The sequence below is a fragment of the Ptychodera flava genome, chromosome 8, assembly GCF_041260155.1.
Source record: "Ptychodera flava strain L36383 chromosome 8, AS_Pfla_20210202, whole genome shotgun sequence".
Classification (NCBI taxonomy): Eukaryota; Metazoa; Hemichordata; class Enteropneusta; family Ptychoderidae; genus Ptychodera; species Ptychodera flava.
Window position 1 is genome coordinate 34,232,038 of NC_091935.1, and position 144,179 is coordinate 34,376,216.

At 38.9% G+C, this 144,179-nt stretch overlaps 9 protein-coding genes and 1 long non-coding RNA gene across 10 annotated transcripts; 1 reads left to right on the forward strand and 9 right to left on the reverse strand.

Annotated features, from left to right (window-relative positions):
- The first annotated feature begins 6,642 nt into the window (after positions 1-6,642).
- On the forward strand, positions 6,643-31,173 carry LOC139139143 (zonadhesin-like). Its single transcript, XM_070707949.1, has 23 exons — positions 6,643-6,823; positions 11,227-11,532; positions 12,634-12,884; positions 14,904-16,269; positions 16,840-16,953; positions 17,441-17,655; positions 17,973-18,080; positions 18,502-18,657; positions 18,973-19,141; positions 19,513-19,689; positions 20,051-20,256; positions 20,859-21,033; positions 21,544-21,654; positions 21,964-22,077; positions 22,550-23,111; positions 23,465-23,578; positions 23,834-24,553; positions 24,887-24,996; positions 26,140-26,463; positions 26,929-27,099; positions 27,695-28,028; positions 28,434-28,460; positions 28,737-31,173. Exons 1-15 carry the CDS (start codon positions 6,754-6,756, stop codon positions 22,942-22,944), a joined length of 3,933 nt encoding a protein of 1,310 aa, XP_070564050.1. The 5' UTR covers positions 6,643-6,753; the 3' UTR covers positions 22,945-23,111; positions 23,465-23,578; positions 23,834-24,553; positions 24,887-24,996; positions 26,140-26,463; positions 26,929-27,099; positions 27,695-28,028; positions 28,434-28,460; positions 28,737-31,173.
- A 3,301-nt stretch (positions 31,174-34,474) lies between these two features.
- Positions 34,475-61,706, reverse strand: LOC139138082 (zonadhesin-like). Its single transcript, XM_070706306.1, has 40 exons — positions 61,655-61,706; positions 59,922-59,975; positions 59,482-59,712; positions 58,372-58,608; positions 57,972-58,145; positions 57,302-57,436; positions 55,970-56,212; positions 55,225-55,503; positions 54,847-55,083; positions 54,536-54,598; positions 53,426-53,740; positions 52,894-53,124; positions 52,278-52,562; positions 51,664-51,900; positions 51,341-51,549; positions 51,127-51,234; positions 50,496-50,645; positions 50,255-50,384; positions 49,938-50,105; positions 49,005-49,207; positions 47,750-47,927; positions 45,975-47,102; positions 45,649-45,762; positions 44,977-45,188; positions 44,471-44,578; positions 43,717-43,872; positions 42,931-43,099; positions 42,517-42,693; positions 42,079-42,284; positions 41,442-41,616; positions 41,114-41,227; positions 40,679-40,767; positions 40,047-40,118; positions 39,367-39,478; positions 38,787-38,914; positions 38,291-38,500; positions 37,323-37,478; positions 36,290-36,419; positions 35,962-35,994; positions 34,475-35,784 (listed from the first exon to the last, which is right to left on the reverse strand). Exons 1-40 carry the CDS (start codon positions 61,704-61,706, stop codon positions 35,513-35,515), a joined length of 7,680 nt encoding a protein of 2,559 aa, XP_070562407.1. The 3' UTR covers positions 34,475-35,512.
- Positions 61,707-66,328: 4,622 nt separating this feature from the next.
- On the reverse strand, positions 66,329-71,234 carry LOC139139149 (CUB and sushi domain-containing protein 3-like). The gene is made up of 2 exons (XM_070707955.1): positions 71,066-71,234; positions 66,329-70,015 (listed from the first exon to the last, which is right to left on the reverse strand). Exons 1-2 carry the CDS (start codon positions 71,223-71,225, stop codon positions 67,608-67,610), a joined length of 2,568 nt encoding a protein of 855 aa, XP_070564056.1. The 5' UTR covers positions 71,226-71,234; the 3' UTR covers positions 66,329-67,607.
- Positions 71,235-72,819: 1,585 nt separating this feature from the next.
- On the reverse strand, positions 72,820-75,181 carry LOC139138083 (alpha-tectorin-like). Its single transcript, XM_070706307.1, has 5 exons — positions 75,173-75,181; positions 74,749-74,904; positions 74,424-74,544; positions 73,801-73,968; positions 72,820-73,040 (listed from the first exon to the last, which is right to left on the reverse strand). Exons 1-5 carry the CDS (start codon positions 75,179-75,181, stop codon positions 72,820-72,822), a joined length of 675 nt encoding a protein of 224 aa, XP_070562408.1.
- On the reverse strand, positions 75,179-77,215 carry LOC139139150 (uncharacterized). Its single transcript, XR_011553729.1, has 3 exons — positions 77,125-77,215; positions 76,767-76,975; positions 75,179-75,280 (listed from the first exon to the last, which is right to left on the reverse strand). It is a non-coding gene; the product is annotated as an uncharacterized lncRNA (long non-coding RNA).
- Positions 77,216-77,660: 445 nt separating this feature from the next.
- On the reverse strand, positions 77,661-86,240 carry LOC139138084 (uncharacterized). The gene is made up of 8 exons (XM_070706308.1): positions 85,684-86,240; positions 83,141-83,197; positions 81,701-81,891; positions 81,231-81,370; positions 80,635-80,747; positions 79,924-80,235; positions 79,438-79,668; positions 77,661-77,953 (listed from the first exon to the last, which is right to left on the reverse strand). The coding sequence occupies exons 1-8, from the start codon at positions 85,739-85,741 to the stop codon at positions 77,661-77,663; spliced, it is 1,395 nt and encodes a 464-aa protein (XP_070562409.1). The 5' UTR covers positions 85,742-86,240.
- A 4,396-nt stretch (positions 86,241-90,636) lies between these two features.
- Positions 90,637-104,005, reverse strand: LOC139139146 (sushi, von Willebrand factor type A, EGF and pentraxin domain-containing protein 1-like). The gene is made up of 20 exons (XM_070707951.1): positions 101,497-104,005; positions 100,774-100,887; positions 100,083-100,294; positions 99,825-99,932; positions 99,147-99,302; positions 98,764-98,932; positions 98,323-98,499; positions 97,853-98,064; positions 97,541-97,715; positions 97,038-97,148; positions 96,740-96,853; positions 96,270-96,349; positions 95,646-95,717; positions 94,886-94,997; positions 94,398-94,525; positions 93,821-94,033; positions 93,121-93,270; positions 92,374-92,491; positions 92,067-92,099; positions 90,637-91,701 (listed from the first exon to the last, which is right to left on the reverse strand). Exons 1-20 carry the CDS (start codon positions 103,946-103,948, stop codon positions 91,493-91,495), a joined length of 5,115 nt encoding a protein of 1,704 aa, XP_070564052.1. The 5' UTR covers positions 103,949-104,005; the 3' UTR covers positions 90,637-91,492.
- On the reverse strand, positions 103,989-107,424 carry LOC139138085 (complement receptor type 1-like). The gene is made up of 2 exons (XM_070706309.1): positions 104,217-107,424; positions 103,989-103,999 (listed from the first exon to the last, which is right to left on the reverse strand). Exons 1-2 carry the CDS (start codon positions 107,422-107,424, stop codon positions 103,989-103,991), a joined length of 3,219 nt encoding a protein of 1,072 aa, XP_070562410.1.
- Positions 107,425-107,519: 95 nt separating this feature from the next.
- Positions 107,520-119,483, reverse strand: LOC139138086 (sushi, von Willebrand factor type A, EGF and pentraxin domain-containing protein 1-like). Its single transcript, XM_070706310.1, has 11 exons — positions 119,258-119,483; positions 118,694-118,990; positions 118,014-118,253; positions 117,531-117,739; positions 116,445-116,552; positions 115,665-115,820; positions 114,245-114,365; positions 113,700-113,867; positions 113,192-113,397; positions 109,735-109,912; positions 107,520-109,516 (listed from the first exon to the last, which is right to left on the reverse strand). Exons 1-11 carry the CDS (start codon positions 119,469-119,471, stop codon positions 107,520-107,522), a joined length of 3,894 nt encoding a protein of 1,297 aa, XP_070562411.1. The 5' UTR covers positions 119,472-119,483.
- A 14,369-nt stretch (positions 119,484-133,852) lies between these two features.
- Positions 133,853-138,678, reverse strand: LOC139138087 (uncharacterized). The gene is made up of 6 exons (XM_070706311.1): positions 138,518-138,678; positions 137,744-137,791; positions 135,944-136,243; positions 135,135-135,371; positions 134,217-134,264; positions 133,853-133,998 (listed from the first exon to the last, which is right to left on the reverse strand). Exons 1-6 carry the CDS (start codon positions 138,564-138,566, stop codon positions 133,853-133,855), a joined length of 828 nt encoding a protein of 275 aa, XP_070562412.1. The 5' UTR covers positions 138,567-138,678.
- Positions 138,679-144,179: the final 5,501 nt, after the last annotated feature.

Here is a 144,179-nt window from a genome sequence, read left to right on the forward strand (position 1 = left end):
ATCGGTAAGAGGTAAAAATGTTGGAGTATTATTGAGAAGGACTAATGTGCTTTGACCCTACGTCGAATTTTACCGATTTCGATGCATGCTAGGTGCATTTTTGGCGATCGAAAAAAAGTGTGTGGCAATGAAGTGACACCCCTTGGGTAATGTTAGGCTGTATTGAATTTGCAACGCACATGTATAGTTAGGCAGCAACGCACATGTATAGTTAGGCTGTATTGAATTTGCAACGCACATGTGTATAGTTAGGCTGTATTGAATTTGCGACGCACATGTATAGTTAGGCTGTGTTGAAATTTGCAGCGCATACTTTGTTCTTTTCTGCAAATAGTATCAACAACGACAACAACAATAACAACAACAATAACAACAAATTTACTGAGTCCAAATATATGTTTATTTATCTTCATTTTTAAATATTTAATCATCATCATCGTCATCATCGGAGATTGGACCCCCTATGGTATTACCGGCGTTATACAGTATCCCACCACACAACACCGGTAACCCATACTCGTAGGGCTACTTGGAATCCTTCCCAGGATGCTCGTGATCTAGACTGAACGATCCGTCGCTCGAGGGCGCTCTCTATGCTTCTCTCTCTTACGATGAGGCGTACTCGAGCGACGGATCTTTCAGTCTACTCGTGATCATAATCCCTTCTAGACCACTAATTAACTCATTTATTAGCTCGAATACTATGACGTACGCATTGGCGTACCCAACTGGCAACGCACCATATTGGCGCACGTTTGTTTCAAAACAGTATTTACTCTGAAACAAACCTTCAGTCAAAACTTAACGGATACCGTTCAGTAATTGTGCGTGAGTTCTGTTTCAACTCATTTCTAGGAATACTTCTTCATTTTTTCAAACAAGAAATGTTAAACACTTTCTTGAATTAATTCAACATTTACATGACCGTTGCCAAGAAAATGTGTCCGCACACTTGATAGGGGTAAAAAAATTACGCTATGGGGTGGCAAGAGAACTCTCGTTGCCACGGCGGCAAGACTCTGAGGTCGTTATGCAGGTAGACAAAGTTAAATGCCTTTGCGTTCAAATGGTTAATAGTTGATTAATGACCGAAAAAAATTACCGATCGACTACTTTGATATTTGTTGAAGGTACGCACATCTCCGGAACAAAACATTAGAATTGAAAGATTTCGTCAGTATCTACCGATTTTGGTCGATAGTTGTTCATTAACGTGAATCTTCTCTGTGTGCGAAAAGTAGCTTGTCTGAGACCAAACACCGTGGGCGTTTTAAAAGTTTCAAGCCGGTAAAAAGTATACGTAATTGGCTATTTCGTTCAGCTGTTAATTACGCATAAATGTTTGTGGAAACAAAACAGAAATAGTCTCGCTTGGAACAGAATCATATTACAGTGCTGACAATTCTAACAATGTCACCGGTCGAGAAACAACTGTAAACTTGGACGTTAGATTTTAAATCACCTGAAACGCAGAATATTTAACCACAGACCCACAAAACCTTACTTTTAAATAAACATAAGTTTCGCCTGACTCACTTTCATACTGAGCCATGGGTTCCATTCTTAACTTGCCGCTACTGACTGATACCCGGTTGCCGGGGGGGGGGGGGGGGGGGGGGGCGCAAAAAGACTAAACGAATGACTGACTGACTGAAACCATTGAGGGCGCACAGCGTGGGCCCAGTCCTCTCAGCTCACATTCAGCACGGTAACCGTGCATTCAGTGAACCTGTGTAGCACGAAGTTGGCGTCAAAAGGAGTCACGTCATCCTGGAAACCTTCCCAGGATACTCCTGATCAAATTCCCTATCATACCACTAAAGAAGTCATTTTTAGCTCCTATATTATGACATACGAATTGGCGCACCCAATTGGCGCACCCAGTTGTTTCCAAATAGTATTTAATCTGAAACAAATCTTCTTCAGTCAAAACTTATACCGTTCATTAATTGAGCTTGAGTTCTGTTTATTTCGAGGAATCTTTCTTCATTTGTTCAGACTGGAAATGTTAAACACTTTCCTTGAATTAATTTAACATTTCCATGACTGTTGCCAAGAAATAACGATATGATCATGCATGTCCACACACTTCTTAGGGAGTAAAAAACACTGTGGCGGCACCATAGGGTGGTAGGAGAACTCCCGTTACCATGGCGGCAAGACCGTAAGTCGACCACACAATCAATTAATCGGTCGTTATGCAGGTAGATAAAGTCAAATGTCTTTGCGTTCAAATGGTTAATAGTTGATTAATGACCGAAAAATTAACCGATCGACTGCTTGGATATTTGTAGAAGGCAAGCACATATCCGGAACAAAACATTAGAATTGAAAGATGCTTCGTCAGTATCTATCGAGTTTGGTCGATAGTTGTTCATTAACGTGGTCCTCTCTGTGTGCGAAAAGTAGCTTGTCTGAGACCAAACACCGTGGGCGTTTTAAAAGTTTCAAGTCGGTGAAAAGTTATACGTAATTCGCTATTTCGTTCAGCGACGCATAAATGTTTGTGGAAACAAAATAGAAATACATTGACATCGAGGACTGCGTCTGTCTAAGAACAGAATCATATCAGTGCTGACAATTTTAGCGATGTCACCGGTCGAGAAACAACTGTAAACTTTGACGTTGGGTTTTCGATCACCTGAAAGGCAGAATATTTAACCACAGACCCACACGTACACTAGGTTATCAGTGCTTGGAAAATGCAGATCATTTCTTGGTGCGGACTTGGACACTGATCGATATTTGATGTCATTTTGTCCAAAGTCTTGGGTGTTGTCTATGTTAAATGAACAATTGCTTGATAGATGCTGTGTCTAGATATACTCCGGCTTATTGATTTCTCAAAACACCACGTCGATTTCCAAACATTGAGAATACGTTATGTGAACAAATATACTTTTAAAAGCATGATTTTGACGACTAAAGTTTGAAACGTCGAAAAAGTTTCCTTTGAAAAGACGAATAATGGTGATATGTTATGTGGTAAAAATGCTTAAAATATCAGCAGAATAGGCGAATCGTTATCGTTAATTGTCTTCAAAGTTGTCTGATTAGCTCAGATCACCACGTAGAGAACGCTCTCTTCTGGTGAAGTGTGCATCCCATGGTAATTGGCAACGCGCTTGTACGGTTACTGTGCACAGGACGGTATTGCTTATGCCTCGCCAGTCAAGCGATGATCATGTACACCACCATTTCGTACTTTTTTGTGATATAGTTTGAAACATCCAAACAGTGTTTTGTTACATAGCAACAGATGATATATATATACAGTGTTTCGTTGCTTTTTGCGTAGGTCAGCGGAGCGGAAATTATTGCTCTGGCTCGCGAGAATGTTTCATCCGAGGTCCTTTAGAGTAGCGATAAGCGTGTTATGCAACAGGGCGAAGATTGAAATTGTATTTCGTTCAACAGAAGACCCAACTTACACTCGACTGTTGTCAGCATTTTGGCGCCCATACTTGAACTATAGACCCTCGAGAACGTCTATGCTTGAACTTGCACACTTTGGAAAGTGATATTTAACAAGCCTGATTCAAGACAATTTGACCATTCTTATAATTTCGTCTTTTAGAGTGTAATTCCGACCATTGGGATACATTTCACAGTCCTTACCTTAAATTTAATAGTGAGGTATGGGCGAAAGAGAAGAGTTTATGTCTGGAGAAGTACCCAAACATCACTCAAACACACAGATAAAGTTTCAAACACGATACAAACCGCCATTTAGACAGCAATTTCAAACAACATACAGGCCGTCAAAAACTGCTCAAAGCACGTTATTCCGCGGTACTACAGACAACGACCGGGTCCCGTCACGGTGTACGAGACATAGCAAACTCATTTTATTAATCTAGTATGACAATCAAAAACTTACTCGTGCAAAACTCGACCTGAGATTGAAGATAATCGATCTTATTGGGAAAGAAGAGATATCATAAACGTGGCTTAACTCGAGAAGAAATCAATATAGACATTTTCGTCGGTCTGCCTGAATAGTTTCAACTAACTTATACGGGTGATACCGAAAAGTTACATTTGGGTTGTCCCTATCGATCAACGCGTTTGCCACAAATAACCAGCAGGGGACCTAAACTTATCGAATTTTAAACAACAGAATGTTTTACTGTAGGATGATATTCTAAATTGTACGGCATCATTTCATAAATGGTCTTGAACTAGAGTGCTGATCGACTATCTTTGTGTGAATAGTGAACTTCAAGCTATAGCTTTGTGACTACAGCGTTGGGCTACATGCCCTCACGTTCTCAGAAACGGTGTGATCTTCACATATCGGTATGCAGCCAGGAAGTATGTAATCTTGGTGGGTTGCCAAATATCGATGGTAAGATAAGCATTGTGAAGTGGTGCTTCTATCTGCCTTTTGTTTCGTGATCCTTTTTCGATACACCCGTCAGTACCAATCTGAGAACACCAGCCAGCCAGTACTCTATCGAGATACACCGGGAAAATGCTTGATATATGACAATGTATATGTAGTACAGTAAACATGCGCCACGGATATAAGTCTCTGTTGGGAATAAGATTTTGGTGGCTAAATCTGTAAGAGCGCTCGTCAATGTCGCAATTCGTCTAATAAATTCGTCATCAATAACGAAAAAATTCAAATAATCTAAATTATGCAACCAAATAACATACAGAGACAGGGATGAGAGAGGGGTGGCGGAAATACATTTTTTTAAAGTCTGCAAATTATCAACTTTTCTAACAGTAGGACTGGGTTGAAATGAACACACCAATACTGATGCAATTGACTGATGCAATTGACATAAGACTACTGGAGTGGCCCGAATGTTTGAAAAAGGGTAAGGAATGTTTATCTAGTTAAATGTATCCGCCACCAACGTCTTTCATTGAAATCAATTAAATCAATCAAGAGGAGATGGGCATCCGTAGTCTGCTTGGACTGATAGTTTGTTAAAGCCCAACGGGAAAATTATGTTTACCCGCTGGTGCATCGCCTATTGTACCTTCGTTATAAACGCTATATTCATTCCGAACAGCGCGAAGAAAACATATTACATGGTGACTCTATACGCAGCTACAAATAAAACATCGACTTTGTTTCCCCTCGTATGAACTTCAAGAAATACGCTAGTATTGCCAAATATTGTATGATATATTATATCTTTATTTACATTTGGGAGTTTGTTCCTCGTTATATTTTGATTCAAAAGTTGCATGAAGTGAGAGAAAGCCTGTCAAAGAACTACGATATGAAAGTGTCGTTGCGTGAGAGTCTGTAGCTCCATTGGTAACGGTGTTCATAACAACTAAAGCGACAACAATAGAAATTAATCACATCCCATCATGAATATTAATGCGGAATTATGTTTGCACTGGAGACCAAGGATTTGTATCCAGCTTAGAAACACAAATAATAATAGCAGTGATAGAATATTTATTTGCTTTATCGTAGTGACAGCAAAAACAAGTCCTCTAAGTACATGGGGGCTTATTTCTCTTCAGGATGATCAGAAACCTCCAGTGTCTTTCCTTCATAGAAAGTTGATATCAATCAATAATCAACTGCTCCTGTCCTTTTGAAGTCGGCATGGAGTCTAACATCTGAAACGAGCAAATTAAATTGAGTAGAATTTCTTCAAGTACTTCCCTCCTACTAAATTTAAAGTTCGCACACCAAGCAGATTAGCCTTTCCAGCTGTAGGCATTCCAGGGTTGCCAGATAACATGAAAAAGAATACGCTGGCAGTGTAAAATGCCTTAGTTAGGTATCTCATTCAACAATATTACTGGGACTTACTGCACGGTGAGGCAGATTAGGGTAAATAAATATAACAGCCTGGCAGAGACAGTCGTTAAGCCTCCCTGTTATTACATTTTGAGGGGATTTATGGTATTCTGAATTTTTTATCTCTTAATAATACCATTCATTGCAACTTAGACCGCACGAATTGTAAGTTGTTCAATCGTGCATTGAGTTTTCTTGTCTTTTATGTGGGTTGTATATTGATTCAGACAAAGAGGAAAAATTCAGAAATTCGGAGAAGTTACTGTGGTTAAAGGTGAAGAAGGTATTGAACTTCCTCATACCAAGCTGATCAGTTGGCCTGGCAATAGCTGAACCAGAATACTCTTGGTTGTTATGGCAACATTTCCTTGTTGATAAACTGACATCTGTGTTGCAAGTTATACTTTGGACCGGCGCAGTAACACTGATGTATGTAGCATTATCTCCTACCCTAACGACAAGAATGCAATTTTTCAATCTGTCATTTAAAACGCACAAAGCTGGAAACCTTTGACCGTATGATCCTGGATGTGCATGATATGACGGGCGGAGCCTCGTCTTGCTCGTGTACCAAGGTTACACCCATCTAATTTCTGGACCACGGAAGCAACGCTTTCAGCACCTCAAACGCGATATTAAGTTTGGAATAAGACCCGGTGTGACGGAAAATCTATTATTGTAACAAAATCGTGGTAGCTTCGATTCTACCAAGTCAAAAATTTCCTTCCTATTCGCAAATGCCATTGGCAAAGAAAGAAAATAGTCCCGGTACTTCGGTTTTGTATGCAAATATCGGTCCACGCCCAAGTCATCAATTTAGGCTGATGTACACCCCTATCGCTCCATCGGGTTCTCCTCCCTATAGTGATAGCGCTTACAGATTACACAAAACTCACACACCATCGGTGCCTACAAGTACGACATCAGCTTCGCGGCCATAGTCATGCCTTGATCTGGAATATTACGTATTTGGCGAAATGAAAACATCGATGTTGTTTACATTCAACGTGGTTGTCGCCATTGCGATAGGCTTATCTTCTTCCCCAGGTAGGATAACTGTTTTTCATGGCAGTCATATCTACATATTTAATTTGTTAAAAAATTTGAATGTCCTGGAATACAGTTTATTTGTTTGCAGTTTTTGCTTTGAATTTACCAAAGCGTTAATTTATGTTTTGAAACACAGAATTGAGTGCAACAAAGTCTTTCCTTCTGTCTCCTCAGAAAAAAAGAGGAGTTTAGTTCCAAACCGACAATGGGTGTGATGGTAATCATATGACCTACGTACTATATCAAGGGTATCGTCGGCCCGTCGGGTAACAGCGCTGTATGTCTTTCTTCTATAGCGAAGCACGATTCCTGGCATTTTTCCGTCAGGAAAACATGCCAAAGATAAATAGACGGAAATAAAGGCTTCGTGTAATTTGAAAATGGGCATCGAAATAGTACTGTTATCTTCTTCATTGACCCCTTGTATAGAGGGCGCTGATAAATTTAAAATAAATTGCTTATTGTGACGGTTACTTATCTGTTGTGGTGCAAGGTACCAGATGTATTCAACACCATTCCTGTCCCTTACAATTTGTATTGCATAATGATGTAAGTTGTTACTGAAGCAATCCTTAGTTAAAACCCCGAAAGGTGGATGATACATTTTGAAAGCTAGGTTTCAAATCCATGAACGGCCTGCGAAAGAACTCATCGCATTCGGTATCGTATCATAAGACACCTTCCGAACAAAACATCTTTCTTGTGTCAAGTTTAATTAAAATCAGGAAACAGATCAAAAACTTAACATTTAAAACGTACATAAAATTTTTCATGGTTGTGAAAATTTTGTAAATTTTATCCATCTACGAAAAAGTAAACGGATCAGATACACGGTAACAGTTAGGTTAGGTGGCGCTCGAGTTGCTAGTTTATTTCGACGTATTGATTGCATGGGTAACATGATTGTTGACTTTAATTGACTATCCTATAAATCGCTTTCTCCTCTCAGCGATTATGTGTAACAAGTGGTTTTCGTCACGGTAGCACAACTTTCAAAGAAAGTGTATTCGCAGTTATGCGATTTTATCAAAGAAACGAAGAAGTGGAAATTTAACGGCTAAAATAATATTTTCCGTCGGCCGGAGATAAATCATGGTGTCGAACTTTTGTGTCGACGGAAAAAATAAAATGTCGCGCGGTTTTGGAAAAATATCGGCTGCAGTACTAGTGCGAAATGACCAGTCAGCGAAATGACTTAATTTAACTTCTTAAAATGCTCTAAAAATCTTTGAGAAACATGAGAACCAGGAGAGAAACTTTTTGACCATGTTTAGAGCAACGCGGTGAAGTGAAGCGACGGAAAGGGAACAATGTCACCGTACATACACTGGTGATGGAAACGAGCTGCGTGCCCGTGGTCTCGGCATATCATCATTCACTCGGTCCCTACCCGGTCGTAGTAAAGTTCCTCTCAGAATCTCGAGATACGGTACTGTTTAAAACTCGATATTTAGATAATTAAACACATTTTTGCTAAAACGAAGTATCGAAGATTCTCTTTTTTTTTTCGATATATCCAGTGACTAATTTTTCATATGGTCTCATGTCCCTGCTCCTCGGTCATAGTTGAGTGTTTTAGCGGCGTAGTTATTTTCTGATCATCTTTGCGCTTCGCGGCGAAAAACTAACCTCTAATACCTCGGTTGCCGCCCTGCAATTTACGAATACCTGTTTTATTTGCTGTTCGCACGTAGAATTTTATTAATTTCTCTCACTGAACACGATTTTGAATCGTTTTAATCGAGCTTCAATATCGCAATCAACAGAGACATATCACCAGTCCAGTATTACGGTACGGGCAATGACAGACACGGTATCACCGTTGTCCCGACCAATATCGTGAACAGCAATTACATTGACGCCAAGTACAACGCGAATCGTCCACACTCGCTTAACATTGATGATGTTTTTGTTACTCGACTAAAAAGTTACTTAGGCCTTGTTTTATGGTTTATTGATAATTTGAATTATTTCCGATAACACTGAACACGATTATTATCCAACTTTGCATTGGTTGACGGGAAAGACGGAGGATTCTAAACACTGTTCAACTTGCAAAACACATCTTGTCTTCCTATTTTGCCATTGTTCCCCCCCCCCTCATTTTATTTTTGATTTTGTACTGCTCAACAAACATCCAACGATGTTTATCAATTTATTTACTCATCCAAAGAAATTTGACAACCGATGACCATGAAATCGACCAAAGATTTTTTATCCCGCAGGAAAAGAGTTTCGGTAACAGAAACCAATAACACGACCAATGATTTCTATCGGACAATCAACTTTATTCCGTCGAATGTTTTTAACCGGGAAAACAAAAGCAAACAAAGTTTTTTTATCATCAAAAGCAGTTTGCGACAAAAGAAAATCCATGTCGGTGATATAAGTATTATTAACTTAAGTTAGACAATTCTGCGTAATTCGAATGATACAATTACAGACATTGCGTAATTCGACATCCGCTCGGCAACTTTGCTATCGGGAACGTGGGCGCTCCTTTATGTGAACACTACAAGTAGCATTCACTGCACCCTGAGAAAATTTACTTGAACTAGCCAATCAGTGAGATCAAGACGTACACTTTGAATGTTTCTTTTTTCAAAAGAGAAAGTGTTCAAGAATGGTAGCAAGCACGAAATCTAAAAGTGTTTGCAGAAACTGATGTGTTATGACAGCTCCGCGACAGTGACCAAAGATGAGTCGTCAAAATGATGTAATTCTAAATACAGGATTCAGTCTTATGCCCGAATATTTCTAGTAGTACATGTCTTCGATGTGTTTCTTTTAAAGTTATCATCTGGAGGATTGGAAGTTAAAGAAGAAATTAATGTCCTTGGGATCATCTGCTCATAGTTATGATGATACAATTCGCTCTAATGGCAATATATGATCATATTTTCCCCAGTATTGACTAGTTTGCGGAAATTTATGCATGGTTTGGGATAAGTCAGCAGCGGTGTAGGCCATTACAATTTACTTAGATGAAAGCCTGTCTTGGTAACTTGCAGTATCGAAATGCAATATGTCGAGTATATAGCCAGCGGGACACTGTTTTGATTGACTGATTGCAACCAAATCCTATTGTATACTGTTACGTTTAATCCAACATACGATTAAAACGGCCAACATCAAAAGGAATGATGTGATGTCGAATTGTACCAGGGAGATAAACATGAATAAAATAATTCATATTAAAAATTGTGTAAAACAAGACTTCATGGTTTCTCTCAAATCGAGTCTACACACACCAGTTTGTCTCGTGCCTCTGTACATCTCGCGGGAATTCTGTTGACTCTTCCTCTTCACTGAGTCATGTACATTACAAAACAATGTAATATTTCAAGTCCAGAAAAGGTGTACATTTTTGTCCCTTGTCTTTCATTTTGTTGCTTTATCATTCGAGGTGGCCAACCAGCGAATACAGAGACATCGTGACCAATGGTGTTTTACAAAGAGATATGCTATTCGAACTTATTGTGGAAAATTAAAATTTGGAGGGAAAAGTAATAGATGCTCGTATGCCCCCTCCCCACTCCCCCGCCCAGCTGGGATTTGAAAATAATCCCTCCCGGGGAAAATTATCCTCTCCCGGGGAAATCCCATCGCTTCCCATTTCCTATGCCCTTTACCCAGTGAATACAAAGGTTCACCTGCTCTTTGGCAAACTCCCGAATAATACACCTTGCCCGCCCCTATGTCTTTCTAAATTTGACCTCTGAGTAATGAGATTCCTCCACCCGTTAATCATTGAAGAAAAAACTGCCCGCCTGTCCGTTCCCAATCCGTTGATGACGAAAACGAAAAAAAAATGGCCGTCCTCCTGGCCCAACCCCAAATAAATCGTTCACGAACAGCATTTTGCATGAACAGACAGTGTTGGCTGGCCCTGATCATACTTAAAAGTGATGCTTTCTTGCATATGCTGGTTGCGTTTCAAAAACATTTTTATCCTTCCATAGCACTGGTAATCTTATAGAAAATCGTGTAAGTTTACTGTCGGACCAATACGTATAGCCAGATAGCATAATCATCTGTTCAAAGGTAAATGGCGGTGATGAAACATAGTGATCGAAGAATCATTTGTTATTTTTATGATTAGAAAGTGCTCTTTTAACACTTGTAATACTAACACAATTGGAACTAATTTGAGTTAATTGGATTTTCATATTTTTAAAATTTCTCAAAAGTGTTAGGTGCTCTTTAGCTGATTATTGCAATATTACAAATTACTCATAAAAACAAGTGTTTGAACTTAAAAAGAAAAGCACATGAGCTTATATTTGCAGATCAAACATACATTACTTCACCATCCAAATATCCCAAATTAGTCCAATCGTGTTTACTGTATACGTATGCGCCTTCTGATGTGAATTTTTTGTAATTTATTTGGCTCGCAGCCTTTTGCCAGAACTTATTTGACGACCTACGGATAGATGATCGCAGCGACGGCGCCATTTGGGTCAGCTGGTTGGTTAATGGTAATATCAAGGACGTTGAGGGATGCCGTATTACCATTGAATCGCCATTGAAAGATGGAGCCATCGGTGTGGAGCTCAATGCCGCAGAGACGCTCAGTCTTCTGGGACCGGACAACAGACATCATTACAAATTCCAACCAATCACAAATGACATTTCTCACGGGGTTACTGTAGAGTTGCTGAAAGGCGGGAGAGTTGCCACCGAGACAGTGCACATCGAGAGCGGTAAGTATACTGTCAACACACTCATGAACTGTGCATGCACAAACCCAACGCAAATTAGCCATCAATCGGTATTTTGAACCAACTTACTAGGTAGGGAGCCACTGGGACAGAAATTCGGACTCTCACATTTTTTCCAATATTTTTCTAGTCTATCGTTTGTAGGGGCTCATTTTGAAACTCTTGGGTTAACAAACATTTTCACCGTCGTAGCTTTTTGCAAGTTGAAAATGTCCGATAGAGTATCACAAAGATGGTGGCCATTCTAAATTTCAAATATCGGTAAATGTTAGATAACTTGTCTGTATAACTTCAAACTTAACACCACGGCCCTTGCTATTTGTTGTCCTTGTCCTTGTCCTTGTCCTTGTCCTTGTCGTTGTTGTTGTTGTTGTTGTTGTTGTCGTCGTCGTCGTTGTTGTTGTTATTGTTGTTGTTGTTGTTGTTGTAAGTGAATGGTTGAAAGTTTAATTAACTGAAGTCTTTCAATTTCGAGGCGCATACTGCCTTAACGCAGATCTTGCTTGTGTACGTGTAAAGTTGGTACATTGTTTGTGCTATGGAAAATTCATCGTTAATACATCACTATTAAGTCAAGCATACCAAATTGACCGAGAAGAAAAAACAAAATTATGAAATAGCGGGAGACTCAAATCCAACGTTCCAAGTCCAGGAATTTCGTTTATTCTCCCGGTGTATTTACCATTTCCTTGATCTGACAGGTCAGGTGAATATTATTAAAATGCATGGCAGAAGTGAAACGCGTGAACTCCATATCAATGTTTTGAGGAATTAGGGAACTCAACGCTTATCCTAGGGACCAAGAAATTTCAAATTGATGAGCTAACCTCTCCAAGGGTAAGCTCGGAGAGCCCTTGATTGATATCCATATGAAGTGTTCTTTTTTAATTTGATGAAGTACTTCACATTTGTGGTGATCACGCGACAGTGATTAAGTGTAGGAATGTATGTGTCACGGAGGAAAATATTTGGAATTTGTTTCATATCAAATACTTGCCGACATACATGCAGCTCAATTTTTGCTATGATTTTATGTCATGCACGGAGAGCGTTCATTAACACATGTACATATTTTTTTGCCAGCGAGGAAATGCTATGAGCCTGACATCGAAGAAAATGGTTGCCTGGAAGAGAAGATTCATTATCCTGTCCCTAGTGGTACCGTCGTCACCTATTGCTGTAACATCGGGTATGGGTTATACGACCCGGGAACAGAATCATGTACTGGAGTTAAGCAAGCAGTTTGTCAAGATGGCGTTTGGACAATACCGCCCCCGCAGTGCACGAGACAATGCGAGGAACCTTCAGAAACCCCGAAAGAGGATTGGCTCAAGGTATGTTGACTCATGCTCCCGTGATGTGGGATATTATATACGAAATATTATTTCCATTCGTAATAATGCATAAAAATGTAAAAATCAGATTGAAATTCTGAATTGGTTCGGCTACTGAATATATGAACTACAGTGTACGGATCTATAGGGTCACCAGATAACAGGATTTGTTTTGAAGACATTCTCAGCGCTGTTCAAATGCTGCAATCAGCCGTAGATTTTTTACCCTTGGATGTATGTTTATACATGCAATAGATTAGATTGTCAAGAAACTACCGTATGAGTGACTTGGAAGAGAAAACAACTTGAATAATTAAATTGCGGCGTGGTTGTACTAACATGAATGAGAGCAACCCGCTGGTCTTATGATTATGACGCGGCCCGCTTTGTCATTGGGCGAATCTGCCTTTCGCGTTTATTGAAAACTGCACCGTCTCTAAACGTTTTTCCTTGTGATAATCACACATAAATTTTGAAAGAGGTGAAAATTAGTAGCCGTACTCCAGAGTCTGTAGAAATGGGAATTACTCTGCTTTCCACAATTTTAGATTTAAGTGGTTCCATCTGTACCGGCCCTCAGTATCAAGGGATTCTTACTGCTGTTCGTTGTACTCATAGTCATAATAAAAAATGTTGGAAAAGACATTTCGATTAAACCTTTAGTGGTAATTTGGGGTCAAGAATATTTGACTGTGCACTAATGATACACAGATCATGGAAACCTGCGGAGAAGAATAAAGTTTGGATTGATACACTGCATTAAAACGTGTCAATTCAATTCAGTCTGTTAGGCTGATTATTTGCATAAAAACCCTTTCGGTCATTAGCAAGGACAAGACTTTTGACACGACAAGATGTCATGATACAGTCACGAGGGCACATTGGTTCTGTCTGTTAACCGGCGGCACAGTTCCGTTGTGCGATAATTGGTATATCGACCACTGACATGCTTATTCAAATTTTACTATTTATCGCCTTTGTCCATGTCACTGGATGACTTTGCTGGCGTTTTCTAAAAAAAACAAAAACAAATTTCCATTTTCTACGTCAACTTTTCCGGGATTTTCATTTAATCTGGCACAGATTTTATATCTGAGATTGTTCAACTGCTTGTTTGTTTGAGAGTCAGTAAAATATATTGATGAAATACGAAACAAGCAGTGAAAATTCTCTTTTGGGGGAAACGCCTGGCTCTCATCGAGAGCAAATTTTATCGGTACGAGCGCCCCCATCCGATTCAAAGAGTCTGCCATGTTATTACTCATTATCATTAGCATATCAACAACCTGATAACATGGATAGTGCTGTAACAATTATGTCAATGCCAGAAATTCATTGCCGTGGGATAGAATTGAAAGCAACCAATCAATTCTTAACCTAAATATCCCGAATTTTGTTGATGTCATGAGAAACGACAATATGGCCAAAGTTTTCACTGAGAAGATAGGCCATCACCGCCTTTTAGGCTTCTCTTTGAACACTAAAAACGTTTCTTTCAACTTGATTGGGGCTAATTTCCCATAATTACGAAGACAATCAGTGTACTAGGTTTTAGCGTCGCCCTAACGCACTTTGAAAAACGTGAAAAGTTAACAAATCCAAAATAAAATCGTAAAATTTAAGTGGCATCGCCATTTATATTTGGCTGACAATATCTAATTACTGTTCGGGTATCTATGACAGTGCTTGTTATAACTAGCATCAGATAAAACTACAAACGGGTCGACGCTCTCTCGTGTTGATCCTCGACAACAATATTTCACAGCATACGTGTCTAGTTTACCTTGAAACTTGTATGCCTATGGATTTGTATGGCATTAAATGTTTTGCACGGGTACAAATATACTTGATGTTAAACTGGCCTATAACTAAGCTTCTATCTACCCGAGTTACCAAGTGTGGGGATAACAGTTCCATCAATATATGTAGAATTTGAAATCATATTTTTAGTTCTTCATGGATTTTTTAGATAACGTTGGAGTGTGACATAATACATTTGCAAAATGATTTTCCCTACAGGAATTCATGGGTGATGCAAAGCTAAGTCGTAGTAAACGAGAGGGTGTTGATCATATCGATCCATGTGTGCCAGGGTGCGCCGATCCCGGAACGCCTGAGAACGGACTTCAAGTTGGTCGGCATGCTTATCCAGTGTGTTCACGAACCGGCGTGTCATTCGAATGTGAAGATGACTACCGCCTTGTCGGGCGTCACACCATCGTATGTGATGATGGCCACTGGAGTGGACCTATCCCATCCTGCGTAGAGGGGTGTTCTGATCCCGGTTATCCAGAACATGGTGGCCAGTATGGCACGATGGAGTATCCCGCGGAGGAAGGCACTGAAGTGACATTTTACTGTGATCCCGGGTACGGTCTTATTGATCCAGATACCAACGAGTGCAAGGAAAGTACAACTTCAACATGCGCAGACGGCATGTGGACAGAAGCTGTACCTCTGTGCAAGGCTAAGTGTGAAGATCCCGGCACGCCGATGGAGGGAAGGCAGCCTGTTCATCGTTTTTACCCCGTGTGTTCAGGGACAGTGGTCCAGTTTGAGTGCCATTATATGCACCGACTCATCGGTGATGAAAGGATCCAGTGTATCGATGGCCATTGGACAAACCCATCGCCCAGTTGTGAGGTGATGTGTAAAGACCCTGGAAGTCCTGACAATGGAGGGCAGACAGAAAGCATGCAGTATCCAGCAATCTCTGGTGCAAAAGTGAGTTACTACTGCGATGACGGCTACCAGCTGTATGATGGCAACACCAACGCTTGCATTGAAGAGTTATCGATCACCTGTTCGGATGGTTCCTGGACAAATTCCATGCCACTGTGCGTCCAAAAGTGCAACAATCCTGGTGTACCTGAACACGGGTATCAGAAAGAAGGTTACCAGTACCCGGTGTGTCATGGCACTGAACTGTCATTTGCATGCACGGAAAAGCACAACTTGGTAGGTGAGGACACCATCAAATGTACAGACGGAGAATGGAGCGCTGCTCTACCGCTCTGTACTCCATGTTGTGATGATCCGGGGACACCAGACAACGGACATGTACTGGATGACCACGCATATCCAGTTGACGCAGGAACCATCGTTCGATACTGCTGTGACGAGGGGTATGATCTCGTTGGAGAGACCGCAGCGAGATGCAACGAGGACGGGGAATGGACTAGTCAACCTCCAGTTTGTGTGGGGCGATGTGACGACCCAGGTGCGCCAGAATATGGTTACCAAACATTGCAGCTGGAGTACCCCGTGAAGAGCGGTACATCAGTGACGTTTGCATGCAACCCTGGATATTCTCTGAGTGGTTCTGGTACATCTACCTGTATAGATGGACAGTGGGTTCCACCGGCAGAAGGGAATTCTTGCACGGGTAAATATGTCAACGTCTCCATTAAAATTTAATGAGAACGAAATTCTTGGAGATAAGAGCGAGAATTTTCACAATGCACTATAGTTCTAAAACAGAATGCATCTGATTTCAATTACAATTCTACTGCATCATAGATGAACAAGTTGATTTCTGCGTTTATATCGTTCACTCTATTTTAAAAAAAAACAACTTAACACTGTAACCCATACATTGATTTAAGTATATTTCGACGGTGCATTAGTTTATTTATCTGTAAGCTATGCGTGTTCTCATTGTTTTGCATGAAACACATAATATACAATGATTAAATTTTGGATTCAAGTTCATGAACAAACATAAACATTGAATCCTTTCGTCTAACTCAAGTGCCGGAACTGCTGGCGTAACATTTGATGCTCATCATGACCTTCCCTTTGAGGTTCAGGAGCAATAGTTAGAAGTCTGGTGAAATTTACATCAGTGACGCGCTTCAGTTAATACTTAATTACTTAATACTTAGCTAATACGTCAGTTAATACCTTGAAAAATGTTTCAATTTACCCAAGTCGGTCTCTTTCTCTATTTGAACAGAAATCGATGAATGCAGCAGCAACCCCTGTATGAATGGCGGAACATGTATCGATGGCTTTGACCGGTATGATTGCCTGTGCCCCATTAACTACGAAGGACAAAATTGTGAAAGTGGTAAGGTTTCACTCAAATTCATGTATTCATTCGTTCATTCATTCATTCATTCTTCGTTCGTTCGTTCGTTCGTTCGTTCGTTCGTTCATTCATTCATTCATTCATTTATTCATTCATTCAACCCGTCTATAAAATGTTTATTGCAAAATAACATTCAGAACAGATGAATTCGAAATAATCACCTTTCCATTTTCATTAATTAAAAACTTTGATGACCCCATGTCACATATCACTTTAAAGAAAAGTTGATGGTTTCAATTACCACAGTCCCTCAACACATTTTTGCTTGTCTTATAAGTTTGCTTTGGCTCTCTCCTCTCTCTCTCTCTCTCTCTCTCTCTCTCTCTCTCTCTCTCTCTCTCTCCTCTCTCTCTCTTCTCTCTCTCTCTCTCTCCCCCCCTCTCTCCAATCGTATGAACTTTCTCTAGACTTTAATTCTTGGCCAAATATTCGTTAAAGCGGGATATAAATTTCATTTACTCTGCAGAATATGGAATATGCTACGTTTGGGGAGATCCTCACTACTTGACTTACGATGGCGAGAAGTACGAATTTCAGGGCCAGTGCTCATACATTCTGACAGAAAGCGCGTCAAGTTCACTCACACGTTTTAAAGTTGTGGTTGACAATGAAGCATGGACAACTTTAAGGGACGATGAAGTTAGTGTAACAGCCCAGCTCATAGTCACAGTACATGGAAAGGTATGTTACTACGAATCAGGAAGATAAAACAAACACAGGTGTGATTTTTTAAGCAACATCCATTTATTTCTTTCATCGGTAGAATCTATGTATCGGGTTAACATGTTTAAATAGTTTAATATTTTTATTTTTGTTCCATTATGTTTACAACAACTCGGGTGCTTATGGTGGCATAGTTGATTGTTTGACCCTGTAATATGTATCGCATACCAAATGCAGTCAAGTTCTGACAGTGATGCACTTTTTACAGTTACTCTTTCACAAATGTGTAGCATTCAAGCAATTGAACATATGTTTCATTTTGATGACGCTTTCAGGATATCAGATTACTAAGGAATCTTGATGTATATGTGGATGACGAACCGGTGACATTGCCGATCCAACCCTTGCCGGATGTTTATGTTCGCAGAACAGGTCGATATGTCGTGAGTTATGATTTTAAACCGTTTAGGATATGCAGTGCAACGTGTAAAGTTGTTGACAGAGCCGGAACACTCGAAGTGCATTGAAATTGAGGGAAAAATTATAAACAAACAGTTTTGTTTTAGACAATGTAAATAATTTTTACTTGAGGGCGAAAGTCAACACAATGGTCATAGATAATTGTAGACAGACAGGGAGGAAAGAAGTGACACGCATACACTTGGTGTTTTTATAAAGTCAAAACAAGACTTCATAATGTTTTTGATGTAAGACACTCGGTATTTATTGTTAAACTATCTCTAGCAGGTTGCTGTATTATTTCGAGTATGGTAGTATTCAATTGTTAATAATAATAACCACCTTATGTACCATGACAAAATTAATTTGTTTCTCTCTTCGGTATTCTGCACTGTATTGAATTAGACCGTTGTGAGCGACTTCGGCTTGACCGTGAGGTGGGACGGAAATCACCAGGGAGACGTCAAAGTTCACGGTGAATACAAGGATACCTTGCGCGGTTTGTGTGGAAACTTCAACGGCGATCCAAGCGATGATTTTACCGATCCGAATGGACTTTTGGTAGGTATAGCTATACAGGAAATTGAAGCCTTTTCTACATGTACAAAATTTACGGTATGCGAAACATTTGATTAATTAATTGGTTAAAACCTGTCTCACACATTACATCTGTGTGCATTCCAGACTATTAAGGCATTGCTAAATATACACATGATGCTAGCTTCACACCCTGCATAACAGATCAGGCTCTGCTATGATGACGTCAGTACATGTTACTATATAAAGAATAAATGTCGATGTCTTGATTATCACATGTTGATAGTTATGCGTGGTTTTGTATTGAGAATCTGCTAATATTTGACTGACCATTTGCAGATACCTGATGGAATGGAACACACACACAGAGCTGCTATGTTTGGGAATTCCTGGGTGTCCAACGAGGAAGAGTGTGACTCCGTGGCTGGAGGTTGTAACCCCTGTGCCAGTGATGTCGACATTGCTGATGAGGCCTATGACCTTTGTAAGGTCATCAAGGACGAACATGGTAGATAAATTATAGAGTCGACTTTATTAACTAATTAATATAGTCAAACTGACCATATTAATAAAGCGGAAAGTAGTGTAATATGCGACCGTGACTGCAACTGTTTCCGCTGGCGTCTGGCCCCCACTTCAACTACTGTTATCACTGCTACAGTAACTGTTGTCTCTTGAACTAATAAAAATGCATTGCATGAAGCGACTCTACCGGTCATACGTCTGTCATGATGAACTAGGTTTTTAAAAACTCCGTTTAACTTTAAATATGTGAATTATCACAATCTAAGCATGATCAAAGTGTCTTAGACATGCCGACGTGTCTGCTTGAGGGATACCTGAGCAGATACTAAGATCAGAAATGTATGTTTGTTACAGGACCTTTCGCCGCCTGCCATCCGACAATCGACCCGGACCAATTTTTTTCGGCCTGTATGTTTGATGTTTGCTCGAAACTCCCCGACAAGTCCGGTGTGTGCATGAACGCCGAGGCATACGCTCAGGTTTGTCTGGACAACAGGGTAGCGTTGTCATGGAGAACAGAGGATACATGCCGTAAGTTTAGAAAATATGTCACCATTGCGATTCTTGCCACAGACAGTATATAATTGGGCTCGCAGTGTTAGGCGGTTCTCTTCGGAAAAGATAGCCGTACAGTGGCCTATTTGATGATATATATATATATATATATATATATATATATATATATATATATATATATATATATATATATATATATTTCATTTTCTAAAGTAACTCAATAAATGTGATGTGTTCTGCACAGTGATAAAACTCAAGTCTTCAAACCCTTTTCAACTTGTCATTCTTAGATTTTACGTGAATATGTCTTTACTATGCTTTTAAAACCGAGATTGATTTCGTCCAATAATGTTGATGTTTTTTATGCTCTCATTAGCTATTACCTGCGTCAACGATAGAGTTTACAGCAATACGATTTCTCCCTGTGTTAAAACCTGCCATGATGCGAGACCTCACTACGCATGCGTGGAATCGCGACTTGTTGAAGGGTGTACCTGTCCAGACGGATTGTTTGTCAATCACCGGGGTTCGTGTGTACAAGCGGCAGAGTGCGGATGCACGGTTGACGAAAATTACCTTCCTGTAAGTTTTAAGTGGAAATGAATTTGTTTTTCTTTGAAGAGCGAAAGTATTTTCAAATATTTAGATACACCGATGCTCACAACAAATACAATATCAAAGCCAAAGCCGTTCATATCAGTTTGATTGCTAAAATTGACCTTTGGGACTCAAATAGGAATGCACACGTCGATAGCAGCACGATAAAAACAGGCACACTCGACATTTTCTCCTTTCAGGTAGAATGCGCCACTGGAGAAAGACATTCGGACTCTCATATTTATATTTTTACGATTCTTTTCTCGTATACTACCGCTTGTTTGGGCCCATTTTGAAGCTCTTTAATAAATAAAGTTTTCGTCATATTTCTGTTAGCATCAAAAATTTCTTTTTCCCCCATACAATTAATACAAGGATGATGTCTATTTTTGAATTTCAAATAGGCAAATTTAATTTGAAGGAAATGTTTTTCTCTGCTACCAAGATTTGCACTGTGACAAACGACTTTTGATCTTGATTTCAAAAGTCAACTGTTGACAATTTCCTCGAGAAGTTTCATCAAGTCTTTCTCCTTCGAGGCTCATCGCTATATAAAGGAATAATGTCGCCGTTTGGTTCTATTTCAGTACGGAGATTCTTTCGTGAAGGAGCATTGTGATGAAGAGTGTACGTGCGTTACTGATGGTCGCTTGGATTGCGTGGCGATAAGGTGCGATCCAAACGCTTACTGTGGCGATGAAGGTGGAGTTCGTAACTGCTATTGCGAGGAAGGTTACCATGGGAATGGCAAGAAATGTGAAGGTTCGTACAAACTGGTCCAGACCAAATGATTACTTTATAAGTACATGTTATTTCAGCAAAGAAAGCATACCGTATCATTGCTTTGTGTCCACTCAATGTACTACAGCTTCGTTGTGGGAATTTAACGTTAAACATGTAAAACGATGAAACCACACACCAGATTGATGACGTCAAATATCAACCAATACATATATAAATTAACGATTTTGTGTAACACACTGGCAGACGCCACTATTATTATAGAATTATTCTGCTTATTAGCTAGGTCTGTCTCGTTTTCTCTTTTGCCGGTCGTGTATTGTCTTCCGAGCATTATGTGTTCTCTCATCCGTGCATAGTTAGAAGTTATTCATTTGATTTCCTCAGCCCTGTTTCACTGATTTCGTACAGCTGTATGACTGCAGAAGACTCGGGTAGATCATTGCAGACTTCTAATCCTCCTTTCTGTCATCTGAGTGCGGTTTCTAGCGTATTTCAGCATTCTTACTACCCGCTTGTGCTCCCTTGCAGGGTACCACTGCTACAGTGAACCGTGTCAGAACAATGCTACTTGCATCGAGCTGAGTTCAACTTACAGATGTGAATGCCTGGCTGGCTGGCAAGGAGACAACTGTGAAGAAGGTATGTTCATCGGGTTGACCTTTGACATCATTGTGTACCGGTTGTATGTTTTGAGAACTTGAAAACAACATACATATTGTACATGCATTTCAATCGATCAGATTGAGGCTAGATAGGCTATCTATAGAACACGTCACTTTGACGGCAAATACCATGTTATTTATATCGTCAGCTAATTCATACAAACATTGTATTCCTGTTTTGAAAATTAGCTTTACCGGTAACGTCGACTTTTGATAATATGTATTTGAAGATATCAGTCTCTTCAGCTCACTCTAACTGATTGAATGTTACAATATCTGTTGCCAGATATTGATGAGTGTGCCAGCAATCCTTGTCAGAATGGTGGAACCTGTATCGATAAAGTCAACGGATACGAGTGTATTTGTACAACTGAGTGGAAAGGGCCTAACTGTGAATCAGGTATGTTGCAGGACAACAATCATCATGCAAGCGATATGTGACGAGAAACTCCTTTCCATCTGTTGCGTGATTTTACGAGATTTTGCGAGGCTACTAGTTGAAGCGGGGCTTTGTCTCACGATACCGAACGGCGCATCATGTCTATTACACCAATGTCACCAGTTTTAACAAAAGTGAGGCAAAATTACACTTAATGACACAAAATATTAGCTAAAAGATTTGCACTGCCGCTACATATAGTGGTGCTGAAAGCATGTAGTCTGGTTCGAAACTATGACCTTCGTCAGATCATCCATTATTGCAAGTGAGTAAATAGTTATTCTGGAAAGTCATAAACTTCCGGCGAAAACTCTTTGTATAATTTAAGATATTATCGGCTACTATAAGTACCCTTGATGTAAAGAAAAGATATGAGCTTTCCGCACGGTTAAAAACTTCTACGTCACCATTTGCCGACTGTTCATCTTCTCAGAAAAACCGAAAGGTGAATGTGATGATCCCGGTACGCCTGAAAACGGTCTTCAAGTTGACGGTCATGAATACCCGGTGCCATCAGGAACAACGGTTACGTATGCCTGTTATTCAGGCTTTGACCTGGTGGGCGCACAGCAGATTCAGTGCTTCGACGGAGAGTGGACTGACTCTGTGCCTGAATGCGTTGAGCAGGAGCTGGAGCTGAGGCAGTGTGGAGACCCTGGCACGCCTGATAACGGTGGTCTGGTTGACCCAGTGACCTTCCCGGTGTCTAGCGGCACGACCATCGAATACGAATGCGATGACTATTACGACTTGTTCGGATCCGAGACTATCACCTGTGATGACGGCACCTGGACTCCTGAAATGCCGGGTGTGCTTGCGTCGATGTGACGAACCAGAATCACCGGAAAATGGACGGCCAGTTGAAAGCCACACCTATCCGGTCATTACCGGTACGAATGTTACATACCTGTGCGACCCCGGTTACGAGGCAACCGGCACCACAAAGATTACGTGCTATGACGGTCAGTGGTATGGTGAAGTGCCTAAGTGTGAAGGTAGGTCAAAATACACAGACATATAATAAGAAAGCAGATCGGATACGAATCGCCTCTATCAAGTTTTCAACAATACTCTCCTCCCGGGATAAGTGGTTGACGTATATATGCTAATTAATTAATTAATTGGAGAATAAAATTAAATAAAGAATAAACGAATGAATGAATGAATGAATGAATGAATGAATGAATGCGATTTTAATTTTATGCAATTGTACACACAATTTTGTTTTCTATAATTATATTTGCATTCATTACCTGAGAGCCGCCGTCGAGACATTATACGTAGAGCATTAAGACACCTGTGATGGCATTAAGACACAATAAGACAATTTACGGTCGTTTCTTTACAGATATTGATGAATGTGCCAGTAATCCATGTCGCAATGGCGGCACCTGTATCGACAAAGTCGACGGATATGAGTGTATATGTCCGAGTGAGTGGGAAGGACCCAACTGTGGCTCAGGTAAGTGTCAGTGTCCGAGTTGTTCTCTCTCGGGAGTGAACCGCAATGTCAGCAATCCCACTAGACATCTATTTAAATTTAAGTGATGTCAACTTAGAAAAATCTAAGAATGTTTATATAAAAGTGCAAAATATTTGTAGTTATGCAATATATCCTGAGCATGCGACTTCAGTTCTCCACCCGGTTCTCCATCAATGTACATTAACATGCATAGCCTATGGGCAATGATTTTGTGCATTGTATTTTTTTATGCAGGCACTTGCGATGATCCCGGGACACCCGACAACGGTTTCCAAGTTGAAGACCACGAATACCCAGTGTCGGAGGGCACAACTGTCACATACGACTGCAATGACGGTTACGATCTTTTCGGTGAACAAGAGCTGACCTGCGTGAATGAAAACTGGAGTCACGAAGAGCCGACATGCTTGAAACAGTGTGACGATCCGGGTGAGCTAGAAAATGGAGATTTAGCGGAGCCTGTGACATATCCCGTGACTAGTGGTACAACAGTCGAATTCGAATGCGATGAATGGTATGCTATCGAGGGTGACTCACAGTTGAAATGTGACAATGGATCCTGGGAGGGTGAGTTTCCAAATTGTGTCAAAGATGGCTGGTGCGATGACCCCGGCGAACCGGCGAACGGTTTCAAAGCTGAAACATACCCGGCCAGCTACCCGGTACCACCAGGAACGGAGATAACGTACGAATGCGACAGCAATCACGACCTCTTTGGATCGTACACGACAAAGTGCACCAATGGCGTCTGGGATCCCGACATACCGGAGTGCCTGGAGCGGTGTGATGATCCGGGGACACCAGAAAACGGCAAACAGGTTGGCCACAATAGCTACCCAGTCGCGACTAACACAGTTGTTTACTTTGAATGTGACCAGGACTACCAAACTAATGATACATCGGCAATCATATGCTACGATGGCGAATGGTCAGATGAAGTACCCGTTTGTTACCGTAAGTAAGATTTTACTCCTGCACCCAGTGTCCGCCAAACCTGCAGGCCGGTATACGGGATAAGCCCGGCCGATATAGCAGCAAATATATATCCGTGCTAACATCATCGGCATGATCTTTGCAATTACGTTTATTCTTAGCTCTAGAATTGTGAATTTTCTGTAAAGATATTGCTGTTTGATTTGTTGTCGCAAAATGGATCGCGATCATGTTTCTGCTTGTTTCAAACCATGATTTTGTATCTATTCAAGTACACTTAATATATAATCGCAGTTTTACCCAGCGTGGCTATATAGCTGACATTATACCTTTCTCTCAATTTTTGTTCGACAGCTGCCCCATGCGAGTTTAACAATAACGTCTATGCCAACGGAACAGTGATACATGGTGATCAGTCTTGTGACGCGTGTGTTTGCTATAACGGCAACGTTCACTGTACCATGGTGAGTAACATTAACACAAATCATGTGGTCCTTAATACTCTTAGTCCTGAATTGTGATGCAAGAAAGTATTGTACTGATAATAAAATCAGACTGCCTTATTTTTGGCATTAAAATGACACTTTATCGTCGGTACTCTATTAGGTATGATTGAAATGGCTCGTGCCATCTTAAATTCCATGGCAGGGCTCGGGTACGAATGCTTTTGAAAAGCAATTCGAGGGCATGAAACACAGTCAGTCGTGACCCCACAGCTAAAGGGTGTTCATACGGATCTGTCATCCGAAAGCGAAGTATAGTTGATATAGTGCTTCCACAGTTTCATGTTGGCGGTGCATTAGCCTTCTCAGACTTCAACACAGTATGATTTGGATTTTTTACCAACACAGCTTTCTAGAATATTACCACACAACAGCAAAAATCTCGAAAAACTATTGAAATAAATGGTTTCATTAATCTAAAATAGCTACAACAATATTGAAGATCAGAGGATGCAGAGAGCATTTCGTATTAATTACTTGTGTTCTGATGAGGCAAGGTTTGCTGTTAGGGACAGAGGCATAGGAAAGTTTTTACTTCGTATCAACATGTTTGTTAACATTATTCTTCTCTTTTACCACGCCGACTCATAATAGCTCATCAGAGAGTAAACAAACATCATCTTGATTACAAATGAAACAGAAAGCATATTGATTGTGATTGAAAAAGGATTTTAAATTCAATAGAAAATGTTGGCTTGCAAACGGCCAGATGGACAAAGGTATTACATACAAGATGTAGGTCAAGAAATATCTGACTCTAAAAGAGTGAACATCTGTCAGTGTGTTTACTATTTGTCGTTGGTTTGTACAGCAACAGTTGCTCTCTCTGAGAACGTAACCCGTTAATTTAACCCTTTGAGCGCCAAAGTCAATTTTTGTCACCTTCATAAAATGTGCCCCAGTCAAATTTTTTTGAATTTTTTTGCCAATTTTGGTGAAAAACTGAAGCCGATGAAATTTGATGTCCATTTGATCCAAAAGTATCAAAAAAATCACAGAAAAATTCATGAAAATTGGTGAAATGTTGCGCTGAAATTTTGGTGGGAAAAATTACAGCACTCAAAGGGTTAATACATTTGTATTATTTTGCTTTCCACTGTGTAGTATTGGAACGAGGACATTCCCTGTGAAATGACCGATGACCAACAGTCAACGCCATTTAAATCTTCATCCAAATTGAAAACTGAAGGCTCCAAATCGCTATCCCTTTCTGTTGATTCCCAATGTCCGGCTGACATGACCTGCCAGATGGTGACGTCAGAGTGCTTATTAGAGCCAGGCTGCGACAACGAAGTGCCCGTTTGCCGTGCAAATAGCGAGTTGCAAACGATCGTCGAAGAGAGCACCCCATGTTACGGTCATACAACCGGGACGTCAGGTAACTGTGGAGTCATGGAGATAGTCTTCGACCATTCGGCCATCACCGAGGTAAGAAACGAACCGACCTACATCCCAAATCGGCTGTCCGTCACCGATTTACAATTAATCGATTTTTTTTGTATTTTTGCCTCAATAATTCCAGAAAAGGTGGTATAGGAAGAAACACGAGACAGTTTGTAAAACGTTTACACTTTTCTAAGATCTTGAGTACTGTCCTCTGTGAAAGGTAGCGTATAAAACTCCAATGTGTTGTTTGGAAACAATTATATCATTTATTACCCCAAGTTGTCCTCGTCAAAACTTCTACCCATATAATTTACCCACATAGTGTACATATAAGCGAGAACAATAGTTACCAATGCCTTATCATTCCTTCAACTTTTTTCCCATGATGAATATGTTCGAGCATGCGCATTGGCATTTAAGTGAGCAGAAAACGCTATCCATGTATCAGAAAACGCTATCCAATGTATCTATAGGTTAATGGGTAACAGAAATCTTGCTTTTTAACAGTCCGAAACGCTGGCAGTATTGTGTCAGGACCTAGGGAGATACCTCAAGGAAGAACTGAGCCAGTTCCCAGAATGCTCTGCTGTTAATTGCGAAACTCAACCCGACTCACAACGACTGTCTGGCAGAGATAAACGTGAGGACATAGATCCATTGATCGTCAGAACAGAAGTTGTAAGTAACGAGCAAATCATAGAAAATTGAAATGGGACAGCTGAAAGTAATTTGGAAATTTGAAAAGCATTTTAAAATAGTGAATTCAATGTCGTTTAGTTGTACTTCAACTTGATAATTATCTAGTTTGATTGGAAAATAAAGAAAACTAGATGCAACTGAGCTTTGACATTTTACTGATGATGTTTTAGGGAGTATGGTACACATGATTTTATTACAGGTAGTATACGCCTGGGGGGAAGATTCACATTTTACAATGCTTTGCTCTTATTGTAATTTTTTTGAACTCTTTTCCTAGTGTAGCGTTGGGAATGAACTTTACAAAGAGGTCTTCTTTTTGTTAAAATTTAAAATTTAATATTTCCAAAAAAAGGAGTTAACAAATATATGGTGAGGAGTTTTAATTGTAAATATCGATATTTTAGGTAAACTGTATCCGTAGTACCAAAGTTTGCATAATGACCGTCCATTAGCATTCTTGATATTGAAAGAGAATTGGTAGCGTTTTCATTGAGAAAGTCTAGAAGAGGGTTTGAGAATGTTCAATTCCGTGCTTTCCCATGACGAAATGTTTCAAATTACTTTACACTTACAGGAGATAAAACCCCCTTCAGTAGAATCTTCAAGTACCAATAATAATAATAATAATATGCTTGACCTAATGGCTGCCATCGAAAGAACCTTACAAGAAGGAATAGACAGTGGTGAATTGCCTGGTGATCTTGCAGCTGCGGAAGAAGTCTTTCTTATAGTGGACGGCGGATGGAGTGAGCCACACCCGCTGATGCCGTGCAATGTAACGTGTGGAGGACTTGGATGGCAGAAATTCACACGTAACTGTACCAATCCGCCACCTTCTAACGGTGGTGCAGGCTGTGAGGGCAAAGAGGAGGGATCAAGGCCTTGCTTTGAAGAATGTACCACTGCAGGTGGGATATTCATCTTTTGGTGAAGTTGGATTGGTTTTTGTTGGTTTGTTTGTCCAATCAGTTTTTGGACAATGTCATGCAAGTATCTCCAGGGACAATTAAACGTTGGGTGTGCATTTGCAATGTCAGCGATGGGAAACAAGAGACGTTTTTGTCTTGCGTCAATATTTAGAACGTGACGGTCGTTTTCGTTACTTGTGATGCAAACGCTATACGGAGTGAGCCTGAACATAATTTCGAGCAACTTCTGTTGCTTTATGTGATAATGTTTAATTATATGCATGGTAAATTATTGGTAGATTTTCCGCGCACGGAATGCAGCGGACACTTACTACATGACTTTCTCTGACTTCATTACATTTTTCATTGTTATTGACATTTTCCCGATTTTTTCCTTTTTCCCAGCTCCGACCGCAGAGCCAATCACTCACGGTAAGAAATTTAACAAACACACTCTGACTGTAAAATCAAAATTGTCAGTCATACTAAATTAACTGATGAGTTGAACATATTGAAGTATCCTTTGCCCTTCGGCAGTGGTCATGACTGAGATAACAAAGACATCTACTTCGATGACGTATGCCAAACTGTTACAGTAAAGATCTGAAGGAAAAAAAAAATTTGGCGGATTATTGAATTGTGTTTACATGTCTACGATTGTCACACTCACCCTGAATCCTAAAAATGTTGATTTTCCGTAATCGACAGGTAACTATTGGATGATACTCGTCCTCACGGCCATTACCGTGGCACTCATCCTCCTGATTGCGTTACTACTCCTATACTTACGCCGTGGCAAACAGAAGAAGAAGGAGGCAGACAAGAAGCTCGAGGCAGATCACGCTGAAGTGATGGCCATGCACATGGCCAACTTCTCCGTAGGTTCCGTCAGCCGATCATGGCTCATGCGTTCTTCGATGAAATCGGATTCTAACCAGCAGTCATCGGGCGACTTCTACGAGAGGACCATGGTCGGAGCCGAAACCAGAGGGGACATACCACTCCAGGAATTCAACCTTCACCACGACGGCGATGATGGAACTGTGGACGAAACTGTCCATTTCGGTCGATTGAGAATGGGGAGTAAAAGAGATTCGGCCGATAATCTATCCATGAGCCCTAGTGAGATGGCCTTCTTTGACAACTCTGGGTATAGCTACCAAGAGGACGCCAGTACAATCGATCACCGTGGAGGCGTCGGAGCTAAGCCTGACCCCTCAAATGAAATGGATCCGTATGGTCGAGCTGAAAACATCTACGTCGACGATCCAGTAAGCAAGGCAATGGGTCAACGTGCAGCTGCTCCTCTCGGCTCGTCCAACTTCCAATCGAATGAATTTCGCGAGGATGAGATTGTCACTGAAGAGGAAAACATATACAGCTTGTCATCAAATAGACCACAGTACATATAACAGACTCATGGAGAACGTGATGAACAATCATTCAGTTTTCTGAACTTAGTATAAACTTGGATCTTTTTGAATTTATCTTAACCCATTTACCAAATTCGTATCTAACTCCATCCTTTAAATGTATACAACATTCCACTGAGATTAGTTCATTTATATAGAGATGTGTACCATCGTTTATTACTTCGAATGAATCGATGAATATTTTCCCCCAGTGCCTTACACTACAGTTCACGCTTTTGTAGTAGAAAAGTTTGGCGAGAACGATTGTTCTTGAAACAATCTTGTCAAATTGATTTTCCGGTTAAAATTTGTGGACAGCCTTTCGCCTCCTCGGCTCTCTAGCGGACTCCCTCATATATATATATTATATCTTTAGTGAGTTTCATGCACCTAGCAATCGTACGTCAAACAATATATGTATATATTTTTAATGAAAAATGAATTACTTAAATTGTGATGGTTTTGTAGTGTATCCCAATTTAATGTTATTTTTTAGTATTCATTTATTCCCATTCAAAAGTTACTAAAATACACAGCAAAATAATTGCCCCTGTGACAGGCCCTGTACAGACACTGACACAACCCTGTGGTACAGGTCTGTATAGGCAAAGGCGTCCCATTGCTGTGACAGGGGTTGATGTGCAGGTCTGTGTCCTAGGCTGTGGGAATAGGACTGTATACAGTGCTGTGGACACTTACCAGTGACAGGGTCTGAAATGTCTGCCTGTCTCAGCACTGTACATGTATTTACAGGACTGTACACAGCAATGTGAATACAGACCTGTAACAGGGTCAATAATATTTTTAATGTCCGTACAATTATGCCTATATTCATTTCTGTCAACAAAATTAATCAATGTTTCTGAAAATATACACCTCTGAAATTTGACAAATTTTCAGACCCTGTAACAGGCCCTGTAAGTCAAACACTGACACACCACCGTTTGGTACACCAGTATTTCAGTCATGTGGTCACAGCACCGGATGCACTCAGAAATTACATGTACATTCCTGTAATACCATGCCTGATACAGACCTGTTCATATAGCCCTGGTATCTGACATATTTTACAGGTCCAGTAACAGAGGTTATTTCTCAGGGACTGTTACAGGTACTGATCAGACCCTGTTACAGGCATGTACTGAAATTTGTCTGTAGTTTTCTTGCTGTGTAGAATTACAATAAAACTACACCAACCTGTATAAGTCGAAAAATCGGTTCATAGAAGACCTTTCGACAATTTCATTTTTTTGTTTGATCGCGCTGGTGAAACAAGTCTTTTGTGCTTCCATACTGATACTCGGTAGTTGTAAAGCAATGCTGCGATGTTAAACATTAAATAGGCTGATAATACCACCTTGAGAATTATAAATCTATATGGTAGCAAGGTTGAGCAAAAGTATACATCTTTATTGATTTCATTTACATTCCTGTGAAAGTGAAATAATTTACATGTTGACTTATGTGATGTTTTTTTATCATATCACAAAAGAGCTTGGAATTCTAAGGATTGTAGCTAATACTGATTAATATCTAACGGGTTCCTATTTTACACAAAGTCAGTGTTCCCTACAACAATATTCAGTTTGGGTTTCGTTTCATAAAGTTGTGGCGTTTACTTATTTTGAACATTTTACTGGAATTGACAGATACGAATATACTCTACTTCCTTCATCGCAATCCGGGTTAATCATTGTATATGTAATTAGATAAAATACAAGCGTTAATTCGTACATCGGGTTTCGTTGTGTTTTCTGTGATTGTCTTGCTGATTTCTTGATTTTACATGGTTTAATTTATTCACAGGTATTGCTAAATTTACATATATATATATATATATATATATATATATATATATATATATATATATATATATATATATTTACATATATATATATATATTCCGAGCATTACTTCAGATTCAGTAAGCCACTGCTTCGGTGTAGAATAATCGTTCTGATGCTGGTTTATAACGCGCTTGTGAATGTGTGTGTGTGTGTGGGGGGGGGCTAAGTGCAGGACACAGGGGAAATTGATCACAAATCGTTTCCCGATAGAGGGGAATCTGATCGTGGATTCGCCCGGCATGAAGGAATTTGACAATGCAGCAAAATTTTATTTCACTTTTCTATTTCTCAAATGACTGGCGAACAGAAAATCTCGCCTACGCTGGGGGAATTGTTGAAAAAAAATCAACTAGCAGTCGTGATTATCACCATTCCACGTACGTTGATGATGGCGACACAGAGGAATTCGAAGACTAGCTTTTTGTGCAGTGCCCAGTACTTTGAATGAAAACAAGCCGTAAGTTATCGACATGTAGTCTCTATTTCCGCCACCCTTGGGCATTTGACAATTTTGTAGCTTCTGTTAACGTTTGGGGAAGAGGGTATGGCCCCCGTGGAAAACACTGATAAATGCATAATGGCTCTTGGCATTTCTCCGACGTATACTCAAAGTATAGAGTCTAGTCGAAAATACACCACAGATCTTCGAAAAATAGAGCGTTTTGTCTGATGTTAAATTATCAGGATGACCTTATGAATATATATATAGTCTCTGCTGTTTGACTATCCTTGGCTATCTTTGTCAGGACTGAAGAACTCAGAAAGTGACACCTGACAAAATTAAATCCTCGTTTCACACTTCACGAGCAACCAAGAAAGTTGTTGGCGTTCCCTTGAATCCGGGATCGTTTGAAAAGATTTCCATGTGTCGCCCGCCATAGCATAGTTCCTGTTTGCTATTGTCACTCTATTTAACTATTAAATTTCTACCCTACTGACATTCAGGGCACTTTTAAGTGTCGTTTGTAGCTTGCACCTCGAGAGTAAAAGACTTAAACTTTTGCTCTAACTTTCCTCGAGGAATCTTTCAATCATTCTCTTTCAAAATCAAGAATAAAAATCTGGGGTCACCGAGCAAAGTTTGGTTCAAGGGAAACAAATTACCCAAGATTTACCGATATTAGAAATTCAAAATGGCCGCCATCCCTGTGTAAACTCCACGGAGAAAAATAAAAATTTTCGAATTTCGAAAAACTAAGCCGGTGAAAAGTTTTCTTTCACCAAGAGCTTTAAAATGAACCCCCACATGTGGTATATCAGAGCAGAATTGTAAAAGTTTGAGAGTCCGAATGTCTGTCCCCGAGGTGCGTTCTACCTTAAAATGACCACCGGTATGTTTTCATTTTCTTAAGAGTTTTAGTGTACATTTTGTCAAAATAAATGATTATTCCCTTTGGAAAGGTATGTAACACACTTTGGCCAAACTGATTCTGACTATCTAGATTGAGGGCGACACTTGCAAGTGAGCTGTTGGAAAACAGCACAACGGGTGAGATAAACTATTGGAAAGGCTCTAGATCACCGATTAAAAGACCCATTAAGTCAATGAGACACTGCAGCGGCCGTGACTGTCGCGGCTTATCGGTACCAGGGCATCTGTCTGACCCTGTCGCCTAGGAGAATCGAGTGAAGGTTCGCTATGGACCATTATAATTCAAGGTTTAACTTTGGATCACTTCACATTACTGTTATTTGCCGTTTGATTAAATTGTTAGGACACAAATCGAAAAATAAACATAATGTATGCCAAAGCATGTATTGTCAAAGTTCACCTAGCAGTCGATAATCGGGATCACCGTGCCAAGTTTGGTACCAGAGAAACAAATTACCCAAGATTTACAGATATTCAACATGGCCGCCGTCACTGTTAACTCTATGAAGAAAAATATAATTTTCAATTTTCAAAAAACTAAACCGGGTTAAAGTTTTTCTTACTCAAAGAGCTTCAAAATGACCCTACAAGTGGTAGATCAGAAAAGAATGGTAAAAGTTTGAGAGTCCGAATATCTGTCCCCGAGGTGCAATTCGTCCAGCTCGGCCAGTTACTGAGCGATAAAGTTGCAACGGATTGAATGCTACAAAAATGAACGCTGAGGATACTTACGGGTGTTACATCGATATAACCTTCAAATGCCAGGATATTAAATTATTTTTTGAAATTTCAAAACAACTTGATGTAATAACAGTAAATTGACATACTCTATGCTTCCCTTTCATGGCAATCAATAATCGACGGCTCATCTTAAGCGGAAAAGCACCCATGCATGATAAGCTATTTCACTGCTGATGATGTGCAGCATTGAATAAGCTGTTTCTCTGATTGGTCCATTGTCACTATTCACAGTGACTTAGGGAGTCTATTTCTATTGTTTTAATTATATTGATAAGATTCAGCTACCCAATTGGATAACAAGCTACTTCAGACAGGAATCGTTTGTTCTAAACGTTGTACAAACTAGTGTAGTCAAGGCAACTGGAATGTGTCAGGTTACAAGTAGTTTTACTTACATTGTTTTCCAAAAGAATAATTCAAGCCATCACGGAAGCTGAGAAACATCGAATTTCCTTTCTGAGGAGAAACAGGTCTTCATTTTGAAATTGCCTTAGTTCATGCTTTGATAACGTTGCTGCATAAAACGCCAATGATTCGAGCTAAAGCTGAGTTTTGAACGCGATTTTTCAACACCGTCGACCCATGGTATGCTGGGAAGTCACTCGCGCGTCATATGAGCTTATTGTATTCAGACTTATTTTTCGACGAGTGCCATAGTGTCATTCATTTAAGTTTTTGTTGCTCCCTTGCCCCGAAATAAATTGAAATTGCGCAGAAATACAAACATCCTCTGGTGCTTGTTTTTATGGGTGGTAAGATTTTCTCTTTGAGGAGTTTCTGGATGGAACCTTGTGCATGTCCTTACACTATTACTTTGTGATCTGAAGGCGAACCCTACCACAGTCACTTAGGTATCTCATCTTTTGTCTGTTTGGAAAAGTGTAAATGATTTGAGTATGTACCGACAGAGAATTACAAAAATAATGAAACTTCAATTGACCTGAATATTTACTGTCCTGTCACGTGTATTGTCGTCTGTATCCCGGATTTACACTGAGATACGGTCGATGTGTGTACAGGCCAGTGATCCATAATGGCTAGTCCTTCTCGTGAACATCAATAATGGAATGTCCAATACATGAACTTTTATTCCGATACATGAACTTTTATTCCGATACATGAACGTTTATTCAAATACATGAAATTTTATTCAAAAATTAAACACTAGCTATTGATGGGTAACATGGCCAATAGAGTTGGAATGGGTCTACCGAAGTCACTGTTTCAAATACTCAGTTGTCGCAATGTACATCATCAGAAGGCAAATCTCATTCCGTCTAAAGAAATTTAATACAATGAGCAACAGCCATTGACGCTTGTCTACCTCAACAAAGTAGAACTCGTTCGCCAACCGTGGTAAACACTTCATTTAAGATAACTATACAGTAACACGTAGGCGCCACTCTCTTGGCCAAAAGTCAGCCTGTACCACGTAAGCTCATACTACCTATATAACGTTCCATATTCTTGTATCCCACCTTAGTTCAATCCGTCGATCATGTTATCAAATGTCGCATAATGGCATTTTAATCCGCTTAATGCAGTTTAATCTCTTCAAATTCCCCTGCCAATTGTCCGTATATCACAGTTCATTTTGTAAATTCAGGTCTCACGAAAGCCGGCAGTATAGCAAAGGAATAATCTAACGAGGTGATATTAGATCCAACCTCCTTATCGTTTCGGTGTGGTTTCATGATAACAACTGATAAAATGCTGCTGTTTTTACAGTTTATCACAGTCCCTCCACCACACTATGGATTAAAAAATATTTTGATTCATCAACTTTACATCATGTGTATTAGAGGGCAGAGAATGTGATCGTGAATTAAAAAAATGACGACACACATTTATCACAAGTTTACAAATACTATAAAAGCAAAAATATCAAGTTCACTTCGGCTGCAATTTCTAAACATATCTATCATGAAAACCAATATAAAGATTATTCTGTATGCTCTATGGACGATTCAGGTAAGTTGAAAAGTACTCATTTTGCGGGGACGGTAACCAAAGAAAACGTAAATGTACATTCATTTGTAGGTATGCATTCACTGGGCGACAAAAAATTAAACAGGACGCAATAGCACGAGTAAATATTGTATAGACCACTGACTAGCAAGGTCTATCTTGATAGGGTTGGTAAACTGGGTTACAGAAAGAGGTTGAACCATCTTGTACCGCAGAGTCTATCTCCATATCTGCCGCTCCTCCATCCAGATACGTCGCAGGGGCATATTCGTTTGTTTCCTCGCGGTTTCCGGTTTGAAACGAGTCCCTGTGAATTCGGTATCTTCGGCTTCGACGGTACAGTATCACGCCAATGACGATTAGAATCGCTGTTGTTGTAACGACCAGCAGTGTTGGAAGAAGCCAGGATACTGTCCCTGTAGTGATCAAACAATATCTGTCATGTAAATTACGATACACGTATATTGGCAATGTGAGGTAAACATTAGGAACATCTGAGAGCACGTGTTTTTACGAAATGTTCATGCCTTGATCTGAAATATATTGGTTTGCAATTATAGAGTATCACAATAACGTATGGAAATTTTGAATACCTGATTCGGTTCCTTGATCCGCTGAGTAGTCGGCTGAAAAAACAAAAATCCCCTTTTACGCATTTCTGTAAAATATACTGAGCGTTAATTTGTATTCACTTATGTGTCTGTACCTCATCGAATTACGTTAAAAAACAAAGTTTGCAACGCGATGCATCTATTCTCAGGCTTGGAATACACTTCAACGCGATAATGTAAACCAGTTAATGCTTGGTATTACTAGGGAACAACAATATGACCATGTATCGAAGGAGAATAAAAACTCCAATGCACGGTTGGCTATCGGAACCGTCTTCTAAAATGGAACACTTTATTTACGGCTACTTACAGCTCACATCAACGTGTTCCACCATAGCAAAGGTTGCAGAGAGCGTGCCGGCATTTCTGTCGCGACGCAGAGCCTCGTTGATGTCATCCACAACAGTTACTGCCCCATCTCTAACGGATGTCTTCTGTTCCTGTAATTAATCGTTGAGATTATAGCGACTTATGTTCTTTTAGGTGATATGCCCACAAAATAGTTGTTAATTTGCTTAACCCTCTGACCACCTCGTGTAATTCGGACAAGACAGCAAAAATTACAAAAATTTACCAAACTTTGCATTAATGTCTTTTTTGTAATGACAACAATCGCTGTTTTAACTTTTCTTTAAATCTTCATGTTAAACTTTACTTTGACTCCTCAGGGTGAACCAACTAAAGCTTGCGTGATGCTAACACGGACAACATCTGGCCATTACATTTCTGAAAATCTGCCTCTGCCTTACGAGTACGGCGCCACAATTTTTGACACCGTATTTCATGATCATCATAAGCGCTGGCAACGGACAAGAAACTTCATAGCGAAGGTCAAAATGGATTGATGATCCCGGAAATTTCAGGCAAAAATAAAGTCCGACATGCACCGCCCCTATACCGTTTCGTGACGACTGGCAACTGAAGTTGTCCAAGTTGACAGACTCAGTCTATAAAATGATGATCAAATAATGCTTGCCAACTTTACTCGAGATGTAATTCACTCAAATAAGCCTGCAAACAGAGCTATGCACTCATCGAGTGGCGAATACAAGCACTCGTACAATGGTATTCTCTAACTTATTAGAACAAATACTTCCAAATATTTACAATATCATGGTTGGCCTGCACGAGGTTCGAAGTCAAACAAGTCACGTCAATAACGCTATCGACGAGCACGCTTAATTTCGTACGTAACAAGAGTTCGAAACTTCAAAGTAAGCATTAAACAAGATATAAGTAAGCTGAATATGAAAGCGGGCCGGGTGAGTTTAAGTTAGACATGAATTGGCGTGCATTTGATGTGAACAAAGTGATTTTAACCCCGTGTAGTGAAATTTACTCACGATTATAATTCTGAACGCGTTTGCAGAATTTCTGCGGCGGCGCCCTGTGGGTTCGGCAGAGCTTTCACAGTCAAAATCACTGCACTGGGAAACACTTGGTACGGAGCTGAGAATGTAACCAATAAAGTCTTCACATACGTGTGGTGTTGACGAAACCTGTGAACGATGAGGAGACTGCGTCATTATGAAAAAAAAATCACACAGAGAGCTTCACAGACTCAAGCCATACTTGTATAAAATATTTCTAATTGTATTGTTGTCATTCGAGTGCCTGTATGCAGGCTAATACCAGAAAATGACATAGAAAACCATGGAATTTTATATGGTCCTTGATATCTGACACATACAATGAACTTGTATTTCTTGATTTTTTCTTCCTCCCCATTTCGGTGTGAGGTTACTTTCAGTAATCCTTGTATTTCTGCTCTGACTGTAGAAGAGATTGTCTTCCCTTTCAGCATTTTATGTTGCACCAGGAAGTCAAACAAATCAACACTCACATAGTCAAACATTAATTCCAAAAATGCAATATAGCAAATTGTTAGGGTTGTGTATAACTTTGGTAGTTGAACACTGTTGAGGGTTGAACACATCAAAAAAGCAAAGCAAACCCGACCAGTGGGGTTGAGAGTGGAGCGTGCATTGACTAGACACAAATGAAAATTTACGGCCTAAAATGCGTCTTCCATGTGACTTAACCATAGTCAGTCAGAAACTAATAGACTTTGTTGGAGTTTGAGTGTGTACAACCGGTTTACCAGAAACACACACGATTTGGTTTATTTGTTTGCTAACAGTTGTAGGCTCTAACAAATTATCCACTTCGTACAAGTCAGCCTGGCAGATCTGAAGCTCCATATTGAACGTTGTGACGAAAGCCTACATTAAGTAAAGGACAGACATCTCAGTGAGACTGATGTGTTTCACGCATGCTGCGATGTTTCAGCGCTACGTTAGTTGGTACTTACGAATGTGCTGGTCATCACGTCCAGTGCAATGCAATTGCGATCCCCCTCAGGTGTGCACACATCTTGGCTTAAATGAGGGATTACATGATCACCAAGGGGAATACAAAATCTGAGACACTCATCACCATCGCAGTCGGGGTCCACTCGTTGGCATGTACTGCCGTCTGGACAATCACCGTCGTGCGAACAGAGACGCCCACCGTTGTAATACTGTGGACGATATACGGACAGTAAAAAACTTACATTGATTTCAATATACTGGAAACCAACACTGAGAGAAATTGAATATTGCGCAAATATATTGCTTTTGAAAGATTCATGTGACAAAAATTGTTGTGTCCGTAATGCTTTATCAGTATAATTTATCAGGCTTTTTGTGCATTCTTTTTATCGTAAACATCACCGCCCGTAAGATTTTATCAGATAAGATAGCGGTCTATGATAATGCGTGCCAGTGGGGAATAATTGTTTTTTACGGAAATTGAAATCTTCTTACTGAGGCTGACGTTGATAGCACGCATTCAATGGTACCAGCGGAGCAGGTGCACTCCCGACAACCGTTATCATTGGTCTCAAACCATTTAAGTCCAGTCTTGTACAATACGCCGTCACGTAGACAATGACCTGTCATGAGAGACATAACCAAGGTTGGCATGGGCATTTTTTGTGAAGGACGGGTCCGAGTAAATCTCAGTAAAAAATCAAGTGGTTTATTCTCGTCATCATCCGAATAACAGACAAATAGAAACTCTGTGTTTTTATTTGTCTGTGTCCGAATGCACCATTTGCCAATTAGGATTGGCCTGATGTCATGCAACGCAAGGGTACCATCGGTTATGTTCAGGAAATGCGGCATACCTTAATATGAATCGGCATTTTTTCCGCTTCAGAAAAAATGAATCTTTTGGCCATATCATAGCGTTAACCTAAGAAACACTGACAACACATCGTGATTCAAGTGATTTACGTACTGCCATTTCTGTGAAGAATAGTTATATTAAGTCACAGCTTATTTGAATTCTATGAGTCCAACGCAAAAATTGCTCAACAGTATTGCGACATCTTCGGCCACTCACCATCGGTTACATCTGCATTGCACAAGTTACCAACGCAACAGTGGTGGCAAGCGATATCATTTTGGCCATCACGGCAGCCAGTGTCATCGGCGTCTTCCACCGGCAAACACTCCTTCAGATATGAAAATAATTAACATTCGGGTTTAAGATTGCGAAGAACGGTGGTTAGGTGCTTATAAATCACTGTGTCGTAATCATCCGAATGCACCAATTTGCAAATTAGGATTGACCTGTGTCGGTTCCTATCTCGCGAGGTTATCTTTCTACCTCCTGACTTTCGTGTACTTTGTCTCTTACAGAGATAATAATTACTAACCTAAGTGGCGTTGTACAACACACATCCAAAATTTATCTCTCTTGAGAAGATAGCCGCTACATATTATATTATGGATAAGTGAGATGGATGATTGTCGGTTTTTTAACATTTCGCAAAAGACGGTCATTATTTTCGTGGTTTTAGTGCTAATGATAAAAGTTAACTTTCGCACCGTTGACAACATGCCATGGTTCGCCATGAATACGTGCCTGTTCGCCCATCTTACTATGTCGAGTCTTCCGTGAGACAAACCAAGAGGAAGGACCAGTTTAAAGTCCCATACAACTACAGAAGTAGGATAAAAAATTAACAGATGGTAGGTCTACTCTACACGGAAAAAACCGACAAATAATCTAATACATACCTTTCCTTGTTTACATCCCTTTGAGAGCACGGTGACGCCATCGACATTGTGCAGTTCAGTTCTACAGGAAACCTGTATAGACGTCGGTAAAAATGGAAAGATTTGGATTGAGAACAAAAGTTTTCCGATAAGACTGTCTATGACGTTGTGTTGTACTCCAAATATTTTTTCAAACTAAACAATATAAAAAAACCTCGGTAATTAATATGTCTCAAAGGTTTTAATGTAAAAGACAACCAAGTCGACTTCCTGGTAGCTGCATGGAGTAGAATCAAAGTAGTACTCATTTATTCGTAATCGAACAATGCATCACAGATCATGCTCCGCTTATCCGTGTTAATTCCCAGTCATCTTATTTTTTGTGAGTCAGTTTTCCCCTTGTTACAGAATTGTGCAATCAGTGCAGCTGCCACGTGGACAACGGGCTGTCTGTCAGTAAATATGTCTATTTGTCTACTTTCTATCTTTTCATGTGATTCCTCCCGTCTGTCCAACGATAAATGTACCTCTCAGACAATCTACCTTATTTCCCTGTGTCTGGTTGTAAAGTAACAGCCGGTGACAACTTGAAAGTTCGACTCAAAATGAAGTCCAGGAAGAAGTCATACTAAGCTTTTTTATGTTTGACTTACCTGATCAACTGAACACACTTCAACATTTTTATTACATTCATCGTTATTTCTGGCGTTTTTACATGAATAACACATTCTTCTCTCTGGACCTGCAAAAATGTACCATCTCGATCATTTTTTTCTTTATAAACAAATCCATGAACTGTTTCACAGGTCTCAATGTTCATTTAAAGAGATTATTACAGTAATTAGAGCATCACAATGTTGGTGGCATATGTTCATATAGGATAGTGTTGAAGTAGTAGCTGCGGAATTTCATCTGGAAGCACAAAATGATGGTTTAACATGGTAATCGTTTATTCCAGCAATAGAGACTTGTTCAATTAAAAGAAGAAAATCAAATACAAAATGAACATTGAAGGACGGTTTTCTCTCTTCATGACAACAGATCAACTCAAATGATCATATCTCTACTAGATTGAAGATACCACTTACTTTCCTCACAATTCTGTCCGTAGAATCCTCTCGAACAGATACACCTGTATCCGTTGGCATGATTGACACATTTTGCTCCATTTTGACATGGATGTCTATTACAGGAAAGTATTTCTGGCAAAGTAAATTAAACAGACAAGAATTGTGACGTGTACCGCCTCCATCTTAGATCGCACTAAATCTGTCAGTATTTTCATCCATACCGTCTGTTAGCTTTCTATGCATATAGTTACTTTCAAATTAAATCACTCACTAAGGTCATCTAGGAGGTTCTCGAAAAAAATGTTTTATCACTTTATGTCTGAATCCAACTGAAAACACCCCCTACCGTTACAATGGAGACCATCTCCGCTGAATCCATCCTTGCAATGACAACCGTGTATGCCGTCCTCTTGGCCACAGAAAGCATTGACGTCACACCTTATGGCCACGCATTCGACAACGCCATCTTCCTTACAAATACACTCTTCCTCACATTGCTCTGAAATCGCGCTGTTTCCATACTGCAAGGGAGAAGAATGCCAGTCTGTGATTTAATATTTCATAGCTTTGCCTGTAATATTCTATTAATCAGTGACACAGAAGTGTGCGTAATATAATTGTTTCCTATTAATTGTCCTTGTGCTATGGTGAGATTTTGAAAAGCGAGTTGATTCACGATATTGCACCAGTTGCTTATCTATCCTTAATTTTAAAAAGAACAAATTCAAACATGAAGAAGTTAAGTAATATAAAGGATAAACAGAATATAAAAGTACAAATATACCAAAATAACTTTTCTTGAGCGCCAAAAATGCAAGAAATGAAATTGTCTACTTGTTTAATTACCTGCACGGTTTGATCAACGTTTTGTTAATATGTAGACAGAATATAGACATAAAATATAGATGGTAGATATGGTCTATTTTGAAGGTATCACTAAGGGTCTATAGGCATCGTCCTCGATTAAAGCAGTTTATACTTACCTCTATTACCTCTTCAAAATGTTGGCACGGACACTGGCTGGCGGCGACGCACTCTCCTGAAGCACCAATTACTTCACCCTGCGGACAGACACAACCCTCGACCAGACGCCTCTCCGGGCACTTATAGTATGGCCTTTGGTCAGCACATGTCGACTCGCACGATGAAGCGCTGATATTATACACTCTGCCTTCGCTGCACGTGACGGCTATCACAGAAATGTAAAATTGTACTTAACTTTGGCCCCAGTGCATTTAAACTTCCTGCAGGAATTCGAATATATTGTCTGATTTGGCAACATGCACGAAGTCCGTATTATACGAGACGAGTCCAATAAAGAACTTTTGCCAGAAAAGGCATCAAGAAGGTAGATACATGTAAGCTTACTACTAACATCGGCTGCAACATTAGACCTGTCATAGACCAAAAATCTCACTTACGGCACAAATCGTCGCTCCTCCAGTCTACAGGAATAAAATTGTCCAGACAAGCTTGGCCGTAGGCTTCAGCATTCATACACAGTCCCTGTTCATCGGGTAACTTGGCACAAAGGTCAAACACACAGGCACCGAAATAGTCTCCAGGATCAACCTTGGCATGACAATCACCAAAGGGACCTACAAAAAGATAGTGTAACCCGTTAGATAAAACGCTAGAACAGTTTACGTTGAGCTTGAATTCGATGCACTGCAAGCTTTTGTATCTGGCGTCACTAACGCTAGGTTACAGGACAAATGATACAGGACAGATGTCATATCCACCGATTCAATCCAGGCATTTCTGGAGCACAACATGAATTATTCTTTTTTCCGATTAGTATTTTCTCATTATAGGAAAATTTTGTCATGAAATACCATTTTTGTCAGTGATCAACGAGCACAGGTCATGTGCCTCTGTTGCCATAGCGATGTTCTTTACACAGGGATTACAACCTCCGGCGTCTGACTCGCATTCTTCGGGGTTAGCAATCCAAGAGTTACCGAACATAGCGGCTCTGTGTGCGTGCTCCATATCAGTCGGAATCTAGATAAAAAGTGATCAGAGAAACTTTATAACAATCCGGGCACTCTACAGTATTTTCGATTATACCCGCGCAATATGATTTGTACTCAGACAGAATTTTTGCACCTTTCAATCATTTCACATATTTCCTTTGGTGAAAACGTAAATTTCTCGTGATCAAAGTCAATAGGTACGTTTTGCTAGTTTTGTAACCAAGGTCATCACAGACAAAAATTTTCAACGGAAGTAATCCTTCAACACAAATGCAGGAAATGTGCTAGGTTGATATTGTTCTGCTTTCTTTTAGTTTTCAGTGACTTTGTAAAGTAAAATGTCTTTTGTCTCATATTTAAAAACCCATAGGAGCTTTCAATCAGGTCGATTTACAACGTTGAATTACATAATTTAAGTTAATCCAGTCGGATCACCGTGATCAAATGGAATTTCCTTTAAAATACAATAGACCTTGATTGTCGAAACCTGTGTCATTAATAAAACCATAAGTTGATAAAATACGTCATTTCCCCTCGATATTCTAATGATCCAAATTAATGTACAAACAATATTGTTATGCACAGTGAAGAATATGGTAGGCTATCGTGTATTTTGCCTTACCAATGCAATTACAATTCACTCACAATTCTTTCTTGCGGATCCATAAAGTCATCGTCTGGGTCGTTGTTGTAGTTGCCACAGAGACCACGTACCAGACCTTTGTAGGAATCGGGAACTTTGACGTCAGCATAGTGACCACCGTCCCATCGGACTACCAGACCAAAATCAACAAATACGCTCTGCAATAAAAAGACGACAAACTCATGATCTGATATTATACTAAATTATATAGACAGTAGTTCATTATATCAGTCAAGGTGATCTGTAAAGTCAACCGATGTTCATCGCCACACTATTCAAACTTGAATGAACACGATTGGAACTAATTTGGGGTAATTGGATGGTGAAGCAAGGTCGTTTTAACCGGCAAATGTAAGCTCATCTGCTCTTCTTTTTGAGTTACACACTTGTTTGTATGAGTAATTTGCAATATTGCAACATTCAGCTATATGGCACCTAACACTTTTGAGAAATTTAAAAAATATGAAGATCCAATTATCCCAAATTAATTTCAATCGTGTTAATGAAGCAATTACTGTTATTGCTCCTTCTAAAAGCTTGGTGCTTTCCACTCTCACGAGCACCCACGGACCTTGTCAAGTCCCTCCAGTGGGGACCTTGCCACGAAACCATCAGAAGGACTGTACCACTATTTTTAGGGGTGACCGACAGGTGTGCAGGGCTGAATGTTGCTGAATAAGCGTGCAAATGGAAGGGCGGGACTTGACAAGGTCCATATCACTTTCTACTGTTATGAAAACCATGTCCTTTACTCACTATGTATTTTCCCGTTTTTCTTATACTTATTTCCGATGATACTTCATACGGCAAGACAACCTGAGATCCTTGTACAGTCACGCCACCATTTTGGACTAGTCGGATTTCCTGATAATAAAATGAGAAGTTAGTAAACATTGCAGCGTCCAATTCCTATTATGCAAAAAGTGTAACAGAAAATACACCATATATTATATTTCTCAAGGTACAACTGTAAATATAGATATCATTCAACTTCATACACAAAATGTTAAAAACAATCAAAATACGTACTCGATGCCGTGTACTGGATTCAACTGTTACCATGTTTGTAGAAGGAGGTGCTATGAGAATACTATTATGTTCTTTGGAATCCTGTTCTTTGGAACACATTACCTAAGTCTCTATGTATTTTAATCATACGAAATACATATGATATATACGGAGGAGGATATGACTATTTTTGTTCTTGAACTATATGACAGATAAACATAGAATATTCCATTAACTGTATAAAATAGCCATACCTGCCCATGCACTACCAACACAAGTTCCTGCGTTATACTCATTGTTTCGCCTTGAGCTTCAAAAGGTTTGTTGTTGGTCAACACTCTGAACGATGTCTTTTCATGTGACGCACTTTCAGTCAAAACGTAGACACAGTCTCCCTGGAAATCGTACTTTTCGCCGTCATAGGTTATATAGTGTGGATCTCCCCATACGGAACAGACAGCATACTCTGTGAAAATCAAACGCAATTAAAATAAATAAACAAAGATTAATTTGAAAGCATAAGAATTGCACGAACTTTTCAATTATTGTTGAGGGCATTTTCTTTAGCGTGCTGTGTGTTGAAATAATACATACTGTATGTTTAAACGTAATTCGAGATCGGTGCGTGTTCGGTTCTTACAAGTGTCTCTGACTGTGTAATTAAAGACTTCGAATACTATAGTTTGGTTTCAGAAATTGAAAACAGAAACCAACTGAATGGCCTTGGTCCCTCCTCCTCCCTCACCCCCTCTCCCTGTCTGCTCTTTCCAACGGACATTATATCTATAAAAGCCATATCATTGAGAATTATGAAGTGATGAGCATGTAGTATGCCCATTGATGTTTTACATGTATTCACCTGCCAGACTTATAGATTTTCGAGCACACATACTTCAGTGTACTTTGGTTTTCAAGTTAAGCTTTACCTTGTTGACAGTTGATTCCCTCAAATCCTGAAGGGCAGATACAGTCATATCTTGCAACACCTTCGATGCAGTTACCACCATTCTGACACGGATTACTACAGCATTCTTCAATTTCTGCAATAGAGTAAAAACCGTTTTATGAAATTGCTCACAAACTTGTACAACATATACCACAGTTAATATTTAGTAATAGAAGTATCTCCTCCTGTTGTGTCGTTGATTGTGATGGTGGTTGTGGAGAGAAAAATGCTTTTGTAACTGAAAAAGGACTGTTAGTGCAAACAAATCCTCTATTTCAATAGCTATATTCTGAATGACAATATTACCTGCACAGAATGTCTGAGTAATTGAAGGATTCCACTGGCCATTTTCACACTTGGAGTATCCTTCGCCGTGCATTTCATACCCACTTTCACAGGCAAGTCTCACCGTTGTGTTAGCCTCGACAGGGTAGTCAATAATCTCTTCCTGGTAGCCACTTTCGGGTGAACCAGGATCTTCACACATAGGTTCACAAACGGGGAGCAAGTCCTCGCCCCAGGTTCCGTCCTCTTGGCACACCATAGCCTGATTTCCCCTCAAAAGGAAATTTTGATCACAGCAGAATCTTAAAATGGTACCAGGCTGCACTGGGTATGTGTGGTCATCTACCTGTTTGCCATTGTCAGGTGCACCCGGGTCGGGACAGCCAAGCTGACATGATGGTAGCGGATGATTCCACGAACCATCTACACAAGTCAGCGTTGCTTCCCCAAACAATGTGTAACCTTCTTCACAGTCGTATGACACTGCTGTTCCAGAGCACACAGGATAATCGTCACTGCCTAGCTTTGTGCCACCAGATGGAACACCAGGATCTGGGCAGTCTCCTAAACAGACAGGCAGAGGATGTGTCCAAGTGTGATTTTCACATACCGTTGAATATATTTCAATACAGTCGTACGTTACTGGGTCATGTAAACTGAAGCCTTCATAACAACTAAAAGAAACTTCAGTACCGTCCGGCACTGGATACTGATGATTATCTCCTTGCTCTCCATTTACTGGTGTACCGGGATCTTCACATCCATGTAGAGGCTCACATTTTGGTAGAGGGTCGGTCCACTGTCCTTCAACACATGTAGTTGTTCCACTGCCAACAAGTACATGATCTTCATCGCACGCGAATGTAATACTTGAGCCAGTGCAAACGGGGTACTCGGTATCTTCAACTTGCCGACCTTGATCAGGAGTTCCTGGATCTGTGCATTCTCGTTTACATTCGGGTACAGGGTTTGTCCAATCACCATCTTCACACTCAGTTCTTGCACTGTCAATGCATGTTTGGGTATTTGGATCGAATAACATGTAACCAGTATCACAGAAGAAGACTACCTCTTCTCCATTAGGAACAGGATAATCATGATCATCTTCCTGCCCTCCATTCTCTGGTGACCCTGGGTCATCACATTTACCTGAATTAAAACATAGTACATACACACTTATCTAGTAAAACAAATAACAACGGTAAATTCATAAACCATGTAATAGTTACAGGTTCTTGTATATTTCGAACATTTTCAAGTTAATAATTTAAACTCAACCAATGTCAAAGTGATGATTCTAAATCGAGTGAAGTATTCCCGGTAAGTTACAGAAATTGTTGAGTATATCAAGAGTCTATTCACCCTTGTGTTACCCAACGGTTTGGAAAAGATAATTATGGACGATATACTACAACCTTTGAGAATATTGCTGATACATCGTCAGGTCTTTTGTCTACAAAACAAACTTAAGAAGCTATGATTACATTGAAGCTCGGTGGCTAACATGATTGACAAGCAAAAGAAAAACAAATCTCGTATATAAAAGTTGTCTACTTTTGTCTTTACCTTCTATGACCCGAAATAAAGAAATTATAAGTGTTGCAATTGATTTGATTTAAAGAGTTAAAGGAAATTTTTGTGTATAATTACTAAGATGTTGAATTTACTGATGTTATCAGTACGTAAATAAATAAAAAACAAACAAATACATCAATAAGTATAATAATCATCACCATCACCGCCAACAAAAAAATAATTAAAAAATGCAACAAAAATGATAAAACTTATAAACTCACGAGTGCATTCTGTACCACTACCCTCATACAATGGCTCATCACAGATACATTTCCGTATTCCATCTTCAATGGAACAAGATGCATGCTCATCGCATTCAAGAGGTGTGCAAACCATTGCTCGACTCTCTGTGCAGTTACAAATTTCTGAACATTCTGGATTTATGACCACGTCTCCGATCTGAACAAAGGCAAAATTGTTGATTTCATGAAGGGGCTTCATTTGACTTAAAGGCTGATGAAGTTTTATCCTTATCTTCAAATGGCATTGTCTTTTCAACATTTTCGTGCGTCATTATTGCAGCTAATCAGACAACGGACAATAAAGTCGGCATATGCGAAATTTCAAGATCGAAGAAGATATATATCCCAGAACCCGATGACTTATGAGCATTTACGCTTTTGAGTAAATATGCTTTGAAATTATATTATCATTCTGATTGGTAGCTCTCGTAGTAGAGGACCGTCCGAGGCGTCTGCAAGCAGCTCACTGATACGCATGCGTTACTGCAGTTCAATAAGCATAAACCTCTTGATGGTATGGTCGCCGCCATTGCAATCACATGATTCCTGGTGATCATTTCGTGATCGCACATCATGGCTCAGCTCTTAAAGCTCTTACTTTGAGGAAAATTTGCAAGCAATAAAGTTATAAAACTAGTTAATTAACTGAAAAATCGTAAATAAATTAAAAAGTATCGATATTGTATTGTCGTTTTGGATTAAATATACTACAATGTTTGAGAGCATTAGCCGTTTGTGCTACTCTTCCTCTGGCAGCCGTCTTTTCTCAAGGCACAGCGTATGCTGCAGCTAGGGCTGAGTAGGAGGTCTGTCATCGAGCTGCCCCGCACGTATAGCAAAAGAGACTGTGAAGATTATCAACGCACGCGTGATGAAGAGGAGTATCTTAAAAGTATCTTGTGAACAGTCACTTTAGCGAAATCACACATCTGCGCGAGCTTATGGATTCATCCCTAATGTGATATTATGACAGGTCCAATAGAATGATGATTTGTGCCACTACATTGTGCTATGCCGTATGCAAGTTCGGAACAGTCAATAATTCTGACCATCAAAACGTAACTGTAATCAGTTTTCGAGATCCGGATACACATATTAATTACCGATATAAAAATGATATATTTACAAGTTAATACGGAAAGGCACATCATATGATTTCAATCAGCTCGTATTCAAGAATTGTTTGTAATGATTGGTGGACAAAGACAGAACTTTAGAAGTCACATGTACTTACAGAATAATATCGTCCGTATTGTTCACAGCCACACTGTTCAGGATCGACGCAATCATTACCGTCCATCACTTTGCCACTCGGACAGAAGCATCCCTCGATACAGTCATGGTTCGGGCAATTCTCGCTTGCTTCTGGATCTACACAGGTATCCATACAAGGGGATCCGCAATGTCTATATTCCATGCCATTTGCACAATCCATTGCTGCGGCAAAACATGGATGATTTGACAATGATGATGATGTTGTTGTTGTTGTTGTAGTTGTTTATAATGATGATAATGATGATGATGAACACAACGACCGACGACGAAATCGACAACTATTATGATAGTCATGGTCAAAGCACATTGAGGTTTTCTTGAATGAAATCTGTCTATGTCAGTCTCTGCCTTAGCTTCTGGCTTTCAACGTAAACCGGTTTTTAAGGATTCGCGAACTGAATTGAAAAATGAAAGGATGCGTTGGAATATTAATAATCAGAGTTATGATGGTGTATAGCCTATGTTAATGTGTATCGTTGTGATCATCATCATCATCATCATCATCATCATCATCATCATCATCGTCATCGTCATCGTCGTCGTCGTCGTCATCATCATCATTAATTCATTCATTTATTCATCAATTCATTCACTCATACACACACACACATACATACATACATACATACATACATACATACATACATACATACATACATACATACATACATACATACATACATACATACATACATACGTTCATTTCTTCATTCATTCATTCATTCATTCATTCATTCATTCATTCATTCATTCATTCATTCATTCATTCATTCATTCATTCATTCATTCATTCATTCATTCATTCATTCATTCATTCATTCATTCATTCATTCATTCATTCGTGCATGCATTCTTAGTCACGCTGTTTTCCACAGGAACAGTCTTTACTCACGACAGAAGTCTTCATTTCTCCAATCGTCTACTGGGACAGCATTCCCTGCACAAGTGTGAGCATAGGCTTCCATCGCGGAACAGTACTCGCCAGACGCACAGAAGTCAAATAGGCACGACCAGTAGTACATGTCAGGTGGAAAAGCGTCATGACAGGCGGCAAAGGGACCTTAACAAGCGAAAATAATATTTAGAACTCATGTAAAGCATTGTGCGAACTAAAGTTATCCTAAAGATAGTCATTTATCAATAATATGCAAAATTTAAGCACTTCTTATAAAATTGTTGTGGTGTTGTAGGTAAGAGGTATCATTTTACCTGATGGGTCAACAATGATGCTACACTCGTCTTCGCCGTAAGTTGTAGGACAGACAGGATTCGTTGTGTTTGTTGATTTGCAATCCTGTGTAGCAGCCCAGCTATCACCAAACTCGTTGACGTCATCTGTCTGTTTCAAAAAACATTACTTTTATCAGTGTCATACATTTTCAATTGAAGTGTTTTGCCGGGAATAAATGGTTTTTATATCCAAAAACTGCAAACACTGGCGAAAAATTACCTCCGTGCCTCCTGGTTTGATGTATCCAGTATTTCCATAAGTACCACACAGACCACCAACATTGAACTTGTACGGATCAGCTGGCACTTTGACCTTTGCTTGATGATACCCGTTGTAACTCACGTAAAGACCAAAGTCGGTTTCAACAACCTATGGAATAATACCAAAAGGAAATATAATTGAAATACAGAAATGTCTTGCAACAAGAGCAAAAGACCATGGAAAGGGAGCAGAAACGGGAGCAATGTATGGTGTAGCATCACGGCGTAACTCATTTACATATTAAAATTTTGATGCTTGCAAAAGTATGCTGAAATTTTGCCGTCTTTTTAACTATCTGATCTGCATTTATTGAATCTGTCCTGTTTGCTTGTACTCTATTATACTGTAAGCGTCTCTGAGAAATTTTCAAGTGGATTTTGGTCGTTTTGTAGAATAAATCATAATATAATTACGACACCTCAGATCCTACAATTTTGACAAAGTATTTCTGTCAGTTGCACCTACCGATTGCTCTACATGACATGCATTTTTATACAACATAAAACTGCCACAAGACAGGATGATCATCTTCCCAATAAATATCTCAATCTGAGAAAATGAGTTGGAGCAGGAAATGATGGTTACTTACTGCCATTGACCCGCTTCGGAAGACGTAGGCTCCTTGAACAGTATATGCCGGCAGTTTTACAAGAATTCCATCGATAGCTACCCTGCCTCCTTCCATCAGTGTAATGAGCTGCAAGGAAAAGGTTACGTTAAGTGGTTAATTGACTGCGTGCAAATAGATAAATATACACAGTAGAAACCTCGCAAAATTCAAGAAATATGGCTAGTACACTTACCGTATCATAGATGGTGACGTTGACCTCTTTGGTATTTGAATAAGCAGGATTTGATTCCATTGGTTTGTTCAGTGCTGTCACGGTGAATCCTGGTGACACGGACTCGCTCGTGGAAACCAGGATGTAAGTACACACGCCTTGGAAACTGTAGTACTCGTTGTTGAAGGAGATGTAGTGAGGATCACCATACGCTGTACAAACGCCACGTTCTAAAATAAGAAAGGAATCGATTTAATGTCTGCATCATGGGTCAGTTTTTCGGCCACTATGTGTTATGTTTGCAGCAAACCATATCCAACATGATTTGCCATTATGGTTATTACCTTTAACAATGACGTTGAATTCACAGCTATCGACCACAGCGGCACTTTCAATCAATGTGTACTTGACGACTGTTGTTCCGATTGGGAATGAATCACCGGGTCGGTGTGTTGACGACTCAATTGTACTCGCTCCAAGGCATTCTGTCTCCGGTTCCTCCCACCAAACATTGGCATGATCAACGCCGTCCGCATACACTGGATCCGGGTTGCTCGGGCAGGTAGTGTAGGCTGGGGTGTCTACAATAAAGGTCATCGAATACAGTAGCTGATAAATATGGCGGTCAAGGATTTTTCGAAAAGAGTCACAGATTATATAAGCAAAAAATCATCAGAAGCCCTCTCTCTCTTCTAGCAAAACAAATAAAAATAAAGCAACAAGCAACATGAACTAAAGCATGTACATTGACCATGCATTTACCATGAGTTCCTCGACAAAAACAAATAAATACTAAGCAACAAGCAACATTAACTAAATAGAAAGCAATACATATTGACCATGCATTTACCAGAAGTTCCTCGTCAATCACTGCAGACTTTTTCAAATAGTGTAATGTGATGCAAATAGTGATTACACAGAATCAGATTGTCTTTGCAAAAATAATATCTGTACGAACCAGTTGTAGAAAATGTCAGCGACATCGCTGCTGCCTCATCGCCTTCTGCTATGCTAACAATTTGGTACAGATATGTTGATCGTCTCTCCAAGTCGTTGGCAAGACAAGATGTTATAGGATGGTCACTTCCGCACAGAACTTTCATGTCACTTTGTCCGAGTACGTTTCCACGCACCTCGTATCTCTCAGGGTCTAAACCGATCCCACTGGCCTGCCAACTTAACACAGCCGAAGTGCAACGCGGATTTGTCTCTATTGTTTCATAATCCACAGGAACCAATATAACTGTGCCATGTAAAATTCAGAAAATTTTAGATTTTATATTTTGTAAGGCAATAGTGTGTGGCACTGTAATCAATTGTACTTTCATTAATCCGGCTGGTAACTGTCAACTTTGTCATACAATCTTTAAGAGTATCAATTTGTCACTCATAATGGTATTGCCTTTATCGTTGTCTGACCATATAATTGATGCAAGAAGAATCATTGCTCAGACTATTTTAATATTAAACCGATCAATAAAAAGATTTTATCAGTGCAGGCTAGGGAAGAATTCGAAAAAAGTCGCCTCCATTTGGAGGTTGAACTACCGCCAAATACAGATAATGGTACCTACGTTCATCACAGTATATGCCACCATACCCCTCGGGACAGCTGCATTGAAAACCAGGATTTAGACGTATACATAATCCTCCATTTTCACAAGGATTTGGATCACACGGGTCAGCTATATCTTGACAATCCTTTCCACCGTAGCCTTCCGTACAGTGACAGGTGTAATCGTTACCATCATCACAGCACGTGCCATCATTTTGGCACGGATTCAACGCCTGCTCGCAGATATCATCTAGCAAATAAAAGTAAGAATTCAAGAAAAAGATCCAGCTGTACTCTCGCAAGTTAATTACGAACTGCTGGATCATCTAAGAAGTAGATAAACGATTGATGCTACATCTGTATATGCGAAAGCATATCATGCATAAACTTGGCAGAAGGGACTGATCACGCTTTTCTTAGTCCAATACTTTTTTAAGCATATGTTTAAAACTTGTCAAAACATTTGAAGCATAAATAAACATTCGGAATCAACAAGGTGTTCAACATAATAGGGGACCATTTCAAATTTACTATTGAACATAATACCATACCACTGATCAATTTAATTTGATCTGCTATGCCACCGACGCCATCTAGAAGGTGTAAGGTGATTTCGTAAAATGTTCCTGTCTCGATCATTGATACTGTATAGACCATTCGGCCAGTAAATGGGTCGTATAAGTTGATTAGTTCACTTTCAAGCAGAGTGATTTCTGTTACCCCCTCTGTGGTCGCAGGTAGTACAGTTATGGTATACCCAGGCACGTAAACAGGATCGCCGTTCATCGACCAACTTATTGTGATGTACTCGCTACATCGTACATCAATGGCAGCATCGATGAAGGCGCTTCCAGACTGGTGAACCACTGTCGAGGACAAAATTGAATGATATTTTGACAAAAGAAATTCAATAGATAAAGCCAAAAAAGGCCAGAGTATTTTCAAAACAATGCCAAATAAGAAAAAGTGGCGTCACACATACGTTTGTTAAACCGAGAAAGTACATAAGATTTACAGACTTGGCTGCTTATCAGTTCAATACGTGAAGTACCGCCATTTACAAATTTTTTAATTTTCTAATATGGGGCAAAACTAATATTTTAAAGTGTTTCTACAACGGGATGTGGGTTCAAAGAAAAATTATAAGCCCCGAAATGTTGTGGGCATCAACTTTTCCTGTGAAAGTCTGAAGCTTTTGGAAGTGTAACATTGCTGGTGGTGTAATGTTAGCCTATAGTGAAGCTACGAAATTCAGTATATGGAATTAAAGAAAACCGTATTTAAAAACATTTCAAAACAGAAACTCCACATTTATGCAGTTGCTTTATATTTTGTTAAGAACTACTAACAAGGTCTGAAAAACTGGCAGTGTTGCCGTAAAATTGCATGTTCACGTTATCTGGAAAAGAGTAATGATAAAACTGAACACATTACCTTCTGCTGTTCAGCATTGATTCATGCATCTCAAAAAACTAAATATGATATTAACCTAATAGGAAGTTCTTTAAAACCAAAACCACATTACATGTAATACGTCTAACATGCCCACTTATAGTCTTTGCAGTGTGTGCAGCCATAGCCTACAGGGCAGATACAAACAAAATGAAGATGCTGTGGTACACAGAGTCCATTCTGACATGCGTTTGGATTACACGGCTTACCATTTTCGCTGTGCATCTTTCCAGGAGTGCTCTCGCCAGTATTGCTGAGACCACTGACTGATCCTTACAAAGAGAATAGAAAGAGAGATCATCATGACTTAAATGTGTTAGAAAATGTTGTTTTATTTGCCGAATATGTTTATCGGTACATGGCAATTGCACGTTCACGATGTAAAACTTAAAGTAGTTATGCCTGGAAGACACTTAGCCAATTAGAAAGGCAAATACGTTATGCTAAAAAGCATTTTTTCATACAAAAGCCTGTATGCCATCATTCAAGTTCATTTTATCACATTCAATGCGTGGCTTACCCTCGAGAGTGACATTGAACTGGCAGGTATCGACAACGCTTGCGCGCTCTACCAGTCTATACGAGACCACAGTTATTCCCAAAGGAAAGAAATCCCCTGGAGAATGCGTCCTTGTCAGAATCGTGATTTCCGAGAGACATTCTGTTTCTGGTTCATCCCACCAAACTTGTACTTCAGTTTCTGTCCCAGCATCGACAGGGTCGAGGTCATCGGGACAAGTCGTGAACATTGCATGGTCTGTAGTACAATATATGGACAAAATTATTATTTGAGTTAATTTGAAATTTGTTCACACCAAACAAAAAACCAGCGAACTAAAATAAAATACACTCGCAAATAAAAAAAATCAATGAGGACACTGTGTGATCAGTTTCTCACCTTTCAATGTAAATGTTTCAACGTTGTTTTTCACAGTCTCCTGACCAGAAATGCTAACAATCTCAAAAAGGTAGGTTGCACCTCTTATTAAATCGTCTGCAAGACACGATGTCTCTGGAAACTGACTTTGGCAAAAGAACTCTTGTTCGCTGTGACCAAGTTGAACTCCCCATACTTCATACCTCTCCGGCTCCAATCCGACACTGCTTTCTTCCCATGTAATTAGAGCTGACGTACAACTAGGTTCAACCGATATTGAATGCACAGGAACTAGAACCACTGTAGTAGTGAAAGCATGAAACAATGTTTAATTGAAAATTAGAACACATCGATTCATAATGATCAGATCGACAAAATATACGAGTTCGCCCTTGAGTAGACACTAATTGAGCGAAAATGTTAAGCAGGGGAACGCAAATATTTTCGAAAATACAGACTTAATATAATACTAAAATACCAGACCCGAGTGAAGATTATTGAAAAATAAATACTTAATAAATACAAATATTTCGACGGAATGCAAATACTATACTCTTCCTAACCTGTAGGGTATGAAAGAAAATGAGTTTCAATTTGTCTAACTTTATTATAATCCTTTGACGCAACGCAGACTCGAATCGTCGGCTCTACTCACATTTTTCACAGTATGTGCCTCCATAGCCCCCAGGACAACTGCAAACAAAACCAGGATGCGTACGTACACATAGACCACCATTTTGACAAGGGCTTGAATCGCATGGGTTACCCCCCTCGTAGACGTTCACATAGAACTTGCATGTGTCGAGAACCTGCTGCATTTCCATCAATTGATACGTGACTTCAGTTGTGCCGAGAGGGAAGTAATCTCCAGGTTCATGTGATTTCACTTCGATGGTGTTCTGTGTCAAACATTCTGTCTCTGGTTCATCCCACCAAACTTGTACTTCAGTTTCCGTACCAGCATCGACAGGGTCGAGGTCATCGGGGCACGTAGTGTAACTTGGTGTGTCTGTGAGGAAGAAAACGAGGCAGCACGTAAGGGCAAAAGCTAAATCCGAAGTGCTAGGCGTACCAATCTCATCTTACATATCAGATCTACCATGACTGATAATACAGTCACATTTTCCTTAACTACTTAGAACAGGAAACGTGTTCGTATTTGACAAATACAAAAAAAGCGATAATCAAAGTAACTATTGTAGTCAAATCAAAGTAACTATTGTAGTCAAATCAAAGTAACTATTGTAGTCAAATCAAAGTAACTATTGTAGTCTGGCTCCACAGATAAAGGGTGCGAAACAGGTACTCAGCCCTTCTATGTGATGTATTCGCTAGAAACCTATGAAGATATAACACCATTAAAGTATATTTTTGAAAGCCTACTAGACATTGGAAAATGTTGAAATTAGTATTTTTTTATCATTGTTCACATAAATCAATAACCATTCGAAAATAGGTCTTTACTTTCACAATGCAAATGTTGCAGTGATGTCGGAGGTCAAAATTATCACAAAACCATTGATAGCATGATGAACTCTCAAATCATGTCATAGAGTTCATTTCTGTCTTATGTTTTTCGTTACGAGCTCTTGAGTGTGTTAAACTACCAAGGATCAATCACCCGCCAAAAATAGGAAAACAGTTTAGAGTCTCAAACACAAATCAGAGACATGCTTTACAATTTTTGTACCACGACTGTTAGATCACGTATATTTATACGAAAACGCCGCACTATCTGCACAGGGTGGGCGGGGCAATTTTTGAGAGGTTATCTAAATTTGCTGTCATACACTCACAATGTATACAGCCATTACACAATAAAATCAAGGCATTCACCAATATCTGTGATTTCAGAACGTATATACTTTAACGGGGTTACAAACTCATTTTTTGAAAAGAGGATTAATGTCTTTAAATGGCCAGTACTTGTCTTGGAACCTTCCTCTCACCTGATAATCTGAACGTTTCAGGATCACTTTGAACGCTGTCTAATCCTTCAATGCTGACAATAAAAACAGATACGTTGATGCACGTTGTAAATTGGTGGCGAGACAAGATATTTCTGGATGTATAGAGGCACACAGGACCGTCGTCTCACTCTGACCAATAACAGCGCCGTGTACTTCATATTTGTATGGTTCCAATCCAACGCCGCTTTCTTGCCAACTTATCAGTGATGAAATGCATCGTTCTTCAACGTCGATAGTGTCTGTGTCGATAGGAACCAGCACCACTGAAATGAATTGAAAAAAGGGAAAGAAAAAAAGAACTATGAATGGACAGGTTGATGGAAATGCTCTCCCTGCATTGTCGAAAGGTTACTAGTGTTACTGTTTCTTTGTTAAATACGCTTGTATATCGATAAATAGGAATTCGAAAGCGCTGCAAGTTGGTGAGCATTCTATTAGTCATTACATGAACTGTATTTGCATTCTTGTTATACGACGTTATTGTTCCTTCGAAGGATAATATTCTTCCTTCTTTTCATATCAAGTGAAATTATCATTCCATTCGTCAAAAGAGAATTTAAATTGTTTTAAATGAATTTCCCTAATTTAAGAGACATAAGCACAAGCCATTCAATTTTTTGCGAATTTTGTTTGAAGGTGGTCTCTATGTTTTGATTCACGTTAACAGTAAATTTTGTCCACTCCTCCTTATTGACATCATGATTTACAGTAAACAGAACATTGAAATTGGCAGGCAAATGAGTGGGATGTCACAGTGAACACTCAGAGCACACTAATTCATTTATTGAACACACTTACAGTCTTCACAGTACGTGCCTCCATACCCTACAGGACAGCTGCAAACAAAACCAGGACCCTGCACAACACATAGACCACCATTTTGACAAGGGTTTGGGTCACAAGGGTTACCTTCTTCGGCGTAGTTTAGGCCAAGAGTGCGCTCGTCAGATTTTCTAATATTACTGACTGATCCTTGTAAACAGAAACAGAAAGAGTGATCATTATCGTTGGTGTGCAAGCAAAAGTATTTTGATGCCGCACAGATTTATCTCGACATGACAATGTCACCACCACACTGTAAAGCATTCATAAATTATACCTTGGAAAGGTAAAATACGCCATGCTAAGAAGACTCAACGTGCGAAAAGTTTAAATGACGTCACTCAAATCCCCATAATCGCGTTCATGAATGACTTACCCTCGACAATGACATTGAATTGGCAGGTGTCGACAACGTAGCCTTTTTCTAGCAATCTATACATGACTGTAGTTGTACCAATGGGGAAGTAATCTCCAGGCCCGTGCGATCTCTCTAGTAGAGTTTCCGGCGTCAGGCATTCTGTCTCTGGCTCATCCCACCAGACTTGTACTTCAGTTTCCGTACCAGCATCAACTGGGTCGAGGTCATCGGGACAAGTCGTGAACCTCGGATCCTCTTTTTTGAAAAAAAACGAGAAATCAATGTAAAGTCGGGCACTGCAAACATTTCGTGAAAATCAATTGGATATTGAATATTTTATATCCTTACTCGAAATGGACGGAATTTATTCAGCATTCAGACCGGGAATAACTTATTTGTTTCACAAAAACTGTCAAATAAATGTAAATTTGTAATCTTGACTTTAATGTTGAAGTCACCTGTTAATGTGAATGTTGCGACGTCACTCTCCACGCTGTCTAACCCCTCAATGCTGACAATGGAAAAAGATACGTTGATGAACGCTGTAAATTGGTGGCGAGACATGAAGTTTCTGGATGTACACTAGCACACAAGACCACTACCTCTCCTTGACCAAGAACAGCGCCATGCACTTCATATTTGTACGGTTCCAATCCAACACCACTTGCTTCCCAGGTTATGATGGCAGATGTACATCTAGTTTCTACTTCTACCGAACGAAAATCGACAGGAGCCAACACTTCTAAAGGAAGAAGCAAAGTTGAAATTAAGTCCGTTTACGGTAATCTATGAACAACGCCGCTGTCACTGAAGTTTTGCAAATCGTAAATATACTCACCGTTAATTTAAAGTAAATAAGTCAACAAAAATGGAAAATGCCCAGTGGTTCTAACAATATGCAAACGTCACATCTCTCGACTGCTTTAATTAAACAAAGCGATTTAATTTCATCATAAACACTTGAGCTACTATGAAGAACATTATTTCAACAAATAGTAAATATCCCTGTCCAAGTAATGTGAAAGACACAAATGTGATTCTCAACTGGTAAATTACATCGTCACTCCAGTTAAGACAACTGCCAATGTTTGAAATAAAGGTCATGCCTTGCTTGAATATAATGCATACCGTCTTCACAGTATGTGCCTCCATAGCCCACTGGACAGCTGCAAACAAAACCAGGATTCTGTACAACGCATAGTCCACCATTCTGGCATGGGTTGGATTCACACGCACCACTTACTTCTTGACAATGTTTTCCGAAATAGCCTTGTGCACAATGACACACATAAGCCGTGCCTTTCTCACAGCATATACCACCATTCTGACAGGGATTCCATCCTTGTGAACATAATTTACCTGCGTTAGAATAAACGGATTGTCAAGTAAAATGAGATGTACACTCAGGTGGCCACATTCTCCGTCATTCCCATTTCACATCCACGTGAGTCAAAGAACAATTTTCGTAGTTAATAAGAAATGACAGAAACTCATTGCGGTCGAGAGAAGCATGTGGGTTTTGCGTGTAGTCACATTGATTTTTGATAGATTATGGGCACAGTGCTTACCTGTGCTGTTACATATCTGCTCTCCGGTCGCCTTATTGATAATAACAGACCAGACTGAGGAGAAACAGTATACAGTGCACAAAAGTGTTAATTACGAATGAAAGTAAAATGAAAAATAGAGCAGATATTTAACTTAGGTGAAAGTACGTTGTCGAACTGAAAAGTAACAAGTCCAGCTACATGCATGAACTATGTGAATTGACTTTGCAGTCCGTCCTCATACATGTGGTTACTCAACTTTAATTCTTACTGTACCTGTCTGATATGTATCAAAGTGAACAACAACGAAATGCTTTCCTCGGCTGTGTATCATTTTTTATAGTGTAAGGACGGTTGGCAATGAATATAGAGTTTAGATTATGAACCACCGTAATTTCACGCAGAAAGCTTGAAAAAACTGCAAACGTGGAGGAAAGAATAGAGGACTGGTATATAGAAATACAGTACATAAAGATAAGAGAAAGTTTCAGGATAAATTCTCAATCAGCAACTGACAATTTGGAATGCGGAGTTGCATAGTGCAGACGATGCCAGAACAAATGAATAATATATGAAACGACCAGAACAAACAATAAGTCAAATCAGACCAATCAATGCCAGGCATGTCCAAACTCTGAAAGAAAACGCCTGGTTCTTTGATGTTTTACTTTAATTATCATGGAGGCATCATCGTTGAAAGCTATCAAAACCAATTATACTACAGCTCAGTGCTCTATAAATGGCATTCAACTTGAACATATAGTAGCCAGAATTATTACATTTCAGAAGCATCATGTTCATATCATTCAAGTTATCCGGAAATTACGGAAGTATCGTTATCTCTATGTCAACGTCATATTCACAATATTGTGGTCATCACTTAAAATAATTTCATTGGTCTGGCCTTCCACATCTGAACGAGTTGGCCAGTCTGTATGTCTCGAGGCGAACTTTCCGTACAACTTATAACCTAAAGCTCACTGCTATTACAGTCATGATATAAAAACTGTGATGATATGGCGTTCAGCGTCGCTTCTTCAGTTTTGCCAAATGCCATCACGAAGCCAGCCGTTGAATCAAAATCGATATGTCGCTTTTCTAGGACAAGAAATGCGGTCTACATCATAAATCATGACAGTTCTATCGATTTTCACGTCACAATGCCGATGCTGATCATCGGTATCCAATAATTAAGCAATAACTTTAACCACGAGAAGTATCGTTATCAATTTCTGCCAAAGCTTCTGGGTACGAACATTCGTCTGAAGCACAAATATTTTGAAACAAGCCAATTCAAAGGAATGGCGAATAACAGAGATCGTAAATCACTTCAGTTTCCGATTGCATGAATAAGTTTGTCGTGTAAAGTCTCGAGAACGCCGAGTAATATTCGACACAATACAACAACTACATAGCCACATGTTTTAGCGTAATCACAGATAGACTGAAAGGGCATTACAATCATACCATTTCCTTGTTGTCTGGTCAGCAGGATTTGTTTATTGTACTCAGTAATATTTAGCTATGTTCGACGTAACGTATACATCCTACTCACTTCAAGTATATCATCACTCACCCGATGCTTATAATCGATTATCGCAAGAAAAATGTCCTAGAATTAGTTGAATCTAACTGTAAATAGCTTGAAAAGCACTGTGATGACCAGTTTAATCAATCTGATAAACGTAGACTGAACGATGTTAAAAAATTACAATACCAATAAATAAATGCAATGTGGCTTGTATTAAACTTACATGCACCAACTAGGCTGATGAGCACCACTCTTGAGATGGCCGAGGTATTCATGGCCTCCTCGTCCAGCAATTAAAAATTGCTGTGTATCGAATGATATATTCTGTCTCAGATCAACGAAGATGCCAGTTTGACAAAAATCTCCAAATGTCGACTTCCCCTACAACCCGTACATAGTTCTATGTTTGACGAGAGCTGGGACTTAGCCTATAGTCTAATGTGTAACGTAGGTTTATTAAGTTGGTAAATCGACCGCATCATTGGTTGAAGTCATTAATAAGTCGCACTGACCCAGGAAATACACCACAATGTTCGGCGCCACACACTTGACATATGCTGTGGATGAGCAGCCCATTAAAATGATTGATGATCGATTGTTTGTTGTGGAGGAGACATGTTACAAGCAATCAATGATGTGTCTATACGATTGCCCATGCATAGTACCTAAAAACAACGGAATTTATATCCATTCCGGTATCTTTGATGACAAACTATCGGGAACCAATACTGAAACAAATACAGACTATGATTTGAGTAACAATTCCTGATGTTTCCAATCAAAAACATGCGATGTCGAAAATAGATTTCAGAGAGACTAGGATTTGGCATCAAAGACATTTATTGATTGTTTTATCTTGGCACTAATACATAATCAATAAACATGATATCCTTCCGCCACTCACTAGCTATTTTCACACAGGTGTTACCGAGTCTTGCCTCAAAAGGGAGAAATATTTAAAAGATGTGCTATCGAAGTTTGCCTTGGTGACTGGTACAAAGGAGCACAAAATCAATTTATAATAGGGCCCTGACAGTATTTAGCCTAGAAAATCTATTTCATCATTTCTTTATTTATATGCATGTTCTTTTCGAGATTGTATTTTCAAATAACACAAGGCCATAACAATTGCTCAAGGCTTTGTAATTATGATACCTGCGATAGCACTACCTAGCAAACTGTCGTGTATATATATAACAATGCTGCATATAGTATGTCGCCTTGAATTAACGACGTGGGTAATTTGAGCTCTGATACCGAAGTGTCACACTGCAGTATATATATCCACTGTTTAAAATTCTAAACTTCAAATTAACCTAAATTTTGAATTGCTACAGCGTGCAAATTTCAGATGAACTGTGAGTATAGGGCTACGTAATGCTGGCTTGATGATTAGAAGCATTTCATAAGTGTTAGGACACTGTTTTTAGCCATGCTACAAAGCTACACATTCATACTTATGGTTTGATGTATTATTTCTTTCTTATTCTGATTTGTCTTTATTCATAATGATACAACGGCAAGTTCAACCCTGAAAGTGCATTTGTGCGCGCCAGTGTCAACATGTTGAGGTTTTTTCGTTGGTGTTGGAGGCAGCCCAACTGCGTATGGCGTTTAACTGCCAACTGAAAATGTCTATGCAAACTAATACACTTCTCATTTTGATATCGCAGCGTGACCAAGTTTGATCACGTTAACCAACGAAAATGATGGTCCGTAGATCGACTGTTCATACTGGACAGCGGAAACCTACCGTCATTGATTTCTACAAACTTATTTTGTGATATAATTTAGTGTTTTGCACAAAACTGTCGGCCATGATTTGGAGATAGATAACAGATCTAACTATCTGTGTCATTGTTTGGTTAAATGTTGACAAAAAGACGATCGATTGTGCTGTTTATCGCGATGACGAGATTGCAGCCTGCCATTTCCAATGCCCAGCCACGACAAGATTTCCAGCATACCGCTAATCAGGAAAATCTCACATCAGCTGAAGGATTTGTTAGTCATTTTCCACGACTAGATTTTTGACACTAAGTAATTTTTAAATGGGAACGAGACAGACAGTGCCGAACACCGTGAATGATACCAAACGATTAAACCTTCCTTATCTCTTGTCATTACATTTGTATTGTCCTAATTTTATCTCCAGATTTTATCTGCGCGTACATGAACTATGTTGATTTACCATTGCAGACATGTTGCATGATGACAACTGATGATGTCAACCAACATGGTTACCTCGTTTAAAGAATAAGCAATACTGTATTATCAGAGTTCAAGTTAATTTGAAATACAATTGGATCAGCATCTGCAAGGGATCACCGGATATTCGGAAAGAAATAATGCGTTTGGCCTTTCTACTCTTCTGAAGTGTGAGGACTTGTTATTTTATGTTACATGAATTGACATGCGCATAAGCTATAATTCCCCTCTGAACTATGTAAGTTAACTCTCATGACAGTTACACTTTAGGATGTTATCATCGCGTGATGCAATTCGAATAAAACACCGTATGAAGTAATATAGCACCTACTCTTACATTGAAGTGAGAAATTAGACTGGAGACCTTTACCCATCTTTCAGAAAAAATGAGCATTTTTCATCCAAAGAGTGAGTCGACATAAAAATTAGGTTTCATAGATATCAATGAACTGGATTCAATAGTGAATAGAAAATGTGACTGATTTATTTTATAATCGTTTTGCGTCGTTCCCAACATCTTAGTGAGCGGCTCTCTGTCATATGAACAATCAAAATCATAGGGATAATTTGCCCAGGAGTAGTCGCATTACCACAACCAATGCGACGATAATGAAAGAAGCAATGCATTGTCACCTAGCTTGATTGTGTTGGCTCACTTAAAGATCACTGTGACAGTTACAGCGACTTGACCAAGTACTCCATTGACACCCCTAGACTAGCCATCATTTCAACGATTCAGATCATCAGGAATGTACTCTGACAATATTCACCAGCAGTTTGAGATATTTGATATTTTGCATGATAAGCCGTCTGAAAAGATCTTCTCTCGGAAAGCAAATGGTTATGCGGCAATGTAGTGGAAGTGCGCTGACCTCAGTCAAGTCCCCTAGTTCTCCAATATACTAATTGTTAATTCGCACTGAATGAGATTAATCTCCTGCTAAATGTTTACATCAACAAGAATAAGTTCTGTTCTTAATCCAAGAGCAAAGGAATCTTGATTGAGTCGACTGTAAAGTGAAATGCTAATGTCGACAAACGTAGTGCATAGTAATCCTCGTTTAATGGACGTTTTCGCGAAAAGCATGTATTAATTGGAACGGTATTGTTAGGTCGATGGACATTACTCTACATTAAAGGGACAAAGTTGGCTATTTTTCATGAATTTTGTTTGATGCAAGATACTTCTTATATTGTTTGACATTTTGAAAGATACTGAATAAATGGGTAACGATACATATATTCGACCCCGGTTTTAGACAAATTAAATGAAACCATCGCGAAAATGAATTAATGGTCATGACCATTAATTCATTTTCGCGATGGTTTCATTGATCGTGTCTAAAACTGGGGTCGAATATATGCATGGTCACCCATTCATTCAGTATCTTTCAACATGTCAAACAATATAAGTAGTGTCTCGTATCAAACAAAATTCGTACAAAATGGCCGACTTTGTGCCTTTAACGTCCAAACAAGCTAAATCACAACAAACATAACATGTGCAAACGTCAATGAAACTTATCAAAGCTGAACAATTCAGAAGTGAGCGTTATGCAGAATATTCGAGTCGTGTCAGTTTAATAACGTAGAACCCTCCCATGCAGAAGTTTGAGCCGAGTATACACACTGGACATTTTACTTGAAAAATAATAACAAGCTGCTCCGGGAAACTATTCTGTCATCACTGACTCCAACCCAAACATCAAAAAATCATTGCAAAAAATAAGGTAAATCCTTAAGCGGGCCATATATTGGCATCATGGTTGCTGAGGCCGTCGTCACTAACACTGAGCGTGACATTTGTTCATCGACGGGCGTTCTGTGGTGGGTTTCGGAATATCTACATGCAGTGGAGTGTTCAGGTCAGAGGCAGCTTTAGTAATCAGATATCTGAATTTCATACTTCCTGGTTTCTTTACTTTGATTTACACGGGTGCAATGTATATATAGGAGAATATATGGAGCTTTCAATTAGTGCAGGTTAAAGAAAAATTTGTGTAATAGGAAAGACTGCATGTCCCTAAAAGGCCCCCTAACAGGCTGAAGAAATTCAGTTGGGGAAACTTGGTTCATCTTTCTCAAGTCAGGTCTTGACAAATTCGCCAGATGGCGCTTGAGTGTAGGAAAGTGACGATCTGATATTGGATAATCCATATGTGACGTATAATCGGCGATGAACGATCTCAAAACAGTTCAAAAAGTGTGCTGCATGTTCCAATGAGTGGACATTTTAACGCATAACGTATTGACACAGGTGTCTGTTAAATGGATAGATGGATAGGTATGTATTTGGACTTTGAGCACATCTAGTACAGATGATGCGCATTAAATTACCAGGGTAAACAAGAAATGCTTTGATAAAAACCACCTCAAAAGACAAGCGCTTATTATCCCTCAAAACTCCTGCCTTTGCAGGAAATTCAAATTCCTTCGGCGACAAGGTAACAGTGTCGCTAAACTATTTTATATACAAGTTTACGTTGGGTACGTACATTTATTTATACGATACAATGTCATTAAATTGGAACAAGATACGTTCTTTCATCCGTTCAAAGTCATTTATAATCGCAAATAAAGGAAATATGTTCGTACATATTCCGTCGCTTTTTCGTCACAGTTATTATCGAAAGAAGGCAATTTCCAGATTATTTGATTCGCGAAATGAAATGCCGAACAGAATCAAATGGACAAAAATCTTTTTATTGATTTTTAAGTTAAAATTAACAGTTCTAAAATCTTCAGTGTACTACATAGGAATTTATTTAAGGACGATAATTCACTAAACAGAGTAAAATCAGACAATTTGCTTGTTTCATCTGTCCATGTAATTTATTAATTCATACACATGACAAGAGTCATAACCTTTAGCTACATGAAAAGTGAGGTAATCTTCCTTTGAGTCAGAGGATGAGCTGGTATATTTGTCTATGATGGATTCTGGTGTTTTTCCAACTGATAAGCGCACAATTGTCCCGCTAGGTCGATTAAACAGACTAAAACTATTTGATATATCACCAATGGGGTGACTGCAGGCGAACTAGGTGTACCAGGCAGTTTTACGTCTAATGCTTCTCTACAAAACAAAATGGTGAAAACAATGCAATCTCAGCCTACCAATTCATAGTTTTAAAATTGTGATAAAGAAAGCAATGTACACACATGTATATCACAAGCACATCGAATAAGTACTGAAAATACAGTAAAATTAAGAAAGATATTTATTTTATACAATACACGGCAAAATGTTAAACTGACATTCAAATGACTTGTCTACTCAAATTGCAATTATAGTGAGGTACATTTGACAAGTTTTTATTTCTTGCCCATGCTCGTAGGTCTTCGGTGGTATCTGAAAAGTACATGTCGTGAAATCTGTCATTTATTGAAGTACTTAGTGCAGGCAATGTAGAGCAGTGCTTTTTAATACAATTTCTTATTGAACGACACACACAAAATAGAACGGTACAATTCTCACCCATTTTCTTAATGGAATGTCACTGCATATTTTTATAAGAAAGAGGGTGAGTTAAAACAATAGGAAAGTTGCTAGGAGTGAGTTGAGATCAGAACTTTAAGAAAATTAATTAATTGCCTCCAACTCAAATGCAACATAAAGCATGGTACATATTAATATCATTGCCAATACATGCCAGTTTCTGCTATTACACTCGCCTTTTTCCTTAATCCGGTTGCGTATGTACCTCACAAAGGTTTAAGTATGCGTCTGTCTTTCAGTGTAACTGATCGGCCAAGACGGTCCTCGATAGTCAATTAAGACATAAAAGTAATGATCAGTGTGGATAAAATTGACCTTAAATATTAAATGTGATTGTAAATATTTGATGATAAAGACACTTTCTAACATGGGGAGCATCGGGGATCCGCCTTGAATTAACTTTTCGCCTGGCAAGTATCATGTTCTGGCTGAATGTTGGTTGTCATAAAAAACGCTCTTTAATCCTAAATCATTGCACAGAAAAGTAGGACATATAAACAAGAACAAGCATTGTCATATATGTTACAATGTGATATATTTTCACATTGCCTGCAGATGTTTGGCCTGGTTCTGCGCATTCCCGGACGCAAAGAGGAAGGGAGTTTGACCACTCCCGGTCATCACAGATACTTTCATAGGTTTCAACGCATGCTTCAGTTTCAGGATCTTTCAAGCCGTAGCCATAGTTACATGAAAATTTAACTACCGTTTCATCTGGTACAGGGTATTCGTAATTTCCATCTTGGTATCCGTTCTCCGGAGTACCAGGGTCTTCACAATGAGGTTCACAGAAGGGAACTGGATGGGTCCATTCGCCATTTTGACAACTAGTTTTGTGTGTCCCAATGAGTGTATACCCCTCATGACAGCTAAACGTTATGTTGGTTCCTGAGCAGACAGGAAACTCTATGTCTTCTTCAATTTGACCATTTTCCAGACTTCCTGGATCTTCACAATGAGGAAGACACTCGGGCAAAGGATCTGACCATTCACCATCTACACATGTTGTACTCGAATTTTGTAAACATTCTTTAGTTAGCTTATCGTGTAATGCATAACCATCGTCACAACAAAAGAACACCACAGAATCATGGTGAACTGGATACTCGTGATCGTCTCGCTGATATCCATCTTGAGGAGTGCCTGGGTCATCACAGGGGGCGTTACATACGGGAATAGGATCGCTCCAATCTCCATCTTGACATGTAATTGTGTTTTTGCCTACAAGTGTATAGCCATCAGTGCATCTGAACGTGACATCGGTTCCAGTGCAGACAGGGAAATCTATCTCCTCTACCAATTCCCCGTTTTGTGGACTGCCGGGATCGTCACACTTCAGTCGACACTCTGGTAGTGGATCTGACCAATCGCCATTCGAACATGTTGTACTTGCATTTTGTAAACATTCCTTAGTGTAATAATCGTGTAATGCATACCCATCATCACATCCAAAATACACAACAGAGTCTTCAAGTACTGGGTACTCGTAATTTTCCATTTGGTGTCCATTTTCTGGTGTACCTGGATCCTCGCAATGGGCTGTACAGGTGGGAACTGGATGGCTCCATTCACCATCTTGGCAGGTAGTTGTATCAGGTCCAATGAGTGTATACCCGTCATGACAGCTAAACGTTACACTGGTTCCAGAGCAGACAGGAAACTCTATGTCTTCTTCAATTTCACCGTTTTCCAGACTTCCTGGATCTTCACAATGAGGAAGACACTCAGGCAGAGGATCTGACCAGTCACCATCTACACATGTTGTACTCGAATTTTGTAAACATTCTTTAGTTAGCTTATCGTGTAATGCATAACCATTGTCACAACAAAAGAACACTACAGAATCATGGTAAACTGGATACTCGTGATCGTCTCGCTGATATCCATCTTGAGGAGTGCCTGGGTCTTCACAGGGGGCTTTACATACGGGAATAGGATCGCTCCAATCTCCATCTTGACATGTAATTGTGTTTTTGCCTACAAGTGTATAGCCATCAGTGCATCTGAACGTGACATCGGTTCCAGTGCAGACAGGGAAATCTATCTCCTCTACCAATTCCCCGTTTTCTGGACTACCGGGATGGTCACACTTCAGTAGACACTCTGGCAGTGGGTCTGACCATTGACCATCTTCACATGTCGTGCTTGCATTATGTAGACATTCCTTAGTTTGGATATCGTGTAATGCATACCCGTCGTTGCAACAAAAATACACAACATAATCGCTATATGCCGGATACTCGTAATCCTCCAGCTGGCACCCATTTGAGGGTGTACCTGGATCTTCGCAGTGGGCTTCACAGATAGGAAGTTGACCTACCCATTCGCCATCTTGACACATTGTTGTTTCGCTCCCAACTAGAGTATACCCATCATGACAACTGAACGTCACAATGGTTCCAGAGCACACAGGATAATCTGGCTCTTCGACCTGTTCACCATTATCTGGGTTACCAGGATCGTTACATTTCAGTCGACACTGTGGTAGTGGATCTGACCACTCCCCATTCATACAGGTTGTGCTAGCATTGTGCAGACATTCTTCAGTTAGAGTATCGTGTAATGCATATCCATCATTACAATGGAAATACACCGTAGAGTCATCTAGTACAGGGTATTCGTAGCTGTCCTCTTGGTATCCATTGTCAGGTGTTCCTGGGTCGCAACATATGGATTCACATTCCGGTATTGGATCCCATACACCATCCTTACAAGTCACACTGGGTGAGCCAATTTGTGCATAACCAGGCGTACACTTAAATGACACCAAGGTTCCTGAACATACTGGATACTCATACCTTTTGTCTTGATACCCAAACCGTGGAGTTCCTGGATCATAACACTCTTGCTTGCAAGCTGAGGACTCTCCCCAACCACCTGGAAGGAAAATGCCAGAGAAAATGAAAGAACCCCACGGTGAGACAGGGCAAATGTGCCGTACTAAGATTATTTGTATGAGGGCTTTCCATGTATTCTGCAGCCGTCCCCACACAAACGTCTAGCTTGTGTGGAAACAACAGAATATATTATCTCATGCAAATACCCCAAGCGCGGTGCGCCTGTTGTCTTGCAAAGGGGTTCTGTTATTATTACTTAATGTTACTACTGAAAAAACACAAGAGAATGCCTTAAACGCCACGTTTCGTCGTCTGATATCTGGCAGAATGGTTCATATAACACGTTGTTATTTTTTGCAATTCGATTTTATATAAAATGATATTATTGAATTCTTATTTGCTAATTGCATCACACCCTCGATTTTGATTGGGTAGTGTGTTGTTTACTCGTTTACAGCTCAAAGTACAGGCGGAATAGTTGTCGCTCAAGTCTTTTGCTACGACCCTGGAGGGAGAGAGCAACACAAAACAACCTGCGTTTGCATTAAGGTCTCATTCGGCAGTAGGCTTTGTCATAGCTATCATCTGTGAAATCTTCCATGCCGAATAGTTATTTCTGGCGCCTAAATATGACTAGCTTTGGTTGTTCACAAAATAATAATTGTTTACAAACAAAAATAGATCAAAAGCTGTGCTCATTAACATATCAGGTTATGCATGGTATTATGTATTCTGTGTTTGCACTGCAGTACAAGTACCAGTAGTACTCACACGCCTCGTAAATAAACTGTGGTATATTTGTAATAATGATCATTAGGGCCATACTCGCTATATAAATTGATGATGTTTTTGCTACTAAAATATTTCAAGATCATGTCGTTAAATTTGTCAAGCTTGTGGAAGAAAGATGCGACCTACGTAAAAAGTTGTTCAAAATAGAACATTCTTATTAACTGGAAAGCCTCCCCTGTCATGTACGTAAAGTGATAATGTATTTCAAAGACATGACATATCGGTAATTCCCTGTTGTAGGCATATTTTCTAGTACAAAGCTCTGTTTCATGAAGTAAAGATAACATTTTGCACTTACCATTGAAACTGAATCCATTTCCATCACAGTCCTCATTACAGAAACACTGTCTTATACCATCATGTATTTCACAGGAAGCGTTCTCATCACACTGCATGGGTGTGCATACCATCTCACTATCCTCTGTGCAATTACAAATATTTTCACATAACGGATCCATAATTACATCCCCGATCTGAAATAATTTTGTAGAAGTTTTGACAATGTGTTAAAATTATCATACTGTTCTAAAGTACAACGCAGGGACATGTAACACAAGGTATTAAGGTTTCACAGCCTGGCAACTACACAGACATATCAACGTTTTCTTTGAAATTTCATAGAAGACATTTGTCAATGTTAAGGTTGTATGCGCCTCGAAAGGGAATGAATTTAACTTTGTAGTTTCAAAAACTTTCGCAAATGAAACTTTCGACCGTTGTCTTAGCAAAGCAAGAATAAAAATCAGGGGTCACCGTGCAAAATTTGGTACTAGAAATACAAACTGCTTAAGATTTCCTGATATTTGAATTTCAAAACTCAACTCTATGGGGAGAGATAAAATTTCCGGTTTTCGATAAACTAAAACAGTGATAACTTTATTCAACCGAGAGCTTTCAAGTGAACCCCCACAAAAGGTGCATCTGAACGGAATTGATAAGATTAGAAAGCCTAAGTTCATGTCCCTGAGGTGCGGTCCTTAAGGCTCAGTGCAGTTATGGACATTTCAGTTCAGAGTCTATTGGCAGAGGTCTCATTAACCTTTGACCCGCTCACGGACCTGCTCCCCCCTCCGGTTACGCATTTTATTTAATGAGGGCATTTAAGTTATGGCTATGCATAATTCATTCAGTCACGCAAAGTGATTACTCAGGGTATACTTTGTAAATTAACACGATGACACCATGTTTTTAATTTTGCTTATCGAAAAGTACAAAGTTATATTTCATTTTATGCTCAAAGTTTTCATGTATTTGTCAATGAGATTAATAGAAGACACGGGTTGTAAGAATGAACCCTTTTATTCCCAATCATACTAACATCAGGTTTTCAAATGCCTTTTTAACAAAAGAGTCGGCAGTGAAACATCTGAAGAAGCAATTATTTTGAAACATGAAATGAGATTGATCGAAATAACCAAAAGTCACAAAAGATTCCCCATACTTAATAATCATAAAATCAACTCTATTTTAAATTTTTAATTTCTTGTAAGATCAAAATCGACGAAAACGGATATAGTAATCCCAACTATTTATTTCCATTTTAAAATGATACTATATTACAGAATGTATGTGCCAAATTTCATGAAAATCAAATGTACTTTTGAATTTGAATTTGTTGTACTCCATCTTAAGTTACCACATCGATGATAATGAAACAAAATGTATTTGTCCCGCTGATTTTTTTCAACTGCACTATATTATTGATATTGTTTCTCGATCTTGAATTTGTAAAAGTCACTTCGTCTTCTCTCTCTCCCTTTCAGTGTAATTCCACCACATGATATGTAGCAGTCAGTGTGCTTACTCACTGATTCGTCCAATGAACACTTGACATTCTGTTCTCTAGTTCCATTATATTTGACGTCAGATTATTATTTGAATTATAGGAAGAATAAGTTACATTGGCTCCACTGAGTACATTTGTTACTTGTAGGCAAAGTAAAATGTCAGGAAAAAAAGAAAAGAAAACGAAATTCAAAATACCACAGATTTAAATGCTCGAGAACAGTTGACAAAGTCTTTGTTAAGGTCAGTCACTACGCCCAATTGTATTTAGCGTAATATACTTACAGAAAAATAGCGCCCATCCACAGTGCATCCACAGTCAGCTGGTTCGATGCATTCATTACCATCGAGTACAGTGCCATCCGGACAGAAACACCCCTCCATGCAGTCAGTGATTGGACAGTTCTCACTGGCGTCAAGCTTCACACAGGTGTTCGTACATGGAGGTCCACAGGAACTATACTCTCTGCCTTCTGCACATATCACAGCTGAATGAAGGAAGGATATCATGATGGTTAAATACGTCAGAGACAACGACAGCTTCATGCTACACATTTTGTCCAGATAGAAACCAAATTTTCAGCATATGTAAACATTGAAAAATGCAAGGTACTTTATTAGCTATTAGCTACTTAATCCTTAACAACGTCCATTTGTTTAACTTTTTAAGCAACGAGACGTAGTTGCAAGAGTTGTATACACCATAACCAAGGAAAGGTGCTTTTCAAATACGTTATTTATTAAATACAGCACTTTGTAAATTCAATGACATACATATCTTCAATTATCATCACCACCACCACCACCACCACCACCACCATCATCATCATCATCATCATCATCATCACCACCACCACCACCACCACCATCATCATCATCATCATCATCATCATCATCATCATCACCACCACCACCACCACCACCACCACCACCACCATCATCATCATCATCATCATCATCATCACCACCACCACCACCACCACCACCACCACCATCATCATCATCATCATCATCATCATCATCATCATCATCATCATCATCATCATCATCACCAACACCACCACCCACCCCACCACCCCACCACCACCACCATCATCATCATCATCATCATCATCATCATCACCAACACCACCACCACCACCACCACCACCACCACCATCATCATCATCATCATCATCATCATCATCATCATCATCATCATCACCAACAACATCATCAGTTCTCGTCATATAACATATAACTACATACGACATGTATCTTCATCTCTCCATTCTTCAACGGGAAGTCCCAGATCTCTGCATCGGCGTTGGTATGCTTCGATAGCGGAGCAATAATCCCCAATAGCGCAGTAGTCAGTCAGACATGATTGGTAGTACGATTCGTGCTCATTAATTACATGACACCCTTTGAAGGGACCTATAAAATGTGATAAAATTATATGGTAATTACCATAGTAAACATAATTACTATTAGAAAAATGCGATTAAACTGTAGCGAATGAATTCAATAATGCGCGATGTTCTCAGTGAACGGTTATTTAGAGAAAATTGCATCGTGTCCTACGAGAAGTTAAAGGTAGCGTACAGCTGTTGATTGTGATAATAGGAGTGCCAAAACCATTACCACTTTCAGGCCTAAAGGCTCTTGACAAGGTTACAGCCAAGTCATATCCCCCTGAGTAAGTTTGATGACTAAAATTACTAAGATAATTGATCACTTAAACAGAACGTATGTGATAATTAATGTATATTTTATTTCTAAAATTGGGTTGAAGTCACGTTATCATATAACTTGAAATTTATTCGTCAAAACATGTGAAATCCTTTAGACCGTCAGACATCACAAGCTGCTTGTGATAATTGATAACATACCTTGGCCATCTATTATGATGTCACATTTGTGGTTACCATCAGACGGTGTACATGGAGTTGTAGTTGGTATATCACATTGTTCAGTTGCCCAGCTATGACCAAACTCGTTGACATCCTCTGTCTGTTAAGACAAAATGACCACGATTAGAGATACGGTGCCAAAAATGCCAATATGTATAAAAGATGATTGCCAGCATAAAAATTATCGTACAAATATCATGATATTCATATTTTCGTTTAATGCTACACATACTTTGACCAAAAGAAGCTGTCAAACCTAAAGAAAAATATAAAAAGAAATATATTTATGATAAAGTAAAACTACCTCTTCGCCACCTGGCATAACATACATGGATCCAGCTTTTCCATAGTGATCACAGAGACCGCCAACTTGATATTTGTAAGGATCAGCCGGTGCCTTGACAACCACTTGGTGTTTACCATCAAAGCTTACATAGAAACCAAAATCAGTGTGAAGAGACTGCAAAATTAAATCGACATATATAGAATATAGGCAATTAGTTTAGTTCGTTCCACAACAGATTATGTTATAATTGTTAATTCCTGTGTAGGCTGTTATTTCGAAAACCTGCGATATCATCGTGCTTGACTAAATGTCTGGTAATGCTACCTCCCACATATCAATAACATGTATAGAAACGTAAGGAACAATTTGCAGGACCTTTGCTATTTGTGAAATCAATGGTAGATTAATGAAATCCCGCGACAAGTGATAGAACTGTACTTACTACCACCATTCCATTTTGGACAACAAAGACATTGGAAACAGGATTGGCTGGCAAGCGCACTCTGATACCATCGATTCGAACCTCACCATCCTCCATCAAGGATATCACCTGGAAAAAAAAAACATTTAAAACTTTTGCAATTTGTCCGAAACACTGCTAATTATTCGTGATAATTCACGCACATTGATTTTGTTGGCACTTTGTTGGCGACTGATGCCGTATGTTGTGGGTTCGAATCCGATTGAAAACTAGCCGTATTATAACGACATTAATGAAGACAAGATGACTAGAAAGTGAACTAAGCTAGTGGTACGCTAAACCTTGCCTAGTTTTACTAACATCATCACAGTCAGATAACTCTCTGAAATGTCCTGAACGGAACGTCTATGTCTTCAGAAGTTGGTCTATTGTCTCATTTACATAGATACAGCGATATCATGGTAAGCAGTCAAATAAGCAATTTAAAAATTGACATCAGTTCAAGTTTGCATCTTTTGAACATACGAATGTAACAAGACAACTCTAGTGTTTCTCTTTCCCACACAACGACGGTGAAAATCGATTTCTTCACCTAAAATACGATCTAACAGCTCACACAAATCCTCGCTGGCCTTTCACAGCTAAATCTGCATGTTCTACACTTGGCTCGTTTGGACTGACTGGTGTTCGTATTATAAGACGATTTGGCTTGATACATTGTTCATTTCGTGCACAGTGTGTCGTTACTTATAATACCCCGAACTGATGTAAATTAAAGATTCATCGATTTCTTTAGTCAAACAGTGACCCTTATTGTTTATTAGGTCAGATTCATTCTTCATCCTTTTTGTAAAATGAATGACGCCGATGTGTTGAACTTGCAGATATTTTGTATCCTTATTACCGATGCATATATTTCAGATGGGAATACGTTTATCTGTGGATCAACTAAATATGTCAAAACTACAAGTATTTGTCATTTCTGAAAAAGACTTTAGAGATAGTTTTCATTTCGAACGACGTGGGCCGATTGCAATAATTTCCATATACGTTTTGCGCAAAGTAATCATTTGAATTTATGTTTCGAAACTTACAAGCCTACAACAGACAATAAATGATAAGAAAAATCATGCCCATGTTGGCTAGATCCCAGATCGACGAACCTTTTGAGAACCTCGCGGGAACGCCTAGGGACGTCAACTCTAACGTGTATAAATTCGTATTGAGTTTCGGCCGTTTTGAACACTGTGTCATAATAAAGTACATTTACACAGGAATAGCCAATGTCGATTATATTGACTTCAACCGTCAATCATGCAACTCAGAAATGTCCTTGACATTGTGAGGGGCAGAGATCGATGCTCTCGCAGACATAAGTCGTCTCTGCTGTCAACGTGGAGATTTACATCTGGCAAGGGGATTTCCGTACGGATTTACTTTAAATTTGTTGTTGCTTTTGCTGAGGTATAAGTACAGTGTTAATCATATTATTTGACACGCCTTCTAATGATAGTAGCTTGGTTACATTATTATTCGAAGGGCGTTTGAATATTTAAAGAGCAGACCTCAAATAAATTTACAAAACATTTAAAAACCTAAAGTAATAAAATCTTACCGTGTCGAACAGATATATAGTAACTTCTTTAGTGATGGAATAAGATGGATTAGTTTCCGCCTCTTCGTTCAGGACTGTTACGTTGAATTTTGGAGAAACAGAGTCACTAGAGGAAGCCAGTGTATAAGTACACACACCTTGAAAACTGTAGTAGTCATTGTTGAATGACATGTAATGGGGATCTCCGTAAGCTGTGCACACGCCACGCTCTGAAATGAGAAAATAGACTTCTTCAGTAATGGGGAATGCCATCAATACAAGTTCAATAGCTGCCTACTAACGAGTGATTAAATATTGCGCATCTGATGAAACCTTATTATGTAACATCACCTTCAGAAATAAGCAATCCTTCATGTACCTTCGACAACGACGTTGAATCCACAGGTGTCAACAACAGCAGCACTATCAATTAGGCTGTATGTGACGGTCGTGGTCCCAATGGGGAAGACATCGCCGGGTGTTGGTGTGTGATGTTACTAAGGTATCCGATCCAAGGCATTCTGTTTCGGGTTCCTCCCACCAAACTCGAACTTCATCGACGCCATCGGCATACACAGGTTCAAGATCACTCGGACAGGTAGTGTAAGAAGGGTTGTCTATAAGGTTTAGCGGGCGTGGAGAGGAAAAATCGAAACATATAAGTTCCTAAGAATATCATTACAAATTCAAAGTCACCATTTCAATGATAAGGCACGTCAAGTATTAATATCTTGCAAAATCATGATAACCAAACATATTTCATTGTTCACTATATTAGTATGTTACACCAGCGTTTTGCAGAAAGATATGTGCGTCGAATAATTTGATTTCCGTTTCTGAAACTTTTACCCCCAAAACATAACGTACGATTTTGTCAGTCAGGAATCTGCAATTCTAAAGTAACCAAAGTGAAGCTCACTCACCCGCCATGGTAAACGATTCTACATCAGACTCAGCTCGCTCTGTTCCAGCGATACTCACTACACCAAAGAGATACGTCGCATCCCGCGCTAAGTCTGTCGCGACACATGATGTGACTGGATGTTCACTGGCACACAAAACGTGTCTTTCACTTCCCGAGAGTTGACTTCCCTCGACTTCGTATCTTTCCGGAGCTAAACCGACCCCACTTTCCTGCCATCGAATTGTAGCTGACGTGCAGAGAGCGAGCACTTCTATGGTTTCACTGTCAACGGGAACCAACACCACTGCAACAACAAAAATGGCAATGCCAGTGTAGGATAGAATGTGCCTCGGGAATAGATGTTTAGATTCTCTAATTTGTACAACTTTCTTCTAACCTACCAATGATGGGGATCATTTTAAAGCTATAGAAGTTAGGAAACATTTTAATGTCTTAGTTTTTCGAAATCAAAAATTTCATTTTTTCCCATAGAGTTAACATAGGGATGGCGGAAATTCTGAATTCGAATATTGATAGTGTCAGGTAATTTGTTAATCTAGTACCAACATTTGCACCGTGACCCCTGAATTATATTCTCGATTTGCTAATGGTTGAAAGTTTCATTGAGGGAAGTTTTAGTAAATATTTAAGTCTCAACTTTCGAGTCGCATATTTCCTTAAAAACGCCCATGTCATACCAATTGATTTAGATTCACTTCTGAAAGTATATTTATTAGGAAAATGATTTCAAACAAATTTTTCTTTGATGCTAGCGATAACAGTTCAGAAAACTTCATTGCAGTTGACTATTTTAACGATACTGTAATATATCATTCGTTTTTCATGAGATAGTTTTCCATGGCACTCTGCTGTAGTGATACGGCTAAGGCATTGTTCCCAGCCATATCTGAACAAAAAATTATGTTCTAGGCATATTAAAAGAAACGCTTGCATCGGACTGTCAGCAAATTGAGTTTGCTGTGATACTAAATAGTTTCGAATGATAACATATCTTTACTGAACTGTAAATTGAGAAATCTCGAACAACAATATCTTTACTTTCGTGAAGTCCTTTCATTACATATGAGAGCCAAATGCTTCTTGTAATCCATAGAAGCATTTAAAGTGGATATCTCTTTAATACTAATAATATCTACTGCATTGCAGAATAAGTCAAATAAGCCCTTGGAAAATCACCAAGAAGAGGAGAGAAAAACCTTCACAGACTGAATTTAAACAGTTTAAATGAAAAGTATGAGACTTAGAGGTTAGAGGTCGTCAACTATTAGCGATTTGAAATATTCTCACACATGACACAAAACGCTGTAATACCTCTTTAGGCATTAATTAGTAGATGGCGTTTTTACAAAATATAGTTTGGATTTCTACTATAGGATGTTAAAGGCCTCCCCCCTCTATTCACGGTTCTTCTCAGGTTTAATAGATATCTCCCTATAGTACAAAAACCTTGGTCCTGGGAACAGCCTCGGGCCCGTCTCTATATAGGTGTGTGTATGCTAACGTTGTCACATTTTGAACAATTATCAGTTTGAACTTTCTGGTTTCCAGCTGTGACAGAAGCTGTGTCTAAAGTACTATGTATACCTTTTTGAACGCAGCTCAGAACTCGTAGCAAGTGACCAACATGTCGTTACATTTCAATAGGTCAACTTGGCAATATTCTTGGTTTGCTTCCTAAAGCTGTGCTTCTTGTGAAAATCTACAGCGTGTTATTCATATCAGACACCAATTAATATAGGTACGATACTAATATAAGGAAATACCTACATTCTTCGCAGATCTCGCCATCGTAACCCACCGGGCAGCTACAATCAAAACCTTCCCCTTGACGTACGCACATTCCACCATTCTGGCAAGGATTAGGATCACATGGATTAATTTGATCCTCGCAATGGATGCCCGTGTATTTTTCTGTACAGTGACATACGTAGCCTTCCCCGTCGTCACAGCACGTCCCGCCATTTTCACAGGGATTGCCTGTTTGTTGACAGATGTCATCTAAATGACAGAAACAATAGTGAAATGCCATTACATCATTTTAAATGAAATATAGGCAATGAAAGCGTTAGTTTTCAATGTTCACTTAGTTCTTTCTACAAAAGAAATACATTTCTTATACTCGCTTTTGAAGTGACCATCCACAACTCATGCTGTAACGCTCATAATGGTCCGAGATTTCCATACGAAGCATAATGCACTTCTATGCCATATGGATATTTGCTTGGTTTGATATTAATAGACGCGGGGACTTACCACTTAATAAGCTTATTCTGTCAGTCACTCCACACGAGCTATCCAAGAGATTCACACAGATTCTATAGAGAAGCCCCGCTTCTAGAGAAGCTATTGTGTAAACCATCCGGCCAGTTGAAGGATCGTACAATTCGTTCAGTAGTTCTTCGCCTTGAAGCGGGATTGAATTTTGTCCTTCTACTGTGGCAGGATCTATCGTGATCGCATAGCCTGGTACGTCGGTTGGGTCACCTTCCATTGACCAACTAATAGTTATGTAATCGACACACCTTTCTTCAATGGCAACGTCCGTGAACTCATTTTTATAGACAGCTGGAACAATTCGGATGAAAACATATTTATGAGAGAATGATTGTGAAATAAAAATATAGCTACCATTAATCACTCAAGTAAACTGCGGTATCTGAAAATATCGTTTGCTGCAATAACGCCTACCTTATAAAGTAACTTCACTGTACATGTTAAAAATAAACTTCAGGAGCATTTTAATGATCGTTAGAGGGCGGTGAAAGCTTTTGTCTTACGACTCAAGAATTCGTTATTGTAATTAATCTACATCATTTCAAATATTGGTCGCAACGTTCTAAATGTAAGCTAGCTATTTAGTGCTTTCGTTGGCTGAACGTATCTTAATTCAGCATTTGTGATCATCGAGCAGTTGCTATAATCAACAGTCAGTTGAATAAGGTTGCCTTATGATGGTTGGTTTACCTTGACATTGGACAAAGGCCGAGCAAGTTTCTTCATTATCTGTACTGGGGCCGCATTGACATGTGTTTCCCTTGATTTTACCCTGGCCGTAGATAGTGGTTCCCAATTTTGACCTGTTCAAATAAACACGGTAAATATAACAAACGTGGATAGGATATTAGTCTACTGGGTTTTGGCTAATGATGGCTTACAAGGTCACATTTTGCCAGTTACGTTCACATCTACAATCGGCGGCAGACAAATGATACCAGCCACCAATCCATATATAATTTTAGTATCCCTTAGCTGTAGGCTTAGTTAAGATTTCACAGCTTTCCATTGTCGAGACAACACCACCCCGGTGAAAATTTTGCCATGTTGAAGTATTTCAACATGATTTTAGTTGTGAATAGAACTAACTATAGTCTTTCCAATTTTGAGTCTAATGTGCAGTAAATTAAAGCACGTTTACATTACATCATTCGTGACAGATATATAACACTTCAAACGTAAGCAGATCGACTTCGTACAGTCTTGAGTATCCGCGAGTTATCGCAATTATCAATCTATGACACACAGAGGACTTTCATTGGCAGTATTGAGGCTTTGATACTCACGAGATTCTGACGTAACAACCGATACGTTTCATCCAGCTAGGACATTGAACGCTTGGATAACCGACATCATGGCTTTCAAACGTCTCCATTTGCACGCGGTAGTTGTTATCACAGGTAAACTCAACACAGGTCACATTGGCCTGAAGCACCAGGAAAAATGGACAGGTTGTAACACATACCAAGCATTATGCAGCAAAGAGCAGCTTTTGAATGCCATTTGCCTTCAGAAGTTTCTAACTCTGGGCTTGTTAAATAAATGAATAAGTACCGTCTTGTATATTTAGCCTACGAGCTCACAAGGTAGGCAACATAAGGACAAACGCACAGATGTTCTTCTATTTTCTGTAATATTCGCAATTGGCAATGACAGGTGCCCATTCCTAAACTGATTAGTTGAAAGAAGCACTTGAATTTAATGATTTCATCGGAGACGTCTTTATACTACGCCATAAATGTATGGACAGACTTACCATGGTACCAATATGATTCCTTCCATGATTTAACGCTACACATTGATTGTTTTCATAGAACCAGGCACTTTTGCAACCATTTAGTGTGGCATCGCACTGGCACGACGTTGCTATGGTGCCTGCGGGGCAACCAACGCGTGACTCGGCGTTCGGGTGTGCAGAGGACACCTGCCCAAGGACATACTGCGTATCTGATAATAGAAAGCGTTTTTTGTCAGCGTACAGATTTGAAAACGTATAAAATGTGACTCTCTCCTTTCAAATGATCCGATCCAACCAGAGATGGCATGTCAAAACAAACTGCCGGATAAGCATTAAGCCATTGCAAATAATGAGTTCTCTGCAAAAACAAAAACTGAGCTCGTAATATTTTCTGAAACCCTGGGTATTGGCAAATGATGTGATTTGCATTTTTAAATCATTATCTACATAAGGATAATGTGATAATTAGTTTGTACAACCTCTAAAATGTTATTTTTTCCTTTCCCTGTACAAACGCTACGATGGTTCAGGTCAACATTAGCACTACCGTTTGACAGCATAATAAACTCCTGGTTGAGTTTATTTGTACGATTCGGAATGTTGAAGGTGTTATATATAATAGCGACCAATCAGCTGCGTCGCGGCAATAGAAAATGATCTCGAGCCTCGAACATAAATCGTATACATTGACACGACATTTTCTTACCCGAGACTTGCAAATTTCAAGCGGAAACTCTGCATTCTTTGGACGGGTAAAATAAATTAAACGGCTTTTACAGGTTTGCATATTGACTGTCACATTGTCCTTATGCTGACAATGATTACAAAATAAAAATCACAGAATTTGTATACATGAACGCTTTCAGAAAATATATACTTTAGTGGGGTACGAGCGAAGTTTTTTGCAGAGAATTAATGTTGTGTTGTTGGGTCCGATACTTGTCCAGTACCATTAGGGGAAGACAGTTCGTCATTTTAGTTTGTTTCACTTAAGCCTTGATTTATATTGTAATTATTGAACTAATGAGCGTGGTTTTATCAGAGAGGCGGTTTCCCACGCTGGGGCAAGGCTTGAAACAAACCAGTTTTGGCATCAAGCAATTAAAATGCTCCCAACATTCGTTAGGTACAGTTCTAGATAGTCCCCTTTGCCCCAATACACAGAAATGGGTTCAAAATGAAATTACGGATAATGTTAATTTTAATGTCAAGATTACATAATATGGGGGCGCACTACTCAGTTCTTGTCCCATGGATATTAATTTATGTCAGGAACTGACAGATTTGACCAATCAAAAATATATAGAAAAATCGATGGATCTATCCAGATCAATCGATTTTTCTATATTTTTTGACCTGTCAAATCTGTCAGTTCCTGACATTAATAAATATACGTGGCGTGATATTTCGTACAATGGGATTCATATCTCGCTAAACACCAGTAGATAAATGGTTTACCTGTTATCAAACACCTGCCATTGTTGTTAAGGCGAACACCGATGACGTCAGCTTGAACTGAAAATAAAGGGAATCAGGTAAATTGTAACAGGGAGGAATCGTTGCTGGACGTGACAATTTGTGATGCAAGGAACATATGGATGTTCACACGAGAAAATCACAATTCACTGGTGCATTCTTACGGCAAAATGTCCTTGTCAGTACCCTTGGATCAGTTATTTCACCTCTGTTAACTAGTTTTGTGTTGCTGTGAAAAACTACAGGCATTAAAGTCAATAACGATACATCTGAGGTGCTGTTTAATTGAAAAAAAATTATCGAATAATTATGGATAGTCTTGCAAGAGTTGTCATAATTGGTTAAAAGTAGTCACTTTATCTTTTGACTAACCGTAACGGAAAAACATGGATGTGTTTTTATAATGTTTCGGTTCAAACACCTGCGCTCCTATAAAGCCCTTCCTATTCTATTTCATTTGGATCCCTATAGATAAGGTTTGGTTTGTTCTTTAACATGAACAAAAATTCACTATTTGTAATGTTAATCTCAGTCATCGAAACTTAAGGTAGTACAGTATGCGCCTCGAAAGTGAAAGATTTAAACTTTTGCTGAAACTTTCCTCAAGGAATATTTCTACCATTCTCTTTAGGATCAAGAATAAACATTGTGGGTCACCGCGCAAATTTGGTAGTAGAGATACGAATTACCCAACTTCAGATTTACCTACAGGTGAATTCAATTCAAAATGGCCGCCATCCCTGTGTTAATATATATGGAGACAAATAGTTTTCGACATACGAACGCCAAGATCTTTAAAATGAACCCCCACAAGTGGTAGATCAGAAAAGAATTGTAAACGTTTGAGAGCCTGAATATCTATACCCGAGGCGCGTTCTACCTCAAAATAAGTTTCACAGTATGTTCTTATGTTAAACATGCCATACTGTATGTTTTGCTTAACACAAAAAAAACCAAATTATCTGGTTGTTCACATATGTTTTCATACATGTCTGGTTTAATAGTTTAAGACGGAATAACGATTACAGTTGCAATATGCTTACAATGTTGATTCCAAGTCCAATTTTCATATTATGCAAATAAATATCGACTGTTTCTGTGACATTAAGACTTCATGTATGTACAAAAATAGTGGTCGATGCATATGGCAGTTACAACTTTTTCTATGTTACGCTTCAAGCCGCTTGCACTGAATTTCAAAATGTCTTGGAATAACAAGGTGCTTTGGTGATAAAAAACCTTTTCCTGGCGATAGAAAATGACGCCACCTGCATTCATTACAAAAGTTCTCCTTCGATACATTTTGCAACAATTAAACTCGATACGACGTGCACTGTGCCGCAGTCAATATCGTTCAGTGTTGCCGCGCTCACATTGAAAAACTAACCCGTACACTGAATGCTTCAACATTCTTATATTGCCTTTATAAAATTTTCCGGCGAACTGCACAGAACGCTGACGATAGGTTTTTTCTCGGTGCAGTGTGTACAACAATTGGTTTTTCTTACACTGAACGTGTTATGTAGGTGAGAACAGTGGACCTCGTATCGGGTTAAATTATTGCAAAATCTATCAAAGTAGAACGTTAACAATGGATGCAGTTGGTGTTATTTTCTGAAGCAAGAAACGTAACGGTGTTTCTAATCACTCAAGCACGTTGTAATTCCAAGCTATTATAATTGATATGATTCACTCGTTGCAATGCCTCAAAATGGCTCTTTCTTCTGTAGATGTAAAGTGTGCAAGTAATGTTATTTGTTATCAACTGCCAAATGACAGAGATATAATAAAGTACAACTGGAATTACATTTGCAATGAAACTCCTTTGCAAATGAATGCGTCTCGATATTTACTGTGCAAGACATAAGCTTGGTCAGGATCCCATTGCATATGTTGCCTTTCCTTCTTTTATTAAAACAGCCCCTGTATGATATATGATTGATATCAAATGTACCATGACGTTTCCAAGGAAACATGATATACATATCTCCTTTAAAGACACCGCATTTGATTTATCTTCCTTGAGCTTTTATCAGTCCTAGCAATTTTGATAAACATTTCAAAGTTGCGCAATCACCACCTACTGCATTGTAATATCTTAAAACAGTTACGACATTCTCAAAGTAGCATTTATCAAAGACGTCAATCTGTTTTGATGAGTCGTACATTTGTCAATGTTACTTCATCCAATCAGCTTTCTACGTTTAATCAGACGAAAGTGTCCGTCCCACTAGACGGTATCATCTACAAGCCCATCCCATTTTTAATGACAAATGTTATTCCTTTGACAGACTCAAGAGGGCGAACTGAAAGCTGCTTACCCGCGTCTATAACTGATGAAGATAAGATCATAAATTAGGATCGCTTCTGCAATTGATGTTACAAGAAAGAACTAGAGCTTTCAGTCAGCAAATCAAGTGCAATAAGGCGAGTTATTATAGCTAGGTAACATGAAGATTCCCAGGAATTTGGATCCGCTGCAAACAAAAGACAACCATTTTAAATTGTCTAGATAAGGACCTTACCTGAAGCCGTTATGATCACGCTAACAAGAGTAACCAACTTGAGACGTGTTTGCGCCATCCTATGACTCGTGCATCACAACACAGTATTTTTTTGTCTTCCCGTGACTTTTACTTCACCCAACAATTATCCAGGGTAGATCTTCCGATTGAAACGACCGAAACGTGTCACGTTTTTCAAAAGTGAATTCAGTCAGGACGCAATCTTTCAAAATGCAAATCATCCACTCTACAGCTCAGTTTCGATCGGTACACACGGTCCAACTGCAAGCTGGATTAATGGTTGACATACCAGCAGACTCGCCCCAGAAGAATTTACAATTGGCTCGGTAAAATTAATTAAACGAGGACGTGTTATTATCTCTCTTCATAAATACTATCTGACAAGGTACTCAGAAGCCCCATCTGTTTTACGACACAAGTTTGACACGGCTCCAAAGTGTCACAGAAAAAAGACAATATGGTCATACGCGCAGATAACATTGGCCATCCCCTTTCCGTTCGGGGTTCTCTCGCGCGATGTCATGTAGAACAACACGTTTTCGTATCGTTCTCGTCCAATTGAATGAGCGTCTGTTAACTCAAAAAAGAAGTTCTAATTAATTGTGCCAACGCCTCTTAGATGCGCCACGATTGTGTAACTAAGCTTATGTCATTTCCGTCGACGTCCACACTTCAATTAATTAAACCCTGTTAGTTCTCTTTTGAAATGCAAATTTCAACTCCTGAACCTGTCGTGTCTCCACAGTATCTTTACTTTACCAATTGTGTTCAATCTTGCGGTAATCATTAACCGCTTGAGGCTTTGGTATCATCTGTTAAATTAAAAATAGCAAAGTTGATATGAAACGAAGAGCAAATGTCAAATAGTTTTCTAAACGCCATAATTCCGTTTATGCTGTGTACAAGATATGTGATAATCATGAAGATTTCGCAATGCCATTAGTCGAACAATGTTGGCTTTCATGCGTGAGGTAGTTGGAACTGCTGATGTCGCCATTTTGTTTTTTATTGATCTTTTAAAGAAATAGTCGACTTCCAAACACGAAACATGGCTCAGTTGTAGGAATTTAGAGCAAGTGCTCATATTGGATGATTATCACAGCCACGCAAATACATACAGAATCACAATAACTTCACATTTGTGGTAATAAAAGACTAAGCAACTTAACGATATTCATTCTGTAAAGAAATCCCTCTGACTGCACTACGCAAGACAGATGGCTTTGGTGAGGTACCGTTTTTGTCACTCTACTACGTCGACTGATATTGTAATGACAGCAAATGAGACGTCTGTCAATCTCATAAAAAGCGAGTTGATGATTATACCGAATGGCGATGAATAAACACGTTTACAAGAAGCTAGACTGTCTTTAATTTTGTCGGCAGTGATTGACCTGTCGAGTTCATCCCGTCTCTTGCAGAGTGTGTATCGATATCTCCTGGTCAATTTCTTTACAAAAAGTGCATAGTTTTCATCGTACTTGTTGGCCCTCGCATTGTGTTTTTACGCACGTAACCGGCTGTGACTTCACACCCACATCCTGTTGCATTCAAAACCGGAGTGTAGCTCTTTAATTGTCGCATCATGCAGGAAATATGATGACATGGAACACATCCTGACATATGCACTCCCGATGTGTAAGTGCAATGTTACTATGGTGGGCTACTAAAATTTGCATATTTCTGTTGTAGCCAAAGTGAACATGAGCTCATTTCAATGTGTACCATCCCTTACTTACGCCTGTACCTGGATGTTACCGTTGACTGGAAATGTGCTCAGTTTCAAGGCCGTTTTGAAATTCCCACCTGAGTAGAGTTTATTACATAAGTACAGCAAGAGTGCAACGCCAGTGGCTGACAACGTTCCGCAAGATTTTATGTATTTTTATCAATCCACACTGAACGTTCGATCAAAGGACGTCCAGTAGTGCGATCATAAACGGGACATCAACTCTTTAACTTGCGGAGTTTCCTAACTAACTTAAGCACTGTGTCAAGTTAAGTCAGACTCGTAATGCCGTTTCGTAACCCACATAGACACACAGCAATTGACAAAGACGTTGACATTTTACAAAGCGCATCATAAATTTAATAACGGCTGCAGTCACTATCAACATCGGGAATACGGTCAGATGTTTTCGTTGAAAGTTAACTTTTTCATTGAAATGTAAAAGGCTGTGAATCAAAGCCATATATAACTAGGCCGATGCGTTGTTTTCTCAGTTATCTGCAACTTTTCAAAGTATATTAAGGTAATATAACTAAATGTTCAGAATATTTTGAGAGAGAGAGAGAGAGAGAGAGAGAGAGAGAGAGAGAGAGAGAGAGAGAGAGAGAGAGAGAGAGAGAGAGAGAGAGAGAGAGAGAGAGAGAGGGAGGGCCAGAGCCAGAGCCTGAGACAGCCAGAGAGGCAGGTAGGCAGGCAAGCAGGCAGATAGAGTAAGAGAGAGAGAGAGAGACAGAGACAGAGAGATGCAGGTAGAAAGAAAGACAGAAAAACAGACGGATCAGATTGCGAGGAAAAGGGCAGAGAGAAAATGGGAGGTCGTTATTATAAACATTTCGCCGGTTGAACCACATCAGACACAGTAATTCTGGAAAAAGCCACAGATAAATTAAGTACATGGGTTAACGTGCGATGCTTCGCATCGCTCTTTGGTGTCACTGGTGTATCCAGATAAACGGCCCGGTATTAACCTTTATACAGGGACGTTCATCAACATCCTGCAATATCTAATATGAACTTTGACTTTTTTCACATCTTGACCTTTCTATCTGTCAGAGCGGATCATCATACTACCTGACAAAGAAGAAACCGATTTGGTCCGATGACAACCAGACAGGTGACAAACGTATCTAAGATAACGGGAAATGCACCGACGCGTGATCAAAGGCAGACCGGTCTTGCGAAAGTCCGAACGTTATGTTTGGACTATTACTTCAGTTTTGAAAGACGGCATGCCTCGATGCTGCTGTGGGCCCAGGAAATGCGGGAACTTTATTGCATGTTTGGTGATCAACAAAATGTTGACGCGAAGATCGAATGAACACAATTCTTGATTCCCTGTACGGTATTAAACTCATAGTCTTAACACTTTTCTCATGCGCTTATGGTTCGTCTCATCATGAGAACTGGAGACCTACCTGGACTTCGAATTGATATAACACATCTACCAATATTTTCACGCCAGTGTCTGAGAACTGACAATTCTTCTCTCACGACGATTAGCAAAAAACGCCTTTTCAGATCAGTTATCGAGTGAATTTATTATCCCAAAATTCACCCCCAAAAAAGCAGTTTGCCAAGTTGTGACACGTCACGTACGTTATCGAATATCAGTTTAACCCTATCCCATTATTCATCGATGCATCGGATAGTTCTTGACAAGCGTCTGTCTGTTCGCGATAAGATAGATAGATGATACCCGGTGCAGATGTACAAAACCGAACTCAATGAAAAAATTCGAAGTCCACGACCCTATCAATTTAGTCTATGCAGAATCAAACTTATGTCAAGACAGGGACAGTCAGGTCGACAACTTAAAACATTTTACCCATCTGTTAAAAAGGCGGACAGTTCTGACATTAAGTAAGCAAGTGATGACATGAAATTAGTTGTTAACTGTTGGCGATACTCGCAACACACTTAACACACTCGGACGAGCTTGATTTATATACTCCTGGCTAGACTAGCAGAATTTTCATCACTTTTTAACTTCTCATTAAGTAAATCCACTCATTCTTGAAACTCTTTTAAAATCTCGTTCTTCAAGAAGCGCAGATACAAATCCCACTGAGCCACAGTAATGTAGACAAGGAAAGCCGTCCGATTAACTGATGCCGGATGTGAGATTGTTCTTCGGAGTGAGACCAATTGTAGCGGCTTTGGTGATAGTACGAGTTACAGCAAGCTTAGCGCTGCCCTCGTTGACATCGCAAGGGAGTCGATCGAGTCGTTGTGGTCTGAATATATTTCATGTCATTCTGTTTTCATGTTGAAGTGAAGGAACTATGAGAGACATAATGGCAAAGTTGAACTCGAGTGTCTCACAGGTAGCCTGATATGTAATTTACTACAGCATTATACGCATGGGGCCAACTTTGTTTTAAGAATTCAATCAAAACTGACAAGCCATGCTTACGAGTTTAATGCTAATGGGGTAACTATGGCATATTTTAATCGGTATCATCTTCTGGAGAATTTTTTGAGTGGAAGCGCTCATTATGACATTTCTGACCATGCTTGTTGAAACTTTTCATTACACTGTTGGTATGAAAACACTAGTATTTCATTAGTCAGTTAGCTGCATCAGTGATGGACGATACATGGGTAAATTGTTGTACTCGATAACGTCTGTTTTTGATTGTAACCCGGCAGTCTTAAATTTGAGAACTCAAAAGTAAGATACATCATGGAAAGTTGGGAGCTTCAAAAATCAAGACATTAGTGAATCATTACTTGTCCGCAGCTGGTTAAATTTTAAATTACATACATACATACATACATACATACATACATACATACATACATACATAAATACATACATACATACATACATACATACATACATACATACATACATACATACATACATACATACATACATACATACATACATACATACATATACGTGTATGTATGTGTATACACACACACACACACACACACACACACACACACACATATATATATATATAAGTCAAGTGCCCAAGTTCAGAGGTTGCCATAAAGCCATTATGGTGATAACCGGGAGGGCACATTGTATACATTTTTTGTATATATATATATATATATATATATATATATATATATATATATATATATATATATATATATATATATATATATATATATATATATATATATATATATACAAAAAGTGTCTGTGTAAGAAGGGTTGTAAAACCGCTTTGATTACAAAGCAGAAGCAATAAGAAATGACACAATAGATATTAGGAGCTGAAAAATACAAAATTTGACTTTTATTACAAAAATAATCAAATCATATACACGGTCAGCTATTTGAAATTATTGTGTATCAACACGTATAGATTACAACTCAGCACCTTTTTAACTTCGCTGTCAAGTAGAATAAAGACAGGTCACGGAAATTTTTCACATATATTATACAGTCTACTTCTGCTTATATAAATGTTAAGTAATGAGCATACCCAGAAACACAAAAATTATATTATGTGTAATGTAAATATTCAAAGCACGTTTCAAATACAACGGTTAAATAATTAGCTAACCAAGCCACAACATTAGCTGTCATAAATTCAGCGGAATAAACTGCACAGTGTCACTGATTTCCTTAATTATCGTCATAATTTTCAAAGGTAGCAAACACGTAAACTATTTCTTGTTTCGCTGACCTCTGATCAAATCAGAAAAAAAATATCTACCAAAAGACGAAGAAGCATTTTAGTCGGAGAACAATGAAAGTAAAAAATGATTCGCCTTTGGTGTTGGAATATTATAACTGTTCATTTCATAAATTGGTTTAAAAGACTTCTCATTGAATTCATTGTGAATTAAATCTGCTGGGACCTCAATGGCTTGTGGATATGATGGGAAACTTCAATAAATGTGGCTATATAATGCAGAAACAAATACAATGATATGATCTAATTTCCTGTTTGAGATAATTCATTCAATGTAAAGTATCCATTTGCAGATACATACCGTTACGTTTACTAGATTTGCAAAGATTTAAATATGAAACTTATAGATTACAAACAGAATCATTGAATTAAGTAAAGTTTGGGGGATATTGCTGCCTCACATGTATGGATTATTCTGGGCATTCTATGTTGGCAAATCATCTACTGTTTCACTAACAAAAGATGTTGTCTGCAAATTTCGTTCGGGTAGTTCTATAGCGTCATCGACTGGTAAGATGGGGACACTATCGCCGGAGTTGTTTCGTCGTCGACGGTAAAGCACCACGCCAATGACACAAACGACAGCTGCAGCGATGACGGCCATGAGCGTCGGTACCAGCCACGATGCGATATCTAAAGATAAGTGTTGAATGAAATGAACAATTTAGAATCGCAACATGTAAGCACTGTTAAGTTCTTTCTAGAGAACTTCATTAATGGTATATTCTGATCCGACTAGTTTGTTTTCGCTTTGAATGGGTATATAACTTTTGCATTTTTAACATATTCAAAAGAATGATCTTTTTAAATAAAGTAGTGAGAGCAAAATAAATCTCTGCAATTTTACTTCACGAATATTTCTAGTCGACAAGTCCAATAATGTACATTTTCCTTATTGCAGCAGTACATGCATTCACACAAGATTAATAACCATACGAATAGATTTTATCGAGTACACTTTGTACTTTTGTATCAGAGGTAATGCGTTGCATACTCACTTGAATCATATGTTTCATCCTCTATTACTTCAGCTACAAATACAAAATGAGAAAATAAATTAAGTTATTGGCACCCTGGAATTCCTTAACAACGAAATACATCTAAACTTAAGATGTTGCTCACAGTCGTGGAAGTCATCTTCTCAAATTGTATTCAGTAAATAAAAGGAATATTTTGAATTGCTCAGAGGCGTGCATTGTGGGGGCATGAATGTTGTTTGTGACCACAGGCATTGGGGTGCTTTACATTGCAGTTTTGGTCAAAAATAGTCACACAGGGGCCTCATATTTGCACTAACAAACTTACAGCTTATGACGTGTTCAACACCGGCAAGGCTGTCTGGTAGTGTACCAGCTTTTCTGTCTCTCTCAAGGGCTTCCTCGATGTCATTCCCGATGGTTTCTGATTCTTCAACATTCTGTTCCTGCGATAGGCAAGAAAAGCGGTGTTTCTAAAACAGATTCTGCAACTACTTATATGTTAGACTACAAGTCCGTCTGTTTGTACGTGAATTTCATTTCTCGGGTTCATATTGAAACGGAAAATCTGTAGGGAAAATCCACCATGTGCCTTTCTCGTTATAAATAGGCCTTTCTTACCAATACTACTTTATCAACTGAAAACTCGCTTTCCTTAATAAGGGTCATTTCTAATTTCGACAGAGACACTGCACGTCACTAAATTCCATGCATTGTATTGTCTCTCACCCCAGTGTTCTGCTTCACTGTACGTAGCCAATGTCTATTATAAGTTGAGTAAAAAGGTAGATTTCTAGAAGTGTAAGACGACTCCGTCTACTACTGCTGTCCATAATCTGGTCATATTCAACTCATAATTTAAGCGGACGATCATTGAAATTTATATCTGTTTTTGTATCTTAAAACTACATCGATTAAACATGAATGTCAGTCAGTATATCTCACCGAAATGAAAGCATCTCAGTTTTATCATGGGGATATCGTGGAACTGAAACAAATGCGATTGTAATCAGTGGTTGATGCAACATACACACTGTAATTGAGAGAGGTAAAGGAGGCAGCTGCCAGTACTTACGATGACAATGCGAAGCTTGGCTTGGCCATCCCGCCGTGTTCTGTCTTTGCTTGAGTCTATACAATCTATGTCACTACATGGAGAGACACTTGGTTCGTTGTCTCGTATATAGTTACTCAAGTCTTTACAAACGTCGGGTACATCTGCAACCTGGCGGCAAGAAGATCAGGTCATTAGGACGTGTCAGCGGCGCTATCAAATTTGGTGACATCTTGCATGTCAAGGCAATATGCGCATCAAAAGAGAAAACTATAAACTTTTTCCCTATGGAAACTTTAAACCACTTCCTTCCTGAGAAATAAATTATCTGTCAGTGATTTTTTTTCTAGATTTGATCCGCCGGTCAAATTAAATTTTCGATTTAAATTTTCACAACACAAGATTTTGAAAACTTCATTTACTACTGGGGTTTCAAAATGGGTCTACATAACAACAGACCAGCTAAGTATTGTAAACAACGTAGTGTCAGATTTTTGTAACCGAAGCGTTCATGTATTGTACCTTTAAGTGAGGTTTTTATAACCTCTGTTCAATGAACAACACGAAAATCTTTGTTGAATTAATATCACATCACAGAGTATTTCTGGTGATTAGGAAGAACAAATGATTACTGGCTAAATAAGCATTTGACCATACACAGCTATTGACACATTTGGATGTGCGCACAGCGTCTGTTAAATATTGTTCAGAATCTACTTACCAGTGGATCGATCTCCACATCAAGCACAACACATTGATTGTAATCTCCAGTTAGGTGATCATAACACGTGTCTGGGTTGGAACGTTGTTGGACCTCATCGCCTGTGCACAGTTTGACGCAGTCGTTGCCATGGCAAGCGGCGTTCACCAGTTCACACTGGCCGTTCTCACCGCAGTCCGAATCATCACGGCAGATCAGTCGGTCGTTGTAGTACTGCACAATCGGGAAAAAAGACACAAATATGAACAAGGCTTTTTATCGATCTAAAAGTGCCTGTGATTTTCTATAAAATTCAAAACTACCAATGTTGGCCTTAGAGAAACGTTTTAATCGCTATTTACATTTTACAAGTGATATTGAACACATAATATTAATAAACTTTTATAATCTCCAAGGCCGTTTCCGATCTTCATTCACATTATGATTGCCGAATTAGCAGAGAGTCTCTCACTCATTGCAGTGACTACAGATTGAACCTCGGGTTGCTATGGAGAAATACTGATGTCTCTATAGGTGTTATCAGTCAATTAAATTTTAACTACCGGATATGTTGACATGATGCCACAATGGTACTCACAGTGCTGGCTGAGTATTCAATGCATTGGATCACTCCACCATTACATGAGCAACGCTGACAACCATCGCCGGTATTCTCGAACCACTGCGATCCATCGACAGACAATTTACCGTTGCGAAGACATTGACCTAGAATAAAGTGATACGTATGCAATGTGTGTGCATTAAGTTCAGGTGGAGGCCAACGTGGATGTACATCAAAACCAGTGCGAGTCGCCGATCACAGATTGTTTCATAAGAATTTGACCATGGTCAGACTTTTCTAGATATTGAAAATACAGAAAATGTTTAATATGATGTGAAACTTGTCATTGAAAATATCCAATCTATCAGTAATAGCGAATCGAATAATCATTTATTGTACGGCTATACCTCTGGATATGAACTGCTTTGCATATGTGATGTTAATTGATCCGTGTTCAGGATGGTAGGCAATTTTTTATACAAGGGCTGATCATGAATTTCTAACGTGAAAAGTAAGATCATTACCATTTGGAATGAATGTGTTACATTGATCGCCAACGCAACAGAAGCTGCATACACCAGCGACTCCACCATCCGCACAGCTGTCAGCATTACTGGCTTCGTTCTCTTCACAAACCTGCCGATGAAGGGTAAGTTATGCATTTCTTAGTCATTAAAAGCCTTTGAAAACGAATGAGTTGGTGCATTTTAGGATGTGGCGATACCGGTGAAACAGATAGACAATTGATGCACGTCACTATAGATTTAAGACATACAAATGTGTTATTAAAGACAAACGAGGACATCTGCACACAATTTGGTTCATACACTGTAGTATTTGCGTTAAAATTTAACTGTGTCGGCAATAGGCATTTCCCCTAGCACAGAATGGTAGCCACAGAAATGACATTTCTACCAAATATCAACACGGCTCTGAACGAGTTTCACAAGAATAAGTGACGATGCATTATTATTGTGGCCACAGCAGTCTAACGCGCACTTTTTATTCAGCGATAAAGATATGTGTAGTTGAGAGAACAACTTAGGCAGACGTTGACAGCAATTCGCGATCCACTATGTAATAATGGCTGAACTTCCCTCTAACATGGGTTTAAAATTAGCCAACACAATACAGGCCTTTGAACGGACATCAGAAACAACGAAAAAAGACTTCCGACTAGGCAAGTAGCATACAGCAAGACAGGGCGCTTGACGATCTTTTGACTGCACTCTGAAATACACGCTTAAACAAACAGTGATAAAGAGTTGCTGACATATTGCTTACCTCCCTTTGTACGCATCCCTTTGACAAAGAAATGCGTCCTGCATCTAGTTGGAGCGTCGTATGACAGATTGACTGTGAAGGGAAGTTATATATTTAAATTAAGTAAAGTTTACTTGCACGAGGCTTAGCTCGTAGTAGTTCATTAATACCTATAATATTCAGTCTGAAGTATATCTTTCGACGATCTGTTTATTTAGGTAGAACCATAGTGTCTATGGTGGAACGCGCCTACTATTTTTTAAATGATTTTCTACTTTTGTAGACTAATTTTGGAAACTCAGTATATATGACGTCTCGCGTAGGTTAATATCGAAAATTTAAATTTTCTCCAAATAATATGAATAGGGTAGCGGCTGTTTTGAATCTCAAACATCAGCTACTGTAACTTTTAGGTTTTTTCCTCTTATCAAAAACTTGCATGGTTGCCTTTGATTTCAGTGATTAATAAAAAATTCATTCAAACGAAAACTTCAAAGATTTTATTTTAATGTACATTCTATCTTATCGTTACTGGTCAGACTGGATTAGAATAGTCTAAGGGCAGTTTAATAAGTGACTGTACACATTATCAGTGTTGCGCTGCTATATTTAGACAGTGGTTAACACTATGAACTTGTCACTAACCTGGTCCTCAGTACATTCCTCCGTCTTCTGATTGCAAAGCTCACCATCATCAGCGTCATCGCAGACATAACATGTTGTTCCTGTAATTAATACAACTATATATTAACCCCCTGAGTATCGTAGATACTCCCAAACACGGGAGCCAAACAACCCTGTTGTTTAAAATACACAGGATGACCACCTGTTGTGATGGGTGGCAGTAACTGAAACGTAATCACATATCAACGACGCAGCTCTGGATTGGCTTGAAAAAAGATGTCTCCCTGTAAATAGGGATATCAGTGTCGTATTATTTTTTGTTGAGGGAGAGCGGGAGATGGGCGGGTCATTAATTCTTACTGTGAAGGGCACAGTTTTGAGTTGAGGAATTTATCAGTGGCGTTCGCTTAACAACACACACGGGCTCCTAAGAATTTAGTACGGACTTGAGTACACAGTTTGCTCTATTGCCGTCAATGAACTGTACTCACGGCGCTCACAGTTGACTCCATAGTAACCATCTGCACATAAACAAATGTATCCGTCATCGTCCACAATGCAAGCACCACCATGATGACATGGATCGTTGTCGCATGAGCCAATTGCTGTAACCACAAGAAAGACGATCTTCATTAGAATAATATTTACGCTCAACAATTTTACAAACGGTGTAAAACAAAATGCTTCTCACACTAGACCACACAAAGGAGAAAACAAAACAATTACGCAAAACATTTTCTCAATATTATGGATCACAACATATGCGCAAAATCACTGTAAGGAACTCACCTACGTCACAATGCACACCCTTGAACCCGTCAGGACAATGACAGGTATAATATGTGTTGTGATCGTCACATTCGCCTCCATTCATACACGGGCTGGGATTACATAGGTGACCTGTTAATAGAAAACCGACCAAAGGCAAAAAATCAGCCGCAGCAACAACAACAAAAGGGACAACAACAATAACAACGTTCGTCATCGTCATTCTAATTAAAGATGCGGAATAAAAACGACGCTCATAGATTAATGCTACTGAGATCGTTTAGCAAAATACCATCTTACATTCTGGTTGGTACGAAGGTGAAGGAACAAAATGGCCGTGGGTCACCTATAAACGTCCATCGATTCTTACCACTGTCAACCATCAGATATCTCAAGCTATTGATCTCCTTACGATATCATATGCAACACACTGATCTGTCTATGCATTTTTAGTTTCGCCTTTTGACCTGTCCAGCTAAATCCAATCACACGCTCTCATATTCACTTATACCTCAGAAACTTACTTGTACATCGCATTCCGTCTCCGCTGTAGCCAGCCTCACAATGGCAGCCGTATTTGCCGTCTTTGTCACCACAGTAAGCGTTAGGATCACATCTTATGGCCACACAGTCCATAACACCGTGTTCCATACATGTACACTTTTCATAGCACTTATCGGAGATTATAGCATCGCCAAACTAGAACCAGTGAGAAAAATCACAACATTAAAGTATTGCACTATATCTTCTGCGTTCAGAAGCGTAACTTGAAAGACTTCTATATATAAATAACATACCCGCAGAACAAAAAAAAACTTTCTTAAACATTTTCTTACCTCAATGAGTTGCTCATGATATTCGCATGGACAATGGTCGATGGAAACGCATATCCCTCCGTCAGTTTCAATCACTTCACCGTGATGGCAAGTACACCCATCGACAAAACGTCTTTCAGGGCATTGGTAGTACGGTCTTCGCTCGCTGCATGTGGACGTACATGCCGGAATACTGATATTGTACATTTTATCCACACTACAAGTGATGGCGGCTAAAATCGAAATGTGAAAGCCATTTTAGATCTGTTGGATGCGAACTGTGAGGTCAAAGGACCGCAAACATGACACACTACGCAAAAAATACGTGAAGAGGAAAATAAGTCAAGAAATGTCTTACATATTGCTGTTAGATGTAAACAAAAGGCTAAAATTGATTTATGTTTATTATTATATGTTAGAGTAAAATATTTATACTCATTATAGATAGTAAAATTTGCCAATAGGGAAACGGAAATTTCTTTATAACTTACGGCAGAAAACTTCGCTTCTCCAGTCGATTGCGATGAAGTTGTCCAGGCAAGCTTGGGCATAGGCTTCAGCATTCATACACAGTCCTTGTTCATCGGGTAGCTTGGCACACAGGTCAAACATACAGGAGCTGAAGTAAGCTTCATAGTTTACTTTTGCATGGCATGCGGCAAAAGGACCTGAAGAGTGAAAAAGTATTTGTCAGGAATTGCTCTGATATGGTCAGTAATCTATGTTTCTGAATTCCTCAGGTGTTCCTAAATCAATTTCCTCAACGCAAATTAATTCTCAGTGATTATATTGAAGAGGATTCTGTTCACTTGATGCTTATGCGGTATTCCATGTTACTTGATGGATCTAAATATTGCATGTAACCTTCCATAGAAAAGAAGGAGAACACGGGCTCGAAGAAAAGTCGCAATTTATTAATTAAATACAATTACCGCTCGGATCGCTTATCAATGAACACATTTCGTGTGCCTGCATCGCTATGTCAACATCAGGAGCACAGGGGTTGCACCCACGTGCATCGGAAATACATTCTTCTGGATTAGCAACCCACGTGTTACCAAACATAGCGGCCCTGTGTGTATGCTCCATTTCTGTTGGAATCTGTTATGAAAGGGAAAAAAGAGGTTCCTTGATTAGTGGCGATTGATTTCGAATGGAAAGGTTTGGTCAAAATTTGGAATCATAATATCCTGGTGGTAGCTGAATCAATACACTCGAATGACATTTATAAAGCATAAGACGGGAATTTAATTCGAAATTTGCCCTTTCTTTGCATTCAATATTTATTGCGAACATAAATAAGTGACGCACTTACCAATCGATTCTCTGGATCCATAAAGTCGTCTGAAGGGTCACCATTGTAGTTTCCACAGAGACCACGAACAATGCCTTTGTATGTTCCTGGAACTTTCACGTCTCCATAGTGATAACCATCCCATCTGACCACTACTCCGATGTCGGCATAAACACTCTGAATTAAGATCATTTTATAAAAATTTTAGTTTGACACAAGACCCTACAGTTAACATTGATTAATATCATCATAAGTACTTAGACATTGCACCGTCCCGTGGGGGGGGTTATGGCAAACTGTCATTTAAAAAAAAATTAAATGGTCCTGGGATCATTTGTTGAATTTCCTGCACATCAATGGAATAAACTTACTAGTTCAGATAGAGAATAATACATTTTATTTGTGAATGTCGTCAACAGGGGTTAAAGAGACCTTTAAAATCGACTACTTTATTTCGAAGAAGACATATTTCCCTGAAATGCGCTGCTTAAAACATTACGTATAATACGTGCAATCGCTACTGATAATCTCCCTAGGGCCAAAGTATCTATAGTATGCAAAGCTAACCCAAAGTTGTAGAATGTTGGTCTTTATATAGTCGAAATGGATTTTTGAAGCATAGATTTTACAATGAATAAAACTAACAATTGTCCCTGCTAGGATTAGGATGAAATACAGAGTCTTGATTTATACACATACCGTATATCTTCCTGCTTCTTTGACACGTATTTCTGGAGAAACATCATGCGGCAATGTCACAGAGGCACCATCAACAGTTACATGTCCATTTCGACTTAGGCGAATTTCCTAACAATATCAAATTAATAATAAGAACACATTTTACCATAACGTACAGCTGAAAATTGCGTCTCCCACACTAACGTATTTCGGGAACAATTGTCCGTCACCATTAATATATTCTCACTTATTGAAACATTTTAATGAATGTTAACTCACCTTTCCATACATTATTATTGCCAGTTCTTGAGCGACACTGAGTTTTTCTGCACCTGCGTCGAACGCCTGGTTGTTCACAAGTACTCTGAAGGATGTATCCTCGTAGGTCGCACTTTCCGTCAAAATATAAATACAGTCACCCTGGAAGTCATAGCTCTCTCCGTCATAGGTCATGTAATGTGGATCTCCCCAGAAGTAACACATGGAATACTCTGTTTCAAAGATACAAGAGAAATTTCAACACATCATGAATATGCATTTGCAGACTGAATGCCATTGTTGTGTTCAGAGATATGTTTTAGATTACTGAAGTTAATCATACCTTCTTTGTTATAATCCAATTTAATGGACAAGAATAACAGGATTACTTTGTGCTTGCCTTTAATAAATGCGCGTATAGTATTACCTTGACGGTATTTAAGGTAAATGTGCAATCTTGTATAAAGTTTGCTTAGGACATAGCTCCTTCAAATAAAATAAATACTCTCAACACAATGTTGATACCATTATATTTATCATAAAATAACATTGTAAAATTTTAGACATTGTGCCACCCAAGTTTTGCATACTTGCGTGTTTGCAAGGTGATCCGGTATCTCACGAATATATATCCTCAAAAGTTATCGATCTCGCTGCTTTTGATATGTTGAAGATTAATGACATGACAGTTTGATCACTTTCTTCATGTTACCTTGTTCACAATTGACTCCTTCGAATCCTGGAGGGCATATGCAGTCATAACGTGCAATACCGTCAATGCAAGTACCACCATTCCTACAAGGATCACTGCAGCACTCTTCGATTTCTGGAATAAATAAAATAAAGTTAAATAATTGAAGAGGGTCTTTATAGGATCGACTATGCATGTTAGAGTTTAATGGCCGATTCTATAGAGAGTAGCTTGACCCTCAGACATTTGTATGAATGTAGGCTTCATTTCTAGGGGTACTTATAAACTTAAATTACTAAACACTAGAAAAATGTTAAAATAATATTTGGACTTGAATTCCCGACCAAAATATCATCCCATTCATTCATTCATTCATTCATTTTTTCATTCATTCATTCATTCATTCATTCATTCATTCATTCATTCATGTATGTATGTATGTTATGTTATGTATGTACGTATGTACGTATGTACGTACGTATGTATGTACGTACGTATGTATGTATGTATGTATGTATGTATGTATGTATGTATGTATGTATGTATGTATGTTATGTTATGTATGTACGTATGTACGTATGTACGTACGTATGTATGTACGTACGTACGCACGCACGCACGCACGCACGCACGCACGCACGCACGCACGCACGCATGGATGCATGGATGCATGCATGCATGTCTATGCCCACAAGAACGAGGACATGTAATGTTTTATTGCAACATAATTTCAAGTTCCCTCACCTGAACAAATGGTATCTTCAACTGGTGGCACCCATTCCCCATTTTCACATCTGCTGAAACCTTGACCATGCTTTTCAAATCCAAGATCGCAGTCGTAGTGAACATCTGTGCCATTCTCAACAGGATATTCTAATTCCCCTATTTGATGACCATTTTCGGGTGCACCAGGATCAAGACACATAGGCTCACAAACAGGAACGACATGGTCCCAGGTACCATCATCCTGACACAAGAGCGCTTGGTTTCCAACCAAGAGGAAGTTTTCGTCACAACAGAATCTAACAATTGTACCTGGTGGGACTGGATATGTGTGATCATCCAACTGACGTCCATCTTTTGGTGTACCAGGATCATCACATCCTGGTGAACAAGTTGGCATAGGATGATTCCATACACCCTCTTCACAAATCAGTGTGTCTTCTCCAGACAAGAAATGGCCTTCGTTACACTCATAAGACACCAGTGTTCCAGAACATACAGGGTAATTGTAAATGTCATCTTGACTTCCACCTGAAGGTGTTCCTGGATCGTCACAGTCTTTGAGGCAAAGAGGTAGAGGATTTGTCCAAGTATCGCCTAGACAACTAGTACTGTAAGCATCGAGACATTCATACGTCACCGGGTCATGTAGACTATAACCGTCATCACATAAAAATGACACTTCAGTATCAACTGGTACAGGATATTGGTAATTTTCCTCCTGTCGACCATTTTCAGGTGCACCTGGATCGTCACACATTTGTTCACAAGAAGGTACAGGGCTGCTCCAATACCCATCATTACATGTACTTATTTCATCACCAACTAAATGATAATTTTCATCACATTTGAAGGTCACACTGGTGCCAGAGCAGACAGGGAAATCAAGGTTTTCTTTTTGTTCTCCATTTGTTGGAGAACCGGGATCATTGCATTCTTGTCTACAAGTAGGCAAAGGCTCAGTCCAGTCACCACTTCGACATGTTGATGACCATGATTCTTCACATGCATTTGTTTCTGGGTCATGTAGAGTATAACCAGAATCACATTCATATTCTACGACAGTGCCTTCACATACTGGGAAGGATGGAATGTTTCTAAGTCTGCCATTATCTGGTATACCAGGATGACCACACATGATTTGACAGGTTGGAGGATCCTCAGACCAAACGCCATTGTTACACACTCTGCTAGATTCATTCAGACAAACTCTTGACTCGGGGTCATACAGAGAGAAGTTTTCATCACATTCAAATGCGATTTCAGTTCCTGAACATACAGGGTAAACAGGTTCGCCAATCTGGGAGCCATCACTAGGCGTTCCAGGGTCATCACATTCAAGACGACAAACTGGCAGAGGTTGTGTCCAATTACCGTTTTCGCATACAGTTGACCACTCTTCCTCACATTCATCAGTGGAGGGGTTATGCAGGGAATAACCAAGATCACATGCAAATTCAATTTCTTTTTCTTCACTGACAGGATATTCAGGAGGATCAATCTGATGTCCATTTTCTGGGGTACCCGGGTCATTACAGACAGGTTGACAAAATGGCATATCAATCATCCATTCACTATCATGACATATTGTTGAATGAAAGCCTATCATCTCAAAACCTTCATCGCATTCGTACCCTACTATAGTTGCTGTACAGACTGGGTAGGTATTTTCCGTTGTTTGAAAACCGTCTGATGGAGTACCAGGATCATCACAAGGCTGCTTACACAAGGGGAGCGGATCAGTCCATGTACCATTATGACAAGTAGTTTTTGAACTTGCGATACATTCCTTTGTTCCATTGTTAAATAAAACGTATGAGTCATCACATTGAAATTCAACAACATAGCCTTCGCTTACTGGATAGTCATGGTCTCCTACTTGTCGTCCATGATTTGGGTGACCAGGATCTTCACAGGTTGGATTGCAGCTTGGTATAGGAGAACTCCAATCACCATCATCACAACAGATTATTTCTTCACCATGTAATTCATGCATCTCATCACATTCGAATGGTACACATGTTCCTGAGCAGACGGGATATTCGATTGCTCCAAGTTGACTTCCATCAGATGGTGTGCCGGGGTCAACACACTCAGCTTCACAAAATGGAAGGGCATGTGTCCACTCACCATCAACACACACAGTGTGGTAACTTTCACGACAGGTTGCATCACTTGGATCAATGAGATCATAAGTGGAAATACAATAGAATTCCACAACTGTACCATTAGAGATTGGGTAAACTGGATCGCCAATTTGACCACCATACTGAGGAGATCCTGGATCATCACACATAATTCTGCACTCTGGAAGTGGGTTGGTCCAATGTCCACTTCTGCATGTGCTGCTGTTAGAACCAATCAATTCATACATTTCATTACATTCATATTCCATCACTGTACCTTCACATACAGGATAAACTTTAGTGCTTTTCTTCTTCCCATTCTCTGGTGTGCCTTGATCTGTGCACATTGGTTGACAAATAGGAAGTGGTTCTGTCCAGTAACCATTCTCACAATTTGACTGGTAGTTGTCAAGACAAGCATTACTCTCCTCATCGTACAAGGAATAACCTTATCACATTCAAATTCGATTTCAGTTCCAGAACATACAGGATACACAGGATCGCCAATCTGGTAGCCATCACTAGGATTTCCAGGGTCATGACACTCAAGGAGACAAACTGGCAGAGGTTGTGTCCAATCACCATTTTTGCATACAGTTGACCACTCTTCCTCACATTCATCAGTAGTAGGGTTATGCAGGGAATATCCAGGATCACATTCAAACATGACTTCTGTATCCTCGGATGTAGGGTACTCATAGTCTCCTACCTGTCCCCCATTCTCTGGCCTACCAGGATCAGGACACATGATCCTACATTCTGGAAATTCACCTACCCACTCACCATTTTTACATACAAGCTTGTCAGAACCAATTAATTCATACATAGAGTCACACTCATATTCTAGAACAGTGCCTTCACATACTGGGAAGGATGGAATGATTTTAAGTCCACCATTATCTGGTATACCAGGATGACCACACATGATTTGACAGGTTGGAGGATCCTCAGACCAAACGCCATTATTACACACTCTGCTAGATTCATTCAGACAAACTCTTGACTCGGGGTCATACAGAGAGAAGTTTTCATCACATTCAAATGCGATTTCAGTTCCTGAACATACAGGGTAAACAGGTTCGCCAATCTGGTAGCCATCACTAGGCGTTCCAGGGTCATCACATTCAAGACGACAAACTGGCAGAGGTTGTGTCCAATTACCATTTTCGCATACAGTTGACCACTCTTCCTCACATTCATCAGTGGTAGGGTTATGCAGGGAATAACCAGGATCACATGCAAATTCAATTTCTTTTTCTTCACTGACAGGATACTCTTCAGGAGGATCAATCTGATGTCCATTTTCTGGGGTACCCGGGTCATTACAGAGAGGTCGACAAAATGGCATATCAATCATCCAGTCACTATCATGACATATTGTTGAATGAAAGCCTATCATCTCAAAACCTTCATCGCATTCGTACCCTACTATAGTTGCTGTACAGACTGGGTAGGTATTTTCCGTTGTTTGAAAACCGTCTGATGGAGTACCAGGATCATCACAAGGCTGCTTACACAAGGGGAGCGGATCAGTCCATGTACCATTATGACAAGTAGTTTTTGAACTTGCGATACATTCCTTTGTTCCATTGTTAAATAAAACGTATGAGTCATCACATTGAAATTCAACAACATAGCCTTCGCTTACTGGATAGTCATGGTCTCCTACTTGTCGTCCATGATGTGGGTGACCAGGATCTTCACAGGTTGGATTGCAGCTTGGTATGGGAGAACTCCAATCACCATCATCACAACAGATTATTTCTTCACCATGTAATTCATGCCCCTCATCACATGTATATGGTACACATGTTCCTGAGCAGACGGGATATTCGAATGCTCCAACTTGACTTCCATCAGATGGTGTGCCGGGGTCAACACACTCAGCTTCACACAATGGAAGGTCATGTGTCCACTCACCATCAACACACACAGTGTGGTAACTTTCAAGACATGTTGCATCACTTGGATCAATGAGATCATAAGTGGAAATACAATAGAATTCCACAACTGTACCGTTAGAGATTGGGTAAACTGGATCGCCAATTTGACCACCATACTGAGGAGATCCTGGATCATCACACATAATTCTGCACTCTGGAAGTGGGTTGGTCCAATGTCCACTTCTGCATGTGCTGCTGTTAGAACCAATCAATTCATACATTTCATTACATTCATATTCCATCACTGTACCTTCACATACAGGATAAACTTTAGTGCTTTTCTTCTTCCCATTCTCTGGTGTGCCTTGATCTGTGCACATTGGTTGACAAATAGGAAGTGGTTCTGTCCAGTCACCATTCTCACAATTTGACTGGTAGTTGTCAAGACAAGCATTACTCTCCTCATCGTACAAGGAATAACCTTCATCACATTCAAATTCGATTTCAGTTCCAGAACATACAGGATACACAGGATCGCCAATCTGGTAGCCATCACTAGGATTTCCAGGGTCATGACACTCAAGGCGACAAACTGGCAGAGGTTGTGTCCAATCACCATTTTTGCATACAGTTGACCACTCTTCCTCACATTCATCAGTAGTGGGGTTGTGCAGGGAATATCCAGGATCACATTCAAACATGACTTCTGTATCCTCGGATGTAGGGTACTCATAGTCTCCTACCTGTCCCCCATTCTCTGGCCTGCCAGGATCAGGACACATGATCCTACATTCTGGAAATTCACCTACCCACTCACCATATTCACATACAAGCTTGTCAGAACCAATTAATTCATACATAGAGTCACACTCATATTCTAGAACAGTGCCTTCACATACTGGGAATAATGGAATATTTCTAAGTTTGCCATTTTCTGGCGTACCAGGATCACCACACATGATTTGACAGGTTGGAGTATCCTCAGTCCAAACACCATTGTTACACACTGTGCTATATTCATCGAGACAAACTCTTGACTCAGGGTCATATAGAGAAAAGTTGTCATCACAGCCAAATGAAATTTCAGTTCCTGAACATACAGGGTAAACAGGTTCGCCAATCTGGTAGCCATCACTAGGATTTTCTGGGTCATCACATTCAAGACGACAAACTGGCAGAGGTTGTGTCCAATTACCGTTTTTGCATACAGTTGACCACTCTTCCTCACATTCATCAGTAGTGGGGTTATGCAGGGAATAACCAGGATCGCATTCAAATATGACTTCTGTATCCTCGGATGTAGGGTACTCATAGTCTCCTACCTGTCCCCCATTCTCTGGCCTGCCAGGATCAGGACACATGATCCTACATTCTGGAAATTCACCTACCCACTCACCATATTCACATACAAGCTTGTCAGAACCAATTAATTCATACATAGAGTCACACTCATATTCTAGAACAGTGCCTTCACATACTGGGAATAATGGAATATTTCTAAGTTTGCCATTTTCTGGCGTACCAGGATCACCACACATGATTTGACAGGTTGGAGTATCCTCAGTCCAAACACCATTGTTACACACTGTGCTATATTCATCGAGACAAACTCTTGACTCGGGGTCATATAGAGAAAAGTTGTCATCACAGCCAAATGAAATTTCAGTACCTGAACATACAGGGTAAACAGGTTGACCAATTTGAGAGCCATTACTTGGCTTTCCAGGGTCATCACATTCAAGACGACAAACTGGCAGAGGTTGTGTCCAATCGCCGTTTTTGCATACAGTTGACCACTCTTCCTCACATTCATCAGTAGTGGGGTTGTGCAGGGAATATCCAGGATCACATTCAAACATGACTTCTGTATCCTCGGATGTAGGGTACTCATAGTCTCCTACCTGTCCCCCATTCTCTGGCCTACCAGGATCAGGACACATGATCCTACATTCTGGAAATTCACCTACCCACTCACCATTTTTACATGCAAGCTTGTCAGAACCAATTAATTCATACATAGAGTCACACTCATATTCTAGAACAGTGCCTTCACATACTGGGAAGGATGGAATGATTTTAAGTCCACCATTATCTGGTATACCAGGATGACCACACATGATTTGACAGGTGGAGGATCCTCAGACCAAACGCCATTATTACACACTCTGATAGATTCATTCAGACAAACTCTTGACTCGGGGTCATACAGAGAGAAGTTTTCATCACATTCAAATGCGATTTCAGTTCCTGAACATACAGGGTAAACAGGTTCGCCAATCTGGTAGCCATCACTAGGCGTTCCAGGGTCATCACATTCAAGACGACAAACTGGCAGAGGTTGTGTCCAATTACCGTTTTCGCATACAGTTGACCACTCTTCCTCACATTCATCAGTGGTAGGGTTATGCAGGGAATAACCAGGATCACATGCAAATTCAATTTCTTTTTCTTCACTGACAGGATATTCAGGAGGATCAATCTGATGTCCATTTTCTGGGGTACCCGGGTCATTACAGAGAGGTCGACAAAATGGCATATCAATCATCCAGTCACTATCATGACATATTGTTGAATGAAAGCCTATCATCTCAAAACCTTCATCGCATTCGTACCCTACTATAGTTGCTGTACAGACTGGGTAGGTATTTTCCGTTGTTTGAAAACCGTCTGATGGAGTACCAGGATCATCACAAGGCTGCTTACACAAGGGGAGCGGATCAGTCCATGTACCATTATGACAAGTAGTTTTTGAACTTGCGATACATTCCTTTGTTCCATTGTTAAATAAAACGTATGAGTCATCACATTGAAATTCAACAACATAGCCTTCGCTTACTGGATAGTCATGGTCTCCTACTTGTCGTCCATGATTTGGGTGACCAGGATCTTCACAGGTTGGATTGCAGCTTGGTATAGGAGAACTCCAATCACCATCATCACAACAGATTATTTCTTCACCATGTAATTCATGCATCTCATCACATTCGAATGGTACACATGTTCCTGAGCAGACGGGATATTCGATTGCTCCAAGTTGACTTCCATCAGATGGTGTGCCGGGGTCAACACACTCAGCTTCACAAAATGGAAGGGCATGTGTCCACTCACCATCAACACACACAGTGTGGTAACTTTCACGACAGGTTGCATCACTTGGATCAATGAGATCATAAGTGGAAATACAATAGAATTCCACAACTGTACCATTAGAGATTGGGTAAACTGGATCGCCAATTTGACCACCATACTGAGGAGATCCTGGATCATCACACATAATTCTGCACTCTGGAACTGGATTAGACCAAAGTCCGTCTTGACAAACTGTTTTTTCATAACCTATCAACTGATGCATGTAGTGACACTGGTATAATATTTCTGTCCCTTCGCAAACTGGGTATGGTGGCGGATCTACTTGAAATCCATCATCTGGTGTACCCGGGTCATAGCACATAGGATGGCATGTAGGAAGAGGCTCTGACCATGACCCATCCTTACATTCCATACTGTAACTTTCTAAGCACATCTGGTCGTCTTTGTCATACAAAGAAAATCCTTCATTGCATGAAAATCCAACTGTTGTGCCTTCTGATACTGGGTAAGTGTTATTACCAAGCTGGTGACCATTTTCAGGATTACCAGGATCTACACACAAGGGTCGACAAATCGGGACCTCTTCACTCCAACTTCCTTCTTCACATGTAGTGGAAGGGGAGCCAATAAGTTCATGCAGGGGATCGCAATCAAAGGTAATTTCTGTGCCCGTGCAAACAGGGTATGTTATATTGCCTACCTGTTGACCTTGTTCAGGAGTTCCAGGGTCAGTGCACTCTATTCTACATTCAGGCACAGGATGTGACCAAAACCCATACTCACATATAGTTCTAGCACTGTCCATGCATGATTGGGCATTGGGATCATACAACATGTAACCACTATTACAGTAGTAAGTGACTTCTTCTCCAGTTGATACAGGGTAATCATGATTTTCATTTTGTCCTCCATTATCAGGTGATCCAGGGTCATCACATTTACCTGTTGTTTGATATAAGGCAACCCTTAAAATACAATTCTAAACAATATATCAACATTAAAGAATTTAAAACCATATGTTGACTTTGTCACTACAATATACATTTCTACAGATTGGGACAAACAAAATTTCTTGAATACATTCTCATGTAACAAAAATCCAAACATCCTGAAATTTCAAATATCTCTGAGACAAAAAGTGAATGTATACTCATACTCACGCCTACAGATTAATCCAGGTCCCTCATAGTATGGCGCATCACATACACATTTTCTCTTGCCACCCCATGTTATACAGGATGCATTTTGATGACATTGAATCTCTGTGCATTCCATTTCGTTATTTTCAGTACAGATACAGCTCTCTGTACACTCTGGGTTGACTATAATATCTCCAGGCTATACAATGATGAACAGATAATGTAACTTAATATTTCAATTCTTACTTATATATGTATCGTACGAGTCTCATATGAAATTAAATTAACCAAGCTTGCATCATTCAACTAAGAGTGAACTGATAAGACTTTGCGTAACGTTTATAATATGCAAACAAGTAAATGTAAACATTTTTGGTAATAGTCACAGGCTCTTGTCCATGAAAGCCAATACTGCCTGTTTCTTTTGTAAGTAGAGAGTGTAAAAGTATAAAAGTTTGGTTGTTTTGACGGTTAGTTCAAAGCAACTGATTCACAAATTCTACCATATTACTCCGTGCTTTGCTGTCAATCAAGTCGTTTCCCACCAACAAAAGATGGTCACTATCGCCTTTACCACACGCGGGAAAACACTTCCGACCCACTGTCCAATGAAAATTCAGTCTTTCCATTTGACCTCCCTACAATCGCGCCATGGTCGAGGCGAATGTTGATTAAAACCTCTCTAGCTGCTGTTTCATTGCTGTGTGCATGATTGACGGGTCTTCCGTCTTTAGATTCTCCAGGAAAGCGATGTCATTTCTGGAAGTTTCTGATGTCGTCTTACTTGTTTCTTCACAGAAGTGCAAGTAACATTTTCTATATAGAGACCCCAGATCCTTTTTACAATGTACCTGGAAAACTTGAATTTGTTGGCGGTATCCTGAATCACCCCTCTCGGCACGTTACCAGTAAATTTGTCACCAACATTTTGTCTTATGTGGTTCACAAGGAAGTAAAGCTTACCTAGATCTTAACTGAGAGGTTTCCCTCAGCGGTATTCTCTACCCAACAAATTTACCAGCAACATTCTGTCGGAGTATGTGCAAACGTGTTTGTTTGAACTCGTATGAGGGGGCTGGTTTTGTGCGAACAGCATTTTGATAGAAACTGTCATTTTAGCAACTGTTGTCGCCACTCACTTCGCTAATCGTCAAAACAACTAAAAAGTTGATACTTTAACACTTACTGCGACAAAAATCTATGATTGTTGCAAACAGTTGAATGCTCCGCTTTTGTATTGCGGGTAGTACTATATATATACATATAATATATATATATATATATATATATATATATATATATATATATATATATATATATATATATATATATATATATATATACCTGTGTATAATGTATGAACGCTCCACTTTTGTATTGCAGGTAGTAATCTATTTGCACACACACACACACACACACAACACACACACACATATATATATATATATATATATATATATATTATATATATATAAGTTCAACTACGTATGGTAAACGACAACAATTCCGATGGTTTTAAAATATAAACTAGATATGAACTGAATATGCTCACGTGTTTTACAACAGGTTCATTAATAGTCAGTAAACAGACTATAAAATTTAAGCATTTATACTCAACAGAACAACTTGACCTACTAATATGACCCCTGAATGGAAGGAATGACTTTGAGTTTGACAAAATCATAAACTTAGTTATCAAGCATTGAAATTGACTGCTGATGACTCGACATGTATTGACATTTATCAGACACTACTGGTTGCATGAAATAATACAGTATGACATGAATTACTGCATACTTTTTGACTGTAATGAAGTAGTGTAAAACAATTGTACCTTTGACCTGTCTTATAACAAAGTGACAAATCAACGAGCGAGGAGATGTTATGCAACAATTGCAGACCTCAGGATATAATCACTAACCAAAACACAAGAACAAAGACAGACATTGTATATTCTGACAGCAGTTCAATTGAGCACACGAGGCGGAGTGGAAGACAGATTTCTGATAACACTAGACGTGTATACGGTCTACTGCCAGAGTAACTATCTCTGATGAGGACTTATTGTATTTTGTTTTTCAATATTATTGTCAATACCAAGATAATCGACATCCGTTTGAGACATGTAATAAGAACAATCTGATATCTGTTATAACATTATATGCAGCAGGTTTTATCAACTTTCGCACAGTACTCTCAGAGTTAAATCACTAATTACACAATTTTATTTAATTTGTAAATGAGCTCATTATTAACTTGACACGCGCAATGCTTCTCAGTTAAATTAAATATTTATCAGGTCAATATCTGTAGCATGTTTCAGCAAATGTAATGCTGTAATTTTGGAGTAATATCACTAATTACAAATTTCATTTAATATGCAAATGAACCCTTAATTAACTCCACATAACTAAATGCTTTACACGACAATTAGATATCTGTCAGATCAGTATCTGCAGCAGATTTCATCACATTTGGTGCGCTTATTTCGGAATTATATGACCAATTATAAAACTTCATAAAATATACAAATGAGCTACTTGTTAACTTGACACTGCCAAATGCTTGTCAGTACAATTAGATATTTATCAGATCAATATCTGTACCAGATTTCACTGACTTGACTTGACTTGAACTTAAGAGTTATGTACCTAATTACAAAGTTCATTGAATATGCAAATGAACCTTTTATTAACTTGACACTACTAAGTGTCTTGCCCCAAAGTTAGATATAAGTCAATCAGTATCTGCAGGAGATTTCATCACATTTAGTGTAGTTATATCGGAGTTATATGACTAATTATAAACCTTCATAAAATATGCAAATGAGCTATTTATTAACTTGACACTGCCCAATGCTTCATAGTATAATTAGATATCTATCAGAACAATAGTTGTTGCGCGTATCATCAAGTTTGGTGCAGGAATTTCAGAGTAATGTCACTAATAATAAAAGTTCATTAAATATGCAAATGAGCGGATAATTGACATGACACTTACAGTATCATGACAATGTTATGAGATTGTCATCAGTGAAAAGTGTCATGAAATTTTGAGCAGTATTTCTTGATATATGTCTACACTGTCATTACCATCTCCATAGGGAAACCATTGTACGGAAAAAAATGATGTGCATAACTTCATTAATATGCAAGCCGCAGTAACCAAAATCTAATCAGTTCTTGCAGGTAGCATACGGTACCAGTGTACCAAATCTGACGAATCTCTTCAGGCGTTTTTGAGTTATCGTGTAAAAGACAGACAGACAAACACACACACACACTAACACACACACACACACACACACACACACACACACACACACGGACGGACAGACAGACATCGCTATGACATTAGCCCACGTGTGAACACTTGAGCTAAAAATGGTCTCTTAAAACTAAAGCTTTGGTGTTGGAATGTACATTGACAATATGTACATATTCGGTATGATGGTCTATATGCATAGAGAGTTTGGCACCTTCAAGTATAGTCCATCCTGATAACATCCATCACAATCTTTAGGGTCAATGCACTCATCGTCATGTAGTACTGTACCGTCCGGACAGAAACATCCCTCCATGCACTCGGTTCTTTGACAATTGTCTTTGGCGTCGGGCTCCACACAGGTATCCGTACATTGTGATCGACACCAATCATACTCAGTGCCGTTTACACATACCATGGCTGTTAAGGATTGCAGAATATGTATATCCCATATTATTTTCAGAATATAGTGAAGCAAAGATTTGTTGTAGGCATTTTGAAACTTTACTTTAAGTTCATATTAATAATCAATCGGTAATGAATATAATATTAAAAAAAAACTTGGCACCGTAAATAATTTATAAAGTACGCTCTTTCTGAACACGGTAATTTTTGCAGCCATGGTCACTTTTAGAAGGAATAGTTAGTTTAATGTGAAGCTGTAACGAGTCAGGTAACAACGATTTTATAATGATAACGTAAAACACAAAAGAATAACATACGACATGTATCTTCGTTTCTCCATTCTCTAACGGGATGTCCAAGATCTCTGCATCGGCGTTGGTATGCTTCGATGACTGGACAATAATCCCCATTGACGCAATAATCAATCCGACAGTGACCGTAGAATGGCTTTGGGTCAACGTACTCATGACAATCGGAAAAGGGGCCTGAAATTTAAGGGATAAGAATTATTCAAAATGTCAAGTGTAAAAATGTTATTTACACAATGAGCGGTGCAAAGCACATGAAAAGTGTTGATCATTTTAAAAGTAAATGGTGTCGTAAATTGGATACTACTTACAAACCAGCGGTTAAAGTAATAGAAAGCTTTCTAATCTACTGATTTTTCGAGGAAAAGAGAGTCGAAAAGGAATTTAATTAATTATCGCCAAATGTTATTTTAAAATTAACATATATTTCCTCATGAGTATGTATTTTCAATTTCAGGGCATGATTTCCATGGACTAAATGTTGACAATTCGCGACGCAAAATTTTATAAGTGTCTTTGATATAGTTTTGTTGTTTTAACTATCAAAATCTTACCTTCTTTATCGGTAATCAAGTCACACTTGTCGTTATCATCGCATGTTGGATGTGGATTTGTTACTGGTGGATCGCACTCTTCAATTGCCCAGCTATGACCGAATTCGTCAACGTCTTCTGTCTGCCAAGTGATTACCAAGTATAAGACAATATAAGTATCAGACCGACGGAATAAAAATGGGGCGTTTCAGTTTACTAGCATCGTTTTTCAAGCCATGTATCGATGAAGTAGTTTTACAAGATTGCAGAGATCGATGACGGGAAAACATAATTGATAGCCATACTAGCATGCACGCTTGTTGCGTATAATTTTTAAAATAATAATTTCGTTTACTGTAATAAAGGTCACATCATTAAATATGAATACAAAGCAAACCATATCGTTTATTGTAAAACGTACTGTGAATATCTTGAATGGAAGCACAAAAGCAGCCGCTGACTATTTCCGAAGTGCCAGAGATAAGAACATGTTTGGCCTATTAAGACTTACTTCGAAAACAACATTGATAGTAATACATAGGTGGTCGACAATCTTCGACGAATAGTCAATAGTGATCGCCAAAGGAACTGCATGTTCGGCATTCTAAACCTTAAGCAATTCTGATTGCAATGTACTTTAAAGCTAAATAACGTTTGAAGCCAAAGTGAGATCTCTGAAAGCAGTTGAACTGTATTGAACTTTCAGTCACGAACAAAAGTTGTTTAATGTCAATAAGAGTACAACAGAAGGTTTATATATCAATAAAATGTTAAGCAGCCCATAGAACAACAACCTCGGTTGCCGTTCTATAGCACTGTGCCACCCTATGTGCATAGTAAACAGAGGATATGACAGTGACTATATAAGCAATGTGTTAATGTCGTATTCCTGAAATAAGTAAATGAGAGTCTCTAACATAGTGTGTAGAGGTGGACATAAATTTGTATTGCAGCACACAAAACTCACTATGGCCCCACTTGCAGGGACAATATCCTTTCCTTTTCTAAATGTACGTACGCCAGTTATATGTGAAATTTGGTTTGTGTCGACAACTTTGATCAGGCTGTCAACATGTTTAGAACTCTCTCGTACGCCTCACCCAAAGAAAAAAGCGAACCAAAGACATTCTGTTTTGATGAAATTCCTTGCATCTCTAGATTTTGATAGTTAGACGATAGGACAGTTTGGAATTGAGTCAAATCACAATCTAAATCTCCTGAAACATCTCAGCGTTTTGGATTAACAGGCAATGAACTTGACCCTATGCACTGCTAGTCCTATGATTCTGGGCACGTATCTATAGAATTGGTATCATAGTCCTCTGTAAGCTGCGAAGGCGAGAAGGAAATATTGTTCACACATGACTAGCATTGGGAAACTCATGATAATTATCTTTTCTTCCCGTATTTCTGTTCTCAGACAATGTTTTTGAAAACCTACCTCTCTGCCGCCTGGCATTATATACATTGATCCATCTTTTCCGTAGTGATCACAGAGACCGCCAATTTCATATTTGTAAGGATCAGCAGGCGCCTTTACTACAACTTGGTGCTTACCATCAAAACTTACGATGAGATCAAAGTCAGTGTGAAGAGACTGCAAAGGAATAAGTGCCATCATTCATTTAAAGGCAGCACTGATCTAGTGTATTGTTTGGGAGAGTTCGCGATAACAAAACTGAAAAAAAACCCAGTACGACTTTTGGCAATAGATAAACGTATTTAGGCCAATTTTAATGATATAAGAGTGTATCGAGAGATGCATCATGTAAAACTATAGCTGTTCTCGATTAATTGATACGATATCGATTCAACCATTTGATTGTTAAACCGATATTTACAGAGGTTCATGAATGCTAATTATGCAATGAAGCATAGACACCCAGCGGCGGTATACCTCAAGATTGTGACCATTTCACGACATATATGCACGAGCTTTAGCGAGTGCATGCATGAAGCGAACTGGTCAAAACTAAGTAGTACTTCGTTGCTGGGTGTGATTTATTGCTATTATAACATTAAAATACATTGAAATTCTGGCATTGATTTTTGCTCGAGCCGAGAGCTCGCGCGTGTGCCAGCAGTTTTATTTGGCGAATATGATACTCGAACATTCCACTGTTCTTTTCACGTATCCACCAATCGGTTTGTTGTACTTGCGCCATTAATACACTGGTATGATATCAATTCCTTAATACTGTACAGTAAATATTATACTTACGACCAGCGTTCCGTTTCTGGCAACGTATACGCCAGGTGCTGGTTTTACAGGAAGGCGCACTGTAATGCCATTGATTCGAACTTCACCATCCTCCATCAAAGATATGACCTGATATTAAAACCGAACACCAAATCAAAACTGAAGCGTGTACATAACTAGTGAATCATTATATCGACAAAATGGTACAATTAATGTAGTTTGTGTTAACAAGATGGGAACTATTTTAGGATAATAGGATGGTGGAATAATGACGTCGTTTTAACCGGCAAATGTAAGCCCATCTGCTTTTCTTTTTAAGTTATACACTTGATTTATGAGTAATTTGTAATTTTGCGACATTCAGTTATATGACTCCTAAAACGTTTGAGAAATTTTAAGAATATGAAGATCCAATTATCCAAAATTAGTTCAAATCATGTTTGTTATACCACAAGCGCGCATTGTATTTTGACTTGAACATGATTTGCTAGTTGTGTTAATTGGACGGACAACAATAAGGATGAAGATTGCAATGATAAAGCCTGAATTCGTGGCCTCTACTTAAAGGAATTTCTTAACGTTTTATAAGTGTGGACGGCTGTAGCAGAGGCATTCCAGATTCCGAGTTATTGCATCTTATTCCCACTCTAAAAGTTTAACCTAAAACGTAAACAATTCATCCTGGCGTGTGCACGTCTAGTTGGATATAAAACATAATAGGACTTCTTGAAAAATTCATCATGCATCGAAATGACCTTCTATCACAACGTGACATCTAACAGGACAGCCAATGAAAGCACTGGGACATTTTATGTCAAATTTGATGTCAAGGTAGTCCACGTGTTGCCTCTTTTTCTTGCCTTGGACTCTAACACTTGAACATTTGAAATATCTAATATTCAAGGAATGTGAAGCGTAGAAATAGCAAAAGTACGTTTTCAGGAAATGCGCAAAAGATTCATGATCTTTCCCAATAACATATATTTGCGTTGGTGCAGCACAAGTAGGACAATGGTTTACATGGCATCGCAGATAAATCCTCAAAACGCTAAAATTTATGTATAAATTATATTTAACAACACATTAAAATAGGGAAATGGCACTCACCGTATCGTAGATAGTAACATTAACTTCTTTTGTTATCGAATAATCTGGATTAGAATCTACTTCCTCGTGTAATACTGTGACGTTGAATCTTGGAGACACATTTTGACTGGTTGTTACCAGCATGTAAGCACACACGCCCTGGAAACTGTAGTAGTCGTTGTTGAATGACATGTAATGGGGATCTCCGTAAGCTGTGCACACTCCACGCTCTGAAATGAGAAATCAGACCGTACTTTTAGTATAAGTCGTGCATTTTATGATACCGTAATGCATATTTGACCACGTTTTTAATTGACAAATTGGCAAACAAACTTGCAAACTTAAGTAGCCATGGTAATGACAAACATATCTCGAAATCGCGATTAAAGAAGATTAAGAAGAAATGGCGGATACAGCCGTTCATAGCAAACATTTTACCTGACCAAGAGTTTAAGTTCAAATGGCAATTTTTGCATTCTAATCATGAGGCAAATTTCGACTTACCCTTAACTGTAACATAAAATTCGCATGTATCTAAAATTTCAGCTTTCTCAACCAGTCTGTACACCACATGAGTGGTACCGATTGGAAAATAATCGTCAGGCCTATATTGTGGATACTCTACTAAGGTATCCTCTCCGAGGCACTCCATTATTGGTTCATCCCAAGAAACTCGAGCTTCTTCGACTCCATCAGCATACACTGGGTCCGGATCGCCGGGACAAAAACTGAACGTTGGATGGTCTGTGTTGATAAATAAATACTATAAGTAAACATTTTTGAAAATTACCGTTGCTTCTATCAGATACACTTAAAAATATTCACACCAAAAAGTGAATTTTAGTTCACAACAAGTACAAAAGGAGTAACTACATACATCCGAATTTTTTATATATGGGAAAATTTTAAACACATGCTGTTAAGTGATACGAAAACCATATTTGTGCGATAGTTGTGCATGTATTTCTGTTTGAGATTTCGAACACCATGTAACAAAAGTTTTGGTTGGCGTTTTTTCTCTGCCGTTGTGATTTCACTGAGGATGTATTTCGTTTGCTAATTATTTTTAAACTTACGCTTGGTTCATCTGCTGGTTTATTGACTGTTCGGGGGGGGGGAGGTTAAGATCATGCAGTTTTGTAAATTCCCCCTCGATAAAATGCCATACACAGTTTATTCCTTACCTCCTAACGTGAACGTTATGACATCGCTTTCGACGCTATCTTCTCCTGAGATGCTTACGATATGATACGTATAAGTCGCGCTTCTCTCCAATCCACTCGCAAAGCACGACGTTTCTCGCGGATCATTATTTGCTCTAGTATCACACAAGTCCTCTATTTCACTACCTCCAAGTACAGCTCCCTGGACTTTGTAGTACTCCGGTTCCAATCCAACGCCGCTTGCTTCCCATCTTATCAAAACTGATGTGCAGTGCGTGTCAGTTTCTGCAGTACCCGAATCCACGGGAACCAAAACCACTGTAGGTGTAAATGTACAGTACAAGTGAACAATTGATTTACGAACTGTTTGCACTTTTATTTAGCATACCATATAACTCACCATATTGAATTTATCAAAGTTTCTAAAAGTTCGTTTTATGAACGTCAATATTTGCGAGTTTTCAGCGGCAATAAAATATTGCAAATGTTCTCTAAAATCCTTGCAAAGAATCGATTTCGAAACGAAATGCCTGAATACATGTGCTAACAACTCTACGATACACAGACAATTGTTTCTCTACTTACAATATTCACAATGTTCACCACCAAAGCCGATTGGACAGCTGCAGACATAGCCAGGCTCCTGAACAACACACAAACCACCATTTTCACAAGGGTCCAGTTCACAAGGTCTAGCTTCTTCGTGGCAATATTCTCCTGTAAAACCTTCCGTACAGTGACATGTGAACATCTCACCATCATCACAGCATGTACCGCCATTCTCACATGTAATTCCCATTGCATGACAGTGATCGACTGAGAGAGAGAGAGATAGAGATAGATAGAGAGAGAGAGAGAGAGAGAGAGAGAGAGAGAGAGAGAGAGAGAGAGATGGTTATCAGTGTTGTCTTGAAAGAGTTATTGCAAAAAAGATACCTCACATTCGTTTTCTGTGACTAGAGATATATTACCGACGCTAAGTATTGAAAGCAAAGTTAAATCTCGCGAACTTTTTGTGTGAATTTTGTTTAACACCATGATTGTATTATTTGTATTGTCTGCATATTCCTGTCGTAAAATGTCCATGAGTTTAAAACGTTCTTCAAATCTGAACGATATCGTATGTAAATTTTTCACTCTGAAAGTGTACCTTGGGCCAAAAACCCTCCCTTGAAGTTGAATGGAAAAACAGCGCCTTTGTATCAACAAGTTTGACGTTTTCCACCACTCATTTGCAATTACTTTTTATGAGTACAGCGATGAGCAAGCAATTTCGATTTCAGTTGATTTCGTCGCTTATTTCGGAACGCCCTTAGGAAAACAGTCATAACCAAAGTATGCATGTATAATAAAGGGGTCATTATACGAAGTTATTAGTCGAAACCGAGTCGTGTTCTCGTGATGTGCCGCACTTTGACTCGTTCCTACGCAACTCGTCAAAATAAGGAAACATCACTCGAATGTGACGCTATATCGTCCTAACGTCGTGGAATAACCCCTTAAAGGGACAAAGTCGGCCATTTTTCATGAATTTTATTTGATACAAGATACTTTTTATATTCTTTGACATGTTGAAAGACACTGAATAAATGAGTGACCATGCATATATTCGACCCCAGTTTTAGACAAATTAAATGAATAAATGAATTAATGGTCAAGACCATTAATTCATTTTCGCGATGGTTTCATGTATCGTGTCTCAGTACAACCGGGGTCAAATATACGCATGGTCACCCATTCATTTAGTCCGTAATGGGTAGTTACTAAACGAAACTTGAATTCGCTGGTTCACGATGAAAAACATAATGGGATTGTCTGTATACGGATCGCTGTTATAAGTTAAATGCAAAACTAAATGATGTATTCAGAGCCCACTTGACACGAAAATGCTTATATAACAAAACAACCTTCGATAAGATGAAAAAAAACTCTTCATGAAATCTGAAAACATTTACTTCAACCATTAACCAGAAATAAATTACTGAATACTGAGTGGTTTTGCTTGACTAATGTTTATATGATGGCACGTTACTGCATTACGACTTTTCATTAAATCAACAGGTTTTTGTGGGTGTTATATCTCTTTCTTAATCGATTGTTTCACTCTTCTATTGCCATATTGCCATATTCACAGTCTGCTGCGGCAGGAATTGTATGCCCTGTATCGGGCCTAGTAGGTCCTGAGAGTTTTTGGTGACTACCGACCTGGCCTCGGTTTCTGCGGCAATGTAATACACTTCCTTGACTGAATTTCAAAATGAAACCTTCATCAGGGCTATAAAACACCTTTGCAGTAGTTATGCTGTTGGTGTGGATAAATCCACAGTAATATTTGTGTGTCATTTTTGTGACCTTAATATTTTGTTACAATGTAGGCTAACCGTGCGCATCGCCGGAAAAATCCAAACACTGATACATGTACATTCTCACCATGCACAGACAGCAGAGTCTCTGCAATACGGTTTACAGCTGATGTAAATATCCAAGTTAATTGATATTCATGCTTTTTAAAGTGAATAATACCATCCGTTTACTCCCTGTCGTGCCAAAGACAATAAAATGGCTCATACAAAGGCCGCTTATTAATCGTTTCATGCTGTTGTACCAAATGAAGCATCATACTATCAAGTAGGGCTGGCAAGGATTTTTCGAGCATTTACAGTGATTCGTGTAATTTATCTCACTGTATAGATTTAGTCATGCACCGTACAGCCTCTGAGTGGAGAAACTCAAACTTTGACCCATGATCACCACTTCTGTACAATCGGGAGCAAACATATACTAGGCGATTGCTGGCAGCGAATACACTTTGCTTTACCACCACCTTTTAATCGGACGTGTCCGGCTCCCAAATACTTATGGGATTCGTTGACGTGTCTTCACTTGTCGACTTAATGGTGGACCAATTGCAGCCGCTGATTGTCACCCGATGAGTTTCCCCTGCTGCTTAAACTTCAGGTGTTGCGGTTTCAGCCTGTTGTTTCGCACCTTTGTGGCATAATTTTTGTCTTTTAGGATCAACTTGTCAATGGAAACAATTATTTCTTCATACTTACATATCAAACGGTCCTCATAGTTGCGTTGGACATTTCGTAGAAATGGGAGTTCATTTTAGTTTCTTAGATTGCTGGTCATGTTACTTGGCTTTGCTGTGCTATTCCTTTCAATCTGTTGATATGGCCATCTGGCAAACAGAGATCCTCGTGCATTTGTCTTTCACACACCTTAGAGATGGCCCGGTGCTCTCGCACAGAGCACACACATTGAAAATCTGTTATTTCTGATTTTGTTTCCTTTACGGATGCGCCATTTTAGGAAGCCCTACAACCCATTGCAGCTCCTTTCACGTCTACACCCCACAAACACCTTTGTTCATTTTCATCTGGAACAGCATGGAAGCTTAGCTTGATACTTTCGTCTTGTTTATCTCGTTGCTAGGCAACGTGACGGTAAACAAGGTGGCACACAGACTCATTGTGCGCTTACTTAAAATGGACTCATTGTTCACCCAATTAACTCTCAGTCTGCGTTTCCTGAAAAGCAATAAACTACCGCTAGCGACCCACTGGGAACGACTGCCCTCGCGATGATTTTGTCATCAGTTTCATCTTGTCTTTGACTCTGGCTTGTCCAATTCCTACTGTGGACATCTACGTCTAGTAAACTCATCCAGTATGTTACCACAAACTGTGTTACTACCTGAAATCAAGCTCCATTGGGAACGTCTGTAAGGACCATCATCACGCCCTAGGCTACCTATTACATTTGATATTCTGGTCAACTATGCTTGCTGCTCCGCTCGACGTGACCCGGTATGGACAATACAGACCTAATGCTGGAGTCGACGTTCCTCGTAGATTTCTCTGGTTTTCTTCGATGTAGCAAAATCACCTGCTCTGTACGCTACTTCATACTCTGCCTACAACCTGTGTGTTTTGCGACCTCAAGGCACTGGCCGACACTCACGGGCTCCCAGATGCCCTATCCGTATAAATCAAAATGTAAAGGACGGATCAAATGGTTTGCGGTTTCCAGCTCTCTCTGTTCACACACCAAGTTCATCCATCACTTCATGGAAGTCCGACGTAAAATGCTTGCTCCACCCGATGAACCCCTCCTGTTCATGATTCCAGAAAGAGATACATAAACCATAAGACTTTCACCGATCTGTTCTGCTCCTTGCTTTCAAGACGTCGCTTTCACCCTCACTTTTATGCTGGACATGACCACCTAATTCAAACTCTTGGCAGGTCGTCCAGCGATTATTACTGGACTTATATTGGACAACCGAAAAGCCTCATCCGTCATGCATCCCGAACATTGACAATTCCATAGGGACAGTTGACAATTCGCATTCCGTTTTTTTCTTCTGTCTGGGCAGTTACAATTTTAGCTACTCATATCCGCACCATGCACTAACCTTCCACACAAAACCAAATCGCAACATCCCATGCCGGGGCTCTACAGGCGCACCTGTGAACCCATACGCCACTATTTCGCAGCATTCCATGCCGGGGCCATACAGGGGCACCCATCACCCCAGATCACCAACTCCAGCCGGGCGCGCATTGCTGCCGCATGCCACCCAGGCTGGAGCCACCCACCTTAACCAACTTTCTTTACAACATCCCATCCTTGAGCCGTATAGGGGCATCTGTCACTTCAAATAATAACTATACCCGAGTCGTGCTGCTGCCACTTCGGGCCCGTGAGTCCCCCTTTTCATCTCCAGCCAAGCGAATCGACTAGGTCTGTTGAGCATCACCAGTCCATCTTCTACAGCAAAGCGAGTCAACTTTGCCTGTGAGCTTCATCATGATCAGTGCATCTTCTCTAGCCGAGTGAGCAAACGTGGACTGTGAGCATCACCATCACCAATATTCCTCACAAACACTATACCATACGCTCCCTCGTGGGGGTCTCTCCGTCCAGTCTGCTCGACTGCCGGCCGCTTCCATTCAAGATGGTGGTCACCACCGGCGCGGTGGAACTACTTTCGGCTCTCAAAGGTGTGCAAACCCAAGTTTGCAACCCAAACCTTTGACCCGGAAGCAGACTGGCGGAGACCCGTCGCCCGATCTTAGACTTGTTTTGTTTACTTAGTTATTAATTAAGTAACTTAGTTATTAACTAAGTAAACAAAACAACTTAAAGAATGATAACTAAGTAAATAAAAACAACTCTAAGATTTGACGAGGAGTTATTTAAGCCCCGCGCCCACACAAAAAATGACAAGTTTGGGATTATGGTCCGTCAACTAAGTCAATTGTATCCGATGTGTTTCCACAAATGTGGGTTACTCCGATGCACTTGACACCTTTCTGGAAACTTGTACATGGTTGGTCAAAAGGGCTCTTCTGGTAATATTTTTGACCCTTTGCTCTGTTTTTAGTGATTTAGGGTAGCTTTCCACCTTTGCGACGACTTCTTTTCAAACCTGAATTCTGTCGTCAAGTTGTGTATTTTAACCGAAGTATTATATATCACCTGAAAGCTATTTCTATGAATATTTTTGTTTGATCAAGAAAATTAACGGGCGATTCATTGTTATGAGATGTTAGTGAATGTGTTAAGAAATTTAGTGAACTAACGTAAAAAAGTTTAAGTCAAAGTGGAAGGCGGCTATTGTATACATGTCAACGAGAAATTTCACTTCAGAAACCGTGTCTCAGATATTTTGAAAAAAGCCTTAGTTTTTCACAGTATTGAATCAAAGTTTATCAACCGATTAGTCTCACAATGCCGTCTAATTAAGCAAGCGATAACTCGACTCTAAAGATCTAAATTAAAAAACTGAGACACGGTTTTAGAGACAACCTATTGGACAAATATCTGTAAAAATTTGGTGGACTTCCTGTCACGCCATCTTGAGTTAAACTCTTTTGAGCGTGCTGCAATGTGACAAAATGCCGAACTGAGAAAAAGGCGATTTAGTAAATTTGTTCGGTTTTTTTCCTTATGAAAGGTCATAAACAATTTACTTGACAGGTACAAGAGCAAAACAAGATAGTGCAATCAACTATTCAATCCAAACAGTATTTTCACTTATTAAAATCAGTGTCTACGGTTGAAATAAGGCTAAAAAGGGTGATTTCGGGTGCGATGTTTCCTTTCCATATACAATGTACACGTGAAGAGTGCCCAGGAAGGGATTATGCATAATTGTTGGCGGATTGGCTGTACGAATTAGACAGAATATTAATTGTTCGACTTAACTGTCGGGACTGCTACTGCATCTCGATGCCCGGCGTCTACAAAAGCGTAGGTATGATACAATTTTATGTCAGCATTCGATCTCGAAAGGGTTCATAGTCGCGGAGGTTCGGATTGAGCGATCCCGATAATAACTGACATAGCAAATGGAATATCTGTTGACAACGCAACAAAATACCTGTCTTTATAAGTAGATATAGATGGGCAGTGTCTGTGAGCATGAGGGTCAGAAAAGACCTCCTTGCTGTGATTCAATCACCTGCTATTTTTTTCGAACTTAAGTATTCAACTCCGAGCGGTTTTCTCAGACAAAGTTTGCCTTCGCGCTTTACGACATTTCTTTCTTTTTTTTTTTAAGTATGTTTTATTTACTGTTTAATAAAGTTACAATATCTCGTATACATTCATTAATTGCACAAGTACAAAACGCCATTTCAAAAATTCGCTTACGCTATAATAATCAGCAAAGCGTATGACTAGAGCTAGCAATGCTCCTATTACTGCAATATTTTTTCCAAAGTGTATAAATTTTTTGTTATCTGTTGCATTTGTGAGTTGAATAAATAAACTGTAAATATTTATAAAAAATGTCGTATGACAAGACAGATTTCATGCTTCCACTGTTATTTCTAGAATTAGCCCAAGCAGCAAAAATACAATATTTTGCAATTGTAATTATAAGATTGACAAATCTGACTAGGGAGGATTCCTGAAGAGGTTTGTACCCTAATACAATGATATGAAAATCCACATCTATATGGATGCAAAGTTTACTTAGAAGACCTTTGATATGTTCCCAGAAATTTCCGAGCTTTTACAATATAAAAACATATGTTCGTAGGAATCAGATACTTTACAAACTGTACAATTATCACTATTTTCAATTCTCCACTTGAGGAGATTGCAACCATTTGGGAGAATATTGTGTAAAATCTTAAGATTGAACTCTGCCAGCTTTCTATCATATGTTTAGCCATATAGTTTGGTGAATCCAAATAGTGCTCCACTCGGAAGGAGAATAAGATTTAATATACTGATTACAAATATATTCTCTGTAGGAAGGTATAAAACGCTTCCGTAAGAAGGCTTGATAGTAATATTTAGTGGTGAGTTTTAAAAGCTTTGTGAAAACAGGAATTTTCTTTCCAGAAAACTAGAAGAAACTAGGGGTACGGCGAATTACCTCTATTCGTGTCCCTTGAAGTTTAATGGAAAAATTGAATGTCACCTCCATTAATGTCAATGGCATACGTGATAGATGCAAACGTAACAAATTGTTTCATTGGCTTAAACGCCAAAAGTCTGATGTCTGCCTGCTACAGGAAACATATATCACACAGGAATTAGTAGAACAAATTCACAAGGAATGGGGTGGAAACTGTTTTCACTCCCTTGCGCAAACAACTCACAGTTGTGGTGTTTCGATTTTGCTAAAATGTGGCTTACCAATTGAATTCTGTCATGTTGTTAATGACACAGATGGCAGGAAATTACTTGTGAATCTAAAAATCAATAACTATTGTTTTTCTCTCATTAACATATATGCACCAAATACCATAAAACAAAGAGTTTCTTTTTTCACCGATCTCGCCACCTGGATGGGCGAACACGATCTTTATAATATTATAATTGGAGGGGATTTCAATACCGTTCTTGATCCAGACATGGACAAAACCGGTGGCAGAAAACCAGATCCAAATGTTGCAACCTGTCTCCAAAACTATATCTGTAAGAACTTTAAACTTATTGACATTTGGAGAACACAGCATCCAACTTGTAAACAGTTTACATGGCGTCAGATGAAACCTTTCGTAGCTTGCCGTCTAGATTTCTTTTTAATATCAAATTCCTTAATGTGCCAAGCATCGAAATCCTCCATAAAACCGTGTTTTCTTTCTGATCATCATTCATTACTGCTCAATTTAGACGTGAGTTCTGTCGAGAGGGAACCTGGTCTTTTTCGTTTAAACATTTCTATTTTGGAAAAAATGAATATATCGAAGGTGTAAAAAGAGTTGTCAACATGACCACTTCTGAATTCAATGACAGTATTTCTAAAAGGCTTTTATGGGATATCACGAAAAAAAGAATTCAACAGTTCAGTATATTCTATTCCCAAAATGCAGCTAGTAAAAGAAAAAGTAAACAAAATATGCTTGAAAAAAATTTACAAATAGTTGAACAAAAAATTGATGAGAATCTTGATCCCCAAGTGCTTGCTGAATACAATATATTGAAAAAAGAAATTCAGCTTCTACATGACAAACAGCTTGAGGGAGCACGGGTGCGTGCCAGAGCCAACTGGTCTTTGCAAGGTGACCGATGTACAAAATTCTTTTTGAACCTTGAACGTCGCCGCAACGCTCAAAATAATATAAGTTCATTGAAACAAAATGGAAAAACCGTACGTTTGCCTAATGAAATTTTGGATTCTTGTTTGATATTTTACAAAAAATTGTATTCCTCTACTGATATTTCAACTATCGAAATACAAAATTATCTGGATTCTATCGACATTCCTGTGCATCTAACAGAAACTGAAAGAAAAATTTGCGATCTGAATCTTTCCTTTCATGAATGTACAAAAGCGGTTGAAACTTTAAAAAATTGTAAAACTCCTGGACCAGATGGTCTGCCTGCGGAATTTTTTAAGCGTTGCTGGGATTTCGTGGGACCTTTAGTATTTAATTCTTTTGTTGAAGGTTTTGAAACAGGTGAACTCTCTTATTCTCAGTGTCGAGCTACTATTCGTTTACTCCACAAAAAGGATGATCGTGAATTGTTAGGTAACTGGAGACCAATTAGCCTCCTCAATACCGATTATAAAATATTAGCCCTAGCGCTTGCTAGACGACTCCAAATCATTTTACCCCGCATTATAAACACTGATCAAACTGCTTATATGAAAGGCCGTTATATCGGACAAAATATTCGTCTGATAAAAGATATAATTGATTATGCTGACGAGGAAGATTTATTTGGCGCTATACTGTTTCTCGATTTCTCGATTTCTCGAAAGCTTTTGATTCGCTTGAGTGGAATTTCCTATTTGAAGTACTTTCAAAATTCGGGTTTGGTTCAAGGTTTGTGAGATACATTAAAACTATCTACAACCGTTGTGAAAGCAGCATTATTAATAATGGTTGGTGTTCCCAATATTTTAAACTTCACAGAGGCATCCGTCAAGGATGTCCACTTTCGGCACTTCTTTTTCTGCTCGCTGTAGAGATAATGGCCTGTGAGATAAGACATAATTCTGATATTCACGGTGTGAACGTTGGCCTAAATAAAGTTAATAGTTTTCCAAATAGAACAGAAATCAAAATATCTCAAGTCGCCGATGATACAACTCTGTTTGTTTCTGATGATACGTCGATCCCCATTGCAATTACAGTAATTAAACAATTTGGTAACTACTCAGGATTAAAATTAAATGTTACCAAATCAGAAGGTCTCTGGCTTGGTAAATGGAAAAATAGAACTGACAAAATAGCGGGTCTTAACTGGGTAACCGATCCCATAAAAGTCTTAGGAATATATTTTGGTTATGATCAAGCAAAACTCGTTCTTTTAAACTGGGAGAAAAAAATAGAGAGACTGAAATCAATACTGGACACATGGAGGAGTAGGAAATTAACGCTTTATGGCAAAATTACAATAATTAATTCGCTTGCAATTCCCCAAATTCTTTTCACCATGACAACGCTTGGATGTCCAGATGTTTATCTCAAAGAAATTAATCACATTCTCTACAACTTTGTGTGGAATGGTGGTCCTGATAAAATCAAAAGAAGGACGATGATCGGAGAGTATAAAAACGGAGGATTGAAAATGCCGGATATTTTCATTTTACAGAAATCTTTATATGCATCGTGGGTACGTAGGCTGTTCTCCTTAGATAATGCTAAGTGGAAAGCTCTACCCTTTATGAGATTTAGCCAGTTTGGACCTAATCTTCTTATTTTCCATTTTAATTATCAAAACAATTCTCGTTTTCCATTTATTCGATATTGTAATTCTGAATTTTACAGACAGATTGTTAAGGCATGGCATGAGGTTGGAGGCGGATACGCTAACCTTCCTGATCCTAGCCACTTCGATATTAGAAATCAAATCATCTGGGGAAATGAAAATATCCTATATAATGGTCAGTGCCTGTTTTTTGAGAAATGGATTAATTCTGAGATTATATATGTAAATGATATTGTAGACTGGAATACAGGATCTATTGAATCTCATTGTGTCTTAAGTAAATTGAAAGATAAAAGAAATTGGATTTCTGAATTAGCTATTGTCAAAAAAGCCATAGCCTCTAACTGGAAAGAAAACTTTACGACATTTCTGAGTCGAAGACCATTTCTAGTGTCACTTTGGCTGACATAGCCAAATGCCTGTCAGCGGCAACAAAGTTAAGGGATAGAATTTGAGAAAACTTGAAAATTAATACAAGAACGTAATATCATCTGAGCCGCTATTCTCGTCTAGGTGTCCCAAAAAATTGCGTGTCACCGTTATCGTTACTAATGCTCTCATCGGACGACAAACAATTGAGCGTCGCGTTAAGTTTTCTGTGGTATCATCCTTTATCTGACATTCGCAGGCTGTCTTTACACTTGTGGACATCGGTGTTGTTGTTTTGGACTTTCGGGAACCCCCTTTTTCGTTTTCATGGAACTGCCTCTCCCTTGAATGCTGAACATGTACGGGTACGTCGCGGTATTCAGGTATTCGTTATTGCTATACGGCCTCTAGAGGAACGTACCATTGATGAATACGGGACGGCCGGAGCTTCTCCAAGGGATGTTGTACATTAAGCTTTGTATCCACTGCTCCGCATGCTTTTTCAAACTCGCAAAATGTCTCAAATAAAACATCCGGTATGTGGCAAAGCAATTATAAAATACACGGCTACCCGACACGACTCGTCTGACTCGGTTTTTGCTGCCAAATGTAGCCTTTGGATTCTAATCGAAACTACCATTCGCCCGAAAGAAATGTTCGTGTTTTTGACATAAATACCCCTTTAAATGAGGAAAGCTACCTTAACAGTAGCCAAATAAATTATCGAAAAAAGAAGTTCAGCAAAAAAAAAGATCAAACTAAAGACAAAAATAGAGAAATCACAAACACAAAAATGTCGCATCCAAAAGACAATAACACGAAAAATTGAGGCTAACAAAAACTTAATTTTCGTTAAGAACCTCTCATCACACATAGAAATATGAGCTCTGAACAAAGGCTTGAAATTCATTCCAACACCACAACGTCCAAACAGAAAAGACTCACTGAAGGATATCAACGGCTTCATACGGAAAATTAGACTCCGATAAATTATGAGACACAAACAGTCCAAACAACACACATTCAAGTTGAAATCAAACTGGACACCAATAACATCATACAACACCAAACTCAAAAACTATGTAGAAGTCCACCTGACTAGTAATATTTATGAGCTTGCCATTTTGAGTATAATTTGTTTGCACTTTTATGAAGTTCTGTAATAAGCCATCTATCTATACTGGATTCATGGATTTTGACGGATCTTGTATGTATGTATGTATGTATGTATGTATGTATGTATGTATGTATGTATGTATGTATGTATGTATGTATGTATGTATGTATGTATGTATGTATGTATGTATGTATGTATGTATGTATGTATGTATGTATGTATGTATGTATGTATGTATGTATGTATGTATGTATGTGTGGTGTGTGTGTGTGTGTGTGTGGTATGTATCTATGTATCTATGTATCTATGTATGTATCTATGTATCTATGTATGTATATATGTATGTATCTATGTATGTATGTATCTATGTATGTATCTATGTATGTATGTATCTATCTATGTATCTATCTATGTATCTATGTATGTATCTATGTATGTGTGTGTATGTGTGTATGTATGTATGTATCCATGCATGCATGCATGCATGCATGTATGTTTGTATGTGTGTGTATATATATATAGGTACTTATTTACTTCACAAACACTCACGTCTCGTTACTTTTAAAGCAATAAGGCTTACTTACCACTTGTTAGGCGCAGTGTGTCTATTGGCTTATTGTCCTCATCTAAGTGATGCAATTCGATGTTGTACTCTTCTTCTTCTTTAATGGAGTCAATTGTATAAACAACTCGCACACGTTCAGGGTCATATGACACGTCATCCACCTCTAAATACAAGTCTCTTTTATCTTCGCCACTTGTGGTTTCTATTTCAATAAGGTAACTGACGTTGTATGGATATACGATATGCCGCCAACTAATGGTAATGTAATCAGGTCATCGCTCGTCAATCTCTGCGTCGCTAAACTCGTCCACATAAATTGCTGCAATGAATAGAATCAATTATTAAGCTAACAACATAACAAACATAACATAACGAAAGAAACTCCGCATTAGGCAATGTCGAATGTCGAAGAATGTTTCGACACACACAAATATATATATATATATATATATATATATATATATATATATATATATATATATATATATATATATATATATATACATATATATATAATATATTTATGGACACCAACGACACCAATTATACTCAAAATGGCATGGTCATAAATATTACTATTCAGGTGGACTCCTAGATAGTTTTCGAGTTTGGTGTTGTATGATGTCGTTGGTGTCCATATATACATCCATCACTTATATATATTTTTTTAGACGGAACACCAGTTTTCAGCTTGCAATCAGGTATTAGGCAGTGCAGTTACTATTGCAAAGATAGTATTGTATATATTATATATATATATATATATATATATATATATATATATATATATATATATATATATATATATATATATATATTATATGGTTACTCTACAGTCTGTTTCATGAACATATCAATCGTGAGAACTAAGCTTACATTGACTGAATTGACACTTAGTCACTCTTTATATATATTAAAAAAGAGTTTATTTCGTTCTAAAGGTAGAACACAAACTTGGAGACAGATATTCGGGTTTTTCAATTTCGCAATTCTTCTCTGATCTACCACTCGTCGGGGTTCGTCCTAAAGCTTTTGTTTTTAAAAACGTGTTATACAGTCTTAGTTTTTCGAAAATTGGAAAATCATATTTTTCTCCATACAGCTAACACAGGATAGCGGCCACTTTGAATTTCAAATATCAGTAAATCTTGGTTAATTTGTACATGTAGTACCTAAGTTTGCACATTGACCCCAAAATTGTATTCTTGATTTTGAAAGAGAATGGTTTAAAATATTCCTTGTGGAGAGTTTGAGAAAAAGTTAAAGTCTTTCACTTTCTAGGCACATACTACCTTACACCTGAATATGCACTAGTTTAGGTCAGAAGGTATTCATTAATCATCGTTATGCCCAAATAAAACTTATCACTCAGTATTTCATGAATGAATATGCTTATCGCTAAAACAAACTGCTTGTTGCATGTTCTTTTGCGTAGTTGAAGGTGAGATATAGCGATAGCGCATACCTCTCGAGTTCGAAAGGCAGGGAATTCGTACTTACCCAAGCACTGTGCATAGACAGAGCATTGTTTATCATCAACACAGGGGCCGTAGTGGCAGGTATTCCCAATTGCTGTACCTTGGCCGACGTTTGTAGTTTCTACAGATGATCTACACAAAAGACATTTAATGTTTTAAATAGCATAAACAGATCATTCTGCGTAATTTTTAAAGAAATTGGCTGATGAATGGACTGTTTTAGTGAAACAAAAATCGAAAACCATTGAACTGAAAATAATGAAAAAGCCGTACGGTTGCATCTGCCATCATTATCCCATTATTAAATTGTGTCCTAAGAAAATATCGCGGATGACTGCAAGAGATACAAGTTAATTATATGTTTTAAGAAAAAAATGCATCCAAATCACCAATTGAATAGAATTATCGTTTGAGCGCAGTTAGAAAGCGCTTGATATGATAAAAAGAAAGTATACACACTATTTGCGCATTCTGGACGCTTTAGAATAATGTAATTGGCTCTTGATGGTAAGGTGCTAACCCTACAAATATGAGCACAACAATTCGACATAATTGCAGACGGAGATGATGCAAAGACTCTATTCTTTGTGAGTGCTGGTAGAAACTTAGTTGACATATTTTGAAATACTGGCATAACCTTTAGTCATGTGAACTTACGAATCTTTCATGTTGCAACTTGCGAGAAGTGTTCGATCAGGGCATGTGACACTAGGATTCTGGTCATCCTCTTTCGAAATCTCCTTCAAAGCCGACTGATAATCTTCATCACAAGTCACAGTTGCACAAGTGACACTTGCCTACAATAGGAGAAAGCAGAACGTGATTCTGAATAATGTTACTATTGGCTCGATACCGCATCATAACACGGCGCGGATTATATAGCGTTTAAGATATTGACAGTGTTTTATCACTGAGTCTCGTTGATGTTTATGTTGAATGCATACTATCGATCAGATGTAATCAAAGTTTTAGTACACTTGAACATCAAACGACAGCAAGGCAAAAATGAGGAAAAATGAGTAAAATATTTCGGTCTTCGACTCCAAACCACCACGTTCATAAAAATATTGCGTTCAAATGTCTACTTTTCTGACCTACCTCTCTTACAATTTTATACAGAAAGTGATCGTTTCGAAGTGAGTGTCTAAGGAACTCGTTTTGTCAGGATACATTCACTAAGAAGAATAGAGGTTGTTTGATAGACATTGGGACATTAAATCTTTGGCCTTTCCATGACAAGATGACTGATATGGATAAGCTCCGTATAGTTTGTGATCATGATCGGAACGATGAGTGACACTTGAGCACATTTGATAACCAAGGAAATCGTAGCACTAACGATCTTCGTGGTGCAAATTGCTGACATTGAATTCAATTCTAAATACAGACAACACCCCAACACCGTTGATCACAACTGACCTTTGTTCCGATATTATTGGTTTGGACTATTATATGCTGTACACTGATTAGTACTCCGTTAGCCGCGCACCGTTACAGTCACCCTGCGTTTTGTCACACTGACACCAAATGGCTACCGTGTCTGGCGGGCATGAAACTTGTGATTCAGCATATGGTTCATTGTCCGACAGATTTCCATCGTAAACTTTTTCATCTGAATAAAAATAATAAATTTATGAATATAGAACTGAAAGGCTTAAATGTCATCGAACGTCACTAAAACGCAGAATGTGAACTATTTAACACAAGTATGACGAGTTCCGAGCCTAAATATTAATGAAAGAAACTTTCTGTATTAAACCTGCAAACAAGAAGGAACACCTTCCTTTAGAGAACTTAGCTCCAGACTAAGCAATTGAAGACATGGCTTACCTGTAATTTTACACCTGTCGTCTTCATCATTTGGAGAGCTTGATTCATCTACAGATAAAGTGCATACAATCAATAAACACATACCAATGGTCGACAGAAACTAGGTTGTAGCTTGAGAAGCAAACTTTTATGAACCGAAGAGAATTATCTTACTTTCTTGTTCACATGAGTCAGCATTCAGTAGAATTATAGCTTGTTCATGTTCATATACTTCAATATACAAGTATATCAAAGAGTTTTAACTATTGAAGACCAGTGTTATGTATTTTTTTTTCAATAATATGTTCATTTCTGCTGTCCATTGCAAGAAGATGTTCGTGCTACCGTGTAAAATGCATGTTCGTGCATGTGTATATAGCTTTAATTTTTTTTTTCCGTACCAAACCATTTTAAAATTTTCAAATCGAAGGATTAAGGCAGCCGAAAGAAATTAACGATAGCTCTCTAAACAGCCAATGTGGACGTGGTAGACAAACTTAAGAGTTACGTCATGACCTCCAAATAGATTTGAACAGGGATCAACGGCATTGTCTTTTCATATTATGCAGAATTGCACTAGCCAAGTTTACATTTTATCGTTCATTATTTTATTTTTTTTCTAAATGAGAATGAAGGGCACTACTCATGTTACTGCTGCTGATGAGAAAAAATTTCAGCTCCTATACGACATTTCAATTTTCTTGTGCTGTTTCAGCTTCTTGAAGTATCTTAGCTACACATAGCTGCATTTCACTAAAGTTGGAAACTAAACTTCGCCTTAAGAAATATGTTTGCCATTTAAGTGTTTACATGTTGTTAGGCTTATTGATATTTGCTCGCTAAGAAAAAAATAACCAAAGCTACAACATCAAGGAAATAAAATTCACGGAACTGATAATACAATCTTGAAGATATGAAATGATTACATTTTTGACTCACCTTTCACAACGATATAAAAAATGCATGTTCTTATCCTTGCTCTGTCTATCAATGCATATGTTACTTCGGTCGTCCCAGCCGGAAAGACAGCGCCTGATTTGTGAGAAGATGTTTCAACAGTGTTTTCAGTCAAACATTCTGCCACTGGTTCCTGCCAGTACACTCGCATTTCATCATCAACACCATCGACTTTGACATTTTCAGAATCGCCAGGGCAGTAGGAGAAGAATGGCGAATCTGTAATTGATAAAGCAAACACGAATTAAATAATTATCATGCTACGCAAAATAGAATATAAAATAATATTGTGAAACACTAAGGTAGGTTGAGATGTAACGAACTCTGCGTCACACTTAGTCTCCCAATTGGTCAAGGTGGTTTGGCTTATGCTGAAAATCGCTTACTCTTCAAAACCGGTGAAATCACAGACCATGATGATTTTTTTCAATGAAAGAAGCATTGAAACTGATTCGACTTTATGTACGATTGCAAGTCTGTGACGAGGTCATGTAGCCAATAAAGAACAGCGTTTTATGTTCAATCGTCACAAAACAGGAGAAACAATACTTTCCAAACTAATGCAAAATGGTAATAGTGCTTCATACCAAAGAAGTTGACTGTCAATATGTCCGAAAGCAGTGATATTTAATTCGCATCGTGGACTTAGAGAGGATTTTGCTCCTTAAATGGAGCTCAGTAAAATAAATATGTCGCTCAAAATAGTCTGCGGCTGAAGGAGTAGAAATATAAATCATTCAAAAGGAACAAAGATGAAAACCGTCGATTCAAAAAAACTAACTGTTACTGACCCTTTGTTGTGAAGGACCCGACGTCACTCTGTGTGGTGTCATCTCCAGCCACACTGACAATCCAGTAAATGTACGTCGATTCTCTCTTCAAACCGGATGCAAGGCAATACGTTTCTGGGTATTCACTTTGACAGAGAACGGCGGCATGTTCGGTTTCTCCGAGGACGTATCCTAAAACCTCGTACCTTTCCGCTTGTGAGTCGACCTTGCTTTCTTTCCATGTTATGAAAGCGGTAGTGCAGTGTGTATCAACATTTGAAGCCGTGATGTCAACTGGAACCAACACAGGAGCCACATCACCTAGGTATTATAAAAGGTAGAGTGTTAAAAAATTCTGCGACGCCCTTTCAAAAGTCTTTTTTGACAAGAGAATGAGAAGTCTGCATGTGGTTAAAATGTCAGTTATTGTATGTGTTTTAAATAATTAAGTATACACTAGCAAGAAGTATGGGAATATACACCTAAGCCCAGTATGTGTGTATAGTATCATTTGTATCAGTCGCTTTGTCATGGTTGGTGACTTTGGGAAGTTTGACAAAAGTTGACAATAAGACTCATCTAGCTAATTTGACACCGACACTTTAGTAACTGTGTATCTTTATTCCGTTGATTTTGGTGTTGAGGAGTTAAAATACATAATACTTTGGGGTTTTCAAAAAAATTCAAATATTTTGCATGATTTGATCGTTTGCATGTCAATGTCTAGTAAGTAGACAGACTGGTGTTTTATTGACAGTGATCCCGCTGGCCTTACTGATCACAATGATATATGATTCAAAGACCTTGACAATTTCCTTTGAGTTGTCAATCATAATAAAATGGACAAAATGATTATTATACATTCTGAAATTCAAAAAAGGGTAAGTTCCCCGATTTGTTTTCTACTTCCATACACATACTCTTAGGATCCATGTGCCATCCTACTTTATCACTATAGATTAGCCTAACACGTTTATCACTGCCGTCACAGGTGACAGTGTCAGTGTGGGTCATTGCTAGGGGAAATCATTGCATGCTTTGAACATGTCAACTTTTGGAAAAAAATACTTAACAAACTGTGTATGACGCACCCTGCAATAGTTCAGAATAGAGTAATCCAAAATGAGCTAATTTAAACTTTTCCACTAAAAATCTATTTTAATTTCGTTGAGTTTTAATCTTCACGACCCGATTCAACGTAAAAAAAATATCAAGTATTTAAAATCTCTACTTTACGTGCTGCCTATAACATAATTTCAAACTATTCGGCTATCGTTAATTCATTCCCAATGGGTTGTGCGTATGTGCACGTATTCCATACCACTCCCCGGACGTCGATTCTTCAAATACCCTGTCAAAGGCTCAATTTTTCACAGGAGAAGGAGAAATGTACATTGGGTGAAGAAACTTCGATTTAGGCCCTATTTCTGAAATTCCTGCATTACATATTCCGTTTACGTAACATTGCATATTATTTTGGCGAGATGGTCATGTAGCGGGCATCGATATGATCTTTCAATCCTATGTGTTTGTTCTGCACAAAACAATTTCGCCGGGAAAAAGGCGCCATCAAACGAGGAAATGAATATCATTTTTTCTGATGTCTAACTGGTTGATCTTTGATAATTATTAATCTCAATTAAATAATTGATACAAGACCGTGCTAGTCTTCACGAGCATGTTGTTTTCTCATGGCAAAGTTATATTAAGGAGTCAAATGTTGCCCATTTTTTCTTATCGTATGGTATGTCTAAAAGTACAGGCGGGTCATGACATTTCCGGTGGGTAGCAATTTCAATACGAGTGATTGTTAAGGCTTACCTGCTGTCTTCCGTACTGTGTTTTTGTTCCTCGCTGAACTGACCCCAGCTGAAAATAGACAGAGAAAGCGATCAGTTGGTCATGAATCGGAGAAAGAAACACAAAAGCGATAAAAAATAAAAGAGTTTCACATTGTTTCGATCATGACGTGGTTGTGCTGTGACCGTGCGGGAGGGCTTGCCAGGAAATAATGTGTCTTCGGTGGGTACCGGTGTTCAGTTTACAGTGCAGCGAAATACTTCATTGCCTGTTCTCGAAGACGATCATTTTGTTTCAAAATTTTTCCAGGTTTTATTATTCATATTCTTGCATGGAATTTTACAATAGTTATTTGAACAACGCGTCCCTGAAGAAGATATTGTCTATTTGATGCACGACTCGTCTTAGTGGCATCAAATTTGTTGGCCCTCACTAGGCAGAGAAATATTGTACAAGTTAAGCAATACCAGCATGCACTTACAGAATTCTGCCGTTATTAAAATAAAGGTGAAAAGTAATTAGACAGAGAAAAGTGAAGAATATGTCTTTAAAATTATTTATCAAAATTACAAAGGAGGTTTTAAGTTATAGTATCATAGATATCAAGTGCATGTCTTAATTATAAAATAGAGCGAATGCGCGGACACGAAGAACAGGTTTTCTTATTCTGTAAGGTACGTGCAAAATAAATGGCAGAGGCAAAGTTGCTGCCTGTAAAATTGTAAATGTATGATAACTGTAAGTTTACATACAGTGTGGGAGAGATTTTGCATATAAATCAATGGAAACACTTACTTGTAAAAAGGAGTAGTACTGCTAGAGGCAGCAGTTTACCTCGGGACATCCTTCTATATTGTTCACGGCTAGCCAGTCGGTCACCGTGCACAACCCAGAAAAGAATGTTTAATCCACGAAGGCACTTTGAAAAGTGTTGTTCAACGTTTGCGTTGTAGGTGGCTATGGGCGATTTGTTTTAATAGTCAATTCCATGGCAACGACATCAATATATGTTAATAAGGTAACAACTGTCAAAGTATCAATCAAACTACTTCAATGGAGATACGAAACAACGGCATTCCGCCAAACAGCATAGGTACGCGGATGAATAAAATCGAGGCGACTGTGAAAAGACCGATCCTTGAAATCTCTTTACTCATTTCAACAATTGCAAATGTTAAAAATATATCACTATTAAATTATTGCTAAGTTTGCACGGTCTTCCTGAACTTTTCATCGAATTTGTGGTAATACTGGTGTTCGGAGAATCACAGTCGTTGCAGTAGCTAGCCTGTCGTTAATATCCGGGGGAAAATGTGAACTATTTTTGATGACCATATTGCTATATGTTATGCATCTTGATAATATGTTGTGGATTCAAGTCCGGTTTGTATCCTTATTCTTTTAGTACTCTGAATCGAAAATGAATTTGACTTTGAATGGTAATTGTATTCGTTTTCACTGGTTTGACTTGACTACGGATATCAGATAACCAAATCGCTTTCTTTTTTTCTCATCACATCAAAACCAACATTTTTTTTAAATGCAATGCACCATATATAATCAATTTGCACGGACGGTGGCTCCCTTAACGCACAAGAAATCATAACATACCAGCAGCGGAAACACTGGATAAAGTAGAAAATGGTAATTGTGTACAATGTATCTAAGACTAAACATACATGTCAAATGAACTTCACAGACACTTGGCGCAGGTTAAGAGATTGTTGTCACTGACAGACGGAACAAAATAGTTGGAATATGAAAAGACGGCTGAGGCGATACTTAGTCAAAGAAAGTTTGTGAATTTAATAAATTTCACAAACGACATTTTAAACACTAGAATGCCTCCGTACTACATATTTGCCTAATATAATGTTTCATCGACGCACGGTACAATGGTTGTTCGGGAGTACATCGTATTTTGCGTTTCACGCAAAACATCGAAACTTCAGGTATGTTAGTACTGAGGTAACAAATATCCTAATTAGTCAATAAAAATCAAGATTTTCAATAATTACAAATCTAGACCTTGCTTTTTGACTTTCGTGAGTCTATGGTTGGAAAAATCGGGAGGAGATGGATATTTGAATTTGTAGACTTGCTGTGTAAAACGGCGCACATTGAAAATAAGGATTGGAGATCTACCTATCGAACATAAAACGAAGAATAATATGCTCAAAGGAGGTGGTAGACGCCATAAGACAACGGAGGCATTTCTGGAAACACCGTGATGTACACGCTGGCGTTGCTAGACATAGCTACTAGGACAGACAGTAAAAGAAACCAAGCAGACAACGATGTAAAGAAACACATGCGATTATGTAAGCTTAGAGAGTAGAAAGCTAGGGCCAAACAAAGTTTGTATTCTTACTTAATATCCGTCAACATGGCCGTAACGTTCCACGTACGATTGTATGCCAACAAGTACTAACTGAGAACGAAAGAAATATGTTATTTAACCACGGACTCTCAAACTTTTCCAATCTTTTCTGATCTACCACTCTTGGGGTTCATTTTAAATATCTTGGCTTAAGAAAACTTTTACGGACTAAGTTTATGGAAATCGAAATTTTATTCTTCTCAATAGAGTTAACACGGGGATAGCGGCCATTTTAAATTTCAACTATCGGCAAATCCTGGGCAATTTGTATCTCAAGTACCAAAATTTGCACGGTGATCCCCGATTATTATTCTTGATTTTAAAAGAAAATAGTTGAAAGTTTCATTGAGGAAAGTTTGAGCAAAAGTTTAAGTCTTTCATTTTGGAGGTACAAACTATCTTAAATCGGATCATTTAATACTTCTTGTTTTGCAAGTTTCAATCTAGAGCGTTGTGTGTTATTTTCTTGAGTGGGATTTAGGACAGAACGTTTCACCAGGAAGCACGCATGCATTCAATATCCCTTAACGGTTTATCCGGCCACGGGTCAATGTTATCTCCTTCAGGGACTCTGCTGATAAGAAACGATTGTTGTAGATCCACATTGTGTTCTTGCAAGGTAATCGGGGTGTCTCATGGATGATAGGAATGACTTAATTTAATGGTATATTAGTAATTAATCTGGGCCTCTACGATAATTTGTCGTTAACAAAATGATTCGGGCAAAATTATAATCACTGTCGTCCTGTGTGTGGTTTTTTTCAACTTCCTAAATGTACGTTTGGTAAGATTGATATGCCGACTACCACATACAGACAATGCTATATTTACTTAGACATGATAAAACAGCAACATCTTTGTCAGCCTCTGCTGTACAGTACAGCACTCAAAAGGCTGCCGACACGTATTATGCGTGCCCTTAATCTTCGGAGTCTGGTCACTGCTGAACGAGACCAGTCAGAGCCCACAAAGGCGACAACACCAGGTGGACAAGCCATTGGACGAGTGCGTATTAAATCCATTTAAACTGTTCATATTTGTGTTACGCCTATTAAATTAACGATTTGCAAACTCAATGGTGGTATTGACGCGTTCCATAAGTACTGCCGTAAACAAGGGGAAATATGTGTGTTACTGAGTCACTCTGACATTCGAGAATAAGTTTCAGAAAGCGTACAAAAGTCGAATTCTGGTTAATCCTAATAAAGCCCCAGTGAAGTCAGACATCATTTCATTGGACAGACTGCGTTAAATTTTGATCCTCGGTTTGTTTGCAATCTACATGTTGTTAGGATCCCCTTCCTAAAAAAATATGTCATCAACGTTTTGTTTTAAGGTATCTATTTAAATATTTGATTTTTCTAACTTGAAATTCTATAAGAAGTCATAACATGTGAACATGCCGAAAATGAAATTACCTAGAAATCATTACAGCAATAGCACCTCGAAAGTGAAAGACTTGAACTTTTGCTTAAAATTTCTCAAATGAAACTTTCGACCATTCTCTTACCATAGCAAGCATAAAATCACGGGTCAACGTGCAAAATTTGGTATCAGCGAGACAAATTATCTAAGATTTCACGATACTTGAAAATCACGATGGTCGCCATCCCTGGGGAAAAATAAATTTTCGATTTTTGAAAAACTAAGACCGGAAATGCTTTCTTTCCACCAAGAGCTTTAAAATGAGCCCCATAAGTGGTAGATAATAAAAGAATTGACAAAAGTTACAAGCCCAAATTTCTGTCCCCTCGGCGCGTTCTACCCGCACTACGATCAAAGGAAGGGCAAATATTAGTCATTGTCTGCACACCAAATTTCAACGATGACAAATGTGGTGTTGTTTGACAATTCATCTCTGAGGAATAAATTTACCATTGAGAATGTTCATGCTAGATTATTTTTCTTATCCTCAAAAGAAATACACCAGTAAAAAGTGACAAGACGTCGCATGAAATACAATGTACGTTAGAAATATATCACAAATACTAAACTAGCACCGCCTCTCCATAAAAAGACCCTAATATTTGATCGCCAAGATATGCTCATTTGGGCAGGGTGCCTCCGTAAAAAGACCAGCAGCGGGGGGGGGGGGGGGGGGGGGCAGACGATTAAAATAATTTAGATCGAGTAGTATTCTGCCTATGATCAATTCTCACGTAACAAGTTAGTCATCCTGACCGGACATGGTACGCTCTCCCAATTACTACACACCCAAACCTGTATAGTTTTGTGGTGAGTAAATTGGTTAGAGGCTTTTTTTAAATGCGACTTTTGTTTTCGGACGTTTTGTTAACAGTGACGATGGCATCGATGTGGGGACTCAAATTATTAAAGCGTACGAAGTTGAGATTAATATCAGTCATGATAATTAAGTTGCAAAATATCGATGCTTTAGTAAATCAATTATTAAATTGAGTTTTAGACAAGTACCATTTGGGGCAGTTGTCCTCACAAATTGGAAAATCCTTTTTCACCGTGTCATTTTAAATACTTGACATATTTAGAGCCCCTCCTCAAAAGTGGTGATTATTGTCGGGATACTCGCCAAATAATTAAAGTGTAAGGTTAGAAACCAAGTCAATTAGAATGGACACGTAAGCATACTGCTTGTCAGTGCCAGGAATGAAGATCCTTTATATTTCTTTAATGAAACTGTCAATGTCCGTTGACATGTCACACAGTCACATAGACTTTAAAAAAATGGCATACTGCTGAAGACACAGTAGTTGCTCTCTTTTCAATTATATATATGTTGTGGCGTTTAGTCTCTCGAACAAAAGCATGTATGACATCATAGCATTGATAATAGGTTACGTATCAGTCTGTGCGTGTCTAACATGTATGGGACCATGTATGCAGAATCCTGTCGGCAAGACTGCTTCTTGGTCCTGTGATTGATAATATAGACAAGGCATTTATACACACTTAACTTTCCCTTGTACTAGTGTCAATGGCTTAGGAAATATCAGCTACGACACCGTCTCTACTTGGAGGGACTGTGGCGACCTTATTAAAACAGCTTAAAGTAACATTCAAGTTGACGTTGTGCGATTTCTAAGATATTTTAGACATGTACTAGTCCGTTCATTGCATAACTGAACAAATTAATTAAGAAATAACAAGGGAGTTTCACGGTCAGGACAAGAGAGACAAAATGCATTGGTGGGCAGAAAGGTCAATTCGAAATTCCTGGTCTTCAGTATTAACAATCACCATGTGATCACTTGGGAATTATCACGACACACATCGATGACCAAGAACTACTATTAATAATCTTTTTAGGCATGCATCGAAATATTTCTGTCAAGTTGAAATGTTAATCATCCTTCACTGAGGCAAAAAGAAATGAAACCATTCAAAGTAGTATGGGACACTGGTATGGGACACACTGGTCCGTATCATTCACTGTACGGCTTTTTCTCGGAAATCATTAACCGAATTTCGTAACATCATGTCCTGTAAAGCCAGATAGAATCCCATAAATCTTTTTTCGATGGTCAATCGATACAATCGATTAGCTAATGAAATGCAAAGAGGAACCCACCTCATTAGCGAACAAAACATTTGAGAAACAACAAACCGTTGCGAAGGGGTGTTAAAACATTAGTGGAAAAGGATCATGATAGATCATGATAAATTTGAACACCTCACTATATATAATTAGACTTGAAAAGACAGATGGCGTTAAGTAACAGGTTTTAGAGAAGCACTTCCCTCATAAACGTTGAGAAAATTCGATCGATGGCGAACAATACACCTGGATTATACTTAGTCGACAAGGAACAATCACAAATAAAAACACAGTACAGAGACCCTAGCAACCTATAAATAGGGAAAAATTAAGGTGCGTCTCACAGATGTTTTCAACTAGTGTCAATTTTTCACATTTGCCTCACTATTTTAATATAATTCTGAATTTAAAAAAATTGGCAAACGTTTTCAATACAATCATGGTGTATCGAAATTTTAAGCTACAAATATAATGATACAATTGTAATGTAACAATCTGGGTTTCTCTAGGTATTATCTGACGACAATGTTTCCCGGCAATAAAACAGGTTAGGATTAACACCG

Excerpts from the sequence above, each read along its gene's own strand:
- LOC139139149 (XM_070707955.1), bottom strand. The coding sequence starts at position 71,225 with ATGGATCCGTTATGTGAAAATATTTGTAATTGCACAGAGGATAGTGAG. Across the intron at positions 70,016-71,065 it reads AAATGGATTCAGTTTCAATG|GTGGTTGGGGAGAGTCCTCA; the intron begins GTAAGTGCAAAA and ends TTTTCCTTCCAG.
- LOC139139146 (XM_070707951.1), bottom strand. The coding sequence starts at position 103,948 with ATGTGCACAGATCAAGGCACACCAGAGAATGGGAAGAAGAAAAGCACT. Across the intron at positions 99,933-100,082 it reads CAATAATAATGTATGGAAAG|GAAATTCGCCTAAGTCGAAA; the intron begins GTGAGTTAACAT and ends TGATATTGTTAG. Across the intron at positions 98,065-98,322 it reads GAGAAGCGAAGTTTTCTGCC|CCGCCATCACTTGTAGTGTG; the intron begins GTAAGTTATAAA and ends TTTCGATTTTAG.
- LOC139138087 (XM_070706311.1), bottom strand. The coding sequence starts at position 138,566 with ATGTCCCGAGGTAAACTGCTGCCTCTAGCAGTACTACTCCTTTTTACA. Across the intron at positions 136,244-137,743 it reads CACAGTACGGAAGACAGCAG|GTGATGTGGCTCCTGTGTTG; the intron begins GTAAGCCTTAAC and ends TATAATACCTAG. Across the intron at positions 135,372-135,943 it reads CGGGTCCTTCACAACAAAGG|ATTCGCCATTCTTCTCCTAC; the intron begins GTCAGTAACAGT and ends TATCAATTACAG.
- LOC139138083 (XM_070706307.1), bottom strand. Across the intron at positions 74,545-74,748 it reads TTATGCCAGGTGGCGAAGAG|ACAGAGGATGTCAACGAGTT; the intron begins GTAGTTTTACTT and ends TTGTCTTAACAG. Across the intron at positions 73,041-73,800 it reads GAGAGATGAAGATACATGTC|CTGTGATATGTGCAGAAGGC; the intron begins GTATGTAGTTAT and ends TCCTTCATTCAG.
- LOC139139143 (XM_070707949.1), top strand. The coding sequence starts at position 6,754 with ATGAAAACATCGATGTTGTTTACATTCAACGTGGTTGTCGCCATTGCG. Across the intron at positions 21,034-21,543 it reads GAATGGCAAGAAATGTGAAG|GGTACCACTGCTACAGTGAA; the intron begins GTTCGTACAAAC and ends GCTCCCTTGCAG. Across the intron at positions 21,655-21,963 it reads AGGAGACAACTGTGAAGAAG|ATATTGATGAGTGTGCCAGC; the intron begins GTATGTTCATCG and ends ATCTGTTGCCAG.
- LOC139138086 (XM_070706310.1), bottom strand. The coding sequence starts at position 119,471 with ATGGGAATTACATGTGAGAATGGCGGTACATGCTGTGATGATGGTGAG. Across the intron at positions 113,398-113,699 it reads GAGAAACGAAGATACATGTC|CCATGGTATGTGTAAACGGC; the intron begins GTATGTTATTCT and ends AATCCTTAACAG. Across the intron at positions 109,913-113,191 it reads AGGATGGACTATACTTGAAG|CCTGGAGATATTATAGTCAA; the intron begins GTGCCAAACTCT and ends ATCATTGTATAG.
- LOC139138084 (XM_070706308.1), bottom strand. The coding sequence starts at position 85,741 with ATGGCGCAAACACGTCTCAAGTTGGTTACTCTTGTTAGCGTGATCATA. Across the intron at positions 79,669-79,923 it reads CAGAATAAGCTTATTAAGTG|ATGACATCTGTCAACAAACA; the intron begins GTAAGTCCCCGC and ends TCTGTCATTTAG. Across the intron at positions 77,954-79,437 it reads TGGCGAGATCTGCGAAGAAT|TGGTGTTGGTTCCCGTTGAC; the intron begins GTAGGTATTTCC and ends TTGTTGTTGCAG.
- LOC139138082 (XM_070706306.1), bottom strand. The coding sequence starts at position 61,706 with ATGAATACCTCGGCCATCTCAAGAGTGGTGCTCATCAGCCTAGTTGGT. Across the intron at positions 59,976-61,654 it reads CATCAGCCTAGTTGGTGCAT|TCTGGTCTGTTATTATCAAT; the intron begins GTAAGTTTAATA and ends GTTTCTCCTCAG. Across the intron at positions 38,915-39,366 it reads CAATGCAGATGTAACCGATG|GTCATTGTCTACGTGACGGC; the intron begins GTGAGTGGCCGA and ends CTCTCATGACAG.
- LOC139138085 (XM_070706309.1), bottom strand. The coding sequence starts at position 107,424 with ATGTGTCCTGATCCTGGTAGGCCAGAGAATGGGGGACAGGTAGGAGAC.